Below are 144179 nucleotides of genomic sequence, written 5' to 3' on the forward strand. Positions count from 1 at the left end.
ATTCCTCCCAGTAACTTCATACTTCTTGTCAGTCAGGCTTGCCTCTTCTTAGGTTCCTTGATTACTGTCAATTGGAATTGCTCACCTGATTAGGAGTGGGTCCTGGGTCTCTGGAATGAACCTCTCCAGGAAGGTAGGCTCTGATGTCTTTGCTCTGGCTTTTCTGCAACGCTTTGAGCTGTCCCAGTGCGTGCGCTGGCTTTTATAACCTAGCCCCTCCAGAAACAGTGATGTGTCAACCTATTATGATGTAGCTTGAACTATGACATCAGTGGACCAGGGCTAGATGTATGTTGAAGATTATTTTTCAAGCTAAAAGAAAATATTTGTGTATAAGCATAAAAATTTGACAAAAGAATTGTTTACCACATATTCCCAAGATGTTAAACTCACAGTTCCACTGCCCTTTTTGTTCATAAGCATCTAAACAGGCACTAGGAATCTTAGCTGTTACATGGTCATGAGAGGCCTGCTGTTTAATTCATTAGAGCCAGAGGCCAAGAGAGCTCTATATAAGTGCTATAATAGCAATCCCAAAACATGCGAAGACTTCAGGTAGTTTAGCTATGACTAAATTTAGTGGTTCTCCAAGGTATAAAATCTATTATATGGAAAAAAAAAACCACTTACTGGGAGTATCCAGTAGTAGAGCCTTTGCTTAACATTAGGCCCTAGGTTCAGTCTCCAAGACCAAAACCCCAAAGCACTGTTTTTAGCTTACTTCTTTAATCTCCTGTAAAACACTGTTTTTGTCCATTTCTCGAACACTATAAACCCAGGCTCTTTTCCCTTACCTAAAAGGAAACACTTCAATTTTCTTGCCTCTGTTAAATAAAGAAAGGAAATTATACCCATTTACCACATAGATCTTCTAGAGACATCCTCGAATAATCCTAACTCAATTGTGTTTGTTAATGATTCATACATAAAGAATAAAACAAAAAATTGACAAACAGAGTGGGCTATGATAGAATTAAACTCATCCTTAAAAGACATTTTTCACAGGAATTAAATCAGTTCAGAGGGCTTCACTGATTGCCATCTTGTACATTACTAACTGACAAAAGATAAATGAATAAATATTTATAGTAAGTATATGGTTTTAGGTTAGTCTGACTTCAGAAGACATTGAAATAAAGAGATTTCTTATCTCAACAGATGTACCTACAAAAATGGGTAAATGAAAGAACTTTTAGATACTGACAACTTAAGGAAATAGCTACAATATAAATGGAACATTATTCAAGGTATAAGGAGCCAGAATCTTATGATAAGGTCTTAGCTGACTGCCGGGCTAAACAAATAGCTTTAACCGAGATAATTGTTTATGTAATCACTTAGACAGATACTTAGAGGAATTAAATAAGATTGTTGTTAACTGTTAGAAATAAGTTCTCATTGGGAATAAAGATACTGGAAAAATTTGAAGACTCATTGCATAAAAATATTTGACTTTGTTGGTATGGAGGCCTGGAAGTGCCAAACTCTTTAAAATGAAATTCAGCAAAAAAAGTCTTCACGATATTATTCATATTACGGGAGAGAAATTTGCCGCAATATTAAAGCAGTATTGATGGGGGTAATTTGCCATTGTTGTTTTGAGACAAGGTCTTGTTATATAGTTCAGGATGACCTTTAGCTTCCTGCCTCAAATTCCCAAGCATTGGGATTACAGGTATGCACCACCATGCTTGGTTGATGCGGGTAATTTTAAAGTTATTTTCAAAGGTATTTCCAAAACATGTCATACTGGCTAACACAAAACCTTGGTTAACCTGTCAAAGTGACTCACAGATACGAACCAAAGAGTTAAGAGACCCTTTGAGTATCTCCAAATTGGCTTTATACAAACGTTTTACCAATAGATTGTTCTTCTGGTGATTGTCCATTGTCCAGATGGATTAAAACTTCTCTTGGTAGAATGCTACAGCCCTATATTTTTTTTGTTAGGATTGTTGATACATCACATCACAAACTCGAATGGGTAGTAAACAGAAATGTTTTGCAGAAGTCTGAAATGAACATATTCACAGAATTTGGTCCTTTTGAAGGGTTGTGGCAGGATGGATTTGCTCTAGAGCTCTGCCTTTGACTAGTAGATGGTTGTCTTCTCCTGGGTTTCTTCACATCAATTTCCCTTTATGTGTGTTTGTCTCTGTCTAGATTTTCCCTTTTTATAAGGATTAGGGTTTACTGTAACGACATTTTAGCCTAAGTGATCACTTCTTCAAGAAGCTAATTCTAAATAAAGTCACATTTGAAGGAACTACAGTGAAGTTTTAGTATATTAATTAGGGGTCATAATAATCCTTGATAGTGGCTAAAAAGAAAACTCTCATTGCATTTTTTCCTACTTTGGGAATTTTAAATTATCTGTTTAGTGATAGGGGAACGAATTTTATTGGCATTGTTATTTAGTTTTGTAAAGTAACACCTTTCATTCAGGAACTCTGCTGCCCTTTATTGCTCATAGTCCTTATAAATTAATAAAATTCTAAAACTAGCAAAACTGTCAGAAACTCTAAGACTTCTTTACCTAAAGTATAACCACTAGTTACAGGGACATCCTTCTTTATGATCCACAAATTAACTTATAAATTAATAATAGTGGACTATTATTGATCCTGTGTATTTGGGAATTTTACCCCCAATTTTACCAGATTACAAGCAGATATGATTAATTAATTCAAGGGGCTCATAAATACCTTCAACTTTTCACCAACATGTACGTGCTACATTTCCAAAATTCCTTTACATGACCCAGAACCTGAAGGTTTAGTTTTATGGATAAGATATCAGGGAAGTGCCTCTCTCCATTGGTGACAGCAAGCACCTTGTCAGGTACTGTTAACTGTCACAGCTGTACAACACCCAACCGATAATGCTTGGATTCATGCTGCCCAATTCAAAAGACATGCATCACTTCACCTTCATTGCATACCCATTCTATCTGAAGACTTTAAACTTTGGATCTTTAATAGTCTTCCCAATGCTGTTCACTTCAGTTTCCATTTAGCTGACAAAACAAGATTAATTTTTCAACTCTGCAATCCTTTTGTCTATTCATTTACTCTTCTACTAATCTCGCCTATTATTTCCACTTAGATGCACTCTAGAACACTGACATCCTTTACTTCTATCCTATTATTTTCCCTTCATATTTACCACTTAAGAAAAAGAAAACTTGCTTATATGTTTTTTCCATAACCATACTCTGAAGTTAACTGATTGCTGTGTATAACGCCTCCTGCCTAACATTGCTGATCAAAATGTAATGGCTGTTCTTTTAAACATTTTAGGAGGTAGATTTCTTTTTTACAGGTGTCTTCTGGTACTTGTACAGAATTAACCCCAACCTTTAATGTACTAACAATTAGATCTTGACCTTGCATCAAGAAAATGTGCTAGAATTCATTATAATCATATCAGAAAGATCTAGTCAATCATGAGTGGAAACTAATCTGAAGGATGTTCTGGTTGCAGTGATCAGTTTGTTCTCTTTAACTTTCTTTCCAGGAATTGTTTCATTCAACTAAAAGGATTTCTTCATCTCAAGAGACACACATAGGCTCACTCTTATTGTGGTAAATATGGTTAGGCTCCTAATACAACCTATGCGTCATGGTACTGCTTGCTATATAGCTACCCCTTATATATGCCTTTGCATATGACTCCTTATTCACATTACCATATCAGGGGGTGAGTTTTAGGGTCTTAAAACATTCATCTCTCTAGTGCCTTATTTCACCTTAAGAAGAACATCAAGAGGCCTCCAAAATGAGAGAAGCACAGATTTTTTAAAAGAACTTCTAAGAGGGATAATTTATTGCCTCTTTATGCTTATACTATGAGCTACAATTCCCATAGTGGCCCAAATACAAGTAGAAAGGTGGTCTGAAACTGGTCTCTGACACTAGTAAATTATAAATGATACACTTGTGGTCTGGTGGTACAAAAAAACTAGTCTAAATTTGTTTGCTAGAGTGGTCATGGATAATCACTCAGACCCTGATTTCCTCTTAGCCACTCAAGGCAAGAGGGAGTTTGTTCTACTGCAAGCATTCCTCATTATACCTATGCAAATTCAGCATGGAAAGCAAAATAATTCGTGACTAAACTGAAGGAAGGCCATCTAGCTGTCTAAAACAGATCCAGTTGGATGCTGGGACATGTTTTCTTTGCCTAAAGCTCCTGACTTTAAGAGTTGTGACTGATGTATGTTTCTAATAATTGATTGTCTTACAGTTGACTTATATAATCGTCCCATGGTCTTTTTATATTGAGTTCTTTCCATGCAGTCATTTTTATATCAGAAAATGCAACAGCTCATCCTGCAACAGGCAGGAGACTCCAATCGTAGTGCAGATCATAGTCTCTTGATCAGCAATGGGGACAATCTAGATACCACAAAACAACATCTTTCTGTCTGACTGCATCTTCTCTTGGCTACAAGAGACAGAAAAGCACCCTGTCACATATAAGAATTGGTCTGATGCTCAGAGCTAGGGCTCAGTGTTGGTATAAGCTGGTTAGGCAGTCATAGCTAGAACAGCTTTACCCTTGGGATCTAAACAAGCTTTCAGAAATGTGTCAGATAAAGTTACTTGAAAATCATGATAAAGTAAAGCAAAACAAAACTTCATAATTTTGTCTAAACACAGACAAAAGCAATTACGTGCTGCTCACAAAATGCTAAATATTAGCTAAATATTAGCCCTCTTGATATGAATGACTGCTACTTCTTTACTAATTATGTACAGCTTTATTCTCACTCTAGTCTACTTCTCCATGAAATTTACTAAGATGTCAAAATTTTTAGTGAGCCCTTGCTTCACTAAACTCATATCTACTTGACCAAAGCCAAAAGTTTGTAGAAAGTCTTTTCCTTCTCCTTCTTCCCGAGATAGCATAACTGTCTCCATGGCATGAGTTTCTCCTTGTTGCAACAACTGCTTCTACTAAAAATTGTTCCCAAGAGGCTTTGGCTGGAGGGAATTGATATTAGAGAGCTTTTGTGGCTGCTAAGAGTTACTAAAGAATTTCATTTCCAAGCCCCTGAATGAAATGTTTCAGAAAGCTGGACCTTTTCCAGAGAACTAACTAAAGATCTCTTACAGTTTTCTAACTGGTTTAAAGGGTCTGACCTACTTGGATGTCCTTGTCCCATCAGAGGACAAGAAGAAAAAGGTTACTGTTGGTCTCTGATAAGACTTGGCAGGCACTAGGGAGGCAGGGGCAGTATTGAGTATTGAAGTCTCAAAACTCAACTGAGTTTCTGTTTGACAGTCACTCATGCCTGCCTCCCTCTTCCCCATGCCCCACGCCCTTCATATCTGTGGAATCTGACTTGCTTCTTACCTCCAGGAAGTCCTGCCACCATTCTTTAGTCTCAAGGATTCCAGAACTTCAGGCTTGGAATTTCTTTTGTGCTATGGGGCCAGACCCTGTGACACTGAACTTCCTTGAGTTTCATACTAACAGAATCCTTCATTAGAATAAAAGAAACCCCACAATGTGATTTTTTTGTCTCCCAACAGCCCAAGAAAGTGGCTGGAGGAGAGTTATTCTGTTCCCATGATGGAATATGTGATACCACAACGGGTTGAACGGTTTACTAGTGGGGTGAGATGCTCAGAGAAGTGTAAGGAATTGCTCAGAGAAGACTTCATAGAAGAAAAATATAGTTGTGTTGTGTCTTAAAGGGCGAGATAGTTAAGGACTACAAGGGGAAGCTGGTTGTTGAAAGAATACTCTACTTAAAGAAATCATCATTTGGAAAAACACAGAAGAATGAAACAAAATAGATCATTTTGGAAATTCTGAAAGGTTCCTTATAGACACAATGTAAGATATGTGGAAGAGAAGCACTACAAGATGAAAGTGGAGAAGTGCTTAGGAATCAGACCACAGAAGAACTTTCTTAGTAGTTCTTCAAGGCTTTAGCTTTATAGGGGATATTATCTTTTGAGTTCTGGTAGAAAAGCCACATGGTTAGATGCACATTATGAAGAAAGATGCTCACTCTGTTTTTTTTTAAAGAGAAAAAAAGAAAGAACATAAAAAACAAAGCAGTAAAAGGGTACAAGTAATACAGAATTTCAAGAAAAAAAATATACAGTAAGAAATCACCACTTAATAGGTTACATATTATCTTCCCAGAAACAGTTGTCCAAATTACAAAATTAAAGCATATAAAGTGGACATTCATACAGTGATATTGGAGACAGTTCCGTTCAATGATCCAACAAAAGCTCAGTAATATGGTTTTGCATCCTACACACTCAAACATACCTGCGGTTATATCCCTTAGTCCACCTTCCTTTCCTCTCTTTTTTACAATAACAATTAGACTTTTTGGGTTTTATTACTCCTACGGTTCTTATTACTTTTTTTTTGAAGAGAATAAAAACCAAACGTGACTAAGAAAAACAGAGTCAGTTACAACAGAAGGATGGACATAGTACATGATGCAAAAATAGAATACCAGGTGATCCAAAGTGGTTACCATTGTGCCTCTTGCTATTTTTAAAGAGTTGCCTATATCATCAGGTATAATAGAATTGATCAAAACAGTATAGAATAAGACCAATAAAGCCTACACTGGAGACCTTACGGGACTTCAAGAAAAGGATGATAGTCAAACCATAATGGGCATCATAGTATATCTTATTGCCTTCAAAGTGGTTGCCTATACCCTCAAACTTGATGCTATCAAACAAAATAGAATATAGAATAATCAGACAGAACAAGATGGGGAGAGCAATACTGGGGTTCAAATCAGGTTAATAGGAAAACAAAAAAATTACTATAATATGTCCCCCTATTTTTTAATTTAGTTTTCCTTTAATTAAAAAAAACGAGAGAAAATAGATTAATTTTAAAAAGGGGGGGGGAGATTGAGATAAGAGAGAACATTGTAACAGAACAACATAGGTCAGAACTGAACAATTTAAGCATCATTGTGTTTCACCACCAGGTAATCTAACATAATAGTAGTCGCCATAGTGCCTCTTTCCTTGAATTATTTGAGTGTAACTTCGTATGCTATAGATGCTCACTCTGTTAACAGAGATGCAGCTTCCTGCTTTCTATTTAGGCCTCTTAGAATGAATTTTTATTACAGTGATCATTTAAAAACATGTCAGATCATGTTACTCTTCTGCTCAGACCTATTATGATGCAGATCTTGATTTCTACACACCATTTCTCTCTAAAAGGAATCAGGCATTGTTACAGAAATGGTGAATTCTAGTTACGAGGCAGGGAAAAATGCATGCTAAATCTGGGGCAACATACACAAAAAAAGTACAGAAGTGCTTAAAGAGTCATGTCTTTATAAGATACAAAAGCCAGTTTTTTTGATACAAAAGATATAAGATACAAAAGATATAAGATATAAAAGATATAAGATTATAAGATACAAAAGATATAAGAAAGATACAAAAGCCAGTTTGAAAGGGCTACTGTGGGACAAATCTGGGACAATTGGAGCACCAACATATTTGATAATAGATTGTAATCCTCTGATTAAAATAGGAAGCCATGAGTTCATACTTGATGAAAAAAGAATGAATAGGAGAGAAAGGCAAATTCTTCATTTCAGTATAAAGCTGACTAATCAGTGTAGAAAAATTATGGAAATAGAAAATCATCATTTGGCAACCATCACAGGAAAACTAGCAAGAAATGCCAAAACTATTGTTTGAAGGTTTGAGGAAGAACAGGATGTTTACATAGACTCAAAATACTTCCTTACACATTACTTAAATTACACATGGGAAAATGATTACTACAGTGGAGAAAATCTGGCAGACATCACTTTAACCAAGTGATCAGAGTTAACGTTTTCAAAAATGGGACAAAAATGACATCATCATTTGTTATAATGTGATGCACTGAGTAAAACACACCACCACGTTTGTGCTGTTTCTGCCCAAAATGCATACCCCGAATCAAGAGGAAATATTAGCCAATTCCAAATTGAGAAACGTTCTATAAATATCAGGTCTGTACACTTCAAAAATGTCAATGTCATCAAAGGCTGAAGAACATTTCTAGATTAAAGGAGGCTGAAAAGTCATGACAACTAAAAGCAGACTGTGATCTGACATTGGATCTTGGATCCAAGAAGGGAAAATGTAATAAAGAACATTAGTGTGACAGAGTGCTAAATATAAATGCAACTCTATATGAGCTAGTATTACATCAACATAAATTTCCTCATTTTGATAACTGTGATCATGTAAGAAATTATTTTTTAACTTAGGAAAATGCATGAAGGCTTTTTTTTACTGCTCTTACAACTCTTCTGTAAATTTCATGTTGTTTCAAAATTTAAAAAAAATCTTTCAGAACCTTGCAACATGTCCCCATTTCACCAGGGTAAAGCCAAAGTTCCTAAAATGTCCCATGAGACCGTGGTGATGTGGCCCTATGTGGCCTCTCCTGCCTGCTTCTCCACTCGTTTTCTCTTCACTCTTGAGGGCCTGAGTACTGCTCCCCGCTATGCTTCAAGTGCCCTGTAGCACACATTGCTTGTCCTCCTGCCAGAAATCCTTTCCTTAGATATCCCAGTGGCTCACCCCTTCACTTCCGTCAGCTCTGCTCAAATATTGGGGTATCAAAGAGGATGCCTTTAATTGAGCTATTGAAAATTGCTTCCCCATCCACCTTCCAGAAATCCCTAATCCCTTTTCCATTTCATTTTTCTCTATGACATTTATCATCTTCTGTTGTATATTCTACTTATTTTTCTTGCTTAGTGTCTACCTTCTCCCACTAGAACATAAACTATATGAGGCAAGGTAGTTACCGATTTTGTTCACTGCTGAATCCCTAGTGTCTTACAATTATGCCTAGTATATATTGGGGACTCAAATGTGGACAAAATAAATACTGTTGAATTTCAAGAAAAAGTTACAGAAGAGTAGATAATACTAGCTAATTTTTATAAAGGATGTATGATATAATCTCATTTAAACTGCGAAAATGTTAGAGATGGATGTTATCAACATAAATCATTGCTTGCAGTTTACTGGTGAGGAAGCGGAGGCTGTGAGCCATGAAGTAACCCAAGCAGTCTGGATTCAGTCTATTTTATTAGCTCCTAAGCCATACTGCCTCTCTAGAGATATAACACCTTTTATATAATGCTTAAAATCAGATATTAGTATTATACAAAACAATTGTTAAGCGATGCCAACATATGCAGTAATGGATGACAATGAGCAGGTGATGAGCTGAATGGTGATGTTCAAGGTGGCAGTTAAATATAATCAAAATTGTCTTTTAGTCAGGCTTAGTGGCTCATGCGTGTAATCCCAGCATTCTGGGAGGCTGATGCAGGAGGATGAAAAGTTTGAGCTCAGTCCAGGCAATGTAGTGAGACCTTTCTCATAAATAAAAAATTAAAAAATGGCTGAGAATGTGACTAAGTGTGAAGACTCTGGGTTCAGTGCTCAGTTCCAGAAAGAGAGAGAGAGAGAGAGAGAGAGAGAGAGAGAGAGAGAGAGAGAGAGACTGTCTCTTGAAATCTCTTTCACCATTTCTATGGTTAAGCCCAAATTCAGCAGCTACTTGTAGTAGGAGCCATATTATACAGAAATCATCACACTGCCAATTGCCTTACTTGGATATTCACACTGAGAATGGGAAGAGAGGACCAGGTCATTCCTGACTTCAACAGATTAAAGGTTCTTTCTAGTGTCAGAAAATGGGGACAGAGTCTAAAGTCATTCAGCTCAGCTTTGTCTGTGCAAAGACAAGTAAATCAGCAGAGCCAGATGGCCACAGGCCTTTGAGTTTTCAGGGATAGATGGTTCGTATATCTCATGATAATTTTTTTCTGGTGTTCATCAGCTATCGTCAATAATGACTTATTCATGTCTAATCCGTATCTCTCGTTGCAATTTCAGTTTGTTTCCTCTTACTCTGTAGATATGAAGAACAGATGGTCATCATTCTCCTTATAACCTTCCAGAGAATAGAAAGCTATGCACTAAAGCCCTCCAAAGTGGCCTTTTTTTCCTGACCATAGAGTTCTGATTTCTTCTATTTTTTTGCACAAGCTTCATTTTCTGGTCAATTATTTCATTTGAACTACATTTTCTTTGAAAAATGCAGTGGCTTTACTTGAAAAAAAGAAACACATGCAGATGATTAGAACTCTAACAATACAAAAGAATATGCATTGGAAAGCGAGTTTTCCTCCCACCCAAGACTCTTCAACGTGTCTCTCTCACCAGGTGTTCCTTCCAGATAATTTTCTTGACATATCCAAGTATGCATGAATATATTCTCCTCAAATTAGCTTCTCTTTGTATTAGCTAGCTTCTCACCACTATAACAAAATATCTGACACAGGCTACTTGTGAAACAAGCATTTGTGGTTCTGGGCGTTCAAATCCAAGGTTTGATGGTCCTTTGCTTTGGGCCTCTGTTATGGACAGGGCATCATGGCAGAAGCACATGTCAGAGCCAGGACTCACCTGCTGATCCAGGGGCAGAGAGAGACTGGAATCCTCCAATTCCCTTGCAGAGTACATCCTCAGTGACCTAGGCTTCCTCCTAGGCCTCATCTCTTAAAGGTCCGAAGCACTTTCCAGTAGTGCCACCTTTATGTATGGGCTTTTAGAAGACACTACTCATATTCAAACCATAGCAGTCTCAACTTAGCAAATATTCATAAACACCTATTGTGTGTAAGAAGCCGTGTAAACTCCTGAGGCAGGGCACAAGTGAAGTGTATGGAGATGTGTTTCCTTGTCCTGAGGAAGCTTACACTTTAGCAGGGGAGAAACACATGGTCACCCATTTATCAGCTATTGATTGAGCTCTTTCTGTGTACCAGGCAAAGGGTCAGTCACTGAGTGATACGCACCTTCTAGTCTTGCAGGGTTAAGTGTTGTGTGAAGAATATGGTGATGACAAAGTGTGGTGTCAGGCATCAGCAAATGCCAGGGAAGTGCCACAATGCTCCTTGACAATTGTTTTACAACTTCTTGTAAGTCGTGTGGGTGACAGGGCACAATGTCTAAGCCTTATGCCAGTCAAAAGGAGAAGTGCTGTACCTCTGAGCCTGGCACTGGGCTAAGGAATCTACACTACGACACGAGTTGAGCTCCAGTGTTCTTGTTTTATAAATAGGGACCCTGGGAGCTCTAGAGATGTCAAGGAACTGGCCCTAAGCCACATGGTTGAGATTCAAAGTCCCATAGTTTTTTGTTTTGTTTTGTTCATTATTCCTTTTTTCCCCTCTGGAACTGGACATTGAACCCAGGGCCTTCACATTGAACTACATTCTGAGCCCTTTATTAATTAATTAAATTTATTTACTTTTATGTTGAGACAGAGTCTAAGTCACTAAGTCATCTAGGTTGTGTGTGTGTTCATTTCTACCATATCTATCACAGCTTCTAGGGAGCAGGGGGATAACAACACATGTACCTTCTCTTGCTTCTTTCCCTATGGAAACCCCTGGCCTACACACTGGTTGAATTAGCCTCCTTTAGGCTGTTTCTTTTTTCTACTTAAGGGACGTGATGGGAAGAAAATGCAGTAGTCTGGGAGTCAGGAGACCTCAGCACTATGGCATACTCTGCCCTCACAAACTGTCTAACCTTGGGTAAGTCATTGTACTCCTCCGTGAGCCGTAGGGCCCCCAGCTGTGAAATATGGTGGCTAAAGGGGATCACCTCTAGATTTTTAATGGAATTTGGTGATATTTTCATGACCTCATCGGAGCTGTAATGACATCTTCTGGGACAACAGTGCATCCCTCTCTCCAGCAAGACACAGACACTAGGTCAGTATATCTATTTATTTTCAATGCAATTTGAAGAACTAATCTCCAGTGAAGGTAAACACTTGGCTTCACGTTACTAACAATGTAAGCCGTAAATGTGTTCCTTCCTTCTGGATTTTTGCTTTCTGCTTCTAGTTTAGACTCCCCACCCAAATTTTCCCAATAAAGTGAAATGAGCCTTGATTAAGTGAGCAAGTGCCCATTTAATATATTCAACTTAATTAAAGAAATAATTAACTAGGAATTGAAGATAATCCTTAATGAAAATTGGGAAAAAAGTCCTCAAATTAATGGATTATTGCAGGTATGTAATAAACTGAGGACTTTGCTCAGGCTGATTTTATGCTCAGAAGAGCAGCCCCATGACGTACTGCAAGCCACAAAAAGAGGATCTAACCCGGTCAATGAGCTCCATAAAACTAACAGCAGAGAGGCAGAGAGGCTGGTTTGATCCAGAAAAGAAGGTGACTGAGGCATGGCCAGCAGGTAATGAGTCTCCTGTTTTCTGCTCATCCCATTTCACATCAAACGCAGGGACTGAGGGACCAGATCTGGTCATTTGTAAAGCATACTCTTCTTTGGGACCCCACAGTGACACGGAAGTGGAAAGTTAAAGAAATCTTGTGCTTAGGTAAGTATTTTTCCTCTTTTTTCCCTTCTTCCCTTTCTTTCTTCTTTCCTTCCCCTCCCTCTTTCCTTCTTTTCTTCCTTTAAAAATTTTAAAATCTAAAAATATTCTTCTTTCTCTGCTCTTCTTGCTTTTCCTCCCTCCCTTCTTTCATATTTTCCCTCTATTTCAAAAATTAAGTAAGTAGTATAACTGTGAAAGACTAGAAAAATGTAGAATTGTGTGGCATGTAAAGAGAATGATTTCAAGCGTATCTTCCCTCCCTAGCCCGCATGCGCATGCCCGACAAGCAGAGTTGCTTTATTCCTTTTAGGAGCTGCATAGTATTCTGTCGGTGAAGGCCATTGGTTTATTTATTGGGTGCCAGGTAAGTTTCTGAAACACACCTTGGAATTGTTATAAAAGTTTAGAATAAGTAGAAGGAAGATATAAATTGGCTTGTTTGCTGCTGAAAATTCCATTTTATAGATAGTGATCCTATTCATTTCCATAGCACCTTATGCTTTGAAAATTGCCTTCGAACTATCATTTCATTTGATCCTCCTTAGAGAAGCTTAGGGAAATAGGCAGATTTTTATCTCCATTTTTTCCGATAAGGAAACTGAGTCCCTGGGTCATTAAAGAACAGAAATATGTATGGTCTCACAGTTTCTGATTTTCAGTATAGTCCTCACATACAATATAAATTTAAGCTGCATTTCATCTTGCAAATCGTAAAAGACTGAGACGTCTCCATACTTGTGAGCTATTAGTTTAGAAAATCCATTCAGGTCATACAAAGTTGCTTATTATTGAATGAGAATGGCTGTAGAGTACTTGGTAAACATGATGAGCTTGATTAATGGCTGGTGCTCATAGCAAGTTCAAAATTCATTTGTTTTCTAATTGGCTTCTGCTATATTACATGCAGAATGAGTCTATTCAGTCCACATCCTACTAAAAATGGAAAGAAATACAGCATGTCACATTATCCTGTAGGAGAAGAAATGGTCACATCAGTAGTAAATCGTTCAAAAGTATATTTTATTTAAAATCAAAAAATGCCTGTCAGCACTCAACTGCCAAGTTTCTGTACTGGGATGCAATAAGATTTGTGGTCTGAACAAAATTTTATTTGGAGAATCGAGGTTTTCAATATATTTCGCAAGTAGGATGCTTCTGTCAAAATTAATTAAGGACAGAAGCTATGTGACGGTCATGAGATGGTGGTCAGTTTCTCTAAGCAGATCTGCTTTAATGATCTGATGAATTCCTTTTGTCAGTAAGGTTTCCTTTCATTATATTCCTTCAATTTTGATGTGATCATTACACAATGTACACATGCATCCAAGTATCATTTTAACCCATAAGCATGTATAATTATATGCCAATTAAAAATGAAAACAAGAACAACTAAAGAGTCTGGGATCATTAAAACTGCTAGTTGGGTGGAAGTTGTGTGCAGTAAGGTTGTATGCATCACACTGTGGGACCATGCATTTTTGAGTGCCTTCCCCACTGGGCTAGCTACCGCACAAGGGCAGATGTCTCTAATTGTCTTCTCAGTGTTGTGCTCCCAGTAGTAACACAGTGTCTGACAATACTAGGTATTTAATAAAATTTCTTGAGCGAATATACAGATAAATCAGTCAGTGAGGTTTCAGCCAGCACGGATAACTCAGGCAAGTGTATCCAGGGTCAACTGACATGGCTTTAAGCGACAGGAAAAGCATGGTCACATAGAACTTGTGTGCTCTGAATGTGAGATGGACGTATTTCTGCCCTTTCAAACACAGGTTTAGACAATGAAAGAACTCATTATACATCAGAGGCTTTGTGGAATGATTCTCATATCAAGTTTTGTCTTTCTCTCAGGTAAGAAATTATGTTATTACCTCTTCCACTGATTTTACTTACATATCTCCCCATTTGAAAATTGCAGTGGAGATTTGCTGGGCTGTCTCCCTCCTTTGGGTTACCTAGGACAAGCTAGACCTTTGGTAAATGCATGTTTTCACTAGGTACTTCGCATGACTAGTTTCAAGCAGGCAGTGGCTTGGACTGCTGCCTTTAGTATTTCTCGTTGCAACTCTGAAATACCATTTGGCGCCAATGTACTCTTCATATAAGATTTGGGTTTTCTTTGGGGCCATTTGCTCTCATGCATAACGATTCACTTAAAGTTCTCATAAGCATCATGATACTGTCTTTTGGCTCCATTATATGTTTATAGCAATGATCACAGAATATGGACAAGGAAACTGAGATGTGCTAAAAGCTAGAGTAATGCACAAATGTCTGAAAGGGCCCATACTCTGTTGTATTAGTGGAGACAGAGTGTTTGTTTTTATTTTTCAGTGAATGGAAGATAAGTTCACTAAAGTTTCTGGTAATTTGGAAATTCAAGTAGAAGGCTGTTTTGAAAAACTGCCATTTCATTCTTGTTAAGTAAATTCAGTTGATAACATTGCTCATTTAGAATACCAGTCTTTAGCTAAAAGGTCATAAGAGTTACTGAGTGACAATTCCTAATGAAACTGACCTGGGATTCGATTTGTAACAGTGTTCCGATTTTAGAGCTGATATTTTGGAAAAATACCAAATCATCATCACCATCAATAGCAAATACCGATTGGCTCCTTGCTGCGTGTTCAGGGTCTGATGGAAAGCTACATTTTTTAGAATAAAGGTTGAAATGAAACTTATGGGGCACAGTGATAACTTTATCCCCTGGCCTTGCCTACCTGCTAAGATTTTGATTTATCTTTCCCTTGCATGTTCCTCAAAAAGTGAGCAAGTTTTTCTCTATTTCTTTATTCCAAACATCCAAACCTGGTCTTGACACATAGATTAGTCTCTCAGTACCCATGTGATGAATTACTAAATTAATGCAACTTAAAGATATAAGACTTTGGACATCTGTATGATGATGAGGTATATGATAGGAGCTTCCATGGGTTTTGTGTGAAGGGTCAGGAAGCATGAAGTAGAAAGGTCTAGGAACAGAGAGATACAGGAGTCTAGTCTAGGTATGGAATAAAAAGTACCGAATAGTGGTACTGCAAAGTTTGGATATGTTTTTGAAGACTGTTACTGACCACTAAAAATTATTATAAATGTACAGATTTTAAATGTGCAGAGGCCACTTTAAAGCAGTCACAAGGTTTTCTAAACTGTCTCAAATTAATGAGTCAAAGCAGTGGCTATTTTATCAAACAATTATATATAGCTGTCCTTACATTAGTGAGAAATGCATCACTTTCTCACTGGAAAAAAGACTGCTTGAAGCAATATTATAACTGAAGTCCAGGTCCCTTTAGGCTCTACATAAGTCATCAGCCTCCCAATTATGAGGGTCATTGTGCGGGAGAAATTAAGGCTGGATCAAGCAGAGGTGACTCAGAAATGTACTAGTTGGGTAAAGCCAGAGTGGAGCAAACTATGTTCACTCAAGAACACCAATGGTCAAGAAGGAGAAACCAAATTTGCCGTAAAGTCCAAAGGTGAGAGCAAAGAGAGCAGTCCACAAGAAGGGATAAGGACTGAGGTCAGTAGTGCAATCTTTTCAGGAGGAAGCTGATGAAAAAGAATAAAGCAAGGATGAGTGGACAGGGCCTAGGACCTCAGCTGTCTGAAGGACTTGTTTCCTGGTGCTCTGAGTCAGCTTGGACTTCCATAACAAAATACCATGGCTTGGTTGGGTTAGACTGCATTTGCTTTTCATGGTTACAAACGTTGGAACATGCAAAATCAAGGTTTCAAGCAGTTTGGTTTTTGGTGAGGGTCTCTTCTCGGTCTTCAGATGGCCACTTTTTACCAGTATCTCCATAAGGGAGGAAGAGAAGGGGGCAGAGAGTGAGAGAGAGAGAGAGAGAGAGAGAGAGAGAGAGAGAGTTTTCCTCTTATTAAAGCACTAATACCACTATCTTTATAACCCGATTTCTTGTCTAAAAGTAATTCTCTCCCAAAGGTTGCACCCTGCAAAACTATCCTATTGGAGGTTAGGGCTTCAACATATCAATTTTAGACATTCAAACATTAGTGTACAACATGTTCCTCCCTCTCACTGGTGCTAGCTATTGGCTCTGTGATGGATGTGTCTGAGTTAAAATCATAGGGCTAAAGTCATTGACCCAAAGCTCCCCCCCATAACATACACACACATACACCCCTACACACACACACAACCCATGTGACAAGTGGATAGGACAGGCTTTTGTTAAGTGAAAAAGTATACGTTTTACAGCATTTCTGATGTGTAGAAGAATCCCTGGAATTTTGTGACACAGGATCATCGGGTTCTGGAGGCAGCCTTGATGGTCAGTGCGTTAGTACCTTTTGATCCTACAGTGGATAGTCAATCTGAGCTAGATTCACCTTTCTGGATCACACGTCACCTATGCAGAGACAACTTGATCAGGGAATCCTTTTGACATAGGAGGGCCATGTCAAAAAGTCCTTATACTGTAGCAGTCACCTTGGTCAGAGTCAGTCAAGATGAAGGTGTTAAGGAGGTGAAGAAGTTCCTCAACTTATAGGTTTTAGTGTAGCCAGGAAAAGCCCCATTTTTAAAGAACTCACTCGGTAAGAAAGGAGAAATAGAGGATGAACTTTGAAAAGAAATTCTAAACTGTATAAACTCTTGAGTGGATCTGTCCAATATGGCAATTTCTTGCAACATGTAGCTTTTCACATTTTAATTAATTAAGATAAACATTTAGCCCTAAGTACTGTAAGCACATTTTAAGTGCTCATCACTGCTACCATATTGGGCAATGCAGATATAAAGCATTTCCATCTAAAACTGCACTATTACTTAGTACAATTTCTTTGCATGTTTTATATGTGCTTTGCCCTATTAGTCTGCTTATTAGTCTCTGTACATGATAATTAACTGTATAAGATTTTATAAAATAAATGAATCTGGTGCTGGAAAACTAAAAGGGACAAGGGGAAGAGGAAATAAAAAGAATTGAAATATGATACGTACATTTACGAATTCCCTATAGTGAATCGTAGTGATTATTTAGTGCAAACATTTGCTAACAGAAGTAAAAACTAATTTCCATCATCACAGCAAAGGATAGTGATGTTCTGAGGGGAAAAGACTTTTTAAAAAATAGTTTTATTGTGCTCATTTTGGCAGCACATACACCGAAATTGGCGTGATACAGAGACAATATGGCCTCTGTGTAAAGATGACATGGAAATGCATGAAGCGTTTTCTATTTTTTAAAAAGAAAATGTTTTCTAGAGGATAAATAGAAATGTCTAGTTTCTCTACTGTTTATCTGTGTACTTCCCTCCTTCCTAGAAGAAATGTCGAATTCCCTACTTATCCTCTGCTCCCCGTGTAGCCTTTGGCAATGACTAATCTGCTCTCTGTATCATGTGCCTCTTTTGGACAGTTCATGTGCATGGAATCATACAACATACAGTGGCTTGGCTTCTTTCACTTACTAAGATTCATCCCTGTGAAGCATGTATGAGTATCAACCATTCATTTCTTTTTATTTGCAAGCAATATTCAATTGCATGGATATGTCTCCTAGTTTCCTGTTCATCAATTGGTAGACATTTGAGTTGTTTCTACCTTTGACTGTTATGCATAATACCGCTATAAACCACTTTTTGCTTTGTAGTACTGGGGATTGAGCCCAGGGCCTTTACATTGAAATACATTCCCAGCCCTTTAAAAAAGTGTATTATTTTGGGAAAGGATCTCGTTAGCCACCAAGTTGCTCAGGTTGGGCTCAAACTTGTGATTCTCCTGCCTCAGCCCTCTGAGAATGTGTGTACAGGTTTTTGTGCGGTCATCTGCTTTCATTTCTTTTGGGAATACACCTAGGAGTGGAATTGCTGAGTCATGGTAACTCTATGACATTTTGAGGAACTTGCAGACAATTTTCCCAAGAGGTTTCATCATTTTATATCCCCACTAGTAATGTATGAGGGCTCTGACTTCTTTGAGTCCATGTTGACACTTGTTGCCTTCTTGATGATAGATGTCCTAGCATGAAGTGACACTTCAGTATGGTTTTCACATTTCCCCATGACTAGTAGCACTGAGCATCTTTTCATGTTCCAGGAGAGACACTTTGTCTGACAGTGCTCAGAGACCTTGGAAAATCATGCCACTGACTCTGGAACATGACTTTTTTGATATTTCAGATACATGTTTCCTTGAGCTGGCACAATAACAGTTTTTTTTTTGTTTTTTGTTTTTTGTTTTTTTTTAGCCAGCATAGGACAGGTTAGAAAGGTTCATATGACACAAAGATTTTTTGAGACACTGAGCCAGAAGGTTCCAGAAATTTCATTTGTCAACACTGAAAATATTGATGATGAATCACATAGGCTGAAGAGTAGGTCTTAAATACAGTTTTATCCCTATCATTTGACTTTCCGATAGGAATGGAGTTTTAATATCCTTTGTTTGGAATTTTATTATCTATACATTTTTGAGTTAGTCTAGCAGACCAGGTGTTATGGGAGTTGCTGGCCTCATAGCTCAGGGACCTTGATAGAGAGACAGAGAGCCTGGTAATTTCATGAGTAAGTCTACATATCCAGTTACTGAAGTCTGGAAGCCTCCCTGATCCTCCTCTTTCTCTCACCTTCTACATCTAATCCACTGAGTCTGGTTCATGCCATCTCTAAAACATAGTCCATGTCTGACTCTCTCTCTTTGCCCCATCTCCCCTGTCCAGGACAGTGTGAGTCGCCATTATCTTCTCTCAGGTCACTTCTATAGTATCCAGACTGCAATCCCTGTTTCTACCACGGTCTGTTTTCAACCCAGCACCCAGAGTGATCCTCTAATATATCAAGTCAGATCATATAACTGTTTCCCTTAAAACCTGCCAAGAAGCTCTCCTCACAATTAGGGTACAATTGACTCTTTAATAACATTATCTGGTCTGCCACTCTCCCTGGGACTCATTTCCTGCCATGTGTCCCTTTCTCCCTCTACTTCTGACACAGTAGCTTCCTACTATTCCCTGAAAAGGGCAAATGCAGTCCGCCAAGAAGTTTGTGCAAATCCTATTAGCCATCTCTGGGTCACTCTTCTTCCACATCTTTGTAACCCTGGCTCCTTTTTCATCCCCTGGGCTAAGCTAACAGAGCTGTTTCTCAGAGAGGCTTTTCTTATCTATTCTAATGTGGACTTTCCATTCCCCTCATCCCTGTTTGTCTTCCCCATTATTTAGCTCATCGACCTATTAATTTCCTTATGGTTTGAAATTATTTTCTTTACTTGCTTATTGACTCTCTCTCTCTCTCTCTCTCTCTCTCTCTCTCTCTCTCTCTCTCTCTCTCTCATGTAAGTGGACAAGACTGGGCACCTTGTATGTCATGTTTACTCAAGTATTGCACTCTAACACTGACACATAATTGGTACTCAGTCCCATCATTGTGGAGCAAGTTCATTTTCAATGAGGCTTGTCATTTTAGAGGACATCTATTTTGTAGACTGAGACATGAACCTTGAATCCTAGATTCTAAGGAACAATCACATTACCTGTGCTAGGGTAATTCCCCTGACTCTTGTCCCAAGAAGAACACTTGGCAGGTCATACATGTAGTCAGTAGCTTGGATCCTGGAGGAGATGTGTTAGGTAGCTCCATGACTGGTGACAGAAATGAGAATCACAGGTTCGATGTGCCTCCTTACAACACCAGGAGGTTGGTGGGAATGTGGGTATTGAATGGCAAGTGGCAATTCTGGTTCTCTGTGGTTGTCTGCACCATGGCCATGGGGTATGGATAATGAAGTTTTCCATCTCAGGCACCTTTCTAGTATTTCTGCTCACAGAGCCATGGCTTACTACATGGTTTACTACACAGTGATCTGGTCCATAATGTTTTTCAATTATTTTGAACTTTGATTTGCAAGAATCTGTGATACAAAGAGCCAGGTAGTCTACTTCATACAGTATGGAAATACGTGATGAGTACCCTTGGCAGAAGTTTGCTCCCCACAAGAGTGGCTGGATTCTCCAAAGTCTAGATTCAGCCAATGCTTCTGGTGGGCCTTTTCTAAAATCTGCTGCTTTGTCTTCTTTCCCTCCCTGATAGAAGGGATCGCCACATGGTTGGTTAGGTCTTGAGGCCTTCCTGGTAATATAAATTGAATCATGTCCTTAAATTTACTGTTTGAAATCCTAACTCTCAGTACCTCAGCATGTGGTCATATTTGGAAATGGAGACACTGGGGATATAATTAATTAAGATGACATCATACCACAGTCCAGCAGGCCACTAATCTAATACAAATGGTGTCTTTATAAAAGAATAAATTTGGACTCAAACATGCACATAGGGAGAAGACCATGGTAAAGCTAATTGCAAATACTTGGTAATGTAACTGCAGGCTAAAGAACACCAAATATTGCCAGTAAACCATCAGAAGCTAGGAGAGAGACATGGAACAGATTTTTCCCTAATAGTCCTTTGAAATAACCAACTTTACTAGCCTTTAGAACCATAAAAAATAATGTTTCTTAAGTTATTCAGTTTGTGGTACATTGTTAAGGTAGCCCTTGAAATCTAATAACACAGAAATGATACTTCTTTCATGCTCACTGGCTCAGAAACCTTGAGTTGACAATAAAGAAGCAGGTTTCCTCATAGGGGAGAAAATAGTGAGCTGATTGCACCCCCAGTGCCTGACTATGGGGGAACACGATTTGCCTACTATCCCCAAGATCGTGTAAGGTGGTGCACGTGGAATTTAATCCCCAACCTTTGAAACACTGTAACATGCAAAGAAAGGACCAAAAAAATTGTGACAGAATAAGTCTGATGGTCATTTAATGCTTGCTTCAGTTGGAAAATAATCATTTGGAACTCTGTTAGAGTTCTAAACATTTTCTTCACTGATTTTTGAAATAAGTGCATTTATTACTTTGGAGATCTGGTAGGGAGAGTGATTTCTGCTGATTTTCTTTTGCCAAAAGCTTCTTAAAAAGAGGGCAGAGCACAAGTTCCACCTGCTCATTTTGTGGCAGGTGCTTCATTCACATCCCTCTCTCTACACAAGAGGGTGCCCTCCATTTGCCCACTCATCAGCTTTCAACTTGGTACCCAAACAGGGCTCAACCATTTATACATTAAACAGCTATGAGTGATTTATCGTGTGCCACCAAAGCTGGATGCCCCAACTCATTCCAGGTACACAAATTAATTCAAAATGAATGAAAGACCTAAATGCAACATGTAAATCTGTACAACTCTCAGAGGAAAGTCCAGGAACAACTCTCCATTGTTATGGGTTTAGCCATTGGTTCCTAGAAATGACACCAAAAATATGAACAACCAAAGACAGAATAAATAAATTGGATTTTATCAAAGTTTAAAACATATTAGCAAGAAAATCTACAGAATGTGAGAAAATATCTGCGGGTCATATATATTATAAGGTTCCAATGTGGCCATAAATAATGATTACACCTCAAAGACAAGAAGACAACTCAATTAAAAAAAGGGGAAAGGCCTCGAATAAACATTTCTCTGAAGAAGATACGCAAAAGGCCAACAAGAACATGAAAGCATGCTCAACGTCATTAATCACCACAGAAATGCTGGTCTAAACCATAGTGAAATACCACTTCATGCTCTCTATGATGGCGGCAGCAGCATCAGCAGCAGCAGCAGAAAATATCAAGTGTGAGGATCTGGAGAAACTAGAATCCTTATGCAATGCCAGTAGGAATATAAAATAGTGCAATGATTTTGAACACAGTTCAAATTGCTGTTACTCAGCAATTTAAACATAGAAGTTCTGTATAACCCAGTAATTCCACTCTTCAGCATACATCCGAAAGAAATTAACACATGTGTTGAAACAAAATGAATGGCATAGAATGAATGAAAACCTTTTACTGAAACAAAATGTATAACAAAAAGCACACCAGCACTGTTCATAAAAGTAAAAGCAGAAACAATCCAAATACACATTAATAGATGAATCAATGAACCATATGAGGTATCTATGCTGTGGAACGTTATGCAATCACACAAAGAATGGGATAGTGATAAACACTACATCTTGATGAACATTATGCTACACAGAAGAATGCAGACACAAAAGGCCACATACTGTATGATTCCATCTATATGAAATGTCCGGATTAGGCACACCCATGAATATGGAACACAGATTAGTCATTGTCAGAGGATGGGAAAGGGGTAAGCATGGAATAGCTGCTTAGTTGGTACAAGATTTCATTGTGGACTTGCTAAACGTCACTGACTTGTTCACTTTTAGATTGTTAAAAGAATGAATTTAAAGTTATGTAATTTTTTCCCAGTAAAAATTAAATGATGCTCAGTGCTCCTGGGGCTGTAACGTAGGTATTTTAATGAGGCTTATGATGAGCCTTTCCCTAACCTGGTGCACACTTATGCTATAATGTTAAGTGAAAAAAGAAAAGGAACATATTTTCCACACATTATGATCTCAGCCACAGAGAAGCAACTGAAACCTATGCACGGGAAAAACAAACAAACAAATTAAAAAGCCAAACAGGCAAACAACAAAGCAGAGGAAGTATACCAAGGGGTTCATCATGGTCTCTGGTGGCCAAATTCTTTCTCTGACCATGTTCTCTTCTTTTTACTTCCTAAGACGTTGTACTTTTCTTTAAAAAGGAAACACGTACATTGTCACTTTTATAAGAGAACAACACACCTCTTTTTTTTTTTATAAAGTAGGGAAGCTATGAAATGGTATTTGAAATAAAAAGAAACAGTGGATTGAAGTAATGAGACAGAGAAGCCAAAATCCAGAGAGAACACACTTTGGGGGAGCAATCATGCAATTTGATCTTGGAAATTGCCAGTGAACAGATGGTAGTGTCCAAGCGGACATCTGCAATGGATAGCGAAATCATATGCAGAGACACAAGTGGCCTTTGAAGCAGGCCCTAGAGAGGCCTCGAGGAGAAGGCTGCTTGTCTGGCCAAACAGAACGGACAAGCCCTTCTCTGCCTCATGGCAGCTTGGCCTCTTCAGAGCTCCGCCAGAGGACCGGAGGCTGTAGCAGGACTCAGCGCAGATGCACTTGCATGTGTGAGGCTGTGGATGTGGTTGTGCGAGCAGAAAAGTTTCTGTTAATAATACTGCAAACATCACAGCTGCTATTTACACGGCACTTCATAGTTTATAAACATTTGCACGCAGATAACCTAAGTGTTAGCTGCTTTTGCGTCCTCTTTTATAATGGCCCCCTGAGGTAGGAAATTCTTAATCCCACTTTATCATGGAAGTACAAGGCACACAGAAGTGACACAAATATATTTATTTAACATTTATATAGTGCTCACTATCTGCCAGACACTGTCCTAAGAGCTTTATGTGCATTAATTTATTGCCCATGTCCACAGCTACTGAGAGACACAATTGGGACACGAATCTGGCTTTTCAGACACTATGACACCACTCTTCTGCTCATGTCTAAGTGGAATTTACCTCTGTCTGCAGAATCTCAAGTAAGGTCACAAGGTTCTATCTATCTATCAATCTATCAGTCAATCATCTATCTATTTATCTATTCATTTACCTTCTCACCCAGCCACCAGTCTATATTTTTCTGATTATTAATATAATACATGATTGTTAAAAAGCATAGATTTTATTGAAATGAGCAACATAGTCAAAATCTCCTTAAATTTCACATTAAAAATAACAGTTGTTGATGGTTGATACACATTCTTCTGGATGTTTTTCTCAGTGTAGGCTAAGACATGATTTAATTTTATTTTAATAAGATAATATGTACCTACACTTAAGTAAGTACCACTTCACATAATACTAACCCTTGAAAATATCTTCATGATGTCATATATTTTACTATAGGTCAACCTCATATATTTTAATACTCCATCATATAGAGGTAGCAATTTTCCTAAGTAGCTATCTAATGATAGATACACAAGCTTTTCAAATTTTTATTGGAAACAATGATGCAATAAATATTACTGTATTTGTAACTTTGTGTATATGTGTATTTATCTGGAATAAATTGATGGAATTGAATTGCTGGATCAAAAGTATACATATAATTAAAATTATCATAGACATTGGCAAATTGCCCTTCAAATATACTATATAATTGGCACTTCAACTAAGAGCAAATAAGAGTGACTCATTTCCATATGGACTTGCCAGTGCTAGGTACTCTCAGTCTTCCTATATTTTATCCATCTCATAGGCAAAAATGGTATCTCACTATTGTATTAATTTGTTCTTAAAATAGTGAAGTGCTATCTTTTATATTATTGGATTTCATATTTCTACTTCTGTAAGTTGCTCATTCCTATCACTTGTCAACTGGCTTTTCTGTTGCAGAGAGGAGAGACCCTTGGTCTATATGGGGCTATAATACATTCTTTCTGAAGGACCAGTAAACTCTTTAAGATTTATGCTCATAATAAAGTCAGTTCTTAAATATTGTGTTTGTCATCATTTTGGAGAGCTCAGCAGAAAAACTGTTAACCAATAATAATCAAGACTTCAGTTTCATAGTAATTATCATCTTGTGAGATTAACTCTTGATTTATTAGCCACATAAAGCATAAGGTAATATAATCATCCCAGTCAGAGATAGAAATAAGCATTTGTTCACCCGCCACAGACAGTTTAGAAAAACTCTGGCAAATGGATGGTGTGATTCCTGCACATGGATGTGTGCAGGTTGAACATGTGTGTGTGTCAGGCATGTACATGTTCTCATTTCTTTTTAGAGAATATCTAGTAGAAGAATGGAGGGAGAAAATACTGTATGGGCAGAGGATATCTGTAGGCTTTCATCTAGGGGCATCTCGTGGATGCAAGGAAACAGGAACTTCTGGTACAGGAACCTCTGTAGTGTGCTGCTATGGATGACATACTGTTTTGGAGTGGTGATCTGCATATTACCACATATTCAGAGAAAAATTTCAAATTCGTTCTGCCAAAAATCTCTTGGTTCAACTTGGACTGTCCTGGGACTGGAACTAGTTTAATGTCAGTTCTCAGATACTAGACTAGTGGCCTGAGGCTGTGAGATTTGTAGTGATGATAGTATCACCATTCAGTATCTTCCTATGAGACAGGGAATAATCCCAAGTTAAGTTTTCATAGGTACTGTCAAATTGTTCGCCAAAAGACTATACCAATGAACATGCCCTTCAGTAGTGTCTGAGAGGGCTTTCTGTACTTCATCTCACTTAATCTTCAACTAATAGTAGGGGCTGTCTGGCATGGACTCGAATGTGAATGCCTCTTGCTGGGTAGTCATAACGCTATGACTCTAGGTTCCCATTTCACTGAAATAAACACTGAAGCACTGGGGAGTTCAGTTACCAGTTTATGAGTGTCATAACTGAGATTCCACCTCAGGCTATCTGACTCCAGAGCTACTGGTCACTGGTACTATAGCTGTCTAGAGTCCTTTAATGCCACTGAGGCCCCCTTAAGAGAGAGAATGAAAGCATCTGTGTGCACTCAAGAGCAGTGGCATTTTTTCGATTTGTGAGTCCAAGCAGAAGCCCTGAAGCTGCTGGATTATCCAGCCGGTCATCTTTCAGGCATTTGTCAGTGCTGTTCAGTGAGAAGCAGTCTCCAGAGACAGAATAAATCACGTAATTTGGCCCAGAAAAAGACATTGGAGAAACAAATTAAGTGATGCATCATGAATGTAATAAGACAGTTAGGTGGGTGGGAATAATTCTCTTTTGACTACATGCATGAGAATTATATGTAGAAAATTTTAAGTCCAAGCTGCCTTTCCTTTGCCTTTCCCCCTACTAACCAGAGACTTGTAATGACTTCTCTGAACTATCCAGCTGGTGTGTACTCCAAGAACTCTAATATAACTTTTCAAATTAGCCCAGGAAAAAAGAATTACAAAGACAATCCTTTGCTAAAAAACCCCCACATGACAACGTCAAAAAGAGATGATTTCTGGGTTCCTACTATTTGCTTATTTGCATAAGATTGACTCATAATTATATTGTACAATTTGACTACACTGCCAAAGATGATAAAAAAAAAAAAACTTCTAACTGAAATTTCATTTGTTTTCTCTTTTTCCCATCTCCAAATTTGGACAGATACACTTTCACTAAAAGGGAAAAGGCTGGATTTTTCTGGAAGAGGTGACACGCACGTAAGCCTGACCAACACCATTCCTGAACTCAGCAGATTCACAGCATGCGTTGATCTGCTATTCATGGGTGACAGTTCAAGTTATTGGATAGCCTTTTCCTATATTACTAATAACCCCTTTCGGGGCAGAGAAGACATAGACCTTGGACTCGCAGGGAAACATCAACAGCTACTACTTTACTATTTAGGCAAGACTTTTTATATCAGTTACCATCTAATTCCATTTCGATGGCATACAATATGCTTGAGATGGGATGGTGTGAAAGGCATACTAGAGCTCTTCCTGAATAAAAAAAGGATATTGATAGTAATGGATCAGCCACACAACCTGACACCTAATGGGACTCTGGTCCTAGGACACTTTCCGAAGAATGGAGTTGGCCAGATTAAAAGTTTGGTACCTCGCTTTACCATCAGCTTGTACCACTTTCAACTCTGGGACCACATCCTGGAAAATGAAGAATTTATGAAGTGTTTAAGTGGAAATGTAGTTAGTTGGGAAGAAGATGTTTGGCTTGTCAATAAGATCATCCCAACTATTGACAAGAGACTGCGCTGCTGTGAGTAATTTATGAATTTTCTCCTTAGCAAGGGTGACCTTGCCACGTTACTCCTCAGCTTGTAGTTTGAGTAATCCGTTCTTAAATCAGAGCCATCTTCCTCCAAGGAGACCAAGCTTGCTACAATTTTGTCATCTACCTTTTAGTGTACACTAAATACTATTTTCTCTTACATCTTTGATTTCATTTCAAGCTTAAAGAAAATTTGCAAGAATAACAGAACTTAATTCTCTTTACTCATTCATCAAAGGTTAACACTTTCCCATTTAGTTCATCATTCTTTTTACCTGAATTTCTCTCTTCTCTCTCCCTCCTCTGCCTACACACACACACACACACACACACACACACACACACACACGCACACGTGTGCACACCCAAGCTTGCAAAATTTTTGTTTCTGAATCATTTGAGTATAAATCGCAGGCAGGGTCTGATTCTGTTTTATTACTAAATATCTCAGGGCATATTCCCTGAGAATAATGAATTCTCTTAACCATGATACAATGATCAAAATCAATTTAGCATACATTCAATATTAATAACTAACAGTTCATATTTACATTTAGCCAATTGCTCTAATAATTTCTTTTATAGTTATTTTCTTTTTGCTTGGTCTAGAACTAATCTTTAAAAAGACCCTCCCTCAGAGTTGTCCTTTGGAACTTAGGCATTTCTAGCATGCAGTCCAGTTATTTGATAGTATGTTTCTTAATTTGGGGTGGTTTAGTGTTTCCTCCAGGTTAGGGTGAGAGTATCCTGTGTTTTGGGCAAGACCATCGCAGAAGTGATGCAGTATTCTCAGCCTGTCTCATCGGTATACGTGGGCTGCCGATTTGTCCCAGTATTCATGATAGTAATTTTCATCATTTGATTTTGATGTCTGTCAGATTTCTCTGCTCCAAAGTTATTATTTTTCTTTTGTAATATTAAATAATTTCTGAGGAGCTACTTGGAGGCCATATAAATATCTTTTTCTTATCAAACTTTTATCCGATAATTTTATACTTACGGGTTTTTGTCCGAGTCACTATTGTTATAATGATAGAAAAATGATGATTTGCTAGAAAGTTGTTTTATACATTCTTCATTAGTTGAAATTCTATTGTTTTCTCTTCTTCCATTTTTACTTATTTATTCATCCATTCATTCATTCATGTGCTTTTGAATATAAGTAAGATATTATACATTTTATTCATTGTGTTACAGTCTGTTACTGTGTTTATTTTGATTCTCAAATTGGCCCAAATTTGGCCAGTGGGAACCCTTCAATCTGGCTCTTGTACTCTTTAGACAGGTTCCATCATTCTTTGATCTCTTTATTGCACAAGATATTCCAGGCTTACCAGGTACTTTTTCTGTTCAGCCATTTTGCCAGTGAGACTTGGTCCCTTTGCATGGGGAATTAGCAGTTACCAATGAGTCACTTTTCTTGTAAATGCCATCATGATACTGAAGAACTGTTAGTAATAGAATTCTTGCAAAAAAAGTCCCTGTCTTTATGGAAATATATAAGTATTTTTCTCCTTTCTAGTTTTTACAAGGAAATAAGGATTTTTTCCTGTACACCCCTCCTTTCCCTCATTTCCAGTCTTCTTCATCATCAACAGCAGCAGAAATACTGCAGCTTGAGTATTCAGTAATAATAATATCAAGATAAGATTTCTCTCATTTTCGGGAGTGTTCACTTATAACAGCATTATTTACTGTCCTTATGGCTTTTGGGGAAGCCTAAGAGGGCTTCCACAGAATGTAGGGATAGGTATTCACCAAAAACCTTGACATTTTGAGTTAATGGCAGAGACACATTGCAGGGAATTTCTGTTTGTCTGAGATCAGACTAAAGGAAAGGAATAGGAAAACTACTGCTTTATGCTTCTACCTGCTACACTTGGGGTCTCTCTTTTTGAGGCCTTGAAGATAAATGAGGTAATCCCAGCTGGTTCTAGCTAGGGATTAGTGGCTTACACCTGAACAGCTTACACAAAGCAGTTTAAAATAATTTCATCTTTCATTTAAGGAACTGGACGTATGGCCCTGGAAAATCATGTCCTTTTGGCAGTGGTCTTTAAAAACCTAATATATTTAGCTAATGCCTGTAGCCTTTTCTGTCACTTGGCTGGAAAATAACTCAATATAATTGATGTATTAAATTACTATACAACCTTCATTTATTTTGCTCTTTCGTACATTTAAAAATATACACTCCATCCTCTTAGTCTGATTCAGTGCTTGTGGACGTAATACACAAATAATCCAACAGAACAAACAGAAGAAAATGCTATTTAAAATGATGATCAAGCCAAAAGGGTAAAAAACATTTTCTTTACTATTCAGGTTTCTTCAAGTATTCTTCCCACATCTTTGAACAAGCGTTCCTAACCTGAGGGCCAGAATAACCTTGAAAGAGTTCACAAAGCCCTTAAAAATTGTATCCAACACTAAAACTACAGGGTGGATTTTTTTCCCCATGAGGACAGAGTCTATCTAGTTTTCTTGATGTTATAACAAATAACTTTTACTAAGTTCTTACCATGTGCCAAGCCTTTTATAAATGAGGAAAGAGAATCTCAGAGAGATTAAGCAAACTGCCTATGATCTCCAGTCACATAAGTAATAGATCTGGGGTTTGAACAAAGATGTGTCTGCTTGCAAAGCCCATCTTGTTGCCCCTACACCATGCAGGATCATCTGCAGGGAACCAATGGCCTTAAACGGTATTGAATCATTGTCTTAGAAGCTTCTTTTGAAGGGAATTTCTGACACTGATGGTCCACATTGGAAAATTAGGCTAGTGGCAAGACTGGCCGCTAGCCTCATCACTGAAATATCTACAACACCATAGGACTTCTCCTACTTCTTAGTCGTGCGACATCCAAGAAAAGGGTGGCAATATGGAAATAAATATGAGCGATTATAACATGTCTATCTTTAACTTTTGCCTAATTGGTATTTATAATCTATAGAAGGATTATGACCTTCAAAATAAATTTCAGTGAGCACAATACTAGGTACAGATCTCTATAAATTTATCTATACTTAACAAGGCTTTTGGGGAGCATTTTTTGAAAAGCGTGAACAATTCTTGGGTTTTCCAAGTACTCATTGTAGGTGAGATGTTTTGAGAATATTTAAACAGCTCAGTAATAATAACAGTAAAGTTGTTAGTTGTTAGGAATTTATTTTGGGGGTCTTTCAAAGTCGTTTTCCCCTTATTTTAAAAAATTGCAAGCTATATATGGTTGTGAATAAAATCTATTTAAACAATATAAATGTATCCAAAGTATATAGTAACCCCTCCTCCATCTGATCCACAGAGCTCTCCACTTTGAAAGAATTTCTTACAGGTTTATGAGGGTGTATGTGCAATTATCTAATTAATCAACAATAATATATATATGTACATACACATATATATTGTTCTACAACCTGATTTATTTTAATAATATTATTATGAGCACATAAGTACACTTAAACCTATTTTTAGGGTTCCTCATATTGCATTTTATAGGTATAACCTAATTTATTTGACTAACCTACCACTGATGGATATTTAAATTGCTTCGCTTTTTGCAGTTGAAAATAATGCTACATTAAATTTCTTCATAGATACTTACATCTTGGGATACATGGACTTGGGATTTCATAGGACATGTTGCTAAAAGTATAATTTCTCAGCGAAAGCATATAAGCTTTTATAATTTAATTGATTTATCATTTTATAGTTATCTTATTAATTAATTATTCTTTAAAGTAAAATAATAGACACATTATAAAACATTTTAAAAATATAAATTAAAAATTAAACTTTCCTTTCATTTCAATCCCGTAAGTCAAGTGCCTCTTGCCCAAAATATTTATGAAGAATTTCTTAGGCATATTTGCAGAAAAATGTAAACTGTGGATTTACATGTAAATGCTCCTTTTCCAGTTGGGATCATCATATGCATTGGCTTCTGCATCTCCTTTTAAATCTAAGAATACATTATGGAGATATTTTCATATCACAAAATATATAGCTATCTGATTATTTCCGGGGATAGGTTGCTGAATAGAATTATAGAATAAAGATATGCTATAGTTTTTTCAAAACTTTACTTGAAAGAGTTTAAACTTTTTTCCAGTTTTTAGCTGTGATAAAATTACAGGAAAAATTCTGTGTTTGGCGGTGACAGAAACATCTTAGAGCTATGAAGTTCTTTGGGTATGGCAAACACAGTTTTCTAATCTGAACCCAGACACATGACCCAGAAAAAGAATTTGTTATGACTGCAAATATATGAAGACGAAAAGTTTTCCAAAGACATAAAGTCTAAATTACTCTTTCTTATACACTGGAGAAATCCTTTCTATTGAAAAAAATGAAATAACATGAATAGTACCCATCCTGGGAAATTTATACTGTATTAAAAACATGGCAATCCTTTATTTGTGCTCTCATTACTCTGCTGAGATTTATTAATTAATTAACACCCTCGCTGCTTTGCATCATTTATGACATGATTATACGTAAGAAATGCAGAGATGAATTGTATACTTTATGTACTTTCTAAAGACCTATTTTGGCCTACTATTAATCCATCTATCCAATTACCAGCTCTCCTATGAAAAGCTCCGTGGTGATGGGCTCCATGGCTGAAAGGTAATTTGGTCTTGCCCCTGTGCACCAATTCTCTGTGCTACCCTCATTTTTCATCATGAAAACATAAGCATGAACCAGTGTAGTTTGCTCAAAACTTTATTTGTATTCTCCTGCACATGGTGACATTCTCCTATAAATCTGGAGATAAAAGCTCTAGCCCGTCTATTTCTTTCTGTTGTGGGATCCATTTTTCATGCCTTTGCCTAAAAACTGAATGCAGAAACCAATTTTTCTTTATTGGCTTAAAGACAGTCACTTCATATTTTTAGTACTCACAGACCAATCTGCTTATGGCAATTTCTGGTCACCATTATCTTTCACACATACGATCAACATATTGAACTATTTTTACAAAGGTTATTATTGAAATAAAAGCCAGATGTGATATACAGGCTAGAATAGCACATAAATTTAATATGATGTGATATGCTATGATATACCAAATATCACAACCGCAATTGGGTACGATAGCAAGTATTCTACTTAGTATTCTGTTAGCAGGTGCATCTGCTACAAAATGCCTCATTAATATTTTGCTACTGTATACCTTTGTTCTCAAGTTCCCAATGATTACAATAATACAGTTTGTTTAGAGTGAAAGAGCAAATGGCAATTAATTCCACAGGTCTTTGTGAATCAGTACGGATAATCCCCACTTTCACATACAAAAACAGCAAGGCTCATGTAATTAATTAGTGGAAATGACCATTTGTTCCCAAATGGGAATATCCTAAGTGTGACAAACTGTGGAGGCCAGCGCACGTGACTTCTGTGGTCCCTCAAGCACAAATACATACTTAGATATCATTGCTCAACTACTTGGATAGTGTGTGCTTTTTGAATCCGAATTTTTGTGGAGACAATTGTAGATTCACAATTGAAGATTCCTTATACATTTTGTCCAGTTTCTGTGAATAGAAACATTTAGTATAACAAGAATATAACATTAATACAACCTACTATTCAAATTTAGATTTCTCTAGTTTAGCTTGGAGTCATTTTGTGTGTGGATAGTGAGCTCTATTCAATTTTGTCACCGGTGTATGCCTGTGTATCTACCACTAGACTCAAGATGCTGAACAGTTCTTAGCCCACTAACATTCCTCATGCTGCCCTGGTTCACTGTGTTCACTTGTTTCTCACCCTTTTCCACACAGCTTCATTTCCTGAGTCCCTAGTCCCTGGAAACCTCTAATCTCTCCATCTCGAAAATTTTGACACCTCAAAAATATTATGCAAATAGAATTGCAGTAGGTGACCTTTTAAGAGGAGCTTAAAAAAAAAACTCTGCGTCACCACTTGGAGAACCATGGTTCTTATGCATGTAAATAGAAATATTTCGTGGTATGGGTGAATCAGTTGTTGTATTTTTTTGCCGTTCATCAGTTGAAAGATATCTGAGCTGATTCTAACTTTTAACCATTAAAAATAAATCTCCTGTGGGCCAGGGATTTAGCTCCGTGGCTTAAGCCCTTGCTTGGTAAGCGCAAGGTTGTGAATTCAATCCCCGGTACAAAAAAAAAAAAAAAATCTCCTGTGAATAATTTGTGTACATGTTTTTGTGTAAACACAGTTTTCATCTCTCTGGGATAAATGCTTATCATTCAATTGCTGAACTATCTGGTAGTTGCATATCTAGGGTTTTTTAAAGTAAGAAACTGACAAAATTTTTTCAAATTTTTTTTTTTGGCACACTACATTCTCACCAGCAATGTATAGATGATCTAGCTTATCTGCGTCCTTTCCAGCATTTTGTGTTGTTTTTTATTCTAAGCATTTTTGCAAATGTGTAGCGACATTTCATTGCAGTTTTAATTTGCATCTCTCTGATGCCCAGTGATGTTGAACATCTTTTCCTGTGCATACTCTCCATCTGGATGTATTCATCAGTGAAATGTCTGTTCCTGTCTTTTGCCTTTTTTTTAAGAATTGGGTTGCTTTACTATTGAGTTTTGAAGTTTTTACCTCTGTTTTAATCTTTTGTTGGGTATGTATTTCACAAATATTTTCTCTTACACTGTTGATTCTTTAAAATCCTTTTTACATGGGCTTGCACATAATAAAAGCATTTATTTAAAATGTCTAATTTATCAATTTGCATCTTTATGAATCATTCTGTTGGGGTCAAGTCTAAGTACTTCTTAAAATCCCTAGATTCCAAAGTTTTTTCCTATTTTTTCTAAAATTCTCATATTTTCATGTAAATCTGTGATTCATTTTGAGTTAACTTTTTCATAAAGTGTGAGGCTTAGTCTGAGGTTCCTTTTGTGTGTCCGTAAGTGTCCAATTGTGCCAGTACTATTCACTGTATATTCTTCTTTATTAAGTTGATTTTGTACCTTTTTCAAAACTCAGTGAAGCCTAACTGATGGGTCTATCTCTGAGCTTTCTGTTTCATTCTTCTGTGTGTGTCTATCCCTCAGCCAATACCATACCATTTTGATTGCTATAGTTGTACAGCAAAACGTAATACTGGGTGGAGTGAGTCCCTTTCCCTTGTCCTTTTGAAAAATTGGTTCTGCTGTTCTGTTTATGAGTTTCCATGAAACTTTAGACTTAGCCAGACTATGTCTATATACAGCAGGGCTGGAAATTGATATACTGCTTATCAGCTTGAAGAGAACTGACATTGTTAGGATGTTGAATCTTCCAATTTTTGAACAGGGTATGCCTTTCCATTTTTAAGGTTTTCTTTATTTCTTTCACTAGAGTTTTATGATTTTTGGCATCATGTGTTATGTTAAAGAATATACCTGAGCATTTCATTTTCATTGGAGCAATTATCAATAGCTCCTTGGGTTCTACTTATTTAGGGCACAGGACTGTGATTGATTTTGTTGTGTTAATTCTGCATCCTCTAACCTTACTGAAGTCATAAATTATGGGAGACTATTTTAATGGAAATTATTATTTAGGAATTTGCATATGAACAACCACATAATTCACTGTGTGAACAACATATAACCTGTGATACCTTTTATTTCTTCTTGTCTTACTAGACTGGCTCTGACATCCAGTATTACATTGAACAAGGGTAGTGAGAATGAGTGTCCTTACCTTGTTTCTGATCTTAGAGGAAGAATATTTAGTCTTTTTTCACCATGACAGGTGATGTTTGCTGGAGGCTTCTTATTGATCCTCTTTACCAAGTTGCCACAAACCCTTCTAACTCAAACTTGCTGAGAGATTATATTGTGAATGAATGTGAGATTTTTGTCAAACGTTTTTTTTTTTCACCAATTGATATGAGTGTGTGATGTTTCTTTTATAGCTTATTGATACAATGGATTATGCAGATTGATTTTCCTATGCTTAGCTACTGCTCCATATCTGGAATAAGTGTCACATGGTTGTGGTACATAATCCTTTTTATACATTGGTATATCCAGTTTGATAACAATTCATTGAGAAGTTTTGCATTTAAAATTAGGGGTAGTATCCGTATGAAGTTTTTTTTTTTCTTTCTATTTGCTGTTTTTAGTATCAGGGTAACATTGACCTCAGATTGGAATGTATTCATTCCTCTTCCCATTCGGGAAGAAAGACCAATGTTATTTTTTCTTTGCTAATAAATTCCAGCAAAATCATCTGGGTCCTGAGATTATTTTCTAGTGCATTTTCTTTTTTTGTAAACAGCAACCTCAGGGTCACTTGGATGTATATTTGGATTCTATCTAAAACTTTATTTGTGGTGTTTTGAGGTTTACCTATTTGTATAGTTTTCTTTAGTCACAATCTATTGGTTTATCGTTTTGAGTGAAGCATGGAAACCTCACTTCCATTTTGATCCTTTGATGTTTCTCACTTTTAAATGTCACTGTCTTGAGTGTCACATGGTGTTATAATTTTTATCTTAACCATCAAATGTGATTCATGAGGAAAAGGATAGTCTGTTGTAGGTACTCCATATTTTTGCTCTTCTTCCTTTCTGATGTTCCAAGATTTATTTTTAAAAAGATCTTTTTGCTCCAAGTTCTCCTTTTCGCTGTCTCTGTTTATCTTTCTTTTTTGAGACAGGTTCTCACTATACAGTTTAGGCTAGTCTTGAACTCACGATGTAGGCCAGGTGGGCCTCAAACTCACTACAATCCTCCTGCCTCGGCCTCCTGAGTGTGGGGATTATAGGCATGCACCACCATACCTGGCTTTCGCTAAGCTTTTATGCATTTAAGGTTTATTTTTGACAAGTTATTTTGGTTTTACTTCATCTGAGAATGCTTTTATTTTCACTTCATTCCTGAAAGATAGCTTGCTAGATAAAGAATTCATAGTTAACAATTCTTTTCTGTCAACATTTGAAAAAGGTTGTCACTTTTTTCTAACTTATTTGCTTCCAGATGAGAAATCTGCTTGCATTTGAATTATTGCTTCCGTGTAAGTAATATGTCATTTCTCTCTGGTTGCTTTCAAGATTTTTCTTTGTCTTTTAGTTTTCAAAAGTTTAATTATGATGTGTCTTTCTATGGATTTTGGGGGGTATACCTTGTTGGAGTTTCATCCAGCTTCTTGAATTTGTAGCTTTGCATCTTTTGGCAAATTTAAGATGTTTTTAGTGTTTGTTTCTATTAATACACCTTCAGTCCCATTGTCTTTCTCTTCCCCTTTGAGGACTTTAATGATATAAATGCTGAGTATTTTCCTATTTCCCTATATGTTCCTGGGAATTTTTTATTTATGTTTTTCAGTCTAATTTTCTGTCTGTTGTAGAGTGAATTCTATTTTTCTGTCCTCAAGTTTACTGATGTCACTGTTGTCTCTACTGTTGAGCCTATGGACTAGGTTTTTGAAATATCTATTATTATATTTCTCAGTTCTATAGCTTCCATTTGGTTCTGTTTTATACTTTTTATTTCCTTTTTTCACTTCAATAGAATTTGTATTTTTTGTATAATCACTTTTATGACAGCTGTTTTAAAATTCTTGTAAGATAATGCCAACATTTGATTGTCTTGGCATTGCTATGACCTGATTGTCTTTTCTCATTCAAAACATGATTTCCTTGGTTCTTGATATGAAAGATGATTTTTACAATTTTATCTTGGACATTTTGTCCATTACGTTAGGAAATTCTAGGTCTCATTTGAAATTTTCATTTCGATAGATATTCTCGGTTTAGCACACAGGTCTTGGTCCACTTTTGTCAGTTGTGCTTCCAAATACAGATAAAGTTTAAGAATGTTTATAGTGTTATTTTGTCTTCTCTGGGCCTCTCTCTGTCCCTGCTGATTTTTCCTGGGTAGGGAATGAAAGGGGTCTTCCACTGGGGAAGAGGAGTGGTAGGGTTCTCTTAATTGAGAACACTTGATTTGGCTTCCACTGTGTCTATGATCAGGAAATGAGAGTCTTGGGTCACATCTCCATCTCCAGGCTCCCTGCTGCTAGTGGGGTCCCTTCATCTTGTCTCTTATTCTCCCTGTGCTTTGGTATCTCTGGGTGAAGGAGGAGGATCTCGGGGCTGCAGAGACAAAAGGGCTGCCTGATCCAGGGCACTTGCCCTTACTGGGTCCTTTTCTGTTCTGGTGCCTCCCCGACTTGGTGGGAAGATAGAAACAAATATTGTTTGCAGACCAGGTTCTGTTCAGCCAACATTTTGGTGGGGAGAAGACACTCAGGCCTGGCAGGGATGGATAATGCCTCTCCTGGTTGCTTACTGTTAGCAGGGCTCCCAGTCAGCTTCCCTTGCTGGTGGTGTGAGGTGTGCCTGATGTCAGAAGGATTCTCATTTCATCTAGAAGGGGAAAGAATTTACTTGGATTATCTTCTGTTGTTTGGTTAGGGATTGGGAAGCAAAAAACCTGGACTGCTTCTTTATGCTGGGATAAGAGAGGCAAGATGTCCACCACTATATCATTCCTCTACTCCTAGGGTCTCTAAAGTTTTTGGTAGTGTGTTATACTATTTTTAGGACTGATAGTTTTACTTAACAGGGAGGAGCAGTGAAAAGTGGATTTATGCCATTTTGTTCAGTTGAAAGTCTGTTTGTAATAGTTTTTTTGGTAGTAGAAGCTTGTGTGTGTGTGTGTGTGTGTGTGTGTGTGTGTGTGTGTGTGTAGACAAATAGAACGCAGCAAAATGACAGAGATGATATGCTTAGCATTGCAGCTATCCTAATCACTTAACTACGTTCTCTTTTTAAGCAAGATAGGCATTATATTTAATGGGGTAAGTACAAAATTTAGGACCATAAAAAATCTTTACTGTACCCATAAATCATACTGAATCTAAGAAAAACAGAAGTACCTATACATTAAGACAAAAAGGAAACTAATAATTAAATTATCAAAGAAGTTTATGCTATCAGCCTACACTGAAGACCAATGATTTTGACCAAGTTTGCTAACCCATGGTAGTGAATCACTAGATAAGTGGTTGAAAGAGTCTCTAATTCCTGGGGGTCTTAGTTCTAAGAAGCTACTAAAGTTTGATTGGTTTGGCATTACCTGGGGTATAAATGATTTGTTAAGGCAGATACTGTTTCAGGGAATAGCCATATTTTGGGATCCCCACTGGGTTTCAAACATAGCTAGCAAGTTTGACTTAATGTTTAGATTCCTAGCATGATGCTTTCTCTTCAAGTTTAAGCAAACTATTTCAGATAATTGCTGTTTCTTGCACTGTTCAGCATTTGTAGAACTTGGCTTTTCATATCAACATTTGTTTCTCCGTGGTTATTCTTGGAAGAAGCTTTTCATTTCTTTCTCCCACTATGGCATAGTTCCATGTAGAAAGACAGCATGCATTTGTGGGTTATAGACATTTGAGACATTACCCTTATTTCTTCCCTAAAAGTTTCATCTCTTTTTATATCTTCCTAACAGCACAGTTCTCTAGGCTTCACTTCTAAATGAAAGGCTTGAAAGCAGTCTCTAAAACTGGGTTCTAAAATTGTGTGATTTTAATGAATGAAGATTTGTATATTTATTAGTAATCACTTTAGAGGCAAAATTTGACACAACAGTTCTTCTGAAAAAAATTCTTGTATCTGAAAGATTCAGTAGAATTTTTTCTAAAATACACAAACACAGATATAATGGTTGGTAAATTGTGTCTACTTGAGAAATTCAGAAGTTTATCCAAGTGACTTAGTAGGGGGCCAGGGTCCGCTGTAAACATCTTGAACCTGTACAAAAGAAGGGCAGGGAGCTGGTGGGAGTTCTACACCTGGGGTGGGTAGCCCTCATATAATATAAGGAAAGAAAAGAAATTTGTTCTTCCTCCTTTTGCTCCTGTTGCTTTTGTTGTCTTCTGCCACCATGAACTGCAGCTCCTGTGCCATGTCACTCTGCCTTAGCATCTGCTGATTACTGAAACCTCCAGACTAAAACCTCCACAAACTATGAGCTAAATAAACCTTTCTTTCCTTAATTTTGGGAATCAGATATTCTGTCTCAGCAACAAGAGAAAAGTAATCAAGACAGAATCTGGTACCAGGAGTAGAGCCATTGTTGTGACTATACCTGCCTATGTGGTTCATGAGCCTTTGGTAATGGATTGTGAGAAAGTTTGGAAAGGTTCAGAGATGCTGCCTGAAAGAGTAGAGCTAGAACACCTTAAGCTGTTCTGTATAGGAGATTCAGGTCAGAGCTCAGAAGATCAGAAAAATTTTAAAGACCCAGCTCGGGAGGTTTCTGCTGGGAAAGACTGCATTGACTTTTGGACCCCAGATGATGTATGTTATGGCTTGGTAGAAAGTTTGTCTGCATTTTGCTCATGTCTAGAGACTTAACCTGAGAATAAGGACAGTGGACTAATTAATCTGGAAGAAGAAATTTCAAGGCAGTTGAATGTTGAGGTGGTGGCATAGCTATTTTGGGGGAGATTTTAGCCATATTTATGTTGCAAAGCAACAGCATAGAGGCCAACAGAATAATTTAAAATGTGAGTTTGGCTAGAAAGGAAGTTCCAGTAAAGCTGTGGACTACAAAGATAGAACCGAGGATATCTTGATTCTTGAGAAGGAACAGTAGATAAGACAGCCTGAGGGGATCACAAAACTGCAAAGATGAAAGACTTTGCTTTGAGTAGAAAGCCACAGAACACTATGTTCCAGAATGGCAGTGCTATACTATGTGCCAAAATTGGAAGCAGCATAGAAAATTTGTTCCTTACAATTGGATTCAGAGTGCCCAAAAATCCAGGCACTCAAGCCCTACAGCTAAGAGAAAGGAAAGCCTGGCCACTGCCTCAGTTGACAGCAGAACTTGGCATTACCCACATAGTCCTGCTTTAAGTGCATGCAGAATGCAAGAGTTGTGGAGTTAAGAAGTCTTCCATTCCAATTTCGGAAGGCCTGGGAGGTCAGGCAATATCCCCCCAAGAGGGCATTGTATGAAGCTGTCAGAGTGAAGTCAAAGGTGCAGTGGGGACCCCAGGAATTTGGAAAAGCCAGGAACATGGATCGTCTAAGGAAAACTGAAAGAAGAGGACAAAGTGGGCCCAACAGAGAAGCCCATGGGAGCTACAACCACCTAGCTACAGGGTTGGAGCCATGCAAGCTCTTTGGAGCTCACAATGTGCTACAGGTTGCTTCAGATACTGCACATGTCACTACAGGTCTTAATGTTTGCCCTGCTGGATTTTGGACTTGTTTTGGTCCTAATCCCTTGTATTCCCCTGTTTGTAACTTTTGGAATGAAAATGTTCATCTTGTGCCACTGAACATTGGAAGTGTTTAACTTTTCATTTGTACAGGTTCTTTCAACTAAGAACTTGCCTTATATCTTGGTAGAGACTTGGCACTTGGACTTTTTAGCAATGTTGAAACTTTTAGGACTTTGGCAACTTTTAGGGATTAAATGCCTTTTACATAAAGGGATGTGCATGAATCTTTCGGGGCCAAGGACAAAATGCTATGATTTTAACGTAATATAATGTTGATAGGCTAAATACTGGTTCTTAAATGTTCTTGTTGTGAAACAATAAGAACAAGCATGTGTTTGTATCTGGAAACAGGTTTAAAGAAATGTATCTGGTTTTCAAGTTGACAAGGGGTTGGATTGTAATGGTTGATACACTGTGCCAACTTGAGAAGTTTAGATGTTTAATTCAGCAGGAGGCCAGGGTCCTCCATTTGTAAACATCCTCATCCCGTGCAAGAAGAGGGCACAGAGATGATGTGAGTGCTACACCAGCCCTGAGAGTGGGTAGCCTTCTTACAGTATAAGGGAGGAAAAGAGGTTTGTTCTCCTTCTTTTAGGTTTTCTTGTTTTTTCTGTCTTCTTCCATCATGAGCTGTTGCTCCTGTGCCAGGCCACCCTGCTTTGGAGCCAGCTAATTACGGACTGAGATCTCCACTGTGAGCTAAATAAACTTTTTCTTCCTTAATTTTGGTGTTGGGTATTCTGGCTCAGCAATGAGCAAAAAGTAACCAAGAAATCAGGCTTTTGTTTAAAATGGAGCAAATAAAATGCATGACTTTCTAAGAGATCTCTGGTCCATCAAATGTCATCTGCTTAACTCATTTGTTTTTGTTTATCCCAATCTTATATTTCTTTTAAACATGCTTAACAGAAATGTTGATGCCAATTGTTCCATCCATGGCTCTGCCTTTTCTGATAAAAACATTGTGTCTCTCATTTCATTTTCTAATAGAGTTTCCCATTACTTATAATTTTGTCCAATAGTACCCTTTATTTGTTTGTTTGTTTGTATCTGGAAACAGGTTTTTTTGTTTTTTTTTTTTTTTTTTGTCTTTTTCGTTTTTATCGGTACCAGAGATCAAACTCACGACTGCCTGCTTGCAAGGCAGGCGCTTAGGCCGCTGAGCTAAATCCCCAGCCCTTGGAAACAGGTTTAAAGAAATGCATCTGGTTTTCAAGTTGTTTGTTTTTGGTACTGGGAATTGAACTCGGGACCTTGTGCTTGCCAGGCAGGCACTTGTACTGCTGAACTATATCCTCGGCCTTAGCGCCCTTTAAATGCTGCATCGAAGAAGATAACTTAGGCTTTTGTGATATTTTGTGTTTTATTGTTTCCCAAAAAGTGAACGAAGCTCAATGATGAATCATTTGCAAAGGAGTAGAAATTATGAACTTTCCTATTAACAATTAGTATATTCATAGAGAGTGATTCAGGCTCTGAGATTCCACATTTCTTACACATGCTAGAAGCAACACTTTAACAAAGGTTTGTAGAGCCATTTGGCTGGAATTTTGAAAAACCCATTTGGGAAAATGAAAACCAACATACCCATACAGTAATTCTCTTTTTAGTTGCATTATGGACATATTTAAAAGCAGGAAGTTTGAAATAAATACTGGGCAGCTGAAATACACTGTTTGTTAACAAAGCATAATAGAATGCGAATCTCTAGAAACTAAAACAGTGTTGTCAAACTTTAAAAAATTTTGCTTATATAACTTTGACTTTTGGCACTATAAAATGTATGGGCTTTTATCAACTCACCTAAATAGCCAGTTGCAGGTTTCTGAGTGTCACTCATTTTACTTGCTAATGGCTATAGAATCCTAAAGAACATCCTACACACGTCAGAATCTCTTGATATGCAAATTAAAAGTAATTTTATTGTGCAAGACAGTGAAATAAGTTAGTAGACTGTCTACTACCACAATTATTCGTATGTCAATAAATAATGTGCTTTTCAGGTGGATAAATTCAAAATGTTAATTTCCCTAAGGTAAATATGCATCATTTTATTTTGGTTTACTTGACTTGGAGGAAGATTATGGCTCAGTTTTGAATTTTACTATGCACTGTTTTTACTTAGATGTCCCATCATCACCCCAAATTCCACTTACCCAAGTCTTAACTGAGTGTTTTTCTTCTGAATGACGCTCCTTGCAAATTTTCTCATTTCTGTGAATATCACACTATTATCTATTCTCAAGATAAAATTTGAGTTCTCCAAGGTTTGTCTGTCTTCTTTATCTCTTAAACCTCTTTGTTACCATACCCTGCTGATTCTATCTTTCTGATAGCTATAGGATCCAAAAAACTCACACAGCTTTCTTCAGTTCATGTCTTCATCATAGCTACTTATTTAGTTAGTCTAAAGACTGTACTGGATATCTGCCATGTGCCTTTTCCTATATCAGAGACTGTGGATATTATGGTGAGCAACAAAAGATGAGGTACTTGATCATACAATTTAGTGAGGAAAGAGACATTAATAAGTGCATACACACGTGTAAAATTGCAGCTCTTATAAGTACTATGAAGAAGAGGTACAAGGTGTCATAATAATCCTGAATAGATTAGTCTGAGCTAGCTATGGAGAAGGTAGGCCTCCCTGAGCAACTAACACATGAGCTGGGATCTGAAGAATGAATAGAAATCAATCAAATGAGGAGAGAGGGGGAAAACATTCTAAGTAGTGGCAACAGAACATGCAATATCTTTGAGGTAGAAGTAGAATAATAAATACAGGAAGGCTAAAAAGAGGCTGTAGGCTGAGAAGAGTGGTATTTAACAAAAACTGACATTGGAAAAAAAGGTAAGTAGGGGTAAAGCATGCATAGCTTTATAGACTCTATTAAAATGCTTTCTTTTTATTCTATGAACAATGAAAAATCACTAGAGGTACCTCTCTCTCTCTCTCTCTCTCTCTCTCTCTCTCTCTCTCTCTGTCTCTGATGATCAGATTTGCTTTTTTTTTTTTTTTTGGTACTGAGGCTCGAACTCACAACCTCCTGCTTGCTAGGTGAGAGCTTACACCACTGAGCTAAATCCCCAGCACTCAGATTTGTATTTTGAAAAGATCATTCTGGTTGTATAATGAAATAGATTGGGGAGAGCCAAGAATAGTGGCAGACAGTTTGATTGGGACGCTACTACAATAGTCTGGGTGAAAGATGAATGTAGCTTGGTCAGAAGAGGTAATTGACGGAGATGGAGAGAAATTGATAGACTCAAGAGATGTATAGACTTAATTTCCATCAGACAAAATTATGGGTTAGGTACGGAAGATGAGTGAAAGAACAGAGGAGACAGATAGGCTCTCCCCAGTTTGGCTTGTGTAATTGTATTGTGGCAGAATTTAGTGAAATAATATCAAAAGAAGACTCAGCTTGGAGAGAATATATCAAGTTCAAGCTGGGGCACATTGATTTTGAGATATTGATGGGTTATTCATGAAATGATTTCAAGTAAGTAATTGGTTATAAAAATGTGGAACTCAAAATAGAGACCTGGTCTAGAGATAGAACTTTGAGATTCATTTGTGCATAGGTGTAAATTCATGAAACTCTAGTTGTGCAGAAACTATAGAGCAAGAAGAGAACAGGAGGCTGGGTCAAAGCTTCAGGCCAGTACAATATAGTCTGCAAAAGACAGAGAAGGAGTGGCCAGAGAAGTGGAGACAGTAAGTTTAGAAAAACTTTCTTGAAAGAATTTGGTTGTTGGGAAGAAAGAGATGGAAGGGCATTTAGGGGGATATGGAGTTTTGATTTTTTATCTTGAGAGACTGGAATATGTTTTAAATCAGGAGGAAAAAGCTCATTAGGGAAAGGAGTTGATAATTGATGGTATAAGGTTTCTCAAAGGGCAGGAGGTGATGGGATCTAAAGCACAGTTGAGTCTCTAGCTGATGATTTCAATTACTTTTTTCTTTTGAAGTAGGCGGGATGATTATCTGATAAACATGTGGGGGTAGAGTTTGAGGGTTTGGAAGGTGTGGAAGAATTATTGCAGAGTAGGTGTACAAATTGGCCAAAGAAAAGTAGTGGGATGGCTGGGTAGAGATAAAAGCTTAGCTGAGGTTAGTGGTAATGAATTTATGAAAACATTAATTTATCCTCTTGTGTGACTGGTCAGCAACGCTTGATTGTTCAAGCACAGATATGGAGGAGATGGAGAGTAGGGCTGACCCAGAGCTGATAGGAGAAGATCAGCAAAGGAAGATACTACTAGCATTCAAAAGTCTGTTTGTCTTTGGTTTCTTCCCATCTCTGTGCATCCTGTACACTGCCATGCAATTCCTTTTCCCCAAGGACTGTTTTTTTTTTTTTTTTTTGTCTTTTTCCTTTTTTATCGGTACCAGGGATCGAACTCACGACTGCCTGCTTGCAAGGCAGGTGCTTATGCCAAGGACTGTTTTTTTATCCACTCATTCTTCTTGCTCAAAAATCTGCAGTCTTTCAAATGATGTAGCTGTTTAGAGTACAGATGATAATCCTTGATATCAGTTCCAGCTATGAACTTGAGCAATTCATGTGACATTTCTGAGACTCCATTTCTGTGACTCTAAAATGGGGATAATTGTAAACTTTACTACACAAACTTAGGTGGATTGTGGTAAATTTGCTCAACACATAAAAGCAGCTGTATTACATTCTCTTAGCTGTGGCCCAGCTTCTCCTTCAGATCCATTCCTGATCTGCTCTTCTTTCTTGTCGTTATTCAACACACTCCCTCCCACCTCAGCTAGAGTGATCTTTGATGACCTCCACGTTCACGGCCATGTGTCCCTTGCCTTCTCTACTAGAATTCCATCCTTTCTCAAAGGTGCGCATCTTCTAAGAGAAAGCTCCCCACTAGGCTGAAGCATTGGGAGCCTGATTGTATTCTATTGTTCATTTATTGTAAACTTTATCATTACTTTGTAATTTTGTTTTTAAGTATTATTTTATCTTCTGTTTAAAAATATTTCAGCAACATAAATATTTCCCAATAAGAGTATGTGTTCTTTGAGGAAAACAATCATGCCCTAAATCTATGAATTTCTCATAGGTCTGAGAACTCTATTCATGATACTTGTTAAGTTTAGTTGGCTCAAATGGGAGGATAAGGTAGGCTCCACTGGCCTTCAAAGCAGGATGCACACAGTCCTATGGAGTGCACAGACAACCTGTCAAAGTAAGCAAGAAAATATTACAGGCTTTACTGATATTTATTTTATCACATCTTTTCAATATTTCCATTTTTGTGTATGTTTATATGTAAATAACACAAATGTATAATGTACATGTGCATGTTATTGATAATAGTGTATTTACCAATATACCTCATGGGCTATGACAGAGAGAAAAAGAATGCATGTTGAGGCAATTTTAATCTTGAAGTTCCAGATAAGAACATTTTCAGTCTATATTGTTCAAAAGAATGATAGAAACTTGACAAATTCAATGTCTACCATTTTCTGGGCACTTAAGTAGTGCCAGGCATTACACTGAATGCCATATGACATTTAAGTCTCATGGAAATTTTTAAGGTAAGTGTTATTATAACCTTTACATTTTAAAGGAGGATATTGAAGCACAGAGAGGTTAAGTGACTGTATGGGTTATATGATAAGTAAGTGATGTAACCAAGATTAAAAACTACATCTGTTTCAATTCCAAGTTAATCTTTTATGAAAGATTTAAACTATGCAAGTCAATGTTATTCATAGGTATAGAACTAATCAAGTTATTTCTTCTTAAGTAGTTTTGATAGCTATGTCTTTTAAGGACTTGGTCCCTTTCCTAAAGCTAATTCCCTTAATTAATACACTAGTCTGGTATGTGTCTCACTTTTGGGAATGCTTGTATCTTGGACAAAGTTACTATGGAATAGCTTCCCTCCAACTAGTTATGTAACCAGAGTATAATGAAAAGTATACAGAGATTTTACAAAGTAGAACATCCTCTGAAAGAAATTAAGTAATCAAACAACTTGATTTTATATCTGTGATATTTATCTCTTAAAAATGAAAAGAAATCATACAGTTATTTCTTAAATAATTGTCTCTGATTTCTAACACTGAGTCCAGATTAACACACACTTTCTGATTTTTCAGTTGTTTCAGAAAATATGACAATTCAAGAAATAAGTACAACTCTGTCACAACAAATAGAGTTAACAACTCCTTCCCAAGTTACTGGACTAAAACCACAAAAGACCATATATTACTCTTCTGTGATGTCTGAAAGCATGCCTGTGTTTGCGACAGATTATGCAACCATGTTATATTCCAATACAACACTGCCACCTTCGGAAACAATTACATCAAAAATCTTAAGAACATCTATAGCCAAAACAGCTACTTCTACAGCAGATATTTCATCTAGTTCTGCAGCCATGACTCTGCCTACCCAGAGTACATCCATATGCAATGCCACTGATTCCATGAAAATAACTAAATTTACGTCTTCAGAAATCATGAGGACAACAAAAATAGTGGAAGCCATGGCCACTAAGACCTTTCATCCAACTACAGCTTCTAATTTCCTTTCTGCATCTGGATTTACTAAGAATTTAATTGCACCTCAGACTTCAGCAACTGAATCTCAGTCAGTCATTATGAAAACAGCATCTTCATTTTCAACTAGTGAGTCAACATCCATGTCTACAACATCTTGGCCCAAACGCACATCTACTGATATTAAAATACCTCCTAGCTCCACTTCTGGACAAGAATTTCTTGAGTCTATAGCTGCTGTGACTGTACCTTGGTCCACAGTAGGAGGGAATTCAGGTAAAAGTACTGGCATTAGGACTACAACAGCATTTACATCCAAGTCTTCGCTTAGCTCCACAGCTGCTTCTATAGATTCTGTATTTCCTAGAAATCAGACAGTAGCTACACTGGCAACAACTGATATGAAAATACCATTTACAGCTCATTCAGTGGTGCCTACTGAGACCATGCCTGCCCTAATTACAGCAGAAACAGAATTGCCATCTACAAACTTCCAGAATGTCTCTTCACCCCATGTGGAGGATGCCATATCTACCTTCATGCCACAAGAGACCTCTTCTATGGCCCTTTCTCCCGTGACATCCTTTCCAGTTACTGGAACGCAGAGGGTTCAGACAGGTACCAATGCTGAGAGTTCACATGCAACCTTAACTCTTGGAATCACACATGCACCGCCAGTGACTGAAACTACATCCTCCCCCGAAATCACAGAGCCAGTGAATACCCAGAATACACCCACAGCTGGTGACCGCATGTTCACTTTGATTTCGGCTATATCAGCTTCCACACCCAAGGCATTTGAATCAGGCCCCACATCTTTAACCGATGAAACAACCCATTGGTTCTCTTCCAAGGAAACCACTTGGACTTCCAGGCCGAGCCGGACTCTGCTGACATCTACTAATACAACCACCATACTTACATTTGCAGCTAATAAAAATGACACATCAGCATTCTATGGGAGTACTATTAACACAGAAAATTCATCCACAACTACTAATGTTATCACCCCACCAGAATCATCTATGGAAAGCAAGGCTATCACTAGTGCTGATGCTACTGGAGTCAGATATACAACAACTCTATCCAAACTGGTGTCTCCGTGGCTTGCTAATTTTTCCACCACTTCTGGAACTGTATCTGTAACCGATCTTCCTGAATTTAAACTCACCACCTTACTAAAAACCATCCCTATACCCACAGTAGCTGCAAATGAACTTCCTTCAACAGGGGAGACTGTTGTCTCACCAGTGGATATAGCATCTACCCTTGCTGACATTAAACTGAATTTTTCTACCGAGGAGAGCTCTTCTGAGATTATACACACAGAAACGGATGGTACAAGTGCATTTGGCGATACAACAGCCCTTGTACCAAAATCTGCAACAACACAAAAATCCGATGATACTATGACAACTAAAGAAATGACTTCCCATCATCTTAAAGGAAAATCAACTATAGAAGCAGTATCTGAGGTTTCTTTGTTTTCAACAGTGCTGGAAGTGACAGATGAATCAGCACAAACAGTGACAGCTTCTGTCACTGTTTCCCCTTTCCTTGGTGGAGAAAAATTGACTACCTCCTTGGATAATAAAACTGCTACTTCTGAGCTGGAAGGGAGTTCATACAATGGAATCACAGAATTCTTTAATTGGACCCACACCTATACAGCACACTGGACTCCAGTGACCCCCAAGGGGCATTTGACTCTATTTCCCACTCCTGAGAGTACCCAGATGTTCCCTGAACTCCTGCACAGTTCCACCACAAGGATAACAGGAACCCCGACAGACAGGACAGCTATGTCCTTGTCTTCTAGTATCTTACCACCAAAGGCTGCAGGTACTCATCCATCAGCAACTCATATACCTATTACTCACACATTCTCACTGCCAGTTACTTTCTCTCCTGTCACCTCCATGGTGATGTCTGGTGAGACTAAGATGACTATGCCTATAACTTCTAAAGCAGCCATGGATTTTCCCACATCTCTACCCTCAGATGTCTCAAATCTGTCATCAGCTACAATGTCATCAGCAATGGTGCCACCATTGAGTCAAACAACTTCTATGACCAATGATATCATGCCTACACAGACAGATTCAATTCATACCACTTCAGAGGCCATAGTGATTTCTACCACAATGACACCCATGGAAGTTCCCTCTCAGACAGAAACTCTAGTCCCCTTGCCGAGATCCCCTCTTCCTATTACAACTAAGACTAAGGCCACACTTCCCTCCACCTCAGGCAATGCAGTAACTCCGTCTACACACACTCTTGTTTGCTCAAAACCTGCTGCTGACAATACTCCTATTGTGCCTTCTCATTTGATCTCAACTGTGTCTACACCAGTAGCAACTCAGTCTGTGTCACAAGTGGAAGAAATATCTACCTCTGCTCTTAACTTTCCATTTACTTTCAGTGGCAATGGCGATGTTGCTAGCTTGGCTACTGGCCCCACAGAGACTCCTACTGTCACTGAGACAATACCTCCGCACACCTCTGCCAACAAACTTACTGCCTCAGTAGACGTCCGTGTTTCTCGCCCTTCCACACATTTTGTAAACATGCCAGCCTCCACCCAATCGGTGACTGGCATCTCTATCTTACCTTCTGACAAAGATCAGATAATCATCTCTATGGGGAAAACCTCTAGAACTATGGAGGTGACAGAAATGTCTCCATCAAAGTATTCATTTATTTCCAATTCCCAGAGTACTTCATCCTTGGAAATGACTGATACAGGATTTTCTGAGACCAGAAAAATGTCCAGCCACCAAACATATTTACCTTCAGAGATTCCACTTGAAACTTCAGCTGACAGGAATTCAACTTTATCTACCACTTCCAAAAGCATCTGGACTACACCACCCTTGACTTCAAATAGCACAGTAGATGTTTACTTTTCAGAAATGTCTAACAGCCTTGGGAAAACAACTCTGCTGTCACGACCTTTAACAAAACCCACCCTTTTGTTTCCTGAAAAAGTAAGCACAAATGCCCTTTCAATTTATACCCCTGGGACTGTGGAAATGGTAGTAAATTCCTCCTCTGTGACTCACCAGGATGCTTCTTTTGTAGATACCACAATTTCCAGTACAACCAGGATATCAAATCCTGAGCTCATCAACATAACTCTTCCCCAGTTCTCTTCACTTAACACTCAACCTGAGGTGACTTCAGTTACCTTTTCCATTTCAGAAAACACACAGACTTTCCCCAAATCCTTGTCCCCTTCCACAACTGCACTGTCCAATTCTGATTTTACAGTTACCTCTACTAATGGGATCAGTACAACCCTTTCTGTACCAAATGTACCTATACTTCTTGAGGAAACCTCGATGGCAATGTCAATTCCTACTTCCCAGATGTCCTCATTGCCAATTGATGTCACGGCTTTCACCTCCAAAAAAGTTTCTGACCCTTTCACAATAATAATGATTAAATCTTCCAAAACAACTTACCCAGCTTGTTTGAAAAGTCCTTCGATAGCCACTTCTAGACCTGTGTCTGAGACAACTGCGCTTCCAGTTGATGACTCTACCTTGTCCTCTGCAACGGTTTCTTCTGACACTTCCACAACACTTGAGTCACTTTCTACTTCATTGTCTCCAACTACTCCTAGGACTACTGTGACCACACAAGCATCTTCGTTGAAAGTCACACCTGTGACATATCCCGGGATGACCTCAAAAAGCACGGCAGTTTCTTCTGCTTTCACTACTTCAGAAATGACAGAAGTGTCCTCCAAGATCACTCCTACTTCTATTTCCTCTCCAACAGAGGCAACTTTTGTTTCTATGATACCTGTGCCAACCACTAATATGGCTGGGGCAGTGACTTCAGTTGTAGACACCACTGCCTCTTCACTACTCAGTTCTAAGAACACTGAAACGCTGCTTTCATCTACTTCAGATAATCATCATACTTCCTTAAATATTCAGGTTTCCCCATCTTGGACTAACTTCAGGAGCATGCCTGGACCCACAGAAAGTATAAAAGCTACCACTACTTACCTTTCCTCTAATACAGGAAAGATGATTTATTTATTAGAAAATACTTCTTTAACAACTACATTCAGAAGTGCCACATCTGATGATCTTGTTTTATACCCTTCATGGACCCCATCCAGTGAAACTACACCCTCTTTGACATCACTTCTTTATTCATCTAGCGGTAGTGAAGCTGAGTTTTCTACTCCAAAGAGCTCTCCTACATCCCAAGTGGTTGGATTTCCAGTTGTGGGAACAAGAATCACATCGAGTAACACCCAGTCTTTGCTTATGACTTCTTGGAACACACACAGAGCTGAAGACTCTCAGTTTCCTCTTTCCACCCCTGCTCATAACCCTACACTCAACAAGATGGAAACAGAGACTATACAGCTTGTTCCTGGGTCTTTGTCAATGCTTGCAGCCTCTGGGACTAGTCTAGTCTCTACAGATGCTTTGGCAGCATCACTAAGCTCCACATCAGGAATTTTGCCTACCTTGGGGATTTCTGAGAGCCCTTCATTATCAACATCCTTAAGGGCTCTTCCTACTAGTTGGCATGATATTAAGCACACATTTGACAAAACAACCACATTTATAACTCCTGGGAGTACAGTCCCACCAAGTCCTTCTTTAATCTCCAAGACCACTACTTCACCCATACTAACTTGGATTTTATCTAGTCTTCCACCAGGTTCCTCCCAGATGACAGTGTCTAAAGTTCCTCATGCTGTAGCGTCCTCTATGGTAGAGGCATCAAAATCAACACTTCCTGCTTCTGACATGGCCACATATACATTCACTAACTTTACAAAACTACCATTTGCTACTGGAAGAACTGTACTCACCAAAATTACTTCTATACCTACACTGGGAAGTACCACTAGTGGCTCACCAACTTCTCTGCCTATGTCTACCAGAGTCACAGATATCAGAATGCACAGTCTCACATCCCCTGAGACAACCTCCAGAACTATTATGACTGACAACTCCAGGACGGCTTTTAAACCTCCATCCTTCAGTGGAATGAGTGTATCACCTTCTATAACTAATCGCACTGTATCTTTTGGTTCCATGCCACTACCTAGTGCTACAAAAATATCTGCATGGAGCAAAACCCCAGCCACATCATCACCCACTTCTTTAATTCTTCCCAAGTCCATACTGGACTCCCTTATAAATGTAACTACTGCTACATCTACCCCTACTGGAACCTCATCTTCATTCATGTCTACTGGAGTGGCACATTCTTCTACAGATGTTGTATCTTCATTAATCTCTTTGTCTTTTGAGACAACCTGGCTGGACTCCGCATTTTCCTTTCTAACTACAGAAGCAATGACTTCACCAATTGCTAGTGAGTCCATAGGTACTGTTCCTTTATGCATATGAACAATGGGCCATGTTTTTGCTAAGGGTCAGCTATCTGAAGGCGGAGAAGAATAAAGAAAGGTGTAGGTGTTTCTCATCTCCTTGGGACAGTAGGTTGAATGAGTTCCTTATCCAAACTCAGAATTTCATAACTATGTTTTCTATGTATATTGAAACATAATCCAAATGTGTGCTTTCACTCCATATGAAATTTCTAAACCTCTTCCCACTAGGCTTTTTGTCAATGCCCTGACTCTGCCTCTGCCTATGTGAACACAGGTCAGGAACATCATTTATACCTAGTAAGAGAATCATATGGCATTAGATCTGAACATGCTTATTATATATGAGAAAATGTCAGAAGATATCTTTTCCTAACTTTTTTGCTGTACTGGGAGGTTGAACTTAGCACTTTTATACTCAACTACATCCCTAGCCTCTTTAAATATTTTTATTCAAGACAGGATCTCACTAAGTCAGGCAGGACTTTAATTTGTGATGCCCCTGCCTCAGCCTGTCAGAGTACTGGGATTATAGAATTGTACCACTGTATTCAACTCTGCCATTTGAATCCCTCTTATGTAGGTCTCAGGCTTTTCCACTTTGTACATCCACCCGGCTGGGAATACTTATCTGTTCAGGGAGTACTTGGCTTCCATATTGTTCAAAGTTTGAATGTTCCTGCAACTTTTAATATTCCAAAATGAAAATATTGTAGGATACAGCAGAGTGAGAGGGGCACAAGGAATGAAAACCCTCAAGCTGAAAGGAAGGCACAGTAAGAAAACAAAAACCTAGTTATTTTCTCAGGACAAATGATCTTGTGAGATAAATGCTCAGCTTGGCCATTGAATGGACAGGAAACCGGGCGGCCAATGAAAGTAGATAATTTGAGTGATTAGTATGTCCATCAACTGTGCAAAAGCCAGGAAAATGCCTAAGTAATTATAACAAAAACGGGATGGTAGCGTTTTCTTTTACTTTTGGAGTTGAGCCAAAAGTGCTGGTTTTTAAACGGTGCCGAACAAACTTTAGGAATGAGAAATCGTTTTACTTGCTTTAAAGCAGAGAGCAGTTTTGATCAAGTTTACAAAAGTTAAATTTCTTGAACTAACTAAAATTAATCTCCATATTTTTAATTACAGTTTCCTTCTACAATATCGAAATGACATTGTCTGTCTTTGATGAAGAGTCAAGGGTCCTTATTACCAGTATTATTCATGAATTTGCAAAAGATTGGGTAAAATACTATTTTGATTATTTATGGTATATGTAAATATAAGTGACAATGAGTAGATTAAAATTAGACTTTACTTTTTTCTAGTGATAATCCATTTCACAGATAACTAATTTGTTTTTCACTGAAAATCTACCTACACTGTAGGCAACACTGCAAGGATCTATGCAATCTCTCCATCACAGCACCAACGCTGAAAGCTTTTTATGAAATGTCATTCTCATTTGTTTAGATCTGTACATTTCCTTATGTTGACACAAATTCTGAAATCTTTGCTCAATATTCCTAATTGGGGAAATTCTTTGCCATGTCTATTTAATTATCTTTGCTTTCTGCTTTTTAACTTTTCTCTCTTTCCAATAAAATGAATGTTTTATATATTCTTACATTTCTTTCTGATAATAAGACTATAAGCACTTCAGAAAACCTCAGACATTGTCATCTAAAATAATATCTTTTTGTGGTGCTAAGGATTGAACCCAAGTCTTTGTGCATGTTAGGCAGGTGCTTTATCCCTGAACTACATCTTCAGCTCCTGGACATGAATTTTTAACATAGAGGTGAATATAGACCACTCCTCATACATTTTAGCAAACACATAGGGTTTCACTATATGGTTGTAACATAATGTTCTGAGTTTTTTCAAGCCCAGTCATCCACTGGTAGACATTTGGTCTCCTTCTATTTTTTCTCTATTTTAAACAATTCTGAAAACAGTGCACTTATAATACATTTAGGGGCATTTGAGTATTTTGATAGGATAAATTCCTAGAATTTGAATTTCTGGATCAGAAGTTATAAATGAACCTCTGAATAGGATGCTAGGCGAAAGAATATAGACTTAAAAATCATATACTTTGATATTGTTAATTGAATATGTCCTAAATAAACAGATCCACACAATGGAGAGCAGGTCAGTGGTTATTAGGGAATAGAAGTGGAGAGGGGAGTGATTACTTAATGGGCATGAGAATTTTTATGGGATATGCAAAAGCCTGAAACTAGAGAGAAGTAGTTGGTACACAACAATGAAATATATTAAATGTCACTGTACTATAGATTTCAAAATTAATTTTATATTATGTGAATTTTACCTCAATTAAAGAAAGAGAACAGAAAAATAGTGTTATCACTAAATGATCTCCCAGGTAGAATTACCAATTTGTACCTTGCATCTAACCACTAGTGAATGATCATATTGCTTTCCTCTCTCCCCATCAGCACTTACTTTCAAGTATATGGAACATGATTATGAATGCTTGAAAATGCATGAGCATATCAGTCTGCTCAGGCTGTCTTACAAAGATATCACAGACTGAGTGAATGAATCAATAGGCATATATTTTCCTACAATTATGGGAGGTAGAAATCCAGGATAAAAATGCTGGCAGGGTTGGATTTCTGCTGAGATCTCTGTCCTTGGCTTGCATATGGCCACCTTTTCACTGTGTCCTCACATGGTATTTCTCTTTGCAAATGCATGTCTGGTCTTTTCTTCTCTCATAGTAACACCAGTTATACTGAATTATGGCCCTCCCTTTTGTGGCCTCATTTAATCTTAATTACACCTCTAATGACCCTATCATGCAATAGAATCAGATTTTATGTTAGAGCTTCAACGTTTGAATTTTGGGGGGGGGATAGTTCAGCCTATACAATGGGAAAAGTGTAAGTTGAAAAACTGAGGGGAACAAATAGAAATTTTAAGCTGCTGAAATAATGAATGCTGCTTAATGACCATCTTGTTCCAGGTGACTTTGTTCAATTAAATTACAAGATCAGGAATATGAAAACTGATTCTATTTTTTGTTATTGCTTTTTACAGTTGAGTTTTATATTTGAAGACAGTGAATTTTGTCTTGCTAATCTAGCTGTCCAAATTAAAGGCAGGTATGTGGATGATATCTTTTGCAGCTTGAAGGGTAATTTGAAGGTCTTCCAGGTCCCTTCCTATCCAGAGGAGATTTCTTTTCTTTATGCTTGGGATTTAGGGACCACCACACTTGTAACTGCAGCTCCCCTTCTGAGTATGAGTTCACATTGCAATGAGGAAGAGATTTGTCTTACTCCTCCAGGGCACAAAGCTGGGGGCGGGGGGATGAAAAACTAAGTCCAGGAAGCAGTGCAATTAGATTGAGTTATCTCTGTTGCTCTCTTAATATCTAAAGTTTTATGATTCTGAGACTTTAAAAGAAAATAATGCCCTAGCTGGGTGTGGTGAGCTGGGTGTGGTGGCATGTGCCTATTATGCCACCACCCTGGGAGGCTGAGCCAGGAGAATCAATCAAGAGTTCTAGCCCAGCCTGGGCAACCTTGCAACTTAGCGAGATCCTGTCTCAGTATTTTAAAAAGGAATAAAGGGATGGGAATGTGACTCAGGCTCTGGGTTTAATCCCCAGTAGTGCAGAGGGCTTGGAGGAGGGTTTATCATGCTTTAAAGGGAAGAAATGCTATAGATGGCCATGCAAGTGGATCTATAGAACCTTTGATTCCTGAATTATGCACTTTTGGGGATTGGAAATTTCAAAGGGAACTTGAAATGTTTAATGTAAGGAATCTACCCCTTCAAGTACTCTTGTAAAAGGCTAGGGATGTGGCTTGGTGGTAGGCCATTGGCTAGCTTGCATGAGGCCCTGGGTTCAACCTCTAGGTCCATGAAACAACAAATTAAAAGATCTCCTGTGATATTTTATATATTCATCTAGATTTTTTCCTGCATGTACTAAGAGAATGGGCTCCTTTCTACTCTATATATTGTTTAACAACTTTATGCTCTTAATAATAATTTATATGGTTTTTAGGTCAATACATATAAATCCAGCTTGCTAATTTTAATTGTGTAAGACTCATTTTTAAGGCTATGATATGACACATGCATTCAATTATCTAGTAATAGACAGTCAAGCAATTTTTACTCTTGCATACATATTTTCATGAAACCTTGCTCTTGTTATGAGACAGATTCTTGGAAATAGAATTGCTGAGTCAAAGCTTTACCACTGTTTTGGTATCCAAATAATGACTGAGCTGATTTCAAGGGTCCAGTTGGAGCAGTATTTGAATTTCAAACTAGAGGAGTTCTACTAATTTGCCTCAGTTTTTTTTTTTTTTTGATCTTGTGTCTTGTATATTTGGTACTGCATTTCATTTTTCCATGATTTTCTGATGCTTTCGACACAGAGGCACTTCTGAGGAAGAAATGGCCTTGTACTGGAGTATTGTAAGTAATTTGTCAAAATTAATCTACTTGCAACCCATCCTACACCTGATGAGATATAATGTAAATAGCTCTTTTATCTGAGTGTATACGATTTTGTCAGACAAGGTTCAAAAGTGACAACCGAGGGTCAAATTACATTACTTCCCTTGGGATTGCCATAAGAACCCATCTTGAATACCGTGCCATGCTTTTTTGAAATATCCATGTGGCAAGTTTTTGAGGCACATTTTGTGGGCTACAGATGTATACAGAATGTCTTGGGTATTGTAAATGGTGAGTGGAATTTCTTGCAATAAGCCTGACATTCCAAGAGTGACACAATTGTTTGTAAGACCGGCATTCACATAATAAATCTAAACTCACTCTCTATTTGTATATGTTTTAAGTAAGAGTGAGACAAAACTATCTCTCATCTTCCTTCCCCCAGATCTTAGTATTTATTCCAATGCCTCGTAACTTGCACACTAAAATGATTAGCAAGCACACAGCTTTTAAGGTATTTAAATAGGAGATAAATATTTTGACTATACAAAATATAATCAAGCCTGCATGCATTTCCAATTATCTGCCATCATTTAAAGTATTTCCTGTAAACAGTTGTCAGAACTTTTAAATTTAACATATTTTAGTTACCACTTCTCTAAAATCATAGATGCAAAACCTTCTTTGGTGATAATCTGGTCAAATAGCCCTGCTCCCCCATTTCCTGTGAGACCTGGTATAATTCAATCATTTGTAAAATGAGTACTTTTGGGGGATAAAATGCGATAGTTTAAGTACTTAGCACAGAGTTCAGAACCATTAAATATTTAATTTTTATTACTGCCACCACCATATTACTATCCATAGGCAAAATCCTTAGATTCCGCTCCCAGTTCTGTAATTCATCAGCTATATCATGTTGGTGAGATTATTTAATACCTTGAGACTCAGCTGGACAATGGGGTGACAATTGATGTATGGCCCTTCCTTACAGAGTTAGAGACCCTGCTAAATGCATTGCTGTTTTTGAAGGTGGCTTGCAGATGGCCACGGGTTACATAAATGAAAAGTATAATTATGGTTGTTGTTGTTTACAAAAAGTGCTGCACTCAATTTTCACATTTGTTTAAAGATTTCACTGACTGTATACTTTTCTTTTGCATCAGTTGGAACAGAGAGAAGGGCAAGCAATGGCTACAATTTCCCATGTACCATACAGGTAGGAGCTGAGTTTATTCACAGCGGGTACATTTAGTTCTGATTTTCTTTCCATTTAATTCAGTATGGGAAGCCTGTTGGTCAGAGTTGTTAGAAGGAGATCAAAGCACCTGATGGTTATTTCACAGATGCTGTAATTAGGCTCTTGCCTTCATGAAGTAAGTTGTTTCAATTGGTCACAACGCAGCCTGGCAGCCTGCCTGTTGCCTCTTTGTAGTGAAAAGTATATGGTATCCAAAGTGGTTATAATTTAGGGATGGGGAATAAAGCGTTTGTTGTAATCAATAAAGTCCATGAAATACTGAGCAGGGAAATCGTAAGCAACAACAACAACATGGAAACCATCCCCTATCCTGTTCAGGATTGTTGTCCAGCTTTCTCTTGAAAACTGATTATTGTTGACCTGCTGGATGCACACAGTCAAGGACTTAACAGAATAACAAAAGAAGGCTCATGAATGTATCACTGAAATGTTCAGGGTTCAGGAATAAAGGTTCTTTTGTAAGCAAAAGGAGAAGTTTAAAAAGAGGGGTTCTCTTTAGATTGGAACTTTAAAAGCTGAGCAGAGATAGGTCCCAAATGGAATGGGTAGTAATGGGTAAGAATGATCAGCAGAGAGAACAGAGGAACAACTCAAGTGTGTTGTTCAAAGAGCTCCATGTACAAATGGAAATGGAAAGAAAAGATACAGGTAATTTTGTGAATCTGGAAGCTTCTCCCTAATGACTATTAGAGGAATTTAGAATGTTAAGGACTTCACTATAGAGGCTAAGGTCAAGGATGGCTCTCTTCTTTTATAACATAGCTTTTAGTGATAGAAATATTGGTTGGGTCACTGTGCTTAAGGGAAATACCATCTTCCCAAAGCTCAGTTTTCTCTTTTGTAGCATGAGAGTAAGAACACTAATGAATCAAAATATGTGGAGCAAGAGCCCCACGAATGTTAGCCATCATCATCATCAGTATTCTATTATAGAAATAAGCCTTCTGCAGAACACATCTTTGTAGACTAACTGAACATGTGCCTATTTCCGTTATTGCAGTGAAGATGAAGAAATTGGAGACTAGAGGATAAAAAAATTTTCTCTGAAATTGTAAATCCTGAGTACTCCAGCTTCTCTATTAATTATACAGACTCTCAGAGAAGCTTCATGGCTAGTCAGTTCAACATAACACAAATGCTGCTAGCAGACTATTCTTTTGAAAATAGGTTTCAAGTTGTCCAATTGGACACAAGAAAATTCATCAGAAGATCTAAATACGCTTTTGTCATTGCTTCTTAATAGCATAACATTTTTGACATTTATGGACTACCAGTTAAGGCAGCTTTACAAGATTTAAGAACTGTAGGCTGAGTTGCATTCTGTTGATATAATTGCAGCATTTTTTGCCCTATTTCTTTTAGCTGTGCTTGTCAGGCCATAATAAAGGCCACCTCCTCTTTGGAACCCATGGAATTGATCAACAAGATCAGAAATAAAATATATGGAAACCTCACACATGGAAACTTCATACAAGATGACTTGATATTATTGGTAAAGTCTGACCACATTGTAATGAAAAAGCTAGGTAATTATTCTGGTGGGGTATTTCAGTATAAATTCACTTCTATTATTGTAAACTAACAATGCATTCATAATAAGGAATTGTAAGTTCAGAGGGAAGAGGGATCATCTTTATGATCCTTTCCACATCCACAGTTACAACTCTGTTGAGACCCTTTTTACTTTCAAGGGCTCATAAAAGAACAGGATCTGAGAGTTTACAAGAGACTTGGCTAGCTGTGGGTATTACCTGTTAGCAGGGGCAAGTTCATCCACAGACTTGGAGGATTGTTTCTCTTGCATAGATACCCAAAAAGCTGGAAAGCTTCCTTATTACACAAAATAAATCCTAATTTATTAATTGATTCAGCCATCCTGTATGTATTAGCAAGTAATCTAGAACTATTCCAGATTTCACTCATGGACATTTTCTCTTCTAATTAGAAGGGTTTTAATGGTAAAAGAGAAAGTAGGCTACCAAGCCATTGTACCTCTTTGTCATTGCTGCAGCTTTGGTAAGTATCAGAGGGCAGGCTGAGGTTGCACTACGATGAGAGTGCAGTGAAGGGAGACAATTGTGGGAGCTACAGGCAGAGCCCATCATGTAAATGATGCCAATGAATGTGTTCTGAGTGTGAGAGGAAGGGACCTCTCATTCTTGCCCGCAAGAAGACTGGGCTGGCTACTTCTTGAGCCTCTCTGTCAACACCTCAAGGTAGAATTTTCAGGATCAGGTTCACATATTCACTGGGTGTCCAGTTAAATTGGGAATTTGTCACATAGATTTAGCCAGTGTGCATCTCCTGCAATGTGACAATGCCTCACAACCAACCTTGGTCTAGCAAGCTCCTACGGAGGAGTCAGTCCAGTTCTTAACACCAACATCAGAAATGGATTTTCCCTATGTTGGTCATGGCAGACGCATGGAATTTACTAATGTCAAAGTCATCCCAGAGTCCATTAAGCAGGAGGTGATCATCCAGAAAGAGAAGTGGGCCTAGAATCTCCTCTATTTGCACATCAAACTGATAACAATGAGTACTTTGAAAGAAGGACAATTGGCAGGTTCTAATGCTGTACTCTAACACCGTTTTGGGTGGCTGGAATTTCCCCTCAAACAATACATACCATTAAAACAGAGCCAAAACAACTCTCCTGTCAACTGGTGGTTTTAATGAAAAGCACGAAGATTGTGGTTATACTGTGTGGCTTATTTAAACAAAAAGACTCCATTTAAGCTATATTCCATGATGCCTGCTTTAAATGGCCTGTTGGAAATAGCTTCCTCTTTTATTTGCTGATGTCTGTGTGCAGAGTAATAATGATGAATATATAATGTATGTTCATGATACTTTTAAGTGGCTTTTGCCCTTGAAAATGTGCATACATTTTCTCTGTAGATCCAGGAATGTGCAAACCCGCTGAAACTCCCTCTAACTACAAAGGGACATATAAGTGGCTATTAACCAACCCTACTGAGACTGCCCAAACTAGATGCATAAAAAATGAGGATGGAAATGCCACTAGAATCTGGTATGTAATGGCCAAGGTCTAATTGCTGGTTCACATACACAAAGATCCACTTAGTTGTTGGAAGCATGAGTCAATGTCATTTGTGTGAGCATGTTCCCTCCCCTCTACCTCTACTGTCAATCTGTCTGTCTTTTTCTTTCTTTCTTCTTTTGTTCTTTCTTTCGAACTTAAAACATATACATGCAAAATAGTAAGAAAAAATTTCAAGAAAGCAGAAGGAAAAAGTCACTCCTAATCTCACCACCTGAACACAGCAGTTTTTAGCTGGCATTTTTTTTTTTCTATCTAACCTTTGTCGGTGTGCTTTTAAGTGTTTGGCAGTGGCAATCACAGTTCTCATACCAATAATGTAATTTACCCTTTCACTCAATGGTTTATCAAACATTTTCTATGTTTGACATTCATCTTCTTAATGATCATTTCGAAAATCAGCCTCAGATGCCATCCTGTTGATGGGGCATAATAATTTACTAAATTTTTCTATTGTTGACGTTATCATTTTCCTTTATAAAATCATCAGCCCTCTCTTCTTACTCTCAGTGTTAATGGTTTATGCCATTAACTTAAGTGGGCAAGAGCAGAGGGCCCCAGGTTTCAAAGGAGGATTAAAAGCACTCTTTTAGAAAGCCACACCCCCTACTGCAGCCCACCTTTCCCTGCCTGCCTGTAATCAGCCAGCAAGGCAGGCAGCTTGGGCAGCCGCAGTTGGAGCTCTCACATAGAGCCTCTCTTTTCCAATCCCACTGCCTGGTGCAAGCTCCTTACTAGCCCTTGTGTACTATTAGAACACTCCTTTTGCCTTCTACCCATCCACTACCCCCTCTATTGCACAGTGCTGCCAGCATGATTCTCCAAAGGTCTGGATGACACCTCATCATTCATGTGCTCGAATGAAGTCCAAACGCTGGAATACAGTCCTCAAGACTGCAGACTCCTATCCCGCTGTATTGCTTTCTTCTCCCTTTACCATGTACTCCAGCTCCCAAAGACCATTTGTTATTTCAGACTCTGTGGGGACTTCCTTGTGTCTTTCTGCTTGTGCAGTTTGCTTTTCTTGGAGGGAGGGGCAGGGAGTGGGGTGGGGGGCAGGTGTCTCGGTCTCCGTCCTTTGGGTACTAGGCTTAGTTAAAATGTTTCTGAAAATAAGGGCTTCTTGATGGCTTGATAGGCTCAGTTTTGTTTCTACAGCTTTTCTTCTAACATTTTGTCTAATTTTAGAGAAGTTACTTTTAGACTGTGAAACTGCTGGATTCCAACCTCCTCCACGAGGGCTGGGACCCTGCCCTGTTTTCCTGCGCTGCCTATCACCATTCCTGGAGCAAGGTGCTTGCTGCCTGACTTGCACTGGGTTGAGTCGGATGAGGGACAGAAGAGGGTGGGTGATGGGGGCCAATGAGCTGCAGAGGTTTCTATGCTAATCACCTTGACAAATGGATATGCTGAGCTAGAGACAGCATTTCAACAGGAGTTTCCTCCTAGAAATAGGAGAAACTGAGGACACAGAGCCACGTCGAGGGAGCAAAGGTCGTTGCCTTGATGCTTGGTCGCCTAGCTGTTGTCATCCCCCTCCTCAGCGTTCTTGCCTGTCTACCTGCCCCACATTCTAACCCTAGGTTCACCTGCCCTCCCAGAGCAAAGTATTTCTCACTTTGTGCAGAAGGACTGGGCTCCCATCTGTGTTCTCTGGGAAGGATGCTGGGGCAGAGAAAGAAGGAGGCCTGCAAAAAATGGACCTACCCCTCCACTACTCGCTTCACTACACTCTCCGTCTCCTCCTTGAGTGAGGAAGTTGAATGATGCCTTTAATTCATCCCTTCCCTTTTTTTTCAGTTCAATCAGCATCGAAACAGGCAAATCTCAGTGGGAAAAGCCAAGGTTCAAGCAATGCAAGTTGCTTCAGAAACTTCCTGATAAGATTGTGGATTTTGCTAATATTACCATAAATGACGGTAAGACTGTTTGGTACACATCAGAGAAACTTCAGTTAGATTTTCCTGTTGACCTGAGAACACAGAGATTACAGGCAAATGATAATCTGGCTTTAGAAAGTAAGTAGTTAATGTTGGTAGAGTTGATGCGAGGCATGGAAAATTAGAACTAGCAGGAATTTTGCTTTTTTTTATAAGGCTTTACTAATTTTTATTTTCCATTTTAATTTTTAAAAGGTGTAATAGGCAGTACTTTATGTAGCTCAATATGTAAAGGACAAAGAGGATGTACAGTGAATCATCTTCCTCCCACAGGTGACCCCACCATCCAGGTACTATCCACAGAGACAGAGTACCCTCTTCTGAGGTTATACACATGTACACGCCCCATCCCTTTTGTATACAAATAGGAGCATGCTGTACACATTGTCCTCCACTTCACATTTTTCTATTGATAACATACTGAAGAGATTATTCTTATCATTATACAAAGGGCTTATTCAACCCCTACATAGTAGTACACCTCATGGGTGGGCCACCAACTTATTTATTTACTTGTAGGTTATTTCTTAAATCAATTTTAATAGATTCACAAAAGCATAAAACTGATATATATTAATGGAGTACCTACGATGTCATTGCATAATGTTCAGATTGGGGCAATTATATCTCTCCTTACACATGTGTAATTTCTCTCTAGTGAAAATATTCAAAATCACTTTACATAGCATTTTGAAAGACACAATAGGTGATCATTATGTATGGTCACCCCACTGTGCAATAGCACCCCAAAGCTTCTTATACTAGTCCAGTGGCAGTGTGGTACCCATTTTCCACCATTCCCCCATCTCTTTTCTCTGAGTAACACTCCAATTTATTTGTTTGTTCTATTTCTATGTATATTTCAGTTTTAATAGCACTTTCATTAAAAATACTGCTTTAAAACTACCTTGTTTATTTACATTTTTAAGCAATTTTTTTGGTACCAGGGATCAAACTCATGACCCTGCCCTTTCCAGGCAGGTGCTATGCTGCTGAGCTAAATCCCCAGCCCCCTATATTTTTATTATAAGGAAAATAGTGCAACATATTTTTAAATAAAAACATTTTTGTTGGTATGTAAAATGTTTTAGACTAGCATTCACTAAGCAGCTGATAATGAAGGTTGCCTTTCATATAAAAATACAGGCCAGATACCATGGTACATGCCAGTAATTTCAACATTGGGGAGGCTGAGGCAGGAGAATCACAAGTTCAAACCAAGTTCCAAACCAGTCTGGGCAACTTAGCAACTTACTGAGACCCTGTCTTAAATTTTAAATAAATGAAAAGGGTTGGGGATGTAGTTCAGTGTGAAGGTTCTGGGTTCACTCTGTACCAACACTACCACCACCACCACCAAAAAATGCACTTAGAGACCATGCTAGCTTTCATTTTGTTTTATAACAAGTTGTTACCATATTCTACATTATTAGATAAAATAAATTCAAAATAAGGTGCATTTCTTTAAACTACATGGAAAGACCAATTTTTGCTAATCAAATCATCAAAGATTTAAAAGCCCGATAGATAACACACTGTGCTGATGAAGGTATTTTGAAGCTGGCACTCGCTTAGCTTGCAAGTGGGAACATTAAAAAACACTGCTGTAAGAGATGTTACACATATGTCACAATTTTGTGCAAGTAGGGTACATCTGAAGCGCAAATTTCTGAAAGTCGAATTTCTAGGTCAATCATGCTTTTGATGTTTTCCAAAATGCTCTTTGTGGTAGTTGCACCAATTTATACTTCCACTTGCAAGGTATTAAAACCCTGTTTCAGAATGCCTTCATCAACGTAAGATATTTGTAGGCTTTGGATCTTTGATTAGCAAAAATTTGTATCTTGATGTAGTTTTAAAACTTTTTAATAGAGATAGTCCCATATCATTTATTTAATATTCAGTGGGTTGATTTTAGTGGATTTTCTTAGCATATTGACGAGGTTGTATAATTTTCCAGTCTTCCCGTTTCTCCTTCCCTTGTCTCTTGGCAGAGATTAATTTACTTTCTGTTTCTATGATATTCTGGGCATTTCCTAAGTTTTTTGAGGTTCATCCATGTGGTATAATATATTTCAGTTCTTTCTTTCTTTCTTTCTTTCTTTCTTTTTGTACTGGGGATTGAACTCACAACCTAGTGTTTGCCAGGCAGATGCTTATTCCTCTGAGCTAAATCCCCGGCCCTTCATTGCTTTTTATGACTGAGTAGTATTCTGTTAAATGACTGTAATACATTTGGTTTATTTATTCATCAACAGATGGGCATTCGGTTTTTTCCACCTTTTTTCTTTTGTTAAATGTTATTTTAAAGATAATAAAACTAAGCAAAATAAAGCAGAACAAAGTCAATCAAAACAAACCAGTGTAAATGACACAGGACTTCAAAACAGTACAAAATCAGCAACGGTTACCATGCCTCTTGTTGTCTTAAAAATAACTGTAGATAACTTCAGACATAGTAAAAATCAAATAAAACAATATAATCAATAAAAACAAAGCAATAAATGTAATAAAGGACTTCAAAATAAGACACTAGTAAATCCAAAATGGCTATCATGATATATCTTGCTAACTTTGAAATAACTATCCATGCTATTAAGATATAACAAAATCAAAGTAAAACAGAATCAAACCCAACCCAAAAGAACAATGAAAATGATACAAGATTTCAAAACAAGATAATAAGAAATTAACAATGGCTACCATCTTCAGAAGGAGATCCCCCATAGAGGCCACACTGCATACTTTGATCCTCTGAATAGATATCAGACCACCAGCCCTAGACCTGCAAAGTCAGTGAAACACCAAACACCACAAGCATCAAATTTTATTTCGTCTCAATAGCTATCATCAAATCCTGTGTTTCTCTGTATCAGCCGGTTGCTTCTAAGGCGGAGAGAGGGGTTGTCTCTTCTTGTTTCCCAGCCTGTGCACCAGAAGGGACTGAGGTCTGGCTGCTCCCAGAGGTGGTAGCCCATGTATGGTGCCAGTTTTCAGGAAGGGCTTTCTTCTTGTTGACTTCTTGTTCTCTTCCCCCGTGGTCTGCAAAGGGTGCTGACTCATGGGAAGAGGCTGGGATAGTAAATCCAAAATGGCTACCATAATATATCTTGCTAACTTGCAAGCGGCAAGTGCACGGTGCTGGTTTGCCAATGGATTTTTACACCTTTTGTGTATTATTAATAGTCTGGCTATCAACTTTTATGTGCAAATTATTGCATATACAAATGTCCTCTTCTTTTATATGTAACATCAAAGAGTAGTAACTTTATGAATAGTTTTGGAGGAACTGCAAAACAATTTTCCACAGAAGTGGCACCATTTTTACCCCTGTTTAAGTGTAAGAAGGTTCTGATTTCCTTATGTCTGTGTGAACACTTACTATTGTCCGTCTTTTAAAAATTACGATTGATGGTAATCCATCCCCCAGTCAACATACACACCTTCACTCCAGTATCTCCACTTTTAGTCATTTGTGCTTTCTGTCTTTATGTCTTGATCAGTCTAGTTAAAGACTTTGACTTTTGTTAATTTTTAAATAAAGTTTATTTATTTAGCAGAATTTTAGGTTAACAGGTAATTGAACATAAGCTATAGAGTTTCCATATATGTTTCTTGACATAGGCCCTCCGCGCAATGGACAATCCCACAAGACTGGTACATCTATTAGGATGGATGAGCCTATACCAACACATCATTATCCTCCAAGGTCCATAGTTTACATTAAGGTTCGTTGTACATTCTGTAGGTTTGGATAAATGTGTAGTGGCACATATACACCAACACTGAGTACCATACACAAGTGTTTAACTGAAAAATCCTCTGTGTTCCAAATATTCACCCCTCATCGTCCAAAACCCTGGAAACCAGTAATCTTTTTGCTGTCTCCTTACTTTTGTGTCTTCCAGAATGTCCTACAGTTGGAATCATATGGTATGTAGGTTTTTCAGGTTGGCTTCCTGTACTTAGTAATATTCATTTGACTTTCATTGATCTTTAAACTTAGTAATATTCATTTAACTTTAAATGAATAAGAAAAGAAAGAAGTTATCAAGTGATATTCATTTAAAGTTAAATATTCATTTAAAGTTAAATGAATATCACTTGATAACATTTCTTTTTTGCACTTAAGGCTCTCTTCTTGTCTGAATATAACCAAGTTTACTTATCCATTGATTGATTCAAAGAAATCTTGGTTGCTTCTAAAGTTTGGCAGTTATGACTTAAAATGCTCTAAACACCTATGCACAGGTTCTTATAAGTATGTAAAATTTAAACTTATCTGGGAAAGCTTAAGGGAGTAAACTGCCACAGTATCTTTCAAAGTGTCTGTACCCCTCATATTACCATCAGCAGTGAAGGAGAGCACCTGTTGCTCCGTATCCTAGCTAGCATTTCATGTCAGTGTTTTGGCTTTTGACCATTCCAACAGGTATGTAGAAGGATAGCATTTTTGTTTAATTTGCAGCTCCCTAGTGACATATGGTGCTGAATATTTTCATAAACTTACTTGTCTGCTGTGTATCTTTTCTGGTGAAGTGTATGCCATAGACTGGATTTTTATGCCTGCCTCCCATTCATAGGTTGAAATCCTGATCCCAGTGTGAAGATATTTGGAGATGGCATCTCTGGGAGGTTACTAGGTCATGAAAGTGAAGCCCTCATGAATGCTCTTATAAAATAGGCCTGAAGGAGCTTTCCTGCCCTTTAGCATTGACGTTACAGTGAGAAAATAGCTGTGTATGAACAAGGAACTGGGAGCTCACTAGACACTGAACCTGTTTTCCTCATAGAATTTCAGTTCCTGCCCAGTTCTTCAGGCACAGCTCTACTGTATAGGTTGGGTCGCTGCCATAATGAACTGGCAAAGCCCTAGTGCCTTGAGTCAAGCCAGGGAATTGGCTCGGAGGCAACTGACTTCTCAGACTTGTCTTCCCTGCAGAAGATAAAAATTTGAGATCCTTGCCAAGGAATATCTAGAAGGATTAGACAAACAAAAACAACCCTGATGATTCCTAGATTAGAAGTCATGAGTCAGGGCAGTAGGGAGTATCTCAGCTTGTAGTGAGTAGGTGGAAATATGGTGAGGTTTGTGTTTTATGCTGCCCTCCCTCCTTCTAACTGCTTTCTCTTATGGAAGACCAAGTCAAGAAATGGTTATAACAATAAGAAAAACACTATTTTGAGTGGGTTTTGTGAGTTGGGGAATTTAGAAAATTGACCGTAAGAATTCACTATATATTATAGTATATATGTGTGCATTTGTATCTTATGTAAATATTATATACAAATGAATGTGTATATATATATATATATGTAATGTATTTATGATAATATATAATGTGTATATGAACTACCATGGAGTAACAAACCAGGTGGATGGTGATTATGAAGTATATAGCTAAAGATACACATTACTATAATATAAAAATAAACTATCAATTATATATTATATCTATATATGTATGAATATTTTATACCATATAAATATTATATACAGTATATGTACAATAGTACATATAATAATATATAATCTACTGTGTAGTAATATAATACTTGAATGATGATTATAATATATATATCTAAGCATATATATTAATATGACATAAAACTAAATTATCAATTATATATCATACATAAATATACATATTAATGCTAAATAAATATAAGTGCATATACCATATAAAATATTTGTATTATACATAATATGTGTAGTAATATATAATATATAAACTACTATGGAGTAAAAGAACAGATGTGATTGTAATGTATGTAACTAAAAAAGTGAACTATGAAGTTTATTAGCTTTGGAGGAATCCTCATCTTGTAAATTATGAGCTTGACAAATAATCAGTACAATGTGAAGGAAATAAAAATGTATTCATGCTGAAATAATTTATTTTATTTAGTTTTTAAACTTGCTGACAAGCATTAGATATCTTAGTTGGAGAAAAACTCTTCAGTTCTCTCACTTAGATGCTGATTTTTCATAACTGCTTAATACCACAAGGTTTAAAATGGTACACTTAATTTCAAAGTTCTTCAAGTTCTTTTTTGTGCTCAATTTTGTCACCTACCTTTTGAAGATGCACCGGGTTCTAATGCAATTACCTAAGACTTTTTAAAAAATTCTCTTCTGTCTGTGTGCATCCCGCCATCAGGGTGGGGCAGTGAGCGATGAAGAATGAATGATAGAGCAGGGTGGGGTAGCTCAGTGATGGGCTGTGGGCCTCCGATGCACCAGGCCCTGGAGTCCCTCCCAGGAGGTCACGTAGAAGGACTGCAAAGCGCTACCATTCCAGTCCCCAACAATATGGAGAAAAGAAGCAAAGGCACGCAGCAAAAATGGTGTTGAAAGACTCAATCTTTGGAGTTGGAGAGGGTTACAATTTCTTAGCATCTTAATTTCTTCATTTGTATAAAGGGAGTAATATTTAGGTACTCATCGCATAGGGCAGTGATGGTGAAACTTTTTCAGACAGGCGCCCCACCTGCAACCCAAAACCCACAAACTGCCAACACTGCAATTAGACCTAAATACTGAAAAAAAAAAAAAAAAAAAAACTCGCGTGCTAACATATTTTGTTTTACAAGAAAAACGAAGAGCACATGTGTCACAGGTTCACCACTACTGTATGAAGCAGACCCAAATGTCAAAGAAGGAATGGGTTGATGTTTAGCATTTTGAATACTGCACTCAGCAGCAAGTCATTACAGGCATTTTCACGGTCATTCATCACAATAACCCTATGTGAGTGGCAGTGAGCCTGCCGCATGTGCGCCACAGCCAGCTGTTCGTTATCCCTGAAAACTCCCAAAGGCTCGCAGTCACTGGCTTGGTACAGTAGAATCTGGAAATAGTGACGCTGCCAGTTGTGACATTAATTTTTAAGAGGACTGGAAAGTTCTGAATCCTTTGTTTTCATACACTTTCACTTGGGATGCTTCTTCTCAGAACCCAGATACCATGCTGGAAGAATCCTAGCAGTATGCTGGAAAATATTGAACAACCACTTTTACTGAAGAAAGGTACTAATTTGTAGCATTTGCTAATTTTCACGATTTGATGTACTCTTCCCATGACTGAATAGAAACTGCGTGTGATCACCGGACTATGAAGTTAGTAAGAGTTGTCACACAGAGACAGTGGATATAAATAATTGCAAAACATGGATGAATATAATGGCAAAATAATTAGGGAGTGAAATTTCGAGTGTCACCACTGGTTTTAATATATTTAACTGTAATTTATATTATTTAATTTTTAATAATGTCTATGTTTAACATCCAGCTCGCAAAATTCCCTGAGATTTGCAATTGATTGTCATAAGCTGGTATAAGTTGACTCTGGTACATCCAAGCCAGATCCAGCACACTACTGAGCCTAAGGCACTGGAAGAAATCATATGCAGAGGGTGCAGGCCCAAGCCCTAACTGACAAGCACATGGTCAGTATCAACAGTCAGCCTTGTGAGTGCTCCATTGGTTTTGCAGTGTTGAGGATGGAGCCTAGAACCTTGTGCACTTCAGACAATCACTCGCCCACTGAGCTACATCCCCAAGACCTAGTGCTCCAGTTTTGAGCTTCCAGCCAGGTCTAGCCTTCAGATGTGTCCAGTTGAGGTTGCCATCTGACTGCAATTTCATGAGAGATTTCCCCATGAAGACTGCTCAGACCCCTGAGAGACAATAATTTATTACTGTTTTAAGCTATAAACTTTGAGGTGGTTTGTTATGCAGCAATAGGCAACTAGAACATTGACTCACAGAAATTGCTCGATAAATAACAGATATTGTTTTGATTATTACAATTACTGACCAGTTAATTGTTAATAGTAGTGAGAGCGATGAGGATCAATTCATTTTACCTTCAATAAAGGAAGATTCCTTTGATTACTTTTGCTTGGGGGCCTAGAATTTTTATATAATGAGTGTAATTTATCCTGAATTTCCCTTAAAAAGTGTGTAACTCTAGGTGCAACATCTATGATTATTTCCCACAGTATAGTTGGTCTCCCATTGGCCCTGTTTACTTTCATTCTGTCACAGCAGGGAGGGCACCAAGTGGGGTCACACCACTGAAACCCAAAGAATCATGACTAGGCAGCTCGGCTATTCCATTTTCTTTTCTTTTCTTTTTTTAATCGGTACCAGGGATCGAACTCACGACTGCCTGCTTGCAAGACAGGCACTTATGACGCTGAGCTAAATCCCCAGCCCCAGGCTATTCCATTTTCAACAATGCTTGAATAGTTTAATAAGAGCAGTAGAAAGATTCATGAATGAGCTTGATACTTTATCCTTCTATCACATCTTACCATTTTTCTGGTTTCTTTAACCAACCAGAAGATAGATATTAATAGGAACAAAATATAACTTTAGAAACAGTTACAGATTTAGTCAGTTCCTGCCCTTCTTCCCATCTCCTCAGGGAAAGCCCTGCCTTTGCCCACTGGGGTCCCATCTAAGGCACCGTTGGGCAGATTGGGGTAATGGTCAAGGATGGGGTTTGAGAGGACCTCAGTTAAGATTGCTTCATTTGCACCAATGGGGGCAGAACTGTTTGTAGAAAAAGAGAATAAAGGAAGAAAATGAAGGGATAAAGAGAGAAAAATAGCCTATGAAGGAAGAAAATGAAGGGATAAAGAGAGAAAAATAGCCTATGAAGGCTTTGAGAAGATATAGTTGGGGTGAATGGAGATAAGAAGGAGGTGTGGACAGATGCTTCTGACAGAGAGAAGAGAGGAAGCAAGAGAAGGGGGAGGGGAGAGAGAGATTGAGATTATGCAAAATTACCCCCCCCCCCAGATCTGTCGGTTACTCATAACCTCAGTTACATTAGTCAAGAATGTAATCTCTCTGGGCATTTTCTTATTAACAGACTGTATTTTTCAACTGTTTCCCTTCACGTTTTGCTTACTGAACTTGAACTTAAGTGCTATAAGCAAGAAAACACCAGAGGCAGCTAAGCATTATATGGTTACACTGAACTAAAATCTAATTTGCAGTGTAATTGTTTCACAAGACTCTTAACTTTAAACATGGAGGGTGAGTCAAACAATTATTTAAAAAGACATTTATGGTACAATGAAAGGCTGAATATTTGATGTTCATGAATACTATTGCTAATTTTTCATCTTCAATTTAATTTAATTAGGATTATGGTTAAGACTAAAGTCCTTTCTTTTAAAGATAGTGCTGACATATTTATAGATGAAACAATATGTCTGGGATTTACTTTCAGATAATCTGGGATTAGGGCAAAAGTGGGTGAGAGACAAGATAAAATAAGATTAGCCTTTTATTGACACTTCTTGAAGTTGGGTGATTCATGAGCTACACAAGGTTCTTTATACTATTCTTTCTACTTTTGTGGATCCTTGAAAATTTCCATAATAAAGAGTGGAAAAAAGTGGGCGACTTAATGTCTATTGTTCTTACTGTCTAAAACATCTATATTAATTGGTTTTCATTATGTGGTCCATATTTGCTTTTTTCCTGTGGGTTGATGGTTCTTGACAGAAAGTTATAATCATCCCCCTTGATTGTGAAAACATAGGCTGTGTGTTTGCTGATATTTGAGGACAGGTGGAATCTACTTAATCCAATACTCAACAGCCTTGCCTTAATTAGAATCAAATTTCGAGATAATTCTTCAGTGACAAAAAATTTCCCTGCTGTATTTTTAAAAGAGTTCAATGAGTAAAAACTTGACTTAGCACTACATTCTGGGGCTACATGTACTGCAGAAGCTGAGGTCCAATGTTTTCCTTCTGTAACCTGTGTTATCTCGACATATATTTCCATTTCATACCCTTTAGTTTTTAAAGGGAAGGAAGCAGACCAGCATGGCCCCAAACTAAGAATAGTGATAGAACTTGTACATTTCTACTTTGTTCCCTAGAGAACGCAGATGATGTTGCAGAGCACATTTTAAAGTTGATAAACGAATCGCCGCCTCTGGATGAAGAAGAGACCAGAATTATTGTTTCAAAAGTAGACGAGATTTCAAAGTGTGATGAGATAAGTATGAACATAACCCAGATTATGTTACAAATAATCAGCGCTGTTTTAGAAAAGCAAAATGATTCAACTTCCAATCTGCATCAAGTAAGCAATACGTAAGTACTGATAGTTTGGTAAAAGAAATTATTTCATGAAATTTAAATTGGATAGTATTACATCCTTAGCACATGGTCTCCACCAAATGTAACAGTCAGGTAGTTACACATCAAAAGGTCAGGCTGTGCAGTGTAATGGGATAATTTTACTCCAATTCCTGTTGTGAAAGAACACTTAAATTGTATCCTAGTGAGAATAAGTTTTCAGAGCAATAGTTATGCCAAGCCAAATTTGCAACCTATTTCTCCAACCTTGGTTGTTCCCCAGATTTCTCTATTTCTATAAAATTGACCTGAGCACTTCTAATGCCAAACTTGAGGAATCATACTAGTTACCCCTCTCTAGCTCATAGCCAATCAACAACCAACTTTGTATGAGGTGCTGCATACATGCTATAAATGAATCACCATCACCTCAACCCATCTCTTAAATATTCCAGTGGAATCCATCCATTGTCCTCTATTTCTACTCCTTCAGTTCCAGCCTCATTTATCTCCCCTGGCCCCCTTCAGTGACCCCCTAACTGATCTGTCTGCCTCTCCTCTTGTTCCTCTACGGTCCATCTTCTACATAGCAGCCAGAGTGCTGTCTTTGCGTGTTTGTGTAAGATCATGGCATTCTCTTGGTGTTAGAACCATGGGGTGGCATTCTATCGCACGTCTGGTAAAATCAGAACTTTTAAAATAATTATTTATCTATTTATTGTTGGTATTGGCAATTGAGTTCAAGGGCTTTGCCCTGAGCTACATCTCTGTCCTCTTTTTTACTCTTTATTTTCAAACAGGGTCTCCCTAAACTACTAAATTTCTTAGATTGCACTCCAACTTGCAATCCTCCTGCCTCAGAGTGCTGGGACGATAGCCCACTGGCAGAACTTCTTGTAAGACTTGTGAGGTTCTGAGGGATCTGGCTTTCCAAACAACAATTTTATTTAATCTTCAAAACCATCTTTTGAGATGTGTGCCAGTACTACCTCCCACTTTTTGGGTGAGGAACCTGAAGCCCAGGAAGGCCACTTTTCTTTTCCACACAGTTTGAAATTAGAGGTGTTAAGACACAGACCTAGGCCTGTCTCCTTCCAAACCAGATTCATGATTCCTAAACTATAAAAAGAAGGGGATTAAGATAAAAAGCAAAGTTTTGCAGCCAGGAAATCCTGTCAGGAGGACAGGCTTTACAGGAGCAAAGGAGTTGGCCGCTTCACCTGTGGTTTCCGGCAGAATTCTGAGGATCATTGAGCGTGCTGGCCACAAGATGGAGTTTTCTGGGAGGACAGCCAATATCACGGTGTCCAGGCTGGCTCTGGCTGTGCTGCGGGCCCGCAGTTTTGAAGGCATGGCCTTCAGCATTCACTCCTGCGAGGATGGCACAAGCCCGGAGGTGAGTGTAGATAGGAATGGAGAGCCAATCAACTAAGCGCATTCCAGTCCTCACTGAGCTTCTGGGGAGAGCCAGAGGGCCCTCTTAAGGCCTTCGTCCTCGGGGACCTCAGGAAAAATGCAAATGGCACAGGGAAGAGTCATGTAACTCTTAGCAGGCTAATATCTTGATTGGAATGGTGGCTATGACATATGCAACCATGCTGTGTTTAACCTTGTGACCTAAAATCATTTCAGATGTCAGTTTATTATTTGCTGTCATCTGGAACCCTTATTATATGTTGAGTGTCACACTGCTGTCTTCCCTGCTACTGATAAGGAAACAGAGAAGTTATTTGTCCAAGGACATGCTGCCTAATGGCTAATCCAGAATTCAAAATTATGTTTGGCTGGTTTTAAAGTTGTAGCCCAGAATGCTTAGCACAAAGAAATGGTAAATGTCTGAGGCGATGGATATGCTAATTATCCTGGTTTGATTATTATACACTTTCAAAATACATTGTTCTTTATACACAAGTACAATTACTATATATCAATTATTAAAAGAACTCTAAGCCTTTTCCACTGTGTCACACTACCACAGCCGTTAGTAGAAAATAGGTTACTAACACTGCTCAATTTGGGAGGCCAGAGATTGTTAATTAAGTTTATTGGAATATTTAAATATACATCACAATCACATTCATCACAGGGAATTTGTACCTGCACATGATATAACTTGCTCCTTCTGTTTCCCTCTTCTCCTCTCCTCTCTTTAACCCCTTTATATACAAAAGCTTTGTTTCCATTTTATCCTTTTCTCATTTTTTGTTTTCTCTTTCCCCACTCTTGCCCCCAGTTTCCCTTCCTGTTGGAACATTTTCTTCCTATTCTCCAATAGGAATAGTCACAGTATTTATTATACAGTCTTTCCACAATTCAAAAATTATAAAACTTACATATGGAAAAATGTACAAATCTTAAGTATGTACTTTCTGAGTTTTGTCAAAGGCATACACCTTTATAACCCCAAACTTTTATCAAGATACAAAATATCTCTACTACCTCTGAAAAGTCCCTCAGCTCCCCCAGGCAATCTCTGAAACTACTATCCCCAGGGCCATGATCCTTCTGATAATTTCCATCATTCCTTTTTTTTCTTCTAGAACTTTATACAAATAGAATCCTATAATATGTTACATGTTATATAATGCTTCTTTTATGTAGCATTGTGGGTGGTTTTATCTTTTTGCTTTCATAGTTTATTTCTTTTTGTTGCTCAATAATATTCCATGTATCACATACTGTTTTCTATTTTCCTATGAATAGACATTTGAGTTTGTTTCCCATATTTGCCTTTTATGAATAATGCTAAAAACATTTGTGTAAATGTATCACGCGGACATACCTTTTTTGTGTCTTGGACAAATATCCATACCTGGGATGGTTGGCTCATAGGATATATTTTTAATTTTATGTGAAACTGTGACATTGTTTCCTAAAGTGGCTAATGATGCAGAATAATTTTTCATGTTCGTATTAGCCATTTATCTACTTGAATGAATCATCTACTAAAAGTCTTTTACTTACTTTAAAATTGGTTTGTTTTCTTCTTACTGAGTTGTAAGCATTCTTTATATATTTTAGATGTAAGTCATTTATCAGATATATGCCTCAAAAATCTTTCCTCTGTAGTTTGCCTGTTCATTTTCTCAGTGGTATCTTTTTCTAAGCAGAAGATTGGAGATTTCATGAGACCCATTTTATGTTTCTTCTCTTATTAATGACCATATATGGCTTGTCTAAAAATCCTTGGTCTACCAGCAAGCCGTTAAGCTATTCTGCTATGCTGTCCTTTAAAAGCTCTTTGGTTTTAAAAGTTGTTTTATGTTTAGGATGATACTCCTAATTACTTAAATTAATTATGTATGGCATGAGGTAGATGTTCAGGATCATTTTGTTATATGTATACTTCTAAATTTTCCATAACCGTATATTGAAAACTTTCTCTCTCCCATAGTCTTGGTTTGGTACCATTGACCAAATAGCAATAAACTTTTAAAGCTTAAATTAGTTGTTTCTAAGTTTTCTCTGCTGTTCTGTTTAACTTTTGCAGATTCTTCTGTCATTATTACAATGTTTTGGTGCTGAAGTTTTGAAGACAGTGTGAGCCTTTGAACTTCTTTTTAAAGATCACTTTAGTTATTCTAAGCCTTTTTTATGTTCATATACATTTTTAGATCTGCTTATCAATTTGTGCAAAAGTTTGCTGAGATTATAATCAGGACTGAAGTTGTTGATCACTTTTGGAGAATTTCTTTCTTAGCAATACTAGGTCTTCTAATCCAATAACATTTATTTGTGTCTGTTTACATCTCTCAACAGTGTTCCAAAGTTCCAGGGCTGCTGTATATATTTTGATAAATATATTCCCAAATATTTTATATTTTTAGATGCAGTTGCAAATTGAATAGTTTTTACATTTGATTTTCCAACCCCCTTTTCCCAAGAATCAGACCAATTCGGAAAGTAATCAACCTTTAAAACTAAAGATCAAAAGTACAGGCCCAATCACCCTAGGATTTTCTTACCTGCTTTACAGAGAGTCATCAAGGAAGAAAACAGTGACAACATTGCTGCCTTATTCTTGATTTTAGATGAAAGGTATTTACTATTTGCGATTACTATTGCTAGCCATATTATTTTTTAAGATATCTTAATTTGAGGAAGTACTTTGTTGATTTTTTTTCATTGTTTCATTTGAGAGAGGGTTTCACTAAGTCGCCCAGGCTGCTCCTGAACTCTTGGGCTTTAGGAATTCTCCTACCTTAGCTTCTTGAGTAGCTGGGACTTCAGGCACATACTCTGGAAGGCACCTTCTGTTTGTAGTTTGCTGAAAAATTTTGCCGTGAACCATTGAATTTCATTAAGTGATTTTTCTGTATCTCTTGAAATAATCACTTAACTTTCCACTTTAAATTGAAATAATCCTACACTTCTGGAAGAAACTATTGGCCATGTGTTATAATTTCTATATTGCTATTTTCAGTTTGTTTATATTTTATGAAGTATTTTTGCATTTCTGTTCACGAAGTGTATTGGTCTTCAGTATTCTTTTTTTGTAATTTCTTTGTCAGACTTTAAGATTCTTCCAACTTTATAAAAAGAAGTTAGAAAATAGTCCCTCTTCTACTTTCAGGGTTTGTGTAACATGGATGTTATTATTCATTAAATGTTTGATAGGGTTCATTAGGAAACACTCTGGGTCTGAAATTTCTTTATGGAAAAGTTTTGAAAGCCAATTCAAATTTTAAAATGAATCTAGTGACATTCCATTTTTCTAATTCATCTTGTGTCTGTTTTGGTTAGTCATGTTTTTCTACATTTTTATTTCATCTATGTTGTCAAGCTTGTTGTGCTTGGTTCATACATTTAAATATTTTTTAAGCAGCTATAGGAGTTTTAACAAGAGTTAGAAAACTTATTCGCTAAACTGCCAATAAGATATTTTAGACCTAGTTCTCTTTTGTGCAACCTTAAAAAAAAAAGAAATGTAAAATCCATTCTTTCCTCAGGGCAACACCAAAACACGCCTTGAGTAGGATTTGGTCTGCTGACTAGTTTGCCCACCTCTGATCTATATGATAACTCCTCTTTCATTCCTAATATTGATCATTTCTTTTCTTGTTTTTCCTTGGTCAATATAGCTAGGGATTTTTCAGTTTTATTGATCCTTTCCAAGATTCAAATTTTGGCCTTGTTAATTTTCCCTATGGCCTGTTTTCTACTTCGTTGGTGTCTGATCTTATCTTTTGTTTTCTATCCTTGTTCTTCCCTGGAGATTATTTTTCTCTTTATCTAGCTTCTTAATGTGATCCTAGGCCATTGATTTAGACCTTTCTTCTTTTCTAATATGATCACAAGAAGCTGTGAATATTGCTTTAAGCACTCTTTTGGCAATAATATTTAAATTTTTATGTTGTATTTATTTTCGTTAGCTATCAGTTCTCTCTTCTTTAATGCACGGGTTATTTAGCAACGTGTTGTTAAAATCCAAAATGTTTGAGAATATCTTACTATAATTGATTTCTTGTTTATTTTATTTTGTTAACAGAATATACAGTACTTGCTATAATTTCAGTTGATTTGCATTTATTGAAACTTGTCTTATGACCCAGTGTGTGGTCTATTGAAAAATGTGTATTTTATAGTTGTTTGACATGTTGTTTTAAAATGATTAATTAAGTCAGGGTGGCTGATAGTGCTGTTGGATCATCTGTGTCTTTACAGATTTTTTCCTGGCTGTTTCCTATTTGAGAGGACCGCTAAATTCTCTAACTTTTAGATTGTGTAATTATCATTCTCTCTTTAAGACAATAAATAAATAAATCTTATTTATTAAGATTTTACCTTATTTCTTTTGAGGCTATTTTATTATGTGCATAAATATTTATAATGTTATATCTTTCTAATATGAGTCCTAATTCTAACCTATTTATCATTATGAAATATGCCTGTTTATCTCCAACAACACTCTGTCTTAGAGTATTTTCTCTGATTTAAATCTAGCCTTCCCAGCTGTTTTATGCTTGTTCATATATATCTGATATTTTGTAACTACTTGTGTGTCTTCATATGTAAAGCATAGTTCTTATAGATAGCATGTAGTTTGTGCTTCACTTTTTAATCCATCTTGATAATATTTGCCTTAAATATGAGTGTATAGTCTAATAACGTTTAATGCAATTATTTACATGGGTAGAGTTAGGACTACCATCTTATTTAATTTTTAGCTATTCCTCTAGATTTTGCTTCTCTGTTCCTCTTGTCCTGTTGCCCTTTGCTTTACTCTATATCTACAATTATATTTTATTTTTACATGTCCTTTACTTATGTCTATATTGTTTTTAATGCTTACTCTAAAGATTACCATATAAATACTCATATTTTCACAGTCTACTCAGAGTTAATATTTTTCTACTCCATGAGAAATGTAGAAATTCTGAATCATAAATATCTGTTTACATCCCCTGTTCTTTAGGCTATGATTTTCATATTTTTTAATCTAGAAAGATCATAACTCTCACAACAGAATGTTCTAATCAGTGCTTTAAAAGTTCTGTGTAACATAAAGAAATTGAGAGAAAAATAACCTGTTTTATTTGCCGAGGTATTTGTCATTTCTGATGCTCTCCAGTCTTTTCATTGGTATCGTTTCCCTTCAGCTTCAAGAAATTCAGTTAACATTTCTCGTAGTTAAACCTGATAATGAATTGTCTCACTTTTATATGCCTGAAAAATGTCTTTATTTCTCACTTATTCGTAAAGGATTTTTTGCTTGCTATAAAAGTATAGATTTGCCTATACAGCACCATTGTTTTGAAAATTACCCTCCTCTGATCTCCATGTTTTCTGATGAGAATTTTTGTTTCTCTGAATGTGATATGTAATGTGTCATTTTTTTTCTTACTTCTTTAGTTTTTTTCTTTGAATTACTGCAGTTTGACTATGATGGACCTAAGCATGTTTTTCTTTGTATTTAATTTTGGTTGGGGTTTGTTGAGTTTCTTGAACTTGTAGTGTATGTATTCCCACCATTAATTCATCATATACTATTTCTTCACCATTGTGCCTCCTTATCCCTGTTGCCTTTTAACACTGCCCCACCAGGCCTTGATACTTTATGTTGTTACTTATTTTATTTTCTATTCTTCTGGTGGAATCATTTCTATTAATTTATCATCATTTGTCAGCATTTGTTATCATCATGTTGCTATTGACCCCATCTGATGCAGTTTTTAAAATCTTACACTGTATCTGAAGTTCTAGAATTTGTTTTCTTCTCTTTCTCCTCTTTTACTTTGTCCTTCTCTTCTTTATCCCCCCTTCCTCCTTTTCTTGGTTTCTGCTCCTATTTACTCACTTTACATTAATTATAAACATATTTTCTTTTAAATACATGAGTGTAGTTATACTGGCTTCTTTAAAATCCTTGCCTGCTAACTAAAACACCTGAATCATCTCAGGATTGACCTCCGTTGATTGTGTTTTCACTTTAAAGCAGATCAGAAATTTTTCTTTCTTCACATATCAAGTGATTTTGGATTATGTTCTGGACATTGTGAATTTTATATTGTTGGGACTCAATTCTACTATATTTCCCTGAAAACTGTTTTTATTATACTAGGTGATAAACTCGGCTGGAATTAAACTGTAAATTCCTCATCCTAGGTGGCAGTTAAAAAATCTCAGTTAAGTTTCTTTATTCTAAATTGGAGTCTGTACTATACATATATGATGAACTGGTCAGGCAGATATTTGTACAGAGTTTGTACTTATAATTTGGACTTTCTCTGTCTAGCTCTCTCCATTCCAGATGTCCCCCTCCCCCCTTCCAGTACCTGTGGTTTTTCTGACCTGAGTTTTCTGATTCTTTACACAAGGAAGAATTCAGGTTTTCCCTTAGAGTTTAGGTGTCCCTCACTGCATTAGTTTCAGCCTAGCACGAGACTAACAGCTGTAAAACAGGTAATTCCCTTTTGAGGTTACCTTTCTCCAAATGTCTATTCTCCAGAACTTCTCCACTTTCATTCATTTTCCAGTGCCTTCAAGTCACTGTTAGTTCATATTGTTGTTATGTGCAGGGAGGTCAAGTTCTTCCGGAACTACTTACTCTACTGGGAGCAGATATTGACCTGCCATTGCATTTTGTTTACATATGGGTTTTTCTGTTGTAAATATTAGTAGATAAACCAACCAACCAACCCACCAACCAACCTCATTGACATTCTTGGTGCCAAACTGCCTGCACACTGAAACTAAATCATGCCCTTTCTGTGACACTCATTTGCTCAAGCAATGTTTATTTTTACTAGAAGTACCACATGTTTTAAGGGCTTACAAGTTATTTTTAGAAATATTATAAACTTTCATCTCTTCATCATGTACCCAACTAAGGAATAGCTCTTTTGGAGATAACATGGGTAATAGGAAAAGCATACTCCAAACCACATATGCCTTTGTTCAGCCTTCTCATTGGGTGTTCTTGGACAAATCACTTAACTTCTCTGAGCCTTGGTTTCCTGCTATCGTAATGCACTCTGTTCTCAAGGTTGATAAAGGCACTGAGTAAGGGAATGCAAGGAAGGCTGCTGTTCTGTTTTTGCCTGGGACCAGCCAGATTATAACTCTGTCCCAGTGTAATTTATGATAATATGCCTTTCACTTTCAAAAATATTCTAGTACATATCAAGTAATATTATCAATCGAATGAGTAAATTTTTCTGCTCATGAGTCTTGGAGAAGAATTATTAAAGACTAATAATGCCTTGTTTCCTTGCCCCAATTTTAATGAAAAAACTGTGAGTTAAGTTTATCACATAGTTTTCATTGTTTTGTTTTAGCTTGTTTTTTCTACTTTCAGAACTATATGGGGGTAAGATGACCTGATTTCCAAGACTGGCCTTTATTTAGGAGAATTAAGGCAAATTATGTAAAATGCCATTCCCCTTCTGACTGCTATTATTAACCAGGTGGAACCAGGTTAAAGGAAGAGAAGCTTAGAGCTATGCTTGGAGAGAAAGAAATGTGTTTGGTGTGTGTGTGTGTGTGTGTCTATAGGCACCAATTGGTCTGTCATTTCGTGTCTGTACATGTGTCTATACTTTGAAGTTAGTTTCCAGCTCTCAGCCCTATGCAGGATGCTCTGGGATGGGGATCGGGATTTCACTCTGATGCATGGAGACTCCAGTTTTCATTTCCTGGCTTTTCTTGGCAGATTTACCTAGGTGCTGTCCCTCCGGGGAGGGTTTTGACTTCCATATATTTGCCTAAGTCACTGAGGGAGAAAATTCCTCTTAACAACTTACAAACCATCTTGTTTAATTTTTTTGGCCAAACTTCACTCTTTAAGGTAAGTTCTTGCCTCTAATAGCTGTCATGAACTGACATATGGTGACTCACTCTAATTATGAGCTCCTGCAATTTTCATAGTGTTCTGTTTATTTTAGAAGACTTTCTGATTGATTCTACAAGTCCTTCAGCACAACCCCTGGCCCTCAACATGAATCAACGTCTACTTTAATGATGTTCTTCAGTTTTTAATTTTCACAGTTTCTCAGCTTTGGATAGGGACTTAAAGATTATCTAGTGACCAAACAGAGACCTCAAGAAGTTTGAAATCTAAAAAGGAACAACATGTCCTCCTGATGAAAAGCCCTTCGGACGTGCCAGTGCTTTTCTCCAAACTCTCTCCTGGCTCATCCCAGCCAATGCACCCACCCTTGTGGATGAAGTTCTTTGAAACTGGGTGGGGTTCAGCAGTCACTTGTCTGTGTACATTTGTTGTTTTTCCTCCCCACCTGCACAGAACCTTTTCTGAGGGCTCCATCCTTCCCCCTCTAAAATAGGCAGTATGATGAAATGATGAAGAGGACGGACTCAGGGGTCAGGAGATGGTGGTATCTGAAGCTGGCTTTGCCATATCCTATCTGTACAAGCTTGGGCGAGCTGTTCAGTGTTCGTGTGCCTTAGTTTCTTCCTATGCAAAATAGGGCAGGAGTAGCATATTATGGAACTTTTGAAGAACTATGGAGGTAATATGTATAAAGTGGTTACAGTATTGCCTGGTATGTAGTAAGCACCATCATCAGTGCTTGCATTGCTATTTTAATTATCTTTTCATTGCTCTTAACCTGCCAAAAGGCCTATTCCCTCAGAACGCTAGCTTCTTGGAAGACAGCAACATTTGCATGATGTCGAACACAATAATTGTTAATATTTACCCTTATTATCTCATCTACTTCTCCCAAGAAGCTGGCACTCAAAGAGATGAAGTAATTTTACCCAATGACACAGAGTTAGGAAGTGACCTAGCTGGGAATCAAACCCAGGTCGTGTATTTAGGAGATTACTGCACTGGATTTCTCAGGTGCACTGAATTTCTAAGAAGATCATCCAGTGAAAACAACTTCCAATGGTGAAATATTCATGGGGAGATTGTACTGGTCAATTTAAAATATACCACATTCCTTATCACTTATGTGTGTATGATATTCCCCTGGCGTTCCATTAGCCACTTTTCTATCTAAATTTATTCTTGTAGACTTTGCTCAAATTCTACCCAGCATGCCTACCTGTGGTTAGCAAGCCCTTGCTCTAATCCCTGACCCCTGGGAAATAATTTTTAGTGGGCAAAAATATCAATTAAAAGTTTAAAATGTGGCCTGTAGTTATCTGACCCTTTTGATAGTCTTGTCATTTCTCTGGAAACATCTGAGACACCATTATTTTTATCTTAGTATCGCTCCTGTTTTCAAAGGGTTGTGTTTGTCTCTTGGAATAAGAGATGAACTTGCTTTCCATAGACTTCTCACTTATTAAGTAATTTTTATTCACCAACACTTTCCACCGAAATAGATTAAAGATCTTTGCCAAGATTAGCCTACAGATGACATCGTGCCAGATGAAGAAGGATTAGAACTAGTCTGCCATCCAATTCAGAGCTGGAAAGCTTCTCATTACTCATAGTGCCCCATCTCCTCATTGTATCAAGAAAGACACTGACACCCAGACACAGGAAGGCACTGGCTGAAGGCGACAGTTTATTCACCTAATCATTTATTAATTCAGCAAATATTTAATGAATTCCTACTCCATGTCTTATGTTGTGTTCAATGCCGAGGATTCAATACTGAGCCTGGGAGACATGGTGCCTATCATTAGGGAACTCATGGAGTGATGGAGGAGAGTAGAGACCTGAATTCTCTAACACTTATAGGGGGACCCGAGGCTTGGATTTGTGCTACTGACTGCTGAAAAGTGAGTGCTAACAAGATATGCCACTCTCTACTCCCTTTTTTTGTTTCAGTTCTTGATTCTCACAGCTGTGCTTTCATTCTGCTTCCTCTAACATCTTTTGATCAAAATTTTACATTATAACGTATTCCCTTAGAAATTGTTAGAGAGACACCACTCTTGAACATCATCTGCCTTGTCTTCTACTCCTCCACTAGCTGCAGTTCTCAGAAAGGGGAAAAGATGCAAAGCAAGAACAATATAGTTTGGGGCTCTGGGATGTAGAAGAGGGCCCCTACTGTCATTTGGGAAAGCTGCAATGGCCTTGTATAAGAGCGCCTTCAGTGGACACCAGAGCCCTATAGGAGCTAAAAGATGGGAGAGGATGAGGAGGGAAAAGGCAGGAGGTCTCAGGCAGAGGTAACAGCTCCTGTAAAGGTCAGAGGCATAACAGGAACCCTTGAGCCTAGAGTACAAAAGATGGAAGGGTGAGGAATGAATTTGTTTATTCCCCAGCATAGCCACCATTTGTAGGTAAGAGAAATGAAGCCAGAGAGGAACTTAATTAAACCCTGGACTATGCATCATGGATGTCTCTACTATTGGCCTTTCCAATACGGACAACCATTTCTCTTAGATTAAGTTGGGAAAGTCAGTAGAGATCTAGTCCATTCTCTTTCCTTATGTCTTCAATGACCAAGATGGAGAAGGCCTTTTGAGAAACAAGAGGACCTGTCTACTACTTGGTCTTTCAAGCATTAACCAGGGCCCTTTCCATCTGTGGATTTCACTTCTACATCACACTGTTCCAGATAATTCCATTGGGAAGGGAGTTCTGATCATCAGACTGGTTTTGGACAAGCACAGTGAGTCCAAAACAGAACTTGAGATTTCCTAATAGTCTGCAGGCTGCATTCACAATTCCCAGTGTCAGAGTCTGCAGAGCTCTGCAGTGGGGTAGGGAGTAGAGTCTACACACTGTTGCTTTGGGAATATGAAGTCATGGCATCTTCTAAGTGACCATCAGGCTCTTCAAGAGATGTTCTCTAGGCTCACTCACATTCTCCAGGTTTACTTGGCAAGCGCTTAGTGGATTTGTCTCCTGTACCTCCTGTCTTATGTCACACTATCTCTGGTCTCTATATGTGTGTCCCAGAAGAGGCAGGTTCTCAGCTGGCTTACTTTTAGAGGCTTGGTCTTTGGTGCTTTAATTATAAAGTGCCATGTCTGAACACATTTATTCTTGTTGCGTTTATACCAACATTCATTGAATATCTCTTACCTCTCACTCACTAGCTGTGTGATCTTTGTGCATTCAGGCATTGAGCTTGTTCAACCCTTAGGTTTATCTGAAAAATATCTATGTGATATAAGTGAGGATCAAAGGTAGTATTTGTGTGGAAAGCATTTGGAAAAGTTCTCACAATGAGTGCAAGATAAAATACCTACTGTGTGCTAGAATGTGTAGGGAACACTAGGACATTCAGGCTGGGACCATTGCCTCAAGAGTTATTGTTTTTCTAAAAAGGAGATGACTATCCTTACAGACTTCTAAGATGGCTGCTGAGTTCTGTTTTCATCTCCAGTGAGGCTAGAAGAAACAGTGATTTATAACTAACCCATGATAGATTTAGGCTCTTATCAGGAGGGGTTTCTTTATCCTGCAATATTAGGGTCTGTGCTAGTGCAGTGCTGAGTAACAGGTGCAAAAAACATTGCCAGTTGGATAGATATTTGGATGTGTGGATGGATTAATGAATTGTTCTAGCTGGGTGTAATTGAGACATTATGTAAAGACAGGAGGTGAACTGAATGATCTATGAAAATTCATTCTTAGCTTGTTATTTTCTCTACATTCATTACCTAATACTGTGTGTAACATTTCAAAAATTCTAAATTGAAAAGGAGCGTGTAAGGAATTAGAAATTTAGAACCTGAACCCCTTTGTGTTTTATCTACAGACCAAGGATGGCACTAAAACATTAACCTCGTATGTTGTGAGTGCCAGCATTTCAGACATGTCCATTCAAAATTTGGCTGATCCAGTAGTCATCACTCTGCAGCACACGGAAGGAAATCTGGTAACATATCTGTGTTTATCTCAGAGTCTTGTGGCCTCAGATTCCCTCTTTAATTCTCCTATTAAAAATAATTGGCTAATTAACAGATGTGAGTCAAAGACTTAATGAAGTTTGTCTGGGTAGCACAGAAGTGTTGTAACTGGAGACTTCTAGAAATAATTCCTCATCCTAAAGGCATAGGGAAATGTGAGCATTCTAATGCTGTGACAGATTGGTAAGGTAGTAACTGAAGATAGGCAGATCTCTTGGTTGTGCCAGCGCACTAAGTGACATTTAATTCCATTCCTTTTTGAGTGAGGAACGTTCATTCAAAATAACTGAACATTTGTATTCTTTGAATTTCCATGAAGAGCATTAAAATGTGTATTAATTATCACCAAAGGACCCAAACCACAATCATATGGCATAACATAAGGCATATATTACTAAATGATCAAATTTAGCCTTAGTATAAGAACGAATTACTATTTCATTCTTTGATGTTAATGTGTGTCCAGTGAGAAGTCTCAATAGTTTCCTTCATTCCTAATTTAAAAACCATATGGTACAACATATTTTTCACTAGTCTTGGTTATAGAAGAGAAGAAGAAAAGGAAGAAGAGGAGAGAGAATTACAAAACAAACATATACCAACTGGAACATTGTTAGATGAATAAGATCTCTCCATTTGAACTGAGGCTACAACTAAGCTCTCAAACCATTCCAAGTCATCAATTTTTTTCTTGCCTCCAGTGTCCTGAACACTGTAGGAGCTGATGAGGTTTTAAGGTTCCTCTGCTGAGGACCGATGAAGACGCAACTCAGTCTTGTGTCCATAAGGCATCCTCTCAGCTGTGAGCCTTCAATTCCAAAGCTCCACAAAGAACACTTAGGATACACATCAGTCCTGCACTGGCTATCCACAGCCACATCCTGCACCTTGCACCAGGAAACCATGGCAAAATCACATGCTGCCAAATATTTGAGAAGAACACATACCAGACTATCACGCAGCAATATTATGTTTTTTCACTTGAGTTAAATGGAGTTAGTCTTGCAATCTATTTACTATGGCCTGTGTGTGTGTGTGTGTGTGTGTGCATGCATGTATGTGAGCATGTGTGTATATAGATCTACTGTCTGAAAAAATATTGAAACATTTGCATGTATTTGTTATTGTGTAGTAACCCTCACGAATAAAAGGTACCTTATCTCTGATTTCTCCTTCCCAGAATTACCATCAGCTTCACTGTGCCTTTTGGGATTTTGAGACTAACAGTAAGTGTTTTCCCATTGTCCCATCATTTTCCTATTTGCCAGTTGAGATGGGGAATTGTGCAGAAGCTGCCTTAGCAGGTACTACAAAATACTCTGAAGGACCCAGATACAGGATATCACTTTTATATCAGCTTAGGTCATGGGAATTAAGGAGGAACTCCTTTTTCATAAGACTTATTGGGAAAATCAGAAAAGCCATCCAAGTTAGGGGTAAGCAAAGTTGGAAGAAATGTGGATTTGAGGTGCAGTGTAGGTTTGAGCTGATTGAAGAAAGTGGATTGAAGGAATGATCACCTGGCTCTTTATCTGTGCATTCCCATGGGGATTTTCAATGGCAATTATTTTTTCTTCCCTTTTTTCTCTTCACCTTGGGTAGGTCATTTACTCTCTTAATCTTTTTATCTTTTCACTGAAGAAGTGAGACTACTTGGTTGATACCTATGGGCCCTTCCTCCTTGCATAAGTCTTTGATGATAGTAAGAGAAGATACTGTGGATGATTATTACTGACTGGGTTTCTCTTAGTCTTGGCAAATCCACCGGAATCCTTAGAGATAACACCCAATCTCAGAGAATTCCCACATGGAATCAATTTCCCCTGAAATACCATGGTTGGCCATAAGCAGAGTCTTTCTACCCATGTAAGCCGTGCCTGGGAACTTTCCCTTTTCAACATCTTTAGGATTCCAGGGAAAAAAGGAAAATTCTCTTCCCACATGACTCCCTGGGGTACAAGAATGAAGACTTTCCCTTTGTGACAAACAAAAAGGCTATAAGGCCCAAGATCTGCATGTTATGGTCAGTGAGAATTGGTTCCAGAGCCTTGAGTATGCTCAGGAGAAACTGAGGATGTGCCAAGTAGTATAGATACTCTCATTTGTTCCCAAAGAGCTCCACTCCATGATTTGGCTTGAACACAAAACATTTGAGACCGTCTAAATACTGGGTAGAAATGATTATTTCAGATATCTACTCTAGTCCCGCTAAGGAGGCTCAAATATCAGGGTATATCACTGGGGTCTGTATCCATCAAAAAATCTAGATCTGCCTTTTCTGTCAGTGGGATTCTTAAAAAAAGTTGTCACTCCAGCATGATGGCAGCACTATTGATCATAATCAGAGTATGTCAGCATCTGTAGAGGCAGGTTACAAAAACATGAAAAGTAAGAATCAAAGAAGTTATGCCATTTATGAAGTGCCATCAAAGTCAGTTTGGCATATTAGACTTAATTTAATTTTGGTGTTCAGTTATACCTCTATCTTGTTGTCTTAATAAACAAAGATAATTACGATACACATTTGGATGGTGCATATAATGGAAATTTAAACATTTCTGAAAAAAGCAAAATTGCTTTGAAATTCCCTTCTGTTTCCTGCAGATGGGCTAGGTGGATGGAATTCATCAGGCTGCAAGGTAAAAAAAACAACCGTAAATTACACAATCTGTCTGTGTGATCATCTCACCCACTTTGGAGTTTTAATGGTAAGTCTGATGTGTCTTCATCATTCCTCAAATATTGACATCTTTTATGAGACTCGAAACAGTAAAATATATATATATATATATATATATATATATATATATATATTCCATATGAACTAAGTCATGAAAAATGGTGTGCAGTGGAAAAAAGTTCCTTCTTTCATCTTCTTCATCCAAAACAGCGGATTGAAACAAATGTTGATTTTTGTTGTTGTAAAATTAATGTTTGCTCCTTAAATTTCAAGCAATACTGAAAAAGTCGTTTTAATTCCTGTCTGGAGAGATCACTACTTTAACAGTCTGATATGGGCCTCCTTCCGAACCAGTGTACTTATATATTCAAATAATTTTGCATGACATTTCAGAATGTTTTGGTTCTCAGGTTAATAAATGTGTAGACCATATCATCTTTAACGGTCCACTTAATTTTGTGAAAGTTACTTAAGTTCTAAGGGGAAGGAACATTTTTTGATGTTCTGTGTAATGTTTTGGGACGTTCAGTTCAGATAATGATTCATTTTGCATCCCAAATTCAGATATTAGCTTGGTTATATTTTAAGTGTGGAACACGTTGGTGACAATGAAACCAAGGACTAAATGTTCTCCCAATTGCTGTTGATTGCTCTCCACGTCCTGTACACAGGAAATTGTACTAGGCATAGTCAACAAACAAAATATGGTCTTATCATATATCCATCCACATAGTTCGGTTGTGCAAGAGCTAAAGCAGAGATACTGGGAACCACCTGTTAGCACTGGAACTATTTTCTCATTAAATTGTGCTGGTAAATAGTAAAATACAACACATTTCATTACATTCCCTAGGATTTAGCCAGGTCGGCAGTGGATCCAGTGAATGAACAAATATTAGTGGTTATCACATACACTGGATGTGGCATCTCCTCCATTTTCCTGGGAATTGCAATGGTGACATACATAGCTTTCTAGTAAGTTGATACGGCTTTGCTCTGAGTAAGTTTAATTCGGTTTGATGGGTGTTACTGTCCCTGTAACCTTTTTAATTTCGTGAACAAATCACAAAATAGGAGGATGTCAGATCCATTAGAGTATGAAGTGGTCAGGTAAAAAGAAAACAAAATTACTGTCACCTCTAACAAAAGATTTCAACTGGATTTTTAATAGCAAGGGGTTGCAATAGGAAAAGATTTTTCTACCAAGATATAGAAATACTAGACATAAAAACTGGTAATTCAGACTTAATTAAAAATAAGAACTTTTTTATTCAAAAGATACAATTAAGATAATGAAAAGGCAAACCACAGATTGGAAAAAGATGTTTACAATGCAATATCTGACAAAGGACTTTTAGAAATATACAAAGAACTCCCACAAACGTAGCAAGACAGGCAGTACAATTGAAAAATGGACAAAGGAGTTGAACAGGCATCTTACAAAAGAGTTTATCCATGCCTGAACTTAAATTTTACTCAAATGGCCAATAAACATATGAGAAGGTTCTCAATATCACTACTCTTCAGAGAAATGCTAGTCAAGATCACAATCATATTTTGCTATGTATCTACTAGAATGGCTAAAATTATAAATACTGATGATAACAGTGTTTACAAAGAAATGAACTCTTACATATTGCTGATGAAAATGTAAAATGGCACAGGTACTTTGGGAATTATTTGGCAATACGTGCTAAAGATAAATATATGTCTAGGCAATATCTACGGAAGACAAGTATACACTTAGCCATTGACTGAGAAGTTTCACTCATATGTGTGTTCAAGAGAAATGTGTGCCTCTGTCAACCAAAAGATACACATAAAAATATCCATAGCAACTTCAGTTATAGAAATAGCCCCCATTACATTACCAGTTGATTGAATGAATAAACTGTGATTATTTGTAAAATGGAGTGCATACAGCAGTAAAAAGACCTGAACTATTTTTATGCAATGCAACATAAGACCTAAATCCTATAGACACAAAAAGGAGCGGAAGAAGCCAGAAAAAAAAAAAAAAAAAAGATATCACAGCCTAGCATGTGATAACGGACCTGTGATTCCAGCACTCTGGGAGGCTTAGGCAGGAAGATAACAACTTCAAATGCAATCTGGGCAATTTAGCAAATTAGCAAGGCCCTGTCTCAAAACAAAGCATAAAAGGCACAGGAAATGTAGCTGAGTGTGAAGGCCCTGGGTTTAGTCTCCAGATCACACACAAGAAGGAGAAAAAGGAAAGCAGAGAAGAGTGAAGAGGAGAAGGAGAGGATGGAGATGGAGGAGGGAGAGGAAGATCTTGTTTTATGCTTCCATTTGTATGATTTCCAAATACAGGCAAAATGGGAATTGTGGAGATAGAACTTAGAATATTGGTCTGGCGAGGGTTGTTGAGGGAAAAGCATAAGAAACCTTCTGAGTGGAAGTCCCACAGGTTTGTATGTACATGGAAGGATGCCCTGAGCAGCTTCTTAAGATCTGTGCACTGTAAAATTTACCTCAATTTAAAAAAAAACTCACATGTTTAAAACATGAACACTGCAAACTTTAAATCAATAAGTATTTAATCAAGATTATAAAAGGATTAAAGAGGAAAATACATGTCTTTAAAGTTGGAAACTATTAGGTCAGTTTCAACAAGGTAAAATTGTGGTCACTTAGGGAAACTTTAGGCCGTAATTTCATAATTATAAACATTGGGATCTTTGGAAATATCCATGTAACTCTAGTTGAAGTGGTTTCCATGGTCATCTTTCTATTTTGTAATATGTAGATCCAGTCTGTTAAGCTGCTGATGATTGTAAAGAGGAAAAAAGAATTTACAATTTACAATTTACAATTTACAATTGTAAGAATTTACAATTTACAATTGTAAAGAGGAAAAAAGAAAAAAAGGCTAGGTGGGAAAGGCTATTCCAATATTAATATTGTCAGTGAAGGCCACTAGGCTTGGAATACTTTGACTCTGCTTGGAAAGATGGTGGAGGGACTCTGAATATGAGTACATGCAAGTTTGATGAGTAATCTTAATAGGTAGTTCTTTATTTCTGTATTAAACAGATAAGATATGGCAATGTGTAAGTTGAAAAGAGACCTAACTTAACACTTTGCTGTTTCTTTCAGCAAACTTCGAAAAGACTATCCTTCCAAAATCCTGATCAACCTGTGCACAGCATTACTGATGCTAAACCTAGCATTTTTGATCAACTCATGGTTTTCATCATTTCAGAATGTGAGCCTTTGTGTCACAGCTGCAGTGGCACTTCATTACTTCCTGCTTGTTTCCTTAACTTGGATGGGCCTGGAGGCAGTTCACATGTATTTTGCTCTAGTCAAAGTCTTCAACATATACATTACAAATTACATCCTTAAATTTTGCCTAGTTGGTTGGGGTAAGTATATGTGCTGTTGCTCTTAATGTCTGTGTGTCTTTTCAAATTTAGCTCTATGCTAGTCTGTTTTGTGATGCTATGACAAAATATTGAAAACTGGGTAATTTATAAAGAGAGTATCTCTTAAATTCTGGATGTTGGAAGATCAAGATGAAGAACATGCATCTGTTGTCAGCCCTCTGGCACTGTCATAATGTAGTGGAAGGCATCACATGGATGAGAGGAAGAGGGAGGGGATGGAACTTATCTTTTTAAAGTAATCCACTCCTTCAAAAATAAAACACTCCTGCAATAACTTTACAGTGCTACCTCGGTTTACAAACTTATCTTGTTTTATGACTTTGGGAAAGAAGGCTGCACTTGTGTTTCCTTAGGAAAGATGGCCATGGTCATGTTTGGCACTCAGTGTGGTGTTTGTGAACAGAAGTGAAGTTTTGCCCAGTGTAAACTGAGGTATTATTGTATTAACACATTTATCAGGACAAAGCCCTAATTACCTAGTCAACTCTTAAAGAGTTTACCTATCAATACTGTTGCACTGAGAATTGTTTCCCTACATGGACTTTTAGTGTTTTGTTTTCTATCTAGATGCCCCCCTGAATCCTTATGCACTTGTAGGAGGGGCTTTTGGGAGGTGACTGGGTATGGGAGTTGATACTCATCAATGGATTAGCCCACCGATGAGTTTATAGCTAAATGTGGTATTGGGAGGTGAAGTCTGATTAGACAGGTGGGTCAATGGGCAGTGGCCTATAAAGGTCTATCTCCCTCTCTCCTCCTTTGATTGTTTTCTACTTTCTGACTGCCATTCTATGAGCTATTTCTTCTCTATGATGCTCCTTTGCCAAGCCACCATGCCTTGGAGCCAGCTGACTATGGACTGAAACTTCTACAAACTGTGATCCAAATAAACCTTTCCTCCATAGGGTTGTGGGTGTCTGGCATTGTGTCTCAGTGATGTGAAAGTACATAAGACATTGAGAGGCACATTTACTCTACAGCAAGTTCCATTAGACAAATTATTTGGGATCAAAATCTGTTAGTAATTTTTGTGATAGTTAGTACACAAATATTTATGAGACATCACTGTGTGCTTTGTGAAATTCTAGATCTGTAGCAGTGAACCTGTCAAATTTTTAGCCCTTCTTTTACAGAAGTTACAATTATAACACATTTTTACTGATATAACAACTAACACTTAGGTAGCCCTTACATCTGCCAGATGCTATCCTATGTGTTTAATATACTCATTTAGTTCTTACAGTATCTTCATGGAAGATAACTTCAATTAATAGGAGACTGAGGAACAGACAAAAGATAATTTGCCAAAACTTACACCGCTAGTAAGAGCTGAGAGTTGAACCTGAGTGTCTGTCTCCATAGTTGGGACTTTTATCCTCTATAATCCTGTATATTCCTCAGGAACAGGGAAAGAATTTGAAATGGGTGAAAGGGTATGTCTTTTCTTGTTACTGAAACAAAATACTTAACACCCACAAGTTAAAGAAGGAAAGGTTTATTTAGCTCATGGTTTGTAGAGGTCTCATTCCAGAGTCAGCTAACTCCAAGGCAGGGTGGCATGGCACAGGGAGATCGAAGAGGAGAAACAGTTCATGGTAGTGCAGGTAGGAGACGGCAAGCAGCAGCTGTGAACCTGTTTTTCCTTTAATTTCATTCATGTTACAAACCTTGTGGATGGTGCCTCCCATAGCCAGTGTGGGGCTTCAGTCTTCACTAAATCCATTCATACACACCTAGAACTATGCTAATTCCAATCAGTGAACTAATTTTTAGTACCGTTCACCCTGAATCCCAATATCATACACCCTATGAGCCAGCCAACTCCAAAAAGTGGCTAGATCTAAATACAAGCAACAACAGGGTGTCTGTCTGCTCAGCCACGACTTAACTCTTACCAAACCTCAGAACTGCTTGCTCTTGGAAGAAGCCAGGAATATTTCATAATATAAATGCCACTTTGTTTTGCTGTCCAGTATTTCTAACTAGCACGGCCAGCTCAATTCCTTTCCCTCCCTCCTTTGTCTAAAGGAATTAAATGTGTCATGTACATGCACTGACGCTCTACGATGACTATAATTATGTACTGCAAATATATATTAATACAAATAAAAGTAAACAAATTTGGGGCTTAGGGAGTGTGTTGGATGCATAGGAGATGTATACAAATAGGATACATAGCAAGAGTGAATTTATCTTTCACTGCCTTTGTGAAGACAGTCACTTCCTAATTTTTACTCATCCTTTTAGTGAGCCCATTAACATAATACATGCTTTCATTAAATACACAGTCAGTGTTATTATATATGTTAATGTGAGGAGCAGAGAAGTCAAGATTAAACAGAGCATAATCTAAAAACTTGCTTCGGTACAATTCGGAATCATTAGAAATACAGTCCCAAAGCAGTCAATACATTCCCCTTTGTGCCTGTCACCCCTCAACTTGATTCAATCAGAGAAGTCAAAGACATGGAGGAAAGAGTTTCAGATGCCCACATATGCCTAATTGTGAAAGGGTTGTAAACACCACTCCATCCAGCTTTCCCCCTTCCTCATCACCATGCATCCTCTGCTCTTTCCTCACTCTTCCTCCTTCATTTGCACCTCAAATGTTGGTGTTCCCCACTCTAGCTTCTTGTCTCTCTTATCTTCTCATTCCCACATAGTACTGGGATACAGGGATAGGCAGGGAAGTTTAATACTTGGTACTTGGAGGCCGGAAATTTTTCAAGAGTGTCAAGTACACATACCAGCCAAGACAAAGCCAAGGCCTGAATGCCTTGACCAGTATACAAAGATGTAATGAGCAACTCCAGGATTCAGTTTATTACTTAAAATGATAGATAAAACAAGAAAAAAAGCTAGAAGTGCCAGCTCCCAAGTTCTGGTCCGACAGCCAAAAAAGGATGACACCAAAACAAAAGGGAATAGATGGCTGTGGCAGGAGTTCTGAGATTCCCTGTTGCTAAAGGGAACTGATGATGCGGTTTTATGCTTGGCAGCTTTGTTCTGAGGAGACAGGGTGAAAAGCCCACACCTCCTCAGAACTCCAGGAGATGATGAGAACAGTCTCCTGACAGCCTCCCAGAGGACACTGGGAGGGGAGTAAGAGACAGCACCGAGAAACACCTCCTCACAGGCCTCCTGTGGGCTCCCCTTCCTGCAGGACCAGAGGCACTCTGCCAAAATGCAGATAAGCAGAGATCTAAGTCTTTGTCTGCGTGGCCTGTGTGGATATGGGCAAGGCCACCAGGGAGCCACTGCTGAGCTGCTGCGGGGAGTTTTGGAGCATTTAACCATTAGACAAATGCAATCAACTGTAAGGAAAATAAATATTAGCATCTGTTTAGGTTTGATACTCTACCTTCCTAATGCCAAAGCAGCCTGTTATAAAGGTTTATTTAAAGTCCCTGTTCAAGGCAGTAGATTTGTCACATTTTTTTAAGAATAACAAACAACCAATTGGGATCATTGTTTTTCAAGAAATATGACCACGTAGAGGGGTCTCTTTGGGAAACATCTTCATACAAGGCACTGTGCTAAGGGTAGGCTTTATGATTTAGGGATTGTGATGTCTATCACGGAATAAGACAGTGGAGGACCTTCCAAGATCTTGTCACTCTGGGGTTTGGAACAGCTTTGGAAAGTATCTCACAAAACCCTGCATATGTGGGTGTATGCTCTTAGCTTAGGAGAATTATAGTTTTATAAATAAAGAAATCGTTTAAGTTTTGCAAATGTACATGAAATTGGATTTTTAAGCCCTGTGTCCATACTCACATCATGTTTGACCATGTGGACTGAACTGATTGCTTTATTATAGTCTGGCTGAATTGACTGGTCGTTAACTGGTCGATCCAGTCAAAATGTCAAACTAGTAACGAGTGTGGAAAGAGCTTCCTTGTCAAAAAAGCACTGAAAGCTGCAACTGATTGCCTGTGCCCTTCCTCCAATGTGACCCAAACAAAAGGATAGTGGAAACTAAGGGGTAGTACTGAAAAGGAGAAAAATATTGGCCGCCCATCATCTAAGAAGAAATGCTCAATACGAACTTGCATTGCGATGAACTAGACACTTGTATTGCCAAGTTGATTTTTTGGCACTTGAGCTATTTTTAATAACCAGTGGGTGTTGTGTTGGAGCCATCGGCATGCTGTTTAGTTTAGCAGATTGGAGAACTCCTAGAAATGTTTAACTTGGAAGAATGCACAAACATTTTGCAAACAATGGTGTTTTGATGCCCGCACATCTGTGGCTCATTTAAACAGTATCTTAATGTATTAGCGCCCACAGTCTTTCATAGAGCTCTCTCTCCCACAATGTAATGGGATCTTTTGGCTTGCTGTCCCACTTCAGGACTCCCAGCGATCACCGTGGCAGTCATACTCAGTGTGAGAAAAGATATATATGGGACTCTGAGCCCAACAACTCTGTTGTAAGTAGCAGCATTCCTGCTTTGCAGGTGGTGGGGCTCTGGTGGGGCTGGGATTGCTGGGGTGCTCCTAGCCTGGGCTTTGGTCCTCAAATTGGTTTCAGGGAGAACTCAGTCTCGGGTTTTCTCCCTAAAAGTGATCACTGCCACACTCGGGGAATTGGATAAGTGCCTAGGCTCTGTCTGAACTTGGGAAATGTATCTTACTTCTTAATTTTTATTTCTCCTTCTGGAAAATAGGGATCATAATGTTTGCTCTTGATGTCATGAGCAAATAAAAATGACGTCATGTATATAATAAAGTACTTGGACTGTTGCCTTGTTCATGGCAAGTGCTATGTCTGGCAGCCATTGCTGCTACCAATCGCAAAAAAAAAAAAAAAAAAAAACATTAGAAAAGTTGGCTACTATAAGGAAATACTGAGATAAATGGAAAAACATTTTCTACCTTTTAACAATCAAGGTCTTCCTTGAAAAGACTACAAAGCTTTGTTTTATAAACTGGCTCAGTTCCTTCCTCCCTTCCTTCCTTCCTTCTTTCCTCCCTCCCCCCTTCCTTTCTTCCTCCTTTGTTTCCTCCCTCCTTCCCCCTTCCTTCTTTCCCTTCCTTGTCCCCTTTCTTCCTTCCTTCCTCCGTATCTTTTCATTTGAGGTGTAAGCCCATCTCTTTGGTTCTCAAGCGCAGCCACTGGAGTAGCCATTCACTCCGCCCATTTCTTGAGAGCCTTCTTTTACAGCCAGGTATGTGGCTACACTGGTGTTCACTTCGCGCTTACTTACCCATATCCCTTCTCTTTAGCATCGCCTCACAAGATCACATCCACTATGGATTTCCTCTCCCACTGGACTGGAATTGAACGTGGGAGGTCCCAAGGTTCCTCTGTCTTTCATACCAAGATGACAGTTTTCAGGGTGTCAAAATTATATTGCCCTGTGCAGTAGATGCTTTCTAATTAAAATTCCTTGTTATCTTTTCTCTCCCTTTCCTTCTCATCTCCCCTTCTGTCCTCCCTCTTTGTCTTTTGTGACTCAAAAGATCCCCAGTATCTATCTAATAGTGATTCTTCTTCATTGATCAAAAACAAAAGTAAAACCAGAACTAAATCAACTCTGCTCTCCCCTGAAGGAGCCTTTTCACCTGTGAATTTGTTATTAAGAAACAGATGCCTCTAAGGGTTTTGTTTTTAAATAATCATGTTCTGAAATGTAATTCACCAGGTGGTACAAAATGCAAATGTGAAAAAGGGCAAAATAAAAAAATAAGCCCCACTCTAACCCCTAGCTACTCGGTTTCTCTTCCTCGAGGGAAGTCTTATTGGCAATAAATTTGTACAGATAATATCTTATGTACTTGTCTGTTTTAAAATTGTTTTAATTGCATTTAATAAGTGCACATATTTATGGGGTACACTGAGGTATTTTGATATATGGATATATTGTATAATGATCAAATCAGAGTATTTGCCATGTCCCTCATCTTTAACATTTATCACTTCTTTGTGTTGAGAATATTCAAAATCCTTTTTTCTGGCTAATTTGAAATACACATTGTTGACTGTAGTTGCCCTACTGTGCATTAGAACTTCAGAACTTGTGCCCCCCTGTGTGCCTAATTTTGCACCTATTTACTGCCTTCTCCCTATCTCTCCCTCCACATTACTCTCCCCCATCTCTGATAACTACTGTTCTACTCCCTGCTCCTATGAGATCGACTTTTCACTGTCCCATGTTAAAGTATTTTGTAGCTGGGTGTGGCGGTGCACACCTGTAAACACAGATACTCGAAGGAATGAGGCAGGAGGATAGCAAATTCCAGGCCAGCCTGTACAGTTTAGCAACTTAGGGAGAGCCTACCTCAAAATCAAAAACGGTGGGCTGGGCATATATTTCAGTATGAAGGTTTGGAGTTCAATCCCTAGTACCAGAAAGAGGAGGCAGGGAGGGAAGGAGAAAGACAGGAGGGAAAGAGAGAGGAGAGGAGGGGAATGGAGGGGAGGGGACAAAGCAAGCTGAAGGTGATATTCAGAAAGCTGTAAGTATTAACCCCCATGAAGGAAATTGTTTTTTTCATGCCCTCCCAACTAACTCTCTGCCTCTGTGTCTGGCTGTCTCTGTGTCTCTGTCTGTTTCTGTCTTTCACAAGCACACACACACACTCTCTCTCTCTCACTCTCTCTCTCTCTCTCTCTCTCTCTCTCTCTCTCACTCTCTCTCTCTCATACAGACATGAAATTATTCACATCAACATAAACAACATGCCCCAAAAGTATCTCCCTGCTTTTAGAAAAGAGGTCCTAGCTAAGCCGACACACAGCTGAATTAGTTTCTTTGTGTGTGTCGGAAATCAGAAACAATGCCTTCAGTAACTGAAAATGTTATTAAGTGAAGTATCTGTTCATATGAACCCTGTATTTTTTCTTTAATAGAAATTGTAGAGACATTAATCAGTCTGGTGGCTAGTGTTGCCTTTTGTAACCCAAATACCTCACATTTTAAAGCAATACAACTGGAGCTGTCCTCTTTTTGTTGCATTTTCATTACCTCTGATCGTCTCATCATTGTTTGATTCAGAAAAACCATTCATTGCTTTTCTCCCTGCACTGTGATATTTATCAGCCTGCAATGATAAGCTCAAGTGGAAGGTGGGGGATGGTGAGTCAGTTTTTGGGAAAGTCCACAATTTGCTTTTCTGCTGTTCCGGACCAGAATAGTTTTCTAGTGAATAACACTGGTAGATTTCTAACTTGGCACTCGGAAATGCCTTGAAATGAGGTTCAGGAGTTGGGTGTTCTAGTCCCAGCTCTGCCGCTAGTGGGTGTGAATGAGCTCTGTCAAGTTGGTTCATCTCTCTGGATATAGGTGTCTTTCGATTAAATTCAGCTGCGAGTTGCTCCGCAGAGTCTTTGTAAAATAGGAGTTTTGTTTCCCTGCTTCACAATAATCTTTTCTTCTTTATTTCTTTCAGTTGCTGGATTAAGGACGATTCTACCTTTTATGCTTCAGTGGTGGCTTATTTTTGCCTCATATTTTTTGTGAATCTCTCCATGTTCTGCACTGTTCTTGCTCAACTGAATTCCATGAAATCCCAGAGGCAGAAGACTCGGCGCAAGATGATCCTACGTGACCTCAAAGGCACACTAAGCCTGACATTCTTACTGGGCCTCACCTGGGGGTTTGCTTTTTTTGCCTGGGGACCTGTGAGGATCTTTTTCTTGTATCTTTTTGCCATTTGCAATACTTTGCAAGGTAACTGCTGCTTGTTTGACCTTTCTGTAGGTAACTAGACCTCTAGCAAAGCTTTTGGGAAGACTAGAAAGAGAAGAAAATACTCCAGGAGGCCTCTGCTCACAATGATTTGACAAAGAGCCATTGGAAATATTAGCTACATACTATCCCTCTAAATGAATACCCATCTTATTCTCTTCTCCTCAGGGATGCAGGAAGCAACCCTAGTAAACTGACTTAACTCTATCTAGATGGCAGTGGTCTATATCAAGCATGGATTGGCATTACTTCTTACAGTATCTCTTGCACGAACACATTTACTTGCCAATGTACAAATTCACACACATATTAACATAGCAATTACTGCACAGTACAAAACTTTTAATCCCCTAAACTCTATTTGTATCATATATCTTAATATTTGGGAAAAGATCCAGGTTAGGAAATTGTAGAGCAGGAATGGAGGTTAAGAGCAAAGAGTTATGGACCAAAGCAGTAGACCAATCTTGTAGTCTTGGTTTTGCTATGGATCCCCCTTTAGGAAATCCACCACAACTGATTGAATTGGATGATCCCAAGTTAAGGATTCTATGTAGTTTTTTTTTTTTTTATATCTTTCTTGTATTCTGGGAAAAGGACCAAATCATCCATGAAATGATCAAACAGTAGACAAAATATAACATAGGAACTGGTTAACATACCTCTGAGTATTTATTGATACCTGTTTTAATTCTTAATCTATTAAGAAATCTTGAAGGGGGGTCACATATGCAGAATAATTTAACAGGAATCTAAAACTCCATTCCATGCTTTTACCCTCGTTTGGTCCAGTCCTTTCAGGGTAATGGAGCACATGGGGAGTCATCTTGGCATTCCTCTGAGTGTAGGTGTCCTTTTCTGCTCTCAATATTTGTCATTCAATAACCAACCCCCTTTTCCAACGTGCAGCCCACTGGCATTTACATGAGATACTCCAGCAAGAAAAGTTTCTGATGGCCAAAGAAGTGGGGGAAATATGGCCAATTATGCTTCCTGTTTATCAAGAACATATGTTATCATAGTAAACAAAACCTATCAAAACTATTGGGGAAATATTTAAAGCTTTGTTTAGCCTAGCATTTTAAAACACATTGGTACTATTTTATTATTGTGGTTGCTGACTTCCAAAGAACCTTGAGATTTGTGTATTGTGTGTGGTTATTTCATTTCAGGTACTTGCAAAGATGTGCAGGTATGGAGAGAGAATAATCTGGTAGAAGGCATTATTCTGTGATCATGCCTTAAGAAACTACCTTACTTCACAGTAGTAAAGTGAATCAACTGGAATTTTGTGCTCCACCAGATTCTGCCTGTCTTCCAAAGTAGCTCCCCACTCCCTTACCTGGAGTCTCACTTTGCACAGTTTCAGTTACATCTGGTCAACCAGGGTTTGAAAGTGTGAAACGGAAAATTCCAAAAGTAACTATTTACAACCTTTAAACAACTTTATTAGAAAATATTGTCATATTTTTCTATTTTGTTATGAGTTATGTTGTTACTTTTGCTGCATAAAATTTATAAATTAAACTTTGTAATGGTTGCATATGAATGGAAAAAAAGAACATATATATATATAGATATAGATATATAGATATATAGATATATATATAGATATATATAGATAAAGGCGAATACTATACAGGTACACATTAACTGAAATCTGTAAAGACCCAAAATGTGCTGTTCATCCCCCACATGCCATTTTCATCATGTCTTGTAATACAGATGGACTTTTTAGGAACTCTTCACACCACTGACACTGCCAGCACTTAGTTATAATATAGAATGTTGACTGAGGCTCTGGTGATGGTCCTATAATTTCATTCAGGACAAAACCACCTGGCCTACACTGAGGTACTTGAACTCCAATCTCTAGCATGATGCCCTGACCTCGAGAACTAATCAGTCTTAGTGTGGAATTTACACAGAAGTAGTTTAGCAACCAGACACCTGTGCAGACTTCTGTCTCAGTGATAACTTCAGGCTTCTCTTTGGCACACTAATCCGAGGAGAAATATGTTAACTCTATCCAAAGAGGAGTTAAAAGAAAGCTGACAAAAGAGCACGAAAGCAAAGCAGTCTTGATCTTGAAAAGAAGGGGAGATATTTTCAAAACAAGTACTCCACTCATTTGCTGGAAGGGGAAAGCAGCATCTAAGCAGGAATCTGACATGGGTAGAAGCAGAATTTAATTGATTATGTTCTTAAAGACTAAAACCAAAGTTCCGTAGATGCAACATCAACAGAGAAAATCAGTCTCTATCAGAGATGCTGTATGGCAATCAAGAACCAAGCATTCTAGGTCCTGTCTACAAAATGAGATGTGCTGTGTTGTAGCAAGGGTGTTTTCAGAGCCCTAAGTACCAAACTCAAATTACACACACACACACACACACACACACACACACACACGCACGCACACACTTTAAATAACCTCAAAACAAAAATGATACCAGGTGAATAAACTGATTAAAAAACAATCAACACATTTGCAATTCAGCACAAAAAAGGGTGTCCTGTAGTCAAGTGGGACAAAATTTCGCTCCTGATGAGCCATTTGTGAAGAAAGGGTGTACAAATATACATGCAGGTGACAAAAACCTGATATCCTTCCTCATGCCTCTGCTCCAGTGAATAAGCAGATCAATATGATATTGGAAAGAAAAAGAAAGGCTGTCAGGCGGAGAGGGAGAGCTGGCAGGCAGCTCATTGGAATTCACAGACTAACCTTTAAGTCTGAGAAGTAACTAAACTCCGTGCAAGAAATCAGAGCAGTAATAAGTGCTTGGTGTCACTGTTGTCCCCTGTTTGTGCTGAATCTGGGACTTATGCTCCTCAGGTTGCTACATGGCTTTCGGGGTGTCTGCTGCTGAAAAAGTGTAAATGCTGCTGCATTTGCACAGTTGTTTGGTTACAAATGTGGGTGAAGCCTTCTGGAGAATTACTGAGACATGATGTTCTTTTTAGCCACGAGATTGCTGCTTCTCGCCTGAAATCAGTCTCAAGGCTGGGACCAGGGAACCAAAATTTTCCCAGTGCAACTTCCCATTAAGTGACAGAAAGTCACTTGCCTATGCCTGAAACTTGTCTTGGACAGGACATTTACTATTACTATATATATATATATATATATATATATATATATATATATTATTACTATATATATATATATATATATTATATATTATTACTATATATGTTACTATATATGTTACTTACTATATTACTATATACTTACTATTACTATATAAAGCAAGTGTTCAGATTCTAGTCAGCTCTGATTTTTATACAAGCCTTCCTTACCTGATGGTTAAGAACCTGGGCTCTGTAGTCAGCTGATTGTGCTCAGTCTTGATGCTTTCTACTCAGAGTTAGCTCTGTGACCTTTGCTGGGTTTACTAGACTTCTTGGACTCTGAGGCTTCTCATCTGTAAACATGAGATTAATATACAATGCCTATCAGGAGTCATTGCTTAGTCATTGCTAGCTGTGATTTGTTACTACATGGCTGTTCTGTAGCTTCTTCCCATTCCTTCTGATTCTAACCTGACAACCACACAGAAAAGGTATAATTTGTCTTTTTTATGACAACTCTTTCAGATCTGTGACTAATGCTACCAACTCTCCTGTGCATTTCTTATGCCAAATTTTCCCTTACCCAGCTACAATACTCCAGTTTTCTGTTAAGTTCATTACTATCCTTATTTGCTCTGTGCTTGCATACTTCTGTTGGTCATCATTCTTTTAAAACAAACCCACCCAAAATGAACTTGTGAGAGGTATGATTAAACCAGGGAAGAGAGCCAGAGATTCTTACCCAGCTCAATCAAAATTCTTTATTCCCACTAAGGCTGTGGCTGAAATTAGCTTTGAGGGTGTTTACTATTTGGACTTGTGCTCAATTTGGCAATGAGTTAAAACCGTGATGCTATTAATCACTTATTGGTTGTTCTACAGGACAACTTGCCAGTGTAGAGGCTGAACCCTGTCTAGGGAACAAAGGTTGCTAAGCCATATTTGAGCCATGACACACATTATGATGTTGATGCAGGTATATCTAAGGCTGTAGGAGATTGTGAGAGTTTACGCATCAAGTACCCTGGAGTTCAAGTCCATGATGACCTGCTGAACTGCCATACATAGTCCCAGACACAAAGGGAAAATTGGTATAAAGGTGAAAATAAAACATACATTAGTCCTTCAAAGATGACAGCAAGGTAGTGAGAAGGGCAATACATAGAGAATTGTGTGGTTAAATATGGCAAATATGCAAAACAAATTTGTATTTGAGTTCAGAAGTGGGAAAATGAGTTTGAGTTTCAGACATTTGTAAGGCTTTATGGATAAGTCTTTTCACATGGACTATAAATAAAAGTCAGGGTATCAACAGGAGTTATTTCTGCCAATTCTACCCTTAAATTGTGGAAATCCGATTGGCCCTCCGGGGAATCTGCAATCAGAATCATCATGAGTCCTACTTTTTACTCCTAGGAGTATATTTTAGATGACTGGAGTGAAAAATGGCCCATACTGCTGATAGATAGCTTTAGCCCCCACTCTCATCCCCTTATAGGACAAAATGAGGGCTGGCACTGGAAACTGATGGTACCAGACTCATGATTTTCACATAGTGGAATCGTGCCAAAGATGATTGGCATTAGTTATTTATGGCTCTGTAACAAATTACTAGCAAATTTAGCAGCTTAAAACAACACACGCTTCCTATTTCACACAATGTCTGAAGGTCAGGAACCAAGGAGCTGCTTAGCTGAGTGTTTGTGGGTTACAGACTCACATAAAGTTGGAGTCAAGCTGTAGGCTAAGTCCTTGTCATCTGAAGACTTGGCTGGGCTTGGGGCATCTTTCTCCAGGCTTCTCCTGGAAGCCTTAGTTTATCATGTTGGCCTCTCAATAGGGATACTAGGGCGTCCTGAAGGAAAAAAAAAATGCTTGGCTTTCTTCAGAGTGAGTGATGGACATACAGGTGGAGCTTTCAATGTCTTCTATAACTTAGTCTTAGAAGAAACCTGCTGTCACTTCTGTCACATTCTATTAGTACAATGTGAAAGGAGGCACCACAGTGATATGAATGCCCGGATGTAGGATCATTGAAGGCTATCTGAGAGGGTTACCATAGCAGCCCTTATTTCTCATGCTCCAGAATGATCATAAGTGAAAACAGTGGTGGCCATGAAGTTTTGATACAGACTGCCTTTGGGAAGGCTAGACAGACCCTGCAGTTCCTTGGAAGTAGCATTTATGGTGACAACAGAAGGCCTGCATGTGGGCATTGGGTCATAACTGATGAAATAACTGTAAAAGACTGACTTTCTTCTCCTGGTTTAGGATTCCTCATTTTCGTGTTTTATTGTGTGATGAAGGACAGCGTGCGGGAGCAGTGGCGCCTACATCTCCCTTGTGGGTGGTTGTGTCTGGGTAACTTTTCTGGTAAGACACCAGTGTGGGTAAGATTTTGAATTTTACATATTAAACGAAGCTGACCAGATTAACTTCTCTTCTAACCTGATTTCACACAGCATCAGTGTCAATATATGGCTGTTTCTAGATCATGAAAATGATTTGTGCTTTTGTGCTAATATGAATAAAGTCAAATGAAGAATGACCTGGGCCGTATTTTATTTTGGCCCAAATTCCTTAGATAGCTTGTTTACTTTTTAAAATATTATTTTAGTGTATTGGTGCATGTGTGTAGTACATAATGTTTACACTCCTTGTGAGAAGTTGGCAGATATACACAACACATCTTAATTATTACTTTCATCTGCTTTCCCTTCCCTGCATACCCATCTCTTGATTCTTTTTTGGGGTACATTTTTGCAGTACATAATGTTTACCTTCTGTGTGTGCAGTGCATAAAACATCCTAACTCCTTTTTCCACTCCTATTCCTCCCTTCCTTGTTCATTCTTTTCTTCTTTTCTATCTTCCCATTTGAGAAAGATCTATCTCCATACTTCCTATTATCTATCTTTTACTTTGCTCTTTAAGTTTTATTCTGGGTTCCTCATATGAGACAAACCATGTGATATTTAAGCTTATGTGTCTGATTTATTTCACTTAACATTATGATCTCAAGGTGCATCCAATGTCCTATAAATGACTCAAGTTTATCCTTGTGTATGGTAGAGTAGTACTCCATTGTGTGTAAATGCTATGTTTCCTTTATCCATTCATCTGTTGAGGGACATACAAGCTGTTTCCAAGATTTAGCTATTATGAGTTGTGCTGTTATAAACATGAGTATACAAGTAGCACTATAATACAATGACTTTAAATCTTTTGGGAAGATACCTAGAAGGGGACTGTCTGGGTCAAATCAAACTTCTAGTTTTATTTATTTATTTATTTTGAGAAATCTTATACTGATTTCCACAGTGGTTGTGCTAGTTTACATTCCCAATATCAGTGTAGAAAGATTCCTTTTCCCCTGAAGCCTCACCAGCATTTGTTTTATTTGATTTTTCTATGATGACCATTCTTTAGGGAGTCAATATTTTAACTTGAATTTCTCTAATGGTCAATGATGTTGATCATTGCATCACATATGTATTGGTCATTTATTTATACTCCCTGTTCTGTGAAGTGTCTAATCGTTTCACAGAAGAATCACTTTTTGATTGGGTCATTTATTTTGGGAGGTCAAATTTTAGTTCTTTATGTATTCTAGCTATGAGTCTTCTGTCTGAGGTATCTCTGACAACATTTTTAAACCATTCTGTTGTATTTTCATTCTGTTGGTTGATTCTTTTGTTGCACAGAAGCTTTTTAATTTGATACAATCCAATTTGTTGATTCTCAGTACTATTTAGTGTGCAGCTGGGGTTCTGTTGAGAAAATCCTTGGGTACGCCTATGACTTCAAGTATTTTGTCTTCCAGCAGGTTAGATGTTTCTGGCATAACGTTTTTTTTGATCCATTTTGATTTTAGCTTAATGCATGGTGAGAGACATGGTTCTAGATGCAGTCTTCTCTACGTGAATAGCCAATTTCCCTTATGCAACTTATTAAAGAGGTTATTTTTCCTCCAGTGTGTGGTCCCTTTGTCAAAGATCAAATAGTGGAATGTACTTGGGGTTGTTTCTGAATCTCCTGTTCTATTCCATTGATCCTCATGTCTGTTTACGTTCCAGTGCCACCATACTGCCTTTGTCACAGTACGTTTTGTTTTTATCTTTTGAGACAGGTTTCACTATACAGTTCAAGCTGGCCTTAAGCTCATTTTGTAGCTCAGGCTCGCCACGTACTTGCAGCGATCCTTTGTGTCCAAGCCTCCTGAGAACTGGGATTACAGGTGTGGACCACCACACCTGGCTTATCACAGTAGCTTTGTACTATAACTTCAGGTTCAATATGGTGATGTCTCCTCCTTTGTTCCTTTAAACCAGGATTGGTTTGGCTATTCAGGGTTGTTTCTGATTCTATATAATTTTAAGGTTGTTTTCTCTAGTTCTGTGAAAAATGCTATTGGAGTATTGACTGAAATTGCATTAAATCTGTGTAATAGTTTTGGAAATATGGCCATTTGTTAAATATGGCCATTTTTATATGGGTTCTGCCTATCGTGGAATAGGAAATATCTCTCCATTTTCTGATCTCCTCTTTAATTTCCTTTTTTTGGAGTACTATAATTTTCATTGTAGAGGGCATTAATTCCTGAGTATGTAATTTATCTCAATGCTATTTAATTAGGGTATTTAAATTAGAGTATTTCCCCTGATTTCTTTCTCAGTGGGTTCATTTTTAGTGTGTAAGAACGCTACAGATTTTTTGTGTGTTGCTTTTGTATTCTGTGCATCACTGAATCTGGTTATTTCCAAGAGTCTTCAGGTATATTTTTTAGGATTTTCTATGTAGAGGATCATGTCATTTGTAAATAATGGTAATTTGAACTTCTTCCTTTCATATGCATGTCACCTTTATTTTTTTTTTCTTGTCTAATTTCTCTTGCTAATATTTTGAGTTTTGTGTTGACAAAGAGTAGTGATGACATCCTTGCCTTGTTCCTGACTTTGGAGGGAAAGTTTTCCATTTTCCCCATTCAATATGATGTTGACAGCAAGTTTGCCCAAAATAGCTTTAATCAGATTGAGATAAGATCCTTCTATATCCATTTTTCTTCAGTGTTTCTGTTTTGAAAGAATGTCAGATTTTGTCGAAGGGTTTTTCTGTCTCTTGAGATGGTCATGTGGTTTTTGTTCTTGCTTCTGTTTATGTGGTATATTATATTTACTGATTTACGTATGTTCATCCATCCCTACATTCCTGGGATGAAGCGTGCTTGGTCATGGTGTATGACCTTTTTGATGATTCACTGCATTATATTTACCAGTATCTTTTTGAGGATTTTGCATTTAAATTCCTTAAAGAGATTAGTCTGTAGTTCTCTTTTTTGGTTGTATCCTTATCTGATTTGTAAACAGTGTATGATAGCTTCTAGGAATGACTTTGGGAGTATGCCTCTTTTTAGTTGCATTACAAAGCTTGAGGTGTATTGGTATTAGAACTTCCCCGAAAGTTTTACAGAATTCAGCAATGAGCCCATCCAGACCTGAACTTTTCTTAGTTGGGTTATTTATTACTACTTAAATTTGTTATTGGATTATTCAGAGTTTTAAACTCTTCTTGGTTCAGTTTTGGAAATTTGTATGGATCTAGGAACCTATCCATTTGTTCTGAATTCTCCAATTTATTGACACACAGGCTTACAATGTGGTTGGTACTTTTTTAAAATTTCAGCAGATTCTGCTGGGATTTCATCTTTTATGTAACTGCTTGCATTGATATGATGTGAGTCTTTTCTCTCCTTTTTTGGGTAGATTGGCTGTTTGTCTATTGTTTTTTGAAGAGCCAACTGTTAGATCCATTAATTCTTTGTATTTTTTTTGTCTGAATTTCATTGATTTTTCCTCTGCTCTTTAAAATTTCCTTTGTTTTACAAGCTATGCATTTGGATTGTTCTCTTTTCCCGAGGACCTGGAGGTGCGTTGTTAGGTTGTTTATTTGAGCTTCCTCTGTTTTTGTGATGTGGGCATTCAGAGCTATAAATTTCTCCTTTAGTACTTTTTTATGGTGTCCCATAAGTTCTGGTATGTTGCACTGGCAAAATCATTTAGTTCCAGAGACTGTCTGATTTCTTCCTTGAATTTTTTCTGTAACTCATTGTTTAGTTAACAGTGTATCATTTAGTTTTCACGCATTTACATAATTTCTGCATTTTCTTTTGTTATTGATTTGTAATATCATTTCAATGTAATATGATAATATGCATGATAAAAGAAGAAAGATAAATATCAAAAGTAGAGGATAAAAGAAAGATAAAAAGAAAGGGGAAACTATCAGGAGAAAAATATAAAATGCAAAAACAGAATCTAAAAGAACAGATAATAAGTGGGAGAATAACCCCTAGCTCCTAAAAAGCCAATGAAAGAAAGATAAAAATAATACAAAATAGAAAAATAAAAAAAATTCAAAGAAAAAGTCCTGTATTATTGAATGAATGATTTCTTTCCATGATATGCAGTCTTGAGATCCAGTCAGGCACAATTTTCTATGCCTAACTTTGAGGCCTTTGGGTTTTTGAGATGCCTTCCTAGAAATTGAGGTTCCCCTGTTTGTTTCACTCAGATTGTGGTTACCATCCAAGCCAAGGCATCTCCTTGCTTCCATTGGAAGATGGGGACCATGATCATCCTTCTGTTTTCTGGAATGTAGGTCTCAAGGCAGGAGTTTGAGTGGGATGCTGGACTTACTATAGACAATTGTGAGGCCTGGCTACTCCCTTCTCTCCCCAGGTGTCGGTCTCTATCAGATCAAGTTGGTTGGTTAGTCTTTCCCTCTGCTGCTCTTTGCATGTTCCCCTGGGGTCTGGGCACCATTCTTCTGGCACAGGTCTGTTCTCTCATGTGGGGGTAGGGTCAGATAGCTTGTTTTCTATGTCACTTCACTTTTGATTCAATCAAGAGAACATTGACTGAGTCACTATTGTGTTTCAGACTCTGAGTCTCAGGGACTTCTGGTCAGTAACAAGCAGTATGGTGAGTAAATGTGAGAAGCAAGGAGGGTGGAGGACATGGAGAGAACGTAGCAGCGTTCCTAAGTTGTCAGGCTGGTGTGCTGTTTGGAAAGCCCTTCTGATGGCCCTCTACAAAGTGGATGATGTGGCGAACTCTAATGTTTCCTCTTAACGCCGGTGCTTCCCTTGAGAAGGTCTTCAATGCAGGCAAACTGATGTTCTACAAATCAAACAGTTCATCAGTCCAATTCAGGTAGCTTCACTCAGTTTCAATACAAAGCTCAGTTTGTTTCCTTTAGGGAAGGCAGTGTTTCAACTCCAAGAGGCTGTGAGTAGCACCGAGGTTCTCTGCCTTTATGCTGGGCATTTTAGCAACATCTTGGTCTTTATACTATAGTAAAAGCAGACATCCTTGGTAAGGGCATTGGCTGTTTCTAGACCATATGACAGGACAAACATACTTCTCAGGATGACATAGAAGCTGACTCCCAGAATAAGCTTATGCTGCTCATTGGACTTCACATTTTTAACAAAATTATTGAAGTAAAATTTATATATCATAAAGTTGATTCATTTTAAGTGCAGAATTTGATTTTTTTTTTATTTTTAACAATTTTGGTATCATTTCAGATGGGAGCAGCAAACCTGGGGCAAATGTTGGGTATAAAAAAGAGCGAATGAAGAAGACCTTTGAGCACAAATTGTTGACTCCATCCCTCAAGTCAACTGCAACTAGCTCCACTTTCAAATCTTTAGGCTCTGTGAAAGACACTCCTTCAGAAATAAGCTTCTCAAATGGTGAGAAAAGACGCTGTGTTGTCTAAATTTACATTCCAGAGATATTGAATTAATATGAATACCTCCATCTCAAAACCAATTACACGTATGTATACACACATGTGTACATTTACACACATACCTAGGCTCACACTGAGTTATTATGCATTGTCTTCAGCAGCCTTTCCTTATTTTAAAATCTTATAATGTTTTAATTGTGATTTTTTTTTTTTGCTTTATTAGTGTATGTTTGTGACAGTGATGTTGCTTTTGGTGAATTGGTACATTTGTTCAACATATCTTCACTATTTTTGATTCCTTTATCCCTCTCTTTCTTAAAAACCAAAGTCAACTCCAGGCCCCCTTTGGTAGCCTCACTGTAACCATTCCCTTACCTTCTCTGTGACAATCACAGGACTGCCTCATCAACTTGGATTTTTTAAAAATTAAACTCTGAGGGTTGGGGATTTAGCTAAGCGGCATAAGTGCCTGCCTTGCAAGTGCGTGGTCCTGAGTTTGATTCCCGGTACCGATTAAAAAAAAATTAAACTCTGAAAACCATTTCTCTTTTTTAGACCTGAAGCAAGTGCCTACCAACTTTTAGCCTCTTCAAGGCAGCATCATATTTTTAAGGCTATTTGATTAGTGTAAGGAGCTGCCCAGTCTCAATCTTTCTCTATGGGAAAGTTAGTGATACTTTTAAAAAAACTTTTTCCTGACCATACACATCTATCAGATCAACCAGCTAACTTATGGAGATGTTCTGGTGCTTGTATGAAGGCACTGGGGAGCCATGGCACAGAGAAGGCCTGGATTGTGGAAGCTCCTTAATAGGTAGAATTTGGGGATAATTTGGAAGTATCATTTTTGCAAAAGAGTTAATTTATATTGGGTTGCCTACTATTCCTGATATATATCATTTCATTAACAAGAACACAGCCCAAATATGTACATATGTTTCCAAAGAAGCAATAACAAATATATGTCAAAGATTTTAATGCTGTACCAAGCAGTAGATCTGGAGAGCTAAAGGACTGGGGCTAGACTCAAAGCTCTCATGGGTTGTAGCTATAACTCAGACAGTGGAGCAAGTAGATAGCCACAGTTCTTGAAACTAAAATCCGGATGCTACCATAAAATTTGCAGCAGCCAGAAGCTTGGTTCCATTAACACAGAGCGAAAAATAATGCCCTATGTACTACCACACATTCTCAACCCTTAGAAACAACTCAACCGCCAGCATAAGACTAGCAAAGTCACATGGGATATTAGGTGTGTTTGTGCCTCTTCCTGAGAGCCTCCATGAATATCATCCCCTAGGATACTCTTAAGGTCAGTACCACTGCCTGCTAGCCACAATGCAGGAAGAACATACATACTTGTTGCCTAGGCGGTGCTGTCAGGATGAATTAATTCATCCCAGATTTATATTAAGCTATCCAAGGAAAGCAGCACAACTTTCACTTCCTTTCTAATTATTCATTCCATCATTTGACACAAATTTTTTATGTTTCTAGTATGTGCAAAGTTCTTAATGCCCCAGCTGAAAATGTTCTCTTTTTTCCTTTAAGGCAGATGACTGAAGAAGATCCCTACTGTTTGTCTCCCTTGAGTTGCATAGTTATGCTTGATTGTGTAAGAAGAATATTACCTTCAGAAATCAAAATGAATTTTATTCAACAACAAGAATTTGTTTTAAAAAATCAGTCTCAGCAGAGATGTCTGCTTCCTTACCCCGGGATTGGAGAAAATGTTGAATTTCTGAAACGACCTGCTCCAACCTCGTATTTAAAGTATTGTTTTGAAAAGAAAATAATGAAATAATATTTAGTGAATATTAAAGTCAGAATAATCCTCCTATTGACTGCTACAGTTTCTTTGCTTTTAGATAAGATCAGAATTTTATGTTATTCTAGGGAGGAAAGTTTCATATATTACAGATTTTGTTTCAAAAATTCTTAAGTGTACACATCCTAGAAACAAACAAAAACATAAAAAAAAAAAAAAAACAAGACCAGGTGCTTTACTGTCATGTTGGAAGCCAAACAATTATAAGTGACCAAAGTCTCACAATCCCCACTGGCCTGACACCTACAGGAAAAGTAAGTAGAAAGAGCCACAAGGTCATGCCTTTTGGAAAACAATTGCCCTGTTTGCCTGTCATGACAAAGTACCCAAAATTCCCATTATTCAAGTCATATTTTTGATTGAAGCCCTTTATTAAAATGTAAACATGTTTTGTGAAAAGAGTGGCTCATCAATCCCCAGATACACTTGAATGCCTTGGTGGGGACTAATTTCTCAGCTGAGACAGCCCCTCAGGGAACAGCAAGGGAGGTTCCGAGGAATACAGCAGAACAGGAGCTCTTTGAAACTGGTGAAAGGGTTAGGGTTAGGGTAAGCAGGACAGGGGGAGGGGGAGGCTGAGAGTCGCCCAAAGACGAAAGTGAGCAGAAAAGATGAATTTGACCAGCTCTGCCTTCTGTGCCTGAGCACGATAACAGATCTTCTCAATCCCATTGCAAATATTACCACTAAGATTCCTCAACCAAGCTTGTTGCTCACATTTGGCTTTGTGCACAAATGAGTAAAAAAAAAAAAAAGAGGATTCTGGAAAGACACACAGTAACCAATATCAGCAATTGCCTTCAAAAAGGCAAATTGGCTATCTGGCAGTAAAGGACGGAGAGAGATTTACTTTTCGTTCTATGCTTCTTTGTAACTTTTGAATCTTGTACTAAGAGAATGTATTGCCTCTTTGAGCAATAAATAGGTGAAGACAAATAAACTTATTCAGGCCCTTTCAAAGTAAAAGAAAAACAGGCTTCAACACCATAAGTCAAGTTCCTTATTACCCTTGTGAGCGTGTACGGTGGGACTGTGGAGGCAGCAGTGCTGGGTTCATGAGAAGTGTGAGCCTGAGATGTAACAATAACCATACATTTGTAAAATAACTGAAATGAAACTTATGGAAGACGAGATGTGAATGTTTTCTAGCACAGTAAAAGGCAGTAAGTACATCTTAACGTCTTTCTTTCAACTCCCCTCATTTTACCTCCATGACTGCTCCATTAAAGGTGCCACACTGAATCATCTAAGCAAAATTTAATGCACAGACTAGAGCTGGTGCTAGTCCCTGCTATAAAGCTCCTAGGACCCTCCTGCCTTTATTAGCCATTTTCCCATTGTCTGGACAAAATACCCAACCCTCACAACATAGGGAAGGGGAGATTTATTTTGGCTCAGAATTTCAGAACATTCATCCATGGTAAGTTGGCTGCACCCACCAATGATCAGCCTCAAGGCAAAAGACGGAGCAAAAAAGATGAATTTAGCCAGCCCCAAGGCCAGCTATCAAACAATGTGCTAGAAGGCCATGGTGGAGTAAAACTCAAGCCATGGCAACCAGCAAGCAGAGAGAGAAGGATCTGGGGATATGAATACACCCTCCCGGTCAAGCCTCCAGTGATCCACCCCTCCATCCAGGCCTTTCCACCTGAGAATTCATAAATTCATCAACGGACCAGTGCACTGATCAGTACAGCATCCTCATGATCCAATCATCTTCAATGCCTACCTTGGGATACATGAGACTTTTGGGAAACATAACATTTTACCCCTGACCCCTAAAAGGTCCATCTGATTATGGAAAATGAATTTAGTTCATCTCAAAGTCTTGCAAAGTCCTAACAGTTGCAGCATTGATGAAAAGTCCAAGTCCAAAATCTCCTCTGAGACTCAAGGCAAACTCTTAGCAGTGAGGCTGTACATTTAATATTCCCAAGATACAGTGGCACAGGGTAAACATTTCTATTCCAAAAGGGTGGAATAGAAAAGAATCAGACAAAGTAAAACTAAACCCAGTGGTGCAAATTTTAAATCCTGTAGCTTCATGTCCATACCTGGGGCAAGTTGTGAGTTGTGAATTCCAGAAGGCTTAGAGTTTGCCCTTGTGGCCTTGCTGGTTTCAACTCATACTGCCTCTGTCTTGGGTTGACTCTAGTTACGGCTTGCGGCTACCTACAGCAGAGACTCAACTTCAGCTTCCTAGGGTCTCCATTGCAGCTTTGGTTGCACACTTACAGTTTCCTGTATTGCCCTCTTGGGCTCCTGAAGGAGCTGTTATATTGTCATACAACATCGCCAGACCTCCCAGGTCTTTTTCTCAAATCTTTGTGGAAGCCTCCGTGACGTTATAACTCTTGCATTCTGCATATTTCTAGAGTCAGAACGATGCGGATGATGCCAGGGTGTGTCACTTTTGAGATTTGTTATATCTAAACCATAATAAGCTATCATATTTAATATTTTCCTACAAAATCATATCCTATGGAAATCCCATATCCATTGTAACCCACATGTTTTCACGTGTACTTCTTTGTAAGATAAGGTGAGTGAATATGTGTGTGTGTGTGTGTGTGTGTGTGTGTGTCTGTGTGTTAAGGGACTTACACAAATGATAGACAAATTATTTTGAATATTGCATGTCTAAGAAATGGCACCATTAAGTCATCATCACTCAGAATAGATTTAAGAATAGTACTTGCTTGTAATTAGCAAAGCTACAAATATGCCTTTTGCAAATGGTTTGGTTTGGAGGGATCATTTTGGCTGTTACACTGCTCGTGACTTCAGTTTTAAAAATTAACAGGACCCTGATTGTTCTACTGCTGCTGGACTGACGAATGTACAGCCTGTCTCTAATGACCTGACATGCTGTCATGAACAAAAACATTATTTTATAGAAAAGTCCATGATTCCTGTCATAACTCCTCCTGTTAATTAGTAAAACATGGGGTTTTTGCAAATTAGATGACAGGTTAAAATTGCAGGGAGAGCAGAGATTTAATACTTTTAGGATATACTTTGATTTGTTCTTCCTGGTTTTACAAAATGGTTGACACTTTTGTAAGGACAAACCCAAGTAATTATGGGAAAAAACCCTAATGTCTTTGGATTGCTTTCAATCAGTAGTCAACACCCAGGTATTCATTAAGCCTTCAGATGAAAGGAGAGATATAGACTACAGACATATCACATTTAGCCTACTACCTCCAGCAGATAAACTGTTTACCAGAGGAGACCAGGCACACACACTGAAAGAGTGAATGATTAAAGCAAAAATGTGGCAGAAGGTAAGGGCTTTCTGGGCCAGAAATGAAGCAGGACTTAAGCTGGGAGTGTGGTATTCCAAGTGGGACCGGTAAAAATGAGAGAGGCAGCTTAGCTAAGGCAGGACACCACTTCTTAACATCACAGGTACATCCTTTTTATTAAGCATTGCTCAACAAATTTACAAAACCTGCTGGAGTTTCAGGGCACAATCTCCGGCTTTTCATTTTTGATGTTCCAATGGACAAGTACTAAACTGTGTCTGAGGCAGTTCAAAGGCTCCTACCCAGAACCTTAATATTTACTGTTCCATCAGAAATACCAAAGGTGACAGTGATCATGTGTGATGCCCACTTCCCCTGCACCCAGGGGTATGGAAGTTTAGAGTGGCTGAGAAGATCAGAGGAAGTATGGCTTGTGTCTTCGTAGGCCCGTGGTTGATTGGTGTGCCCCTGTTCTTAGTCTTCAAGCATTCAAGGGACACAAGGAGTTTGAAGCAATGAAGGAAAGACCTTTTCGTACCTTGGTTGATTAAGCAACACAAGTGAAAATGGATGAAATTCAGACTTATAACACCTGGCCCTTCAGAAACACTCCATATTTGTCACATGCTTACCAGGATATGCATGAGCAAATGAACAATCTAAAATTATGAGTTGAGACAGTAGAACAAAGTTTTAAAAGGCTAGAAGTTTCCTAATAGAAAAACTTCTCATAAGGGTACCCCCTCCCGGGAAGAATGAATACCAGTGTTATCTCTTTCTGAAAAAGCAGTCTTTCTCCAAGTGGGAAGGCTGTTGGAGTTTTTTTTTTTTTCTTCAGATTCTGGGGTTTGGGGTCAGTGACAGTTTATGAGGTAGGAATACATGACATGTAATACTCTCTTTGCTGCCGTGTTTCAATGAGGGGGCACAAGGTTAAAACATTAATTATTTTCATTTAATTACCACCAGATTCTGTCAATGGATAGATTATACTTCCCTCTCAGCTGGAATCATGTGGATGCTTTCACTTTTCAGTGGCTTCTTAGGCATTTTCACAAAAAAAGCAGATGTTCTACTGGGAAACTGCTTGCCAAAGGCTATTCTTAAGCAAAAGTTGTAAACTAAAAAAAAAAAAAAAAGAAGCAATTTCTGCTGATGTCAACAAGTCAGTGGGCAACTTAAGTAGCAAGCAAAATATTGATATAGATAAAAGCAATCTGTAATTAAATAAGACAGTTTGATCAACTTTAGAATTAAACAATTAACCTATGTCTATAATATGTAGATAACATAAAGTTTCAGTTAGTGTGACTCAATGTCCAATAAATAATTTTAGGGTATGCATTAATGCAGCTTTTTTATTTGATAGGTTTTGACCATCTGATAGGCAACTGACAAAAATGGTTTAAGTATTTCCTTAGCTTGATGAATTTCTAGACAGATTTCTTCTGATAGTAGGCTGACCTCCTTTTTGTTAGAGCATTTGGTGTAGAACATTTGGGATTATTAATTCTGTCTCTGCTTTTTAAAGATATAAATCCTTTTCTAGTCTCTAACCAGTGTTACAACTGAGAAATGTCTTTCTGAAGAATTTAGGAGACATCACTTTGAAATGTAATATCAAAAAACACATACAGCTACTTTTCAGTCATGTAAAAGCATGAGTCTATCCTCAATAACAAATTAGCAAACTCTGATGGGCAAAAACATTGATGACCTGTCCCCTAACTCCCTCCAATGAGTTTCGTCTAACTCATCTGGGGCTTAAAAACTCCCCCGCCATTTACCATATCTCAACAGACCTGAGTTCAAGTTCTCTCCCACATCTCATCTTTGGACTCCTCATCTTTGGACTCCTATTAGAATAGTCTTGAGTAATCTTGTCTCTACATAATAAAATACATGTGTATATGAAAACAATTGCCAAATTTTCCAAATCCAGTGTTATTTAGCTTAGTGCTGAGTAAACTTCTGTGTTTCATTAATAGGTAAGCTTCCTGAGGACAAGAACCTTGTCTGCCTTGCTTAGTTCTGTACTTCGGTGTCCAGCACTTTTCAGTCAAAGTGCTTTGGTTGCCAAAGTGAGGAACCAAATGTGTTTGAAAAAATCATATTGTCTGTTCCAGTTAACTGAAAAAGGGGACCAGTCAACAACAGCAGCAGCAACAACAACAAAGTCCAAGTAAAAGAATTAAAATAATGTAAGAAAGATTGAAGAATTTTAAAAGCTAGAGATATTCTAGTAGGGAAACTTCCCATAAGGGTATCACTCCTGGGAAAAATAAGCAGCAATTTCTTCTGTCCTCATCTTACTCGTTTAGTAATCAAAGTCCCTCAAGACTAATTCCAATCAGCTGAGATTAAATTGTGTGATGTATTAAGCAATGTGAGAAAAATCCTTCAGGAAGCTCTTTGGTTTTGGTGGTGGTTGGAGAGCAGTTTGGATTCACCATCCCCCACCCCCACCCCAAGAATACCCATAGAGTGGGGAAGTCATTCTGTAGGAAGTTGGGGTGGGGTCAGGAATGAATGAGAAGACAGAAATTAAAACTTAAAAATCCATATTATGTCTACTACACACACAATATAAGTCTGAATATATTTGCCTTGAATGATCGACTAATTCAGTCAGAAGACTTCCTCATGAGGGCCTGGTAGTGGTTAGAAGAGGTTTCTCCCTCCACGTTCCCATGTCTTATTCACATTTTCATTTGTTTTTTAAAGCTAAAATGAACCAGGAAGTGTTGAGAGAGCAAAATAAGAGTTCAAGATCAGCATCCCAGATAATAGATGAGTGCTGTTAGAAAAGGTAACTTTTGGAGATCCTAGGTGCACAGATTAGCTTCACTCTAAAGAAAATAAATACGTGAAAGTGTGTTTAATTGCCTGTTTCTGCCTTGCCATATCCCTCCAGATGAGTTCACCACTGATGACATTTTTGAAGATGCTCCACTAGACAGTTTTCTAAGAGTTCTCCCAAATATCTCACAATGCACGTTAATCCCCATTTCTAGTCCCCTTCAGCTCAGTTATTTGATAAGGAAACCTAGGAAGCAGGCAGCTTGCACTCTCCATCCTACTGTGCTAGTGGCATGATATTCACAAAGTTGGATAGAAAAGAGGTGGCCTTCCGTGTACCACATTGGCTGATTCTTGTGTGATATATTTCAAAAATACCAAAAGAAATCAATAATAAACAGTAACTTCAAATATTGGGGAAAAAAGCTCATCTAAATATGTAAGGAAAGTGCAGATGTTTCCTTAACACATGCAGTCCTATGCAAATCAATGTGCAAATTAAACAAAAAGACAGAACTGGTAAATTCCCAAGTTTCCAAGATTCGCTTATGTTAACCTAGTACTCATCACAGAAACAAAGTTGAGCATTGTTGCTTACATTCCATCATTCAGACGGGAAGAAAGGCAAGATTGAAGGATGTGCTACATTAATAGGGCAAAGGCACTCATAGAAGAAGGGGCCAAGGTAGATAGATGGTTAGATGAATAGATAGTTTTCACCTTCAAAATGTTAGCTAGCTCATCTGTCATGCTCAGTTGGTTGTGGGCAGCAATGGGACTAGAAACGGAAATGAATCTAAGTTGCAGTGAATTTTGATGAAGGTCTAGTTCATACAAGAAAGATTTTTTTTGAATCCTTAATCCACAGATTCACAAAGGAATGGAAAACTTGAGATGGTTGTAAGGGAAAAATAAGGACTTAGGCTACACTGAATCTTTAGATACTGGGCGTTTCAGAAGTAGAGACATAAGGATGTACATTATATGGACCACACTTGCACAGCCTGCATCATCTAGGTCTTTAATGGACCTAAGAAATTGGGTTAAGGACCTGAGGCTGGGGAAATACTTCCTTTTAGTAGGGCTCGTGATTGTGCAGCTAGTTAGCGGTGGAAGAGGATCTTTCTCTTCTCTCTACTTTGTTTAGACCTAAATTCAAAAATGGGAGTAGGTAAAAGTTGCAGTGAGCTTTGGCCTTCTTTGACTATGTTAGCTAACCAAAAACAACATGGTGATCACTATACCAGTTCTTTGCTAAGCATCACTAGAGGAAGAACAATGCTGTAAAAGTCACAGTTCTGTTCATAGGAAACTAGGACTATCAGCTGGGGCTATAGCTCAGCGGTACATAATGCCTGCCCGGCAAGTGTGAGGTCGTTAGTTCGATTGCTGATACCCAAAAAGAAAAAAGAAAAGAAAAGAAATTAGGACTGTCACTAGGATAATAAAATATCTACATTTACAACACTTTGTCCAAAATAATATGTTAAAATCTTCAAGCTGTGTGGTAGAGATCTTTAGGCATAACAAACAGTAGCTGCTTAATTATTAGTCCAATTCCACAAATATTTATTGAACATTGAAGTACTGTACAAAACAAACATAGCTCCTAGAATTGTCTGGGAAGACAGACAAATGCACAGTAATAATACAGTGTGCAATACTCTCACATTATACTATGGAAAGGTTCAGTTTATTCACCTAGCAGGAGATCACTAGGTATAGCTATTTTGAAAACCATTGTGCCATTTCTTATAAAGTAAAACATATCGTGATTCAGCAGTTCCACTCCCGGCTTACATACCCTACAGAAATGCAAACATGTGTCCACAAAAATATTGTAAACAAATATTCATTCGTAACAGCCATAAAAGGAAACAAGACAAATGTCCACCAACAGGTAAAAAATAAGCAAATTGTGGGACATTTTTCATACAGTGAAATATTACTTTGTGGTAAAAATAGAATGGACTATGAACATACGCAATAATATGAACAAATAAACACGACATGAAAGAATGTATGTTGCAGGACTTCATTTATTTAAAAAGGAAAAGGTAAGTGATGATTATATAAGACAAAAGTGGTGTTTGAGGGAAAGTATGTACTAGAAAGGTATAAGAGGGAGCTTTCTAGGGTGGTGGAAATGTGTCTTGATGTAGATGGTGGTTGCACAGGTATTTATACATATAGAAGTTCATCAGTTGTACACTTAAAATAGTATGATTGATGTACACCGTCTGTCAACTGAAAAGTAAAAGAAAACTACTGTTTTGAGAACATTTTAGCAGTACCTATCCAAACTTTAATGTACACAAATAAGAAGTGATCAAGGGATATGGTAAATATTTAAATAATAATAAAAAAATCCCACTACAGTAAAAAACAGATTAACAGGAATGATGCATTCAAAGTGAGGGAGAATACATTGAGAGGAACTAATGGCAATTTGTCTTTTACTGTAATTAATTTTTAAATGTGAATATTTACTGTGTTTTCTCACCACCTCTCACTGATCAAATGTTTACCCCAGTTTCTGTCAAATCAAAACAGTATAGTATATCTTCATCCACCTTACTCACTAGATCTGACACTATGTGCTGTCTGGCTCATGCCCAAAATCAAAATGACCATGAAGTTAAATGGTTTCAATTGGTTTAGGACATTGCAGCAGCCAAAATGTGCAGCTAAAGACACCAAAGAGGACTTTCACAACTGCTTCACAAAGTGGCAAGGGTAATGAGAGAAACGTGTTCAAACCAAGGGGGAGCATTTTGAGGGGACTGAGTGGCCATGTCTTTTATTGTAACAAAATTTTTAAAATAATTATTATTCCAGGTATTTTTTGATCAGACTTCTTAGTTCAGAAATCTCACTTCTTGATTTTGATCAAGGCTATAAAGATTTATGCGCAGGTGGCCAAGATAACTCAGCTGGGAGAGCATTAGACTGAAGGACATTTATGCGCAAGATCATTCACCACAAAGCCGAAACAGTGAAAACTAGAAACAAGCTAAAGATCCTTCAATATCAGAATGATTCAGTAACTTGAAGTTAAGTATTGTGGATTAATACACAATCAATAGAAAGAATGAATTGCAACAATATGATTAATAATTCAAAGATATCTACATATATTTTCTGCTAAAATCAATTTGCATGATAGTACATGACAGTATATGTAAAAATAAAACTTGCATGTGTTAAGCATGGATATCTGTATCTATCACAAATGCCTATAAGAATATGCACCTCATTTTTTAAACCTTTTTTACATTTCTTAAGATAGGGTCTCCCTATGCAGTTCAGGCTGGCCTTGAACTCACTGTGTAGCATAGACTGATCTCAAACTTGCAGCAATCCTCCTGCCTTAGTCTCCAAGTGCTGGGATCATGGGTGTGCGCCACCACACTCAACCACCTTATTGTTAATAATGGTTTGTTTCCGGAGAGAGGAATTGGTAGGACTTTCACTTTATGTTTTATATTATCTTAATTTCTGTAACAGGAGTACATAACTTTTCTAATTTAAAAGTTTGAAAGTTCTAATTTTCAAAACTTAGAGTCCTAATTTAAAAGTTATATTAAAAGTTCTAATGAAAAGTTTAATAATAAGATGAATATTTACAGTGAGGTGAGTATCCTTGATATGGTAGTAGTCAAAGTGTTCAAAAGGAATTCATTCAGGAAGATGATAAATTCAATCTGGGCCATATGCTTTGGAGATGGCCCTGGGACACTCAGATGGAGACATCTAGAAGAGAGTCAGCTGTGTAAATCTGAAACAGAAAGAGCAGTTAGGTATGAGGCCACAGATTTGGGGAATGTCCGTGACACTCAGGGCCACCAGAGTGAGTGAGATTGCCGACCGGAAGTTTGAAGAGGAAGAATGGAAAAAAGAAGGCCTAGCCTTAAGGGACACTGAGGACCAGGCACGGGTGGGTCAACCCATAATGGGGACCCTGAAAGAAAGGACAGAGGGTCAGGAAGAAATTCAAGAGTACCAAGTGCTCTGTAAACCAAGGAAAGAAGCTCATATTGGGTAAAGCACTCAATGGTGACAAGGGCTGCTGAGAATATAAGTACTATAAGATCATCAAATTGGAGTCACTCAGGAGGCGGGAGGATTGCAAGTTCAAGGTCAACTAGACAACTTAGTGAGACCATATCTCAAACCAAAAGTTAAACTGTCTGAGGTTGTAGCTCACTGGTAGAGCACTTGCCTAGCACACAAGAGACCAGTGGTTCAATCCCTAGCACTGCAAAACAAAGAAATGAAATGTTTATATCAGAGAGGCTTAAAATGTTTAAAATGGTTATAGAAGGTAGTTAGTAGAGACACAGAAACTGGGCTATTGAAGGGGGATAGAATTTAACCTACAGAACAAAGAAAGAGTGGTGAGGTCCCCAACACAGATTGAAGGAATCCTCTTCAACAGAAGGTGGGGCACCCCATGGTAACAGGCAGAAAGGAGGCAAAGGCCGGTACAGATGCAGGAGCATTTATAGATAGCAGGGGTTTCAGAGAGCAATGGTTGGATCACTTCTGTTTTCTGTGAATTATGAGGTGAAGTAACCTGCTGAGAGTGAGGGCAGAGGGATGAGGTGGAGGCTGAAATCAGCGGCTGCGGAGAACAGGAGATGACCTAAGCAGGGTAGCGTATCTGTAGGCCCTCTAAAGATGCACTTTAGGCCACAGACCATGGTCCGGACAACTGGGGAGACCGCACGGGGGCCATTGCCTGCGGGTGAGGACAGGAATGGAACATCTACATGATGTCAAAATGGGGAGGTGAATTGAAAGACGCCTAGATATAATAAATAAATTCAGCAATGTAGCCGGATACAAAATCAATACTCAAAAATCAATAGCATTTCTATACACTAACAACAAAATCACTGAGAGAGAAATAAGAGAAGCCACACCCTTCACATGAGCATCCAAAAAGATGAAATACTTAGGAATTAATCTCACTAAAAAAGTAAAGATCTATACAGGGAAAATTATAATACCCTGAAAAAAGAAATCAAAGAGGATCTCAGAAAAGGAAAAGCATCCCTTGTTCATGGATAGGAAGAATAAACACTGTGAAAATGGCCATTCTCCCAAAACTCTTATACAGATTCAGTACAATCCCAATGAAAATATCATCAACATACCTCATAGATCTAGAGAAATCACTCCTAAAATTCATCCAGAACCAGAAGAGACCTAGAATACCAAAGAGAATTCTAAGCAGCAAAGGCAAGGCAGGAGGCATTATAATCCCTGACTTGAAGTTATACTACAAAGCTACTGTAAAAAAATCAAGATGGTACTGGAATAAAAACAGATCTGAAGATCAATGGAATACATTAGAAGATACAACCACAACTACAAACACACTCAACCACCTTATTTTTGATAAAGGGGCCAAACATGTTCACTGGAAGAATGACAGTCTCTTTAATAAATGGTGCTGGAAAAACTGGCTCTCCATATGCCGAAAACTAAAACTAGGCCCATGCCTATCACCATGTACTAAACTAAAATCTAAATGAATCAAAGGTCTGAATATTAAAACAGAAACACTAAATCTATTGGAAGACACAGTAGGTAAAAACATTGAAGACATAGGAGTAGGTAGAGAATTCATGAACAGGACTCAAACTGTACGGGAACTACTTCCCAGAATCAATAGCTGGGATCACATCTTATTAAAAAGTTTCTGCATGTCAAAAGAAATCTCCAGCATAGTGAAAATAAAACCCACAAACTGGGAAAAAATCTTAGTGAACTGTCCCTCAGACAAAGGACTTCTGTCTAAAACATATAAAGAATTTAAAAAATCAGACCCCCAAAATTCAAAGACCCGATCAAAAATGGGCATCTGAGATGAATGCACAGTTCTCAGATGAAGAAATACAAATGGCAAATAAATACATGAAAAAATGTTCATCATCATTGGTCATTAGAGAAATGCAAATTAAAACCACATTGAGATTCCTTCCATCTCACTCCTGAAAGAATGGTCAGGATCAAGAAAACTACCAACAACAAATGCTAGAGAGGCTGTGGGGAAAAAGGAACTCTTCAGCACTGTTGGTGGGAGTGTAGACTGGTACAACCATTGTGAGGTCACTCTGGAGATTCCTCAAAAAGCTGGGATTGGAGGTCACATTCAACCCAGTTATTCCACTTCTAGGCATATTCCCAGAAGAACTGAAAGCATCATACCACAGTGATATATGTGCACCCATGTTTATAGCAGCACAACTTGTAATAGCCAAATCTTGGAAACAACCTAAGTGTTCATCATCTGAGGAATGAATAAAAAAGCTGTGGTATTTTTATACAATAGAGCTATAAAGAATGATAACATTGAGATATTTATAAATAAATGGACACAACTTGAAACCATACTCATAAGCAAAATAAATGAAACTCACATGTATAAGTACCATATAGTCTCCCTAGTGTAAGAAATGGGTAAGAGTACACAAGAGTTTATGGTAATTATGACTCCCCATTACATTGCTTTGAAGCCTTATAATGTTTTCATTCATTAGTTGGAATGGTTTTATCCCGGGTCGTTTGATTTTATTATTTGTGATGGAATGAACAGGTATTTTGAAGAAAACAAGACATGTAATAGCCAGTGCTGATTTAATATTATCTTGCCTTGAAGTTCTACCATGCTTTTGTTCTTCTGTTTCCATTGGTTCTATCATGTTGCATCTTATTGGATTTTATTATGTGTGATAGGATAAACAAATTTTTTATGGACATTGAGATAATATAGTAGCCATTGTTGGTTTTCTGTTATTTGGTTCTGAATGCCCTGTAATACATTCATTCTCTTGAATGATTTTATACTATTTTGTTATGTTTGATACTATTGTGTGTGAAGTTATGCTCAACTATTTCAAGGAAAGAGACATTATGGTAGCTACTGCTATACCAGGTTGTATTGTGGTGAAATACTGTGTTACTTAAATTGTTCTGTTCTGATCTGCTTTGTTATGTCCTCTTTTGTCTTAATCTCTTTAAAATAAGAAAAATTTACAAATGTGGAAGGAAGTAGGAATGAAAATGAAAGAAGCTGTTTTATGGACATGTACCTACTCCCCAAGATGAATGTGAGTGGCACATCATTCAAACATGTACTAATAAAATACAATTTTTAAAAAAATCCCCGACTGACTGAGTTGGTTCATTCCAAGTACTTGCTGGTTCACTTGGGGAAGAATACATGCTAACATTATTTCTTGGCACCACAAGAGCCCAGCGTCCTGCTTGGTGTCCTGGCTGAAGCTCCTGGGTCAGATTCCTTCAGCAGTGGCTCTCTGGCACCTTGGAGAAATGGGGAGCGCTTCATCATTCTAGTCACAGCTCAGAAACGGCTCCCTATTTGCACTCTCACCTACCTTTCTTTTCTAAATCGGAATGCGTCTCGTTGCAGCATTATTTATGGTGACAAGGAGTTGCAGGCAATCTGGCATCCATCACTGAGAGAGTGCAGAGGCGAAGGATGGTGGTCACACATTCTGAAGTAGGTTGCAGCAGTTGGAAACAAGGGATTAGTTGTACACAGAGAGGCATGCATAGATTTTTTTTTAAAAAAAAACTGTGATAGCTAAAAGAAATAACAGCTATAAGCAACAGAATAAAATATGTATACATTTTAACACTATACACTCTACTGAAACTAAAAAGGCATTCACACAACATTATGTACATTTTCTAAGAATGTAGACAAAAATACTGAAATTAAGCAGAAAACACTAGTTACTAATGAGAGAGGAGAGAACTGAGTGAAGAGTGGGGAATAAATAAGTTAAACAAGGTACCAAATAATAAATGTGCCATGAGCTGAGTTTGATTAATTCAACACTCTGCACCCAAGGCACTCACTAAATAAAAGAAGAAATAAATGAATCAAAATGCTCTCCAAACTTCTTGGAGACTTTTTTGCAAGCAATATCTTTATCTTTAAGCCAAAACAATAAGTTTATACAGAATCACTGCTGGAGGAGAATGCGCAGGTCATTTAGGGCTGCCCTGTACCTTGCAATAGACTTTTTCTGGCTTGATCAAGGTGTAATCGACAAATAAGAAAGATAAATGGGTAACGTGTATGGCATGATGTTTTGATACAAGTGTACTTGGGGCATGGTCACCACAGCTGAGCTAATTAATATGCTTATTGCTTCACAGTTATCTTGTCACGTGGCCAGAATAATTAAGATCTATTCTTAAGTACTTTCATCAAATTTCACGTAAATAATAGAGTAGTATTCACTGTAATCACCATGTTCTACCTTAGCTCCTCAGAGCTGATTTGACTTATAACTGACAATTTGTATCCTTTGGCCAACGTATGCCCCGTTTTCCTGTCCCCCAGCCCCTGGTGACCACTGCTCTACTCTTCACATCCACTGCTTTCATGAGACTGCCTTTTAACAATTCTACATCCCTGAGATCATACAGTATTCATATTTCTGTGCTTGGCTTGTGTCACTTGATGTAATAGTCTCTAGGCTCATGCATCTTGTCACAAAAGATCCGGTTGTCTTCTTTTTAAAGCTGCATAGTGTTTCACTGTATGCATGTAGCACAATTGCCTTATCTGTTCATTCATCAAAGGACACTAAGGTTGTTTCTTTATCTTGTATATGGTACACAATGTGGCTAGAAACATGAGGTGCCTGTGTTTCTTTGATGATATTCATTTCATTTCCTTTAGATACATAGCTTGCGGTAGAATTGCTCCATCATATGTGTGCTCTATTTCTGATCCTTACTTTACCACTTATTCTGTAAATGAAGAAATGTCTTGGTCAAAGTCACATGTTTAGTTGTAATCGCTGGACTCATTCTGAATCACCTGAAAGTGTACTATGTTTTCTCTCTACCCTTTCAGGACATTTCTCATTGGTTTTGTGGTTGTTGTTTTGTTTTTGCTGTTTGCTTCTGAAATGAAACAGTCCATTCTATGGTTTATGTGGCCTTCATAACTTTTTTTTTAAAACCAGAAATGAAATCAGGAAAAAAGTAGACTGCCCTGCCCTGACTATATAGGGAAAGAGTCGGCAAACCAGTAAAACTACTACATTTACAACAACTTGAGCTCTACACTACATTGCATTACCTGGTCAATTCAGTGTTCTCTTGGACAGTCACCATCATAACACGTGGTATGTTTGGTTGCAACAATACGTTGCTTTCTTGACTTATAGAGAGAATGGAGCCATCAAGAGGATAGGCCTTGGTATTAGAGAGGCTGAAGTTTGACTGCTAGGCCTATTGCTGTGTAACCAAGCTTTGGCAAAATGCTTATGCTTTCTAATTCAATCTGACAAACATACATGGTTGCAGTGTTCCAGGTACTAATAGTTACTTGGGATATCAGGGGAAGAAAACAGTTGGAAATCTCTGCCCTTACAGTCTATTACAAGGAAATATACAGGAAACAACTCAATAAGTAAGTAGATTGATGTGTACAGAGGTGGTAAATGTTAGGAACTGAAGAAAAGTTGGTCAGTGTTCTTTGACACAGGATTGCAAGGAGAGGATGTGGGTTGCAGTAACTAATAAGGTGGTCAGGGTGAGCTGTGTGGAGAAGGTGCCATTTGAGCAAAGAGAAAAAGGACCTGAACACACGGCTATGTGTGGTAAACAGAAGCATTACTGATGAGATCCAAGGATGGGGAGGTAGCAATGGAGATGGTAAGGATGCTTGAATTTTGAATATATTTTGATTGGTGAATGAGAAAAAGAACAATGTCAAGAATGACTCCGAATTTTAAAATCAAAAACCAGAGGTTGAAGACACTTTGTACATCTGAGATAGGGTATAATTTGGAGCTGATTTTCATTCTCTCTTCCCTTTAAAAAACCTTTAAGAAGTATACATTGGAAAATTATATATTATACATGTTTACCTATTACAAAGGCATATATAACTTATATAGGTGATTCTACAATATATAAGCTCCTTTTTTGGTTGAGTTGAGAATCAAACCTAGGGTTTTGTGCATGCTAAACAAGTATCCTACTGCTGAGCTACAGTCTTGGTCCTTACAAAGTTTTCTTACCATTTTATTGTGGAGAGATAAAGAACAGTGTTTTGGACACATGGAAATGTCTATTAGAATTCTTTGTGGAGATAATGTTGAATGAGAAGTTGGATTCACCAATCTGACATTCAAAGGAGAAGTCCATGTTGGAAAAATAGATTTTGGATTCATAGGTGTATAGATGTCCTACAAACTGATGAGGCCAGATGAGATCACCCTGGGAGTGAGGGAAATAGAGACAGGATCTAAGGACTGATTCCTGCAGCCCTGCCCCAGAGAAGAGACACAACCAGTAAAGGAGACTAAGGTGCGATCAGTGAAGTTGGAAGAGAATCAAGAGTGCAGTATCCTGAAAATGAAGGAAATGAAGTATACTAAGGAGGTAAGAGTGATTCACTGTCTTATATGCTGCTATTGGATCAAAGGAGATTAAGATTGAGAATTGATTGGAGGATTGGCAACTTGGAGGTGATTGATGACATAGGTAAAGCAGTTTTTATGGGGTGGTGGAAGCAAGGGCTTGATTAAAGTGACTCTAAGAAAAAACTGAAAAATATAATGTTGAGTGAAATAAAGCAGGCACACAAGCTTAACTACCGTATGGTATCTTTCACTTGAGTGAGGCAAAGTACAAACAAAAAGTGTAAAAAGGATACATAAAAGGAGATGGAGAGCGGATCTTTTGCAAATGAAAAGCAGTCCAGGAGACCGAGGGGAGGGGAATATTGTAGTCAGAGATTGTAAGAATAATTACATACAGAACACATAATTTATAGTAGTATGTTATGCTAAGTCACTCAGAGTCAAATACAAGAAGTGCACAAAATTTGTCTACACATTAAAGACCTAGAGAATCTAACCAAGGACCTGGATCCCATGGCAATATCCTGCATGAGTTTAGTTGAAACTCTAAAGCCCATGACAGTGCCTCCCATGAGTTCAACTGGAGGCCTACAGCCCATGACAATGACTCATGCAAGTCTATTTCATGGATCTGCACTGTGAAGGCCCAAAGGTCAGTGGTAGAAACTAGAAAGTCTGTGCCAGCGGGGTGAAGAATCTGTGCCTGTAGGTTGAAGGTTCTGCACTGGAGCCAAGAAGTGATGCTCAAAATAAGGACCAAGTCTCCTCTGAAAAGTACCGCAGCCATCCTCAGCAACAACCACGTTTTGAGCTCTTCCAGTGATGAAAACAGCCAAGTAGATATCAAGAAGCCAGCATGATAAGCTTCTCTGGAGACTGAACAGCACACGTCTTTCCCTCTGGAGCCAGGAAGCAATAAAGTAAGGACCAGAGCTCCCCCAAAGTGAGCTTCAACCATTCTCAGAAACAAGGTCCCAAGTTCTTCTGATGGTAACAGTTGAGTTCATATCAGGGAGGTCAGCATGACAAGTTCCTCCAGGAGAATCCATGGCTCCAAACAACAACACCACTTGGGGAACCAACAGAGCTACTCTTCCTCTCCAGGTCTCTTTTTTTATGCCAGTAACTTTCCTCAGGTGGGCCAGCTACACTCAGCACCACCCTGATTCCGTTCAGCTGGTGTTTAAGTTGACCATCACTTTTCAGTACACCACATGGATGGAAGAGGAACTAAGTAGAATAAAAATATGCCATGTACAGGAACCTAATCATCTCAGTGAATATAAAATTATATACCATAAATAAGCTAAGATTAATAGCATCAATGAGAATGAAAATGGATAAAGGGAATTTAGAGAAGAAGTGAGGGAGATGGGAGGGAAAGGGAAGGGGATTCAAAAAAGAAACAAGCTACATTGTGCACAAGAACCCACTTCCCAGATGACTGTAAACTGTGTGTACCACAAACATGTACTAATAAAAATAAATTCAAAAACTGAAAAAAGAATTGATGACAGAGAATGGAAACAATTTTTCAGTAATGTTTGGTGTGCTTGGTAAAAAAGGTTGGTAAAAAATACTATTCATATATATATATATATGAATAGTATCCATATATATATATACATATATATACATATTTTATATATTCATATATATACATATTATATATATTCATATATATACATATATGAATAGTATTGCTTGTCTCTTAGGGTTATGGAAAATATTAAAACAGATTCAGTAAGATTTTTTGAACACTGTTAATATATGCAGTGTGTCTATCACACAGCAGGCACTTGATAAATGATAGTTATTACTTTTATTATGTTCATTTTATGTTCAAGTTAAAAGTATTTTCTAACATCTACTTCTTAAAATCATACAGATTTTAATGTCTCAGGCCAATAGCTGAGTTGTGTGTGGGGGAGTAAAAAAAAAATCTCAGAATAAGTTTTGCTGTAGTGCACATCAAATCGCATCTCTCAGGATGACCTCCAAAGGATACATCTGCTGAGTTTTCATCGCATTTATGTTCCCTGGGATGTAGTAATTATATGTAACTACCAGGGGCCTAGGAAAAAGCTCCTTTCAAAACACAATCTTCTCTCAAAATGGGACAAGCATCTCCATTAGCAAGCATGTCTCTTGAGTGTGTTAAGGTCATAAAGTTACCTTCATTTTTTTTCAGTATATATATATATTATTGTCTCTCTGTCTCTCTCCCTTTCTCTGTCCCCTACTCCTCTCCTGTTCCCATCCCATCTTACCCCTCTGTCTCCCTCTCTTGTTTCTTAATTGTCAAGGTAAATGTCTAGAAAGTAAACTGACACCTGAGAATATTTTTGTCCAATCCAATGCTCTTGCTAAACATTTTTTAAGATGGTAAACCAGCAATATTGCCTAAGCCACAAATTAAGAAGATAGAACAGGGGCTGGAGATTTAGCTCAGCGGCATAAGCATCTGTCTTGCAAGCAGGTGGTCGTGAGTTCAATCCCCAGTACTGATAAAAAAAAAAGGAGATGAAACACACCTAAATAGAGTTTAATTGTGAAAAAATAAAAGGTAAAAAGAAGCTAACCTGACAAATATATAATATATATGTGCATAATTGTTTGGGTGCTTTATGTCAATTAAACATAAGTTGCCACGAGAGATTCACATTAGCTATTCTTTTACACAGCTGAGCTTGATTACATATTTCCTCTTTGTTAATTCGATTTTTTATTAATGGCAGAGATGTTTTTCAGAACACCACATTCTACTACTTATTTCTTGTTTCTTTCTCCCTCTTTTGAAGTCGCATGTATCCCTTTCTAAGACACATCCTTCTATCATATTTTCAGGAACCCACCTCCCCAATAAATATTCCTTCTTTCATCACCCAAATCTATCCCTCTCTGTGCAACATGCTCAAGCCTCTGGCATACTAAAACTGCCTTAGACTTTATCTCTTCCTCAAGTGACCACCTCATTCTTTTGTGCAGGGATTTCCAGTTTTTCATCTTGGGAACTTTTTTCCTCCAACTGTCGCCTAGCTCTTTCTTCTCCTGCACCATTCAAACTGTTTGGGCAAACATCATCAAGGACAGTCTGACGGATCAGGATTTCCTCTCGGCCATACACTCTACAGCTTCTCATAGCATTGCAAACTCTTGACCACTCCATCCAACCTGAATCCTTTCATCCATCCATCTGTGCATTCATCCACCCATCCATTCCTCAGATTTTCTCAGGGTTTCCTCTTCATTCTCCCTCTCATCTAGTACTGTATATTTTTCATCACAGAAATATTTGATTTCTTGATTTTCACTATGTTCCTAACTTGTAATTGGGTATCTCCAGCCCTCCCTCTCAACAACAGCCCTATGTTTCTGACTCTTATTAGATATATGAATGACTCATAGACACCTCCAACTTCACACCTTCATACTGAAATTCCTTGTCTTCTCTCCTAGGCCTTGCCAGTGCCATTGCCCAGATGAGAAATCTAGGAGTCATTCTTCATTCTCCCCAACCTTTGGCCACCCACATCAATTCATTCCTAATTTCTGAAATATTCTGGAATCCTCACTGTCCACTTCTTCCCCCACATCTCATGGGCTTGCTTCAGGGCCTCTGTATCTTTTGCATGAAATCTTTCCTCTCACTATAGACTCCCACCAGCTCTCCTGATTTCAACCACACTGAGCACCTTCCCCTTCCCCAGATGCCCAAATAATCTTTTTACCCTAAACAGAAGAGTCTAGCTTTCATTTCTGAAATGGATTTCTTATGTTGTTAAAAATGCCATCTGTGTTCAACTTATAGCGTATGCAGGCTCCAAGCCAATTATGCTACATAACTGAATATTCAGTGTATGGAAGCCCTGGGGCTGTTGGGTTGCAATGAGCTTTGTTGCATTATCAGGACTCAGATGAGCTCCTTTGGGTCACGGGCTTGTTGGTCTGTGATTTCCTCCCTCTGCCCCTCTGTGGAAGTATTATGCAGATTATAAAAATAGATTAATACTTGAATTTCATTCAGGGAACTCCTGCCTTGTTCCGTGCAATGGACATTTGTAAAAGGAAAATTCCCATTCTCTCACCCAAAGCAAAATGGAACCCCACAGTGAGCTAGAAAAAGGCCTAATTCCTGACGGCAGCCTTTCCCAGCGCCCTCCACTCAGCTCAGATGGAGAGAATGGATCTGATTGCAGGTTCACTGGGCTCATTGTTAAAGTAATTTAGACTTGACAAAGGTGGATTTTACAATGTTTCTGTCTCGTTGTTGCATTTTCCTTTCAGATAAGAAATCCTAGCATCGTCCTGTATTTCTTAATCTTTCCCTCATTTATTCAGTCATAGCCCAAACGTAGATTTTTAACCACGCCATTTCCTTAGCTACTATAAAATCGTTCTACTTCTGATGTTACTCTGAATACTGCGCTTTCCAAAGCCATTCAGTCAAGTTTTCAGCCAGGCTGTCAGTTGGTTCGTCAGTTAACAAATATTCATTGAGTAACAGCTGCATATTGGCTACTGTGCTGGGCCCTGAGATGGAGGAAGAGGGGTGTGGTACAACGAAACCTGACCCCCCTAAAATGGTCCACAATTCAGTGGGGAAGATAGACACCTCTGGGTGGGTGATTCCTCATCTTTCAACCTCTAACTCAAATGTCACAGATGCAGTTGTTTGCTGCTCGTCCAGGATGCTGTATATGTCACTGGGTTGCTTTCTGGGCTGAACTGTACATTCTGTATTCTGTCTACACAGTGGCCTCCTTGAGAACAGAGGCTGCCATATATGAGCTTGTGACATTTAGGGCTTGGTGTATCAGAGATGGCTCAAATAATTTCTGTCAAACCAAATAACCCAGAAAGAATACGAGTCAATTCTAAACTGAGTTCCAAGCTGAGTGCCGTTAGAGAGAAGGGGGCTCTCCTATTTACTCTGTATGCCTTTCTCTAAGCCCAGCACACCACTTGCCATTTTGGAGATAACCATTAGCTCACCAAGTCCCAGCATATCTCTCACTTTGGAACCCCGCCCTGCTTGGTTTACCTCCCCTAACAGCGCAGGGATTCGCAGAGTGCTGGGGAGATCTGATCACACTGAAGATTCTGAGAGAGTGGGTTTGAAAGCGGGGCCTGGGATTCTGCATATCTAACAAGCTCCCAGACAAAACCCATGCTCTATATCCAAGAACCACATTCTGAGTAGCAAAAATTCTAATGAGTTTTCCCTGTCATCCGATTTTCTGCTCATGCAAGTGACAATCACCATGTACTGGTGTGTAGAAATGCCCAAGTTGTTATGCCTTCTTTTTTTTATCTCAATCTCCTTTTTATCATCTACTTTTTCATTTTTATCCTTTTAATTAAGGGAAAAATAAATTAAAAATAGCAGGATATATTATAGTAACCCATATTGATTTCCTATTAACTTGATTTGAAACCCTGTATTGCTCTCACCATCTTGTTTTGACTGATATTCCTCTATTCTGATTTGCTTGATAGTACCAAGTTTTAGAGTATAGGCAACAACTCTGAAGACAATAAGATTCATTATAACACCCATTCCGGTTGACTATTATCTTCCTTTGAAGTCCTGTAATGTCTCCAATGTTTTGGTTTTATTGGTCTTGTTCTTTACTGTTTTGTTCAATTTTATTATAACTGATGATATAGGTAATTCTTTTTAAGATAGCAAGAGGCATTAATGGTAACCATTGTTGATCACCTTGTATTTTATTTTTACATTATTATGTCCATCCTTTTGATTTGACTGACTCTGTCCTATTATGTCACATTTGGTTTTACTTCCTTCAAAAAAAAGTAATTGTGTAATTGTCATTGTACAAAAGAGGGAAAATGAAAGTGCTCTAAAGGACATAACTGCATGTATATTTAAGTATGTAAGATAGGTAATTATATTACCAAGTTTTATTGGATCATTGAACAGAACTGTTTGTAGTCTCACTGTTTGAATGTCCACTCTATATGCTTTAATTTTGTAACTTGAATAATTATTTCTAAAATGACAATATATAATCTATTAACTAGTGATTTCCTACTGTTTATTTTTTCTGAAATTCTGTATAACTTGTACCCTTTTCTGTTTTTTTCTTTTTTCTCCTTAAATAAAATTAAAAAAAAAAAGAAATGCCCAAGTTATCTGACCTAGGAGAACAGTGATGGTTGAAATCTAACCTATGCTCACCAAGGCTCCACCCATTTTCCCCATTTTTCTACTCCCTGAAAAGTTTTGTAAGCCACATGTACCCTTAGGACTGCATCTATTGGAAGCAAGTTTTTTTTTTTTTTTTTAACTCACACAAACGTGTCACACGGTCAGTGGCTTTCGCCAGGAGTGATGCCTCAGTCCACCTCCCATCTGACTGACTGCTCAGGTTAATGGTTTCACCATTTTTACGATTTGACTCTGCTCTTTCTCTTCTGTGCATGTCCCTGTACTTGCTGCTGTGAGAGAAGCAACAGGCTGTGTAACAGTGCACCACACCCTTCATTGTAGACTTGGTAGCTTTGCCAGCTGCTGCTGCTTTGTTAGCTAACTTCATGATTTCAGGCAAGGCGTATAAACCTTCTGAGCCTTGGTTTAGTCATTTATCCAATAAGGATTTGTAAGATCTACTTTACTGGCTTCTCTGGATTATTGAAAACATAGAAGTGATAACTTAGAGAAAACCCTTTGTAATGTGTTCTATACAAACGTTAAGGATTATTACAAAGGGTTAGGTAGCGTCTCTTTAAATCCTTTGCTAATTCTCCCCAACTCAGAAGCAGTGTGCCCTGTATATGGTAGCTGAAGAGCTATCCCTTGTTGACTGACTGCAGGAAAGAGCACCTTCTGAATTCTTTCTAACAATGACCAGCCTGTCTTAGTGAATACTGCTATATAGCAACTTCGGTAGGAACAGTAACTCTGCTCCATAGCTTGTGTAGTCAGCAAGAAGATAGCATCTGTAATGCAGTCACGGTGGTTTAATGTGGATCAGGCAGTATAGAAATACCAAACTGAAGGCAACGAATTCCAAATGGATGGTGTCAAGAGATATCTTTCACTGATATTTTTTTTTTCTGATGGGGAGAGTTGACTCACCTGTTTATATGCTAAAAAGAACCCCCTTATTTTGGTTTCTGAATACTTTCTCACCTAGTAGTCAAACTTATTATGGAATAAAACATTTTGATAATTGCTTTTTAATATGATGAAAGGTTGGAACCTTTCCCAATGACAAGGAAATGAGGGGATATAATGGAATGATGTCTTGTAATTTTTATAACTTCCAAATAGCAAATGAGAGTCGTTCATTTATTCACTGAAGTTTCCTTCCAGAATCACAGAATTACTCCTACACAGCAATTACAAGGGGAAGATGAATGTTTAAGCATTAGCTGTAACTTGTCTTTCTGGGGAGGAGGGGGACCTGGTTAAAGCTGTTGGCAATGAGAAAAGTTCATTAACAAATAGAAATTTTTATATATTGCTTCTATATATTCTGAAAAACATTTCTATATTGAGAAAATAAACCGTGACTGTAATTTACAAAGATTTGCTTTTAAAAAGGAGCCAAGGAAAAATCATCTACATGTTTGTATTTTATGTGTCAATCTTTGCTTTTAAAATATGGTTCTTTTGGCAAACAGGTTTTATGCCTACTAATTTTCAAAGTCCATGGCTAGACTTTTCAGCAGGTAGGAACATAAAGCTGACAGTGTCACAGGCTCCTTTCCTTTCTAAGCCTTTCGGCATCCCTCCATTCCAAGGTTGCAGCCAACTCTGCCAGTGGGTGTCATGGCTCACAAGGGGCACTGACCGAGAGAGTAACTTCTCTATGTCCAGGCCCTAGTCTATTCATGATGTTCTTTTTCTGGTGGAGTTGTTGATTTTCCTTGCCTTTCTTTTGACTCGTCAAGGTATGTCTATATTCTCTCTCTCTCTCTCTCTCTCTCTCTCTCTCTCTCTCTCTCTCCCCCCCCCTCTTTCATCTGTCTCTATCTCTGTGTATCTTTCTCTTTCGTAATAAGCATTTGTGAAACCTCTTTGGAAGTTCGTAGCTGTTACATGTAAGGACCCTGACTCACTGGATGTCATATCTCAGCGGGTAAGAGTTACTTCCTCTTTTCCTCTGAAAATTTATTTCTTTTAAACACTTTTCTTCATCTCTAATTGATATCTTTTTTCCTCACCTATGTCCCTTACCTGTTAGCTCTCAGGAAGAAATAACAAAAAAGGAATGCAAACGGATACTGGACTGTTGGTATACTGTGTTTTAAAGTTCCAAGAGTATCACTGTCTGCTGAAGGTGGTATGCCTCTGTCAAGAGTGAAAAGGAGAATGGTCTTTTAAAAATGCATTTTATTTTCTAATGCTCCAAACCAAGGGATTAATTGTTATATCAAAATCACTTGCTTGCTATTCTTTTAAAAATTCCCTAATCCAACTGCATATGATTTTTGCAGCCACGTCAAATTCTTTTTGGAAAATAAAAAGATGCTTTGAAACAAAAAAAGCAAAAGATGTTTAAAAACAGAGTAGATTTTTTGCCTTGTCTGCTGTTTAAGTGTTTTATATGCTATGTTTTGCCTCCACCATTCAGTCAGGAACTCATTGATCTATATCATTCATTATTTCATTCATTCATCCAATAAATATTTTTAAGAGCCTCATTTTGTGCTGGGACTTTTGCCAGAACCTGAAAACTCAAAGATAAATAGGACAAAAATTAGAAGTCCTCAAAGAACTTACACATTAGTAAGACACGGACAATATTTGAACAAGTACAATATAATATAATTCATGTGTTATGAGGTATACGAATAAAGTTTATGACCACAGAGAGGACGCAGTGATTGGGAAGGATGAAGAAGGCTTTGCAGAGGAGGTAATTTTAAATTTGATCTTTCAAAGATGAGTTGATTTTTCTAAGCCAGAATGCTGGGAAAGGCATTCCAGGCTGAAGGAACAACGTAAGGGAAACCTCAGAGGAATGGAGAATGCGTGCTGTGTTCATGTGGTTGAATGAGGGGGATGCTGAGAGAGAATGCTGGAAAGGAAATTGGAGCACTCAGAAGGCCACGCTAACGTGGGCAAGGATCACTCAGCACTCAGGGACAGAGAACTTCACAACTGGCTTCCAATTTTCTTTCCATCCTGCTTTAGCTGTTGTAGCCATCTTCTGCTCCATGTCTGTCAGTGGAGTGGAGTATGTGGACTGCTTTTCATAGCTTGAATTTCATTAAGGAGTTGTACTTCAGTGCCTTTCTGCTACTGGCTGCCTTGGGTCATTTTCCATCTTAGCTACTAGCCTTTGAGACCCAAAGCTAACAGCCTGTAGCCAGTATCCTGGTCAATTCCTCTCCAATCCTTCCTCAAGTGGCCTGCGTTTCCAAGGAGTGACAGGGAGGAATGTATTCAGAGAGGGTCTCTGCTAGTCACAGGGCACTTTAGGATTCTGACTAAAGCAGTGTAACTTGTTGCCCCTGGAGGGTAGGTTGTTGCACCAGAAATCACCCCAAGAGGCAAAATAAGAATGGAATTAAGTTGATATGTTAGAAAATTGAATTTCGAAACCCCAAGATTCTAATCATAAGGACAAATGTCACAATAGTATAGACCGGTTGCTTCTTGGAAAAGGAAGTAAGGAAACGTGGATGACTGAGGGTCCCTTTGGCAGACGATCATCTAAAATATATGTCTTTCTCCTGATTGTATTGGATATGGGGAAAAGCTTGAAGGTACATCATTGATATTTTTAGGCATTGTAGTGTAATAGTTTACATTTTATCCACTTAAAGAAAATTTTTTTTCTTCTACATTAGTACAGTGAATGACTTATAGTGGAGGTTGATTAGGACAGATTTGGAATTGAATTGAGGCTCTTCCACATATTATTCATGTGACCTCAAACAAATTATTTAATTTCCTAAGGCCACAATTTCTTCTTTTACTATATAGGGATAATAAGTGGTACTCACCTTATAAATGCAACACCTGATGAGTAGTAAGTATGTATTTCTCTTATTATTGGTCTCACTACCATTTTGTTGTGCCCCTTATGTTATCTTTGTTCTCAATTATTTTCTTAAAATAAGGTCCCTTCAGTACCCACAATGTGACCAATAATAGGGAGGGTGAAGGATTCAAAAACTTCACCGATTGAAGTAACTATAAGGGCCATTGATTATCTCTACTTAGAAGTTCAGTACTGCAACTGACACCAGTTAGAGACCAGCCATTGATCATCAAGTTCTCATTAATTTAGCTGATCTTATCCCCAAGAGCTCATCTAGGAGTGGTGTATCTCCAAAGTTACCAAAGATATGTGCCTAAACTTTCCCCCATCTCCTCTATATTTAAAGAGCTCAGGAAAAAAGACATTCCAGATTTAAACAGGAGATACCTTTTCCATTGGTCAGAGTTACCTAAATAAGCAGGCTCCATAGTTTCCAGGGAGCTGTCATTGTCATCTGAGATTACTGCTCAAAGGGTTGGTGCTTTCCCGTAAGAGCACTGGAGCTGACTCATGTCAGATAGGATTGCTGTTTTGTACCAGTGAAGCAAATTTATCTGGTCCAGGTAACTGATCTTTTGATAAAAGTATAGAACTTTATCATACTCAAAGTAGCTATTTTTAAAATTTCAAGTCTCTGTGAATGGAACAAACCAGAAAGACACACTTACTTAGTATGATTATTTTGTCTGGGTTGCTTAGAAAGCCTTTGCAAATAAATAGCTAAATGTACTGACCCATAAGCAATGTTACCCATTGATCAATCCCACTTTAGGTTTTCCCAAATAAAGCATTGTTGTAATGCAACTGGCATTTTCTTCTATTTACTAATGGCTTTGGGCACTTGTTTTTAAAAGACTGAGAATGACACAGATTTCCTCCCCACCACTCATGTCAATATCCTAAGAAGCATGAGATATAAAAAAATGACTTGAATCATATCCTGTGTTTCTCCAGCCTTGCCAATATGAATAAACTCACATTTCCAATAATGAACTGCATCTATCTAGCTCCCACATGACCTTTAGGATCCTTAAGAGATGCTTCACATGTGCTCACAAATAATTTCATTTCCTCCTGGACAGCTGCTGTATATCTCTGTGTGCTGAGCACCTAATACTTATGGGTATCTCCTGATGCAACTGGAGTACCCAGCTCTGTGGTACTGTTTCCCAGTAGAAAAGAAGTCTATGTTCTCTTTTGCTTTTGTTGATACACCTCATCAGAGGGAAACTTAAGTAGATATGTTAGGTCCCATGACTACCAAAAGCTTTCACTTATAGATGATCCTTAAAGCTGGGGGCCAAGAAATATTGCCCCGGAGGAGTATAGATCCAGCTACATGGGAGGCTGAGGCAGGAGGATCACAAGTTTGAGCACAGCTTAGGTAACTGAGTGAGAACTTGGCTCAAAATGAAAAGGGTTGGATATGTAGCACAGTGATAAGAGCACTTGCTTAGCATGTATTAGCACCTAGGTTCAGTCCTCGGCACAACCTAAACAAGATTTAAAAAACAAGAAAATGTAGAAAAATAAAGAGGTTATAAGTCTAAACCCCAAAGAATCACACATTTAAAAGCCAAATAGAATAAGAAGAGCTTGCAAAGGAAGGTGAACATGGATGATCAACGAGTAAGAAGAAAATCAGAAAGTGTAAGAGCACAGTGGGGACCATTTCAAGAAGTGAGTAGTCAGTGCTCTCTAATGCTGCCCATAGAGCAAGGAATCTGAGGACCCAAAGTGTTTGATTCGGAGGGAAAAAGGATTATCGATCAAACAATCCCAAATGTGTCTCAGTGAAGTCAAAAGCAAAGAAACCAGATCTGTGAGCACCGAGAAAGGAAATAGGAAAGAGAGTGGAAAAGACAGCACAGCAGGTGGAGACAACTGTGCAGAGTTTTGCTGTGAAGACAGTGTGGGGCTGAAATCAGTGTGAGTAGTTCACTGCCTTATACTCGGAGCCTGGATCATAGTTTGGTACACTACAGATGGCTGTTGATTATTTCTTGATAATATGTGGAAGAGCCTGAATTCAATTCCAAATCTTGTCTTTTGCTATTCCCATAGTTAGATACATGTAAATGTATGTTAAAAACAAGGAACCTTTAATGCTATGGCTGGGAAAGACTGAGAGATAAAGATCCAAAATTTTATTTTATGCCCCCAAATCATGAAATCAGTGTGGGTAGTTCAGAGCTCAGATTACAAAGTCAAACTACATATATTCAAATTTCTGATCTCTTACTTACAGCCATGTAACAAAGGCAAGCTACTTCTCTTCACTGAACCTCAGATTCCTCATGTGGAAACAGGATGATGATAATAGTCCCCAACTCAGAGCTTTTATGAGCATTAGACAGATTAATAAATGTGCCTGGCATATAACTGCTGAGTGTATCAGACGGTAGTTGTAGCAGTGGTCGTTACATGATTAGGGATCTTCCTACTGTGAGTCCAATGTGTGTCAGTTGAGCTAGCTATTTCTCAGTTGAAATGAATGATTCTCTTGAAGGATTATTGGAAATATGTAATTGCTTCCGTGAAAGATAAAGCACATTAGTCTGCCTCAGATCTCCACGCTAGGTCTGGTGGCTTTTATTGTAAAATTTAGATTTCAGATGTAACATTGTTTATTACTGTCATCTGGAAGGAAAATATGTGTGTGTTTCTAGTGCTGGGAGTATGTTCTGTACAAGCACTATTCAGGGTCTTTGCACATACCAGAGTTCAATGAAATATTAGTTATTTGTTGAATGCATACATCCTTCTTTCTAGAACTTTCACCATATGATCACAGAGATAGCAGAGCAGTCAGTAAACATTTCCTGTGAAGTGCTAGGTAGATAAAAGTTTCAGGTGTGTGGGCAAGTTAGTTGCTATCAAAGAATATTTATTTGTATTGTAAAAGCAGCCTCAGACAATATACATGCAAATGGGCTTAGCTGTGTTCCCATAAAACTTTATTTACAATAACAGATGAAAGCTCATGAGCCATAGTTTCCCAACTGCTAGTCTACTGGATGGCAAGAAGTTTTAAAGACAAAAATGAGTAAAAGCAGTATATGCAATTAGGAACATGTATTCAAATGTATTATAAGTATTTATTTTCTGGGTAAACTAATTAGCAGAGGGTTAGCCAGAGACAAGTTCAAATGCATGTTTTTCTATTGGATATGGACTGGCTTTATCAATTGATTTATATTGGTAAATGAATCAAGCAGTAAAGAGCAAAAGAAAATGAACAAAAAACACATGGGTGTGAAGACCAGGGGTGCAGTGGTTCAGACACAGTGCTCATTTGTTCTTGTGGGTTCTCACACTTATTTGTTGGTTGTTGCAGACTGTGCTTCCTAGGGTGGATTTGATGAGTCGGTCATGGTCACATTAAAGCACTACGGGGGAGTCCTGTGTGTGCTGTGCAAATCACTTATACCCCCAAACCTATACAACTGCATCTCTAAATGTTCCTGCTTTTGAAACTGGCAGAAAACAATAGATAGTGGGTGTTCATTCATTCACTCAACAGTGGAGCACCGATTTTATGTCAGTGTTTATGGAAACCTAGAGGAGAAAACCAAAAGAATGGACAAATACACCAGGAGTTCCTGTTCTCATAGAGCTCATAAGCTCCTAATGAAGCTGGCCCAGCAAACAGGCATCAACATTTACAATACAGTGCTGTATTGTTGGTGTCGGTGGGAAGCATTGGCTAGTCCTAGAATTTTGAAATCACATTTTTTTTAATTTGGGTACTGGAGACTTCCATTGGAACTTGAGAAAGATCAGCCCTGGAAGCTAGTGTGAGTAAAACTAGTTACTATTTAAACAATAACAATTAAAGTTCTGTACCAGTTTCACTGCTTTGTTTTGATTGGCTTTATTCTGTTTTGTTTTGTTGGGTTTCATTATCTTTAAACTAAAAAAAAAATTTAAAACTCATTAATTTGTTTTAGGCAGAAGTACACACTTGTACACTGAATCTCATCCCTAGAAAGAATGCTCTCAGCGAATGAGGACTTTTTCTAATTGATTAACTTATGAAGTGAACATTAATGACCCAATTTATGTTCTTATTTGTAAGGAAATATTTTTAGAAAGCGACCTGGTGAGAGAGACATTCATTTTCCCATATCAATATTAGGCTACATAAAACGCAGTACAGAACACAAGGGGAAAATATCACTTGTTATAAATATGAGTCATGACTAAGCTCTATATGATGTATTTAGCATGGAAGAATAATTAGAAATTCTAATTATAGTCCCATTTACACTTCTATTGTCAAAATTAATGACTCACAACAAGTGGGAGTTTTGCCTATGTTCATTACCATCATTGCCTGTAATTAATATAAAATGTGTTTATATTTCCACAAACCTTGCTTTCCATGGTAAAGTTCCAGACTCAGTTAATTTTTTACATGCTAAAAATTTTAACCAGTAGCCTATAGTACTATTATTTTAATAGGTTTTATTAACTGCTGAATAAAAAAGAAATATAGAGAGTAGATATAAGAAATGATAATACAAAAAAACTAAAATATTCACCATCAAGGAACAAAAAATAAATATGCACTCAAAAATCAAACTTTTTGTAAAGGCAGTGTATCATGTGGCACAAATTCAAAATATACAAAAGGATATACATTGAAAATTTGTACCATATTTCTATACCCAGAATATAAATTATTTCCTTATTTTGTAGTTTCTTAGTATTAGATTGGATGAATTAACATCGTTTATTTACCAAATACCTACACTTTTATATTTAATTTCTCCTAATATTTTGCCATCACCAAAAAATGCTGCAAATGACTAACCTTGTAGATAAATCATTTCACACATGTATGAGAACATTTAAGGAATAAATTCCTAGAAGTGGAACTTTTAGGTCACATGA

At 38.0% G+C, this 144179-nt stretch overlaps 1 protein-coding gene and 1 non-coding gene across 2 annotated transcripts; both read left to right on the forward strand.

The window, feature by feature from the left end:
• The first annotated feature begins 17540 nt into the window (after positions 1 to 17540).
• On the forward strand, positions 17541 to 17643 carry LOC111755416 (U6 spliceosomal RNA). The gene has a single exon (XR_002789968.1). It is a non-coding gene; the product is annotated as a U6 spliceosomal RNA (small nuclear RNA).
• Positions 17644 to 22036: 4393 nt separating this feature from the next.
• Adgrg4 (adhesion G protein-coupled receptor G4) lies at positions 22037 to 112910 on the forward strand. The gene is made up of 23 exons (XM_063245599.1): positions 22037 to 22118; positions 26507 to 27121; positions 46498 to 52263; positions 53411 to 53505; positions 55328 to 55392; positions 56683 to 56722; positions 57871 to 57923; positions 59328 to 59491; positions 60867 to 60999; positions 62830 to 62948; positions 72874 to 73090; positions 74312 to 74471; positions 82227 to 82361; positions 86206 to 86325; positions 87537 to 87582; positions 88961 to 89064; positions 89890 to 90011; positions 92157 to 92425; positions 96800 to 96878; positions 99841 to 100121; positions 105486 to 105587; positions 110802 to 110969; positions 112520 to 112910. The coding sequence occupies exons 1-23, from the start codon at positions 22037 to 22039 to the stop codon at positions 112525 to 112527; spliced, it is 8943 nt and encodes a 2980-aa protein (XP_063101669.1). The 3' UTR covers positions 112528 to 112910.
• The last annotated feature ends 31269 nt before the right edge of the window (positions 112911 to 144179 follow it).

Source organism: Cavia porcellus, unplaced genomic scaffold (genome assembly GCF_034190915.1).
Source record: "Cavia porcellus strain 051 isolate PalLab524CR breed Dunkin Hartley unplaced genomic scaffold, mCavPor4.1 scaffold_3, whole genome shotgun sequence".
Lineage (NCBI taxonomy): Eukaryota > Metazoa > Chordata > Mammalia > Rodentia > Caviidae > Cavia > Cavia porcellus.

What these genes read in the sequence shown, in the direction of transcription:
- Adgrg4 (XM_063245599.1), top strand. Translation starts at nt 22,037, where the DNA reads ATGGCGGCAGCAGCATCAGCAGCAGCAGCAGAAAATATCAAGTGTGAG. An exon ending in GGAAATGCCACTAGAATCTG is followed by an intron (nt 61,000 to 62,829) that starts GTATGTAATGGC and finishes CTTTTTTTTCAG; the next exon opens with TTCAATCAGCATCGAAACAG. An exon ending in TAATATTACCATAAATGACG is followed by an intron (nt 62,949 to 72,873) that starts GTAAGACTGTTT and finishes TTTGTTCCCTAG; the next exon opens with AGAACGCAGATGATGTTGCA.